This window comes from Rhopilema esculentum, chromosome 5 (genome assembly GCF_057945365.1).
Source record: "Rhopilema esculentum isolate cy_ngs chromosome 5, ASM5794536v1, whole genome shotgun sequence".
NCBI classification, from domain to species: Eukaryota; Metazoa; Cnidaria; class Scyphozoa; order Rhizostomeae; family Rhizostomatidae; genus Rhopilema; species Rhopilema esculentum.
This window is the reverse complement of record NC_142819.1, coordinates 2,904,444-3,028,844: the sequence shown is the minus strand read 5'-3', so window position 1 is coordinate 3,028,844 and position 124,401 is coordinate 2,904,444. Positions and strand designations below refer to the sequence as shown.

General features: G+C 35.9%; 10 protein-coding genes, 1 long non-coding RNA gene and 1 other non-coding gene across 14 annotated transcripts; 2 read left to right on the top strand and 10 right to left on the bottom strand.

Moving 5' to 3' along the window:
• Positions 1–3,921: 3,921 nt before the first annotated feature.
• On the bottom strand, positions 3,922–24,750 carry LOC135689774 (adenylate cyclase type 3). Its single transcript, XM_089116319.1, has 24 exons — positions 23,971–24,750; positions 20,183–20,332; positions 18,916–19,049; positions 18,306–18,417; positions 17,201–17,337; positions 16,770–16,931; positions 16,136–16,289; positions 15,522–15,683; positions 14,890–14,930; positions 14,577–14,633; positions 13,888–13,948; positions 13,648–13,745; positions 13,050–13,140; positions 12,585–12,698; positions 11,553–11,639; positions 10,728–10,897; positions 10,086–10,170; positions 9,032–9,073; positions 7,887–8,006; positions 6,966–7,112; positions 6,478–6,564; positions 6,247–6,367; positions 5,935–6,059; positions 3,922–5,491 (listed from the first exon to the last, which is right to left on the bottom strand). Exons 1-24 carry the CDS (start codon positions 24,748–24,750, stop codon positions 5,360–5,362), a joined length of 3,369 nt encoding a protein of 1,122 aa, XP_088972445.1. The 3' UTR covers positions 3,922–5,359.
• On the top strand, positions 10,882–16,206 carry LOC148960206 (uncharacterized). The gene is made up of 2 exons (XR_016143769.1): positions 10,882–10,977; positions 11,992–16,206. It is a non-coding gene; the product is annotated as an uncharacterized LOC148960206 (long non-coding RNA).
• Positions 24,751–35,452: 10,702 nt separating the features above from the next.
• LOC135689776 (uncharacterized) lies at positions 35,453–50,860 on the bottom strand. The gene is made up of 14 exons (XM_065207118.2): positions 49,860–50,860; positions 47,610–47,802; positions 46,701–46,831; positions 45,722–45,822; positions 44,968–45,062; positions 42,999–43,195; positions 41,850–41,928; positions 41,316–41,418; positions 40,335–40,418; positions 39,317–39,469; positions 38,057–38,176; positions 37,142–37,221; positions 36,484–36,550; positions 35,453–35,678 (listed from the first exon to the last, which is right to left on the bottom strand). The coding sequence occupies exons 1-14, from the start codon at positions 50,072–50,074 to the stop codon at positions 35,512–35,514; spliced, it is 1,785 nt and encodes a 594-aa protein (XP_065063190.2). The 5' UTR covers positions 50,075–50,860; the 3' UTR covers positions 35,453–35,511.
• A 269-nt stretch (positions 50,861–51,129) lies between these two features.
• On the bottom strand, positions 51,130–56,332 carry LOC135689780 (epidermal retinol dehydrogenase 2). The gene is made up of 6 exons (XM_065207122.2): positions 56,060–56,332; positions 54,738–54,821; positions 54,076–54,314; positions 53,397–53,641; positions 52,690–52,815; positions 51,130–51,983 (listed from the first exon to the last, which is right to left on the bottom strand). Exons 1-6 carry the CDS (start codon positions 56,184–56,186, stop codon positions 51,860–51,862), a joined length of 945 nt encoding a protein of 314 aa, XP_065063194.2. The 5' UTR covers positions 56,187–56,332; the 3' UTR covers positions 51,130–51,859.
• A 72-nt stretch (positions 56,333–56,404) lies between these two features.
• On the top strand, positions 56,405–62,323 carry LOC135689778 (solute carrier family 2, facilitated glucose transporter member 8). Its single transcript, XM_065207120.2, has 4 exons — positions 56,405–56,680; positions 59,228–59,434; positions 60,177–60,480; positions 60,751–62,323. Exons 1-4 carry the CDS (start codon positions 56,405–56,407, stop codon positions 61,488–61,490), a joined length of 1,527 nt encoding a protein of 508 aa, XP_065063192.2. The 3' UTR covers positions 61,491–62,323.
• A 238-nt stretch (positions 62,324–62,561) lies between these two features.
• LOC135689781 (elongation factor 1-delta) lies at positions 62,562–67,394 on the bottom strand. Of its 2 annotated transcripts, XM_065207124.2 has the most exons (8): positions 67,208–67,393; positions 65,857–65,934; positions 65,565–65,640; positions 64,469–64,681; positions 64,084–64,130; positions 63,837–63,915; positions 63,358–63,473; positions 62,562–62,666 (listed from the first exon to the last, which is right to left on the bottom strand). In XM_065207124.2, the coding sequence occupies exons 1-8, from the start codon at positions 67,319–67,321 to the stop codon at positions 62,628–62,630; spliced, it is 762 nt and encodes a 253-aa protein (XP_065063196.2). In that variant the 5' UTR covers positions 67,322–67,393; the 3' UTR covers positions 62,562–62,627. The 2 variants fall into 2 exon arrangements, with proteins under 2 accessions (XP_065063196.2, XP_065063197.2); XM_065207125.2 differs by lacking the exon at positions 65,857–65,934 and having other exon boundaries at positions 67,208–67,394.
• A 107-nt stretch (positions 67,395–67,501) lies between these two features.
• LOC135689777 (uncharacterized) lies at positions 67,502–75,612 on the bottom strand. The gene is made up of 10 exons (XM_065207119.2): positions 75,320–75,612; positions 74,862–74,905; positions 74,536–74,638; positions 73,742–73,872; positions 73,072–73,434; positions 71,970–72,180; positions 70,938–71,095; positions 70,349–70,463; positions 69,747–69,858; positions 67,502–68,784 (listed from the first exon to the last, which is right to left on the bottom strand). Exons 1-10 carry the CDS (start codon positions 75,455–75,457, stop codon positions 68,528–68,530), a joined length of 1,632 nt encoding a protein of 543 aa, XP_065063191.2. The 5' UTR covers positions 75,458–75,612; the 3' UTR covers positions 67,502–68,527.
• Positions 75,613–76,697: 1,085 nt separating this feature from the next.
• Positions 76,698–79,390, bottom strand: LOC135689783 (uncharacterized). The gene has a single exon (XM_065207127.2). The coding sequence runs from the start codon at positions 78,357–78,359 to the stop codon at positions 77,235–77,237; it is 1,125 nt and encodes a 374-aa protein (XP_065063199.2). The 5' UTR covers positions 78,360–79,390; the 3' UTR covers positions 76,698–77,234.
• Positions 79,391–79,533: 143 nt separating this feature from the next.
• On the bottom strand, positions 79,534–103,035 carry LOC135689773 (uncharacterized). Of its 2 annotated transcripts, none has more exons than XM_065207112.2 (27): positions 102,908–103,035; positions 102,350–102,481; positions 101,640–101,714; positions 100,988–101,072; positions 100,545–100,673; positions 100,190–100,254; positions 99,893–100,011; positions 98,236–98,472; positions 96,520–97,287; positions 94,561–94,732; positions 93,862–93,942; positions 93,060–93,333; positions 91,800–91,907; positions 90,869–90,958; positions 90,455–90,585; positions 89,220–89,713; positions 88,443–88,614; positions 87,512–87,592; positions 86,194–86,494; positions 85,225–85,332; positions 84,610–84,699; positions 83,838–83,951; positions 83,593–83,697; positions 83,062–83,169; positions 81,847–81,952; positions 81,171–81,245; positions 79,534–80,375 (listed from the first exon to the last, which is right to left on the bottom strand). In XM_065207112.2, exons 2-27 carry the CDS (start codon positions 102,460–102,462, stop codon positions 80,173–80,175), a joined length of 4,404 nt encoding a protein of 1,467 aa, XP_065063184.2. In that variant the 5' UTR covers positions 102,463–102,481; positions 102,908–103,035; the 3' UTR covers positions 79,534–80,172. The 2 variants fall into 2 exon arrangements, with proteins under 2 accessions (XP_065063184.2, XP_065063185.2); XM_065207113.2 differs by having other exon boundaries at positions 102,777–102,910.
• Trnag-ccc (transfer RNA glycine (anticodon CCC)) lies at positions 82,007–82,077 on the bottom strand. Its single transcript has one exon. It is a non-coding gene; the product is annotated as a tRNA-Gly (tRNA).
• Positions 103,036–106,642: 3,607 nt separating the features above from the next.
• LOC135689779 (protein disulfide-isomerase A6) lies at positions 106,643–112,650 on the bottom strand. Its single transcript, XM_065207121.2, has 7 exons — positions 112,484–112,650; positions 111,548–111,695; positions 111,270–111,327; positions 110,477–110,603; positions 109,742–109,839; positions 109,058–109,179; positions 106,643–107,569 (listed from the first exon to the last, which is right to left on the bottom strand). Exons 1-7 carry the CDS (start codon positions 112,494–112,496, stop codon positions 106,804–106,806), a joined length of 1,332 nt encoding a protein of 443 aa, XP_065063193.1. The 5' UTR covers positions 112,497–112,650; the 3' UTR covers positions 106,643–106,803.
• A 2,850-nt stretch (positions 112,651–115,500) lies between these two features.
• LOC135689782 (protein tyrosine phosphatase type IVA 3) lies at positions 115,501–124,174 on the bottom strand. The gene is made up of 5 exons (XM_065207126.2): positions 124,021–124,174; positions 120,067–120,480; positions 118,548–118,640; positions 117,091–117,221; positions 115,501–116,795 (listed from the first exon to the last, which is right to left on the bottom strand). The coding sequence occupies exons 2-5, from the start codon at positions 120,199–120,201 to the stop codon at positions 116,612–116,614; spliced, it is 543 nt and encodes a 180-aa protein (XP_065063198.1). The 5' UTR covers positions 120,202–120,480; positions 124,021–124,174; the 3' UTR covers positions 115,501–116,611.
• Positions 124,175–124,401: the final 227 nt, after the last annotated feature.

Here is a 124,401-nt window from a genome sequence, read left to right as displayed (position 1 = left end):
ACGCTGCTATTTTGTTATTCCAAAGTTTCGATACCATTTAAAAGGTTTAAGAATTAGGCCAAGATACAGGGCCCTGGCGTCCTAGTTTGTCTTAGGAATCTATATTTTTCTGTCCATTTATTGGAATGATAAGAGGTTTCTGTATATAAGCATGTTGATTTTCTTAACATTTTATGCTCTAAAGAGTGTGATATGAAAAGTCATGTTGTGAAATCTTCAAATTTTGTACCGCAAAACATGACGAGCATTGAAATCCTGTCGATAGGCGCAAAGGATAGGTCAATATTTTTTCACTGGAAATTGAAGGTGATACTGTTATTGATCTAAAGGTTTTTTTGTGGAACGAATAACTGTTCTTGAAAAGCGCAATACCGCCACCTTCATTCGGTTCATCGGAGTAGTTTGCAAGAAATTAAGGCTTTACACTATATAGTTCCTTATTATGAAAAAATCGAATTTTTTCAGAAAAACGTTTGATTTTTAAATACAAAAAATCAATTCATGTTCTTTTTAAACATGAAGTAACTGACAAGCCTGTTTTGGAGATATTTTCCAGATATTTTAGCGACTTTTTAAAGCCTAAAGCCTTACTCCTTTTTAAATCGAGCCCTCGAACCATTTTTTTCAGAAAAACATTTTTTTCGAATACTAAATTCAATTATTGTTCTATGTGACCAAAAAGTAACTGATTAACCTATTTTTGTGGAAAAAATTTTCAGAAAATATCCAAGCCTATACCGTTAAATTTTTATCAAAAATCGACCCCTTCAAAAGGCTTTCAAACAAATTAATTTTTTCCCCAGACTGAATTAAAATATTTATTTTTCCTAATCAGACAGAAGAAAAATTAGCTTTTCTTAAAAAAGAAAATAATTCCCGAAAATTTGACGATTTTTCTGAGCCTATAGCCTTACTTTTTATATCAAAATTAGACCCCTACAAAAAGTCTTTATATTTCAAAAAACAATCTTTTTTCTGGAAACTGAATCAAAGTATTTTCATTTCTGATCAAAAGGAAACCAAGAAGCCTGTTTTAATTTTGAAACAATTTCAGATAAATTCGACAATTTTTCTAAGCCTATAGCCTTACTTTTTATCAAAAATCAACCACTACAAAAAGTATATATATTTCAAAAAACAGTCTATTTTCTGGAATTTGAATCCAAGTATTTTCATTTCTGATCAAATGGAATCCAAGAGGCCTATTTTAATAAAAAAAATTTCAGATAAATTCGACAATTTTTCTAAGCCTATAGCCTTACTTTTTATCAAAAATCAACCCCTACAAATAGTCTATATATTTCAAAAAACAATCTTTTTTCTGGAAACTGAATCCAAGTATTTTCATTTCTGATCAAATGGAATCCAAAAAACCTGTTTCGAATTTGAAAGAATTTCAGATAAATTCGATAATTTTTCTAAGCCTATAGCCTTACTTTTTATCAAAAATCAACCCCTACAAAAGTCTATATATTTCAAAAAACAATCTTTTTTCTGGAAACTGAATCCAAGTATTTTCATTTCTGATCAAATGGAATCCAAGAAGCCTGTTTTAATAAAAAAAAATTCAGATAAATTCGATAATTTGTAAGCCTATAGCCTTACTTTTTATCAAAAATCAACCCCTACAAAAGTCTATATATTTCAAAAAACAATCTTTTTTCTGGAAACTGAATCCAAGTATTTTCATTTCTGATCAAATGGAATCCAAAAAACCTGTTTCAATTTTGAAAGAATTTCAGATAAATTCGATAATTTTTCTAAGCCTATAGCCTTACTTTTTATCAAAAATCAACCCCTACAAAAGTCTATATATTTCAAAAAACAATCTTTTTTCTGGAAACTGAATCCAAGTATTTTCATTTCTGATCAAATGGAATCCAAGAAGCCTGTTTTAATAAAAAAAATTCAGATAAATTCGATAATTTTTCTAAGCCTATAGCCTTACTTTTTTATCAAAAATCAACCCCTACAAAATTCTATATATTTCAAAAAACAATCTTTTTTCTGGAAACTGAATCCAAGTATTTTCATTTCTGATCAAATGGAATCCAAGAAGCCTGTTTTAATAAAAAAAATTCAGATAAATTCGATAATTTTCTAAGCCTATAGCCTTACTTTTTTATCAAAAATCAACCCCTACAAAAGTCTATATATTTCAAAAAACAATCTTTTTTCTGGAAACTGAATCCAAGTATTTTCATTTCTGATGAAATGGAATCCAAGAAGCCTGTTTTAATAAAAAAAAATTCAGATAAATTCGATAATTTTTCTAAGCCTATAGCCTTACTTTTTTATCAAAAATCAACCCCTACAAAAGTCTATATATTTCAAAAAACAATCTTTTTTCTTTTTTCTGGAAACTGAATCCAAGTATTTTCATTTCTGATCAAATGGAATCCAAAAAACCTGTTTCAATTTTGAAAGAATTTCAGATAAATTCGATAATTTTTCTAAGCCTATAGCCTTACTTTTTATCAAAAATCAACCCCTACAAAAGTCTATATATTTCAAAAAACAATCTTTTTTCTGGAAACTGAATCCAAGTATTTTCATTTCTGATCAAATGGAATCCAAGAAGCCTGTTTTAATAAAAAAAAATTCAGATAAATTCGATAATTTGTAAGCCTATAGCCTTACTTTTTATCAAAAATCAACCCCTACAAAAGTCTATATATTTCAAAAAACAATCTTTTTTCTGGAAACTGAATCCAAGTATTTTCATTTCTGATCAAATGGAATCCAAAAAACCTGTTTCAATTTTGAAAGAATTTCAGATAAATTCGATAATTTTGCTAAGCCTATAGCCTTACTTTTTTATCAAAAATCAACCCCTACAAAAGTCTATATATTTCAAAAAACAATCTTTTTTTCTGGAAACTGAATCCAAGTATTTTCATTTCTGATCAAATGGAATCCAAAAAACCTGTTTCAATTTTGAAAGAATTTCAGATAAATTCGATAATTTTTCTAAGCCTATAGCCTTACTTTTTATCAAAAATCAACCCCTACAAAAGTCTATATATTTCAAAAAACAATCTTTTTTCTGGAAACTGAATCCAAGTATTTTCATTTCTGATCAAATGGAATCCAAGAAGCCTGTTTTAATAAAAAAAATTCAGATAAATTCGATAATTTTTCTAAGCCTATAGCCTTACTTTTTTATCAAAAATCAACCCCTACAAAATTCTATATATTTCAAAAAACAATCTTTTTTCTGGAAACTGAATCCAAGTATTTTCATTTCTGATCAAATGGAATCCAAGAAGCCTGTTTTAATTTTGAAACAATTTCAGATAAATTCGATAATTTTGCTAAGCCTATAGCCTTACTTTTTATCAAAAATCCACCCCTACAAAAGTCTAAATATTTCAAAAAACAATCTTTTTTCTCGAAACTGAATCCAAGTCTTCTTGTTTCTGATCAAATGGAATCCAAGAAGCCTGTTTTAATTTTGAAAGAATTTCAGATAAATTCGACAATTTTTCTAAGCCTATAGCCTTACTTTTTTATCCAAAATCAACCCATACAAAAAGTCTACATATTTCAAAAAACTATCTTTGTTCCGGAAACTTAATCCAATTTTTTTCGTTTTTGATCAAACGGAATCCAAGATGCATGTTTTAAGAAACATTTTTTTTCGATAAATTCCACAATTTTTCTAAGCCTATAGCCTTACTCTTTTATCAAAACTGACCCGTACAAGAGGTCAAATTTTTTCAAAAAGCGAGAACAGCCCTTCAGTAAGAACAGCCAAGTCTTTTGAGACAGGTGACAAACCTCTACTTTTTGAAAGAGCATGCGTCCTAAAGTCTTTAGGACAAAGCTTTTACTTCGTGTATAACCTCTAGACTTGCACCAGCATAATGAAAACTAATTCACTTGAATCCTTTGTAGACTCTGACAAAAAACTGTTAAGTATTACAATTTCTCGTTATTTGCCATTTCAAGTGCATTATTTAATCTACTCAACACACACTATTTAAAATTTCATCTAAAAAGATTTCCGTGCTTCTAGTACAAGATACCTGGAGATGGGAGTAGTACTTCTTATGTATGTAAAAGTATATGGACACATGCAGTATGGTTATTAGCCGTTTAGAAGCCTGGTCGACTTGAAGTATGCAAAGAAGCACAAGACTGAACTAGGCAGATATTTTTGGCTCTCCTATGCTTTAAAAAACAGCCATTTGCAAAGTCAGAGCTGGATTACTTCTTTGAATCAGAACTGATTCTGAGAATTGCAGCAGGGGAAGGTTGCTACTTTCTGAAAAAGAGTTTCTTATTTTATTGTTTACGCAGGAAACAAGAATTTCTGCAATATTTCACGTACCGTTACACGAAAACGACTATCTACAAACAGAGAATCTTGGCTAAAACTAACTGCCAAAAGTCATTGAAAATGATGCAATAGCAGAGGAAATTATGAACAAATTGAAAGTTTCCATTGTATTTGCTAAAGGGAAATTATTTTTGTTTCGAAGAGAATAAAGGACTTTAGGTGAAGTACGGTACGGTCACAAGCAGAATACAGAATTGAGGAGATATTGTTTGTAGCCTAAATCAGTTAGGAATACGGACCGGATTTGCTTGCCTTTTTTGCGCAGACATACACTGAACTATCATAAATACAATTTCTCAATGAAAGATGAGGAAATGAACTTGCCACGAATCCAACATCAAATTTAAATACAGATGTAGAACAAGGTGCTATTTTAGAGAGAAAATCTTATACTGGTTAGGAAAGACGAGTTGAACGATATGAGCACTAACGGATGAGTTGAATCTCCTGAGTCAATAAATTGTGTTAGACCTATACAAGAAGGTATACACCTGTACGAAATGGTACCTCGTCATCATTGGTGTTATGCACCTAGAGCCTGTATTCTTCATTGTGAACATCGTTCGATTAGTCACAACAACAAAATCTGCGTTCTAAACACTGTTTTGAGCTAATAACTCAATGTCGTACTAGGTGATACATACACCAGATTTGATTTGTGTGTACAATATATTACGATCTATAAATTAAGCACCCTCTTACCCAATTAAACATAATATTAATCTCACGATACACAGAACGTTTCTTCTATCTACAATATAATCACTCATTTACCTTACGAATAGTCTTAAGAAGGTTAAGCTTTTTGATTAATCAAGCCTTTTATAATGTCCTTTTGCATAACTTGCTGTTTATAGACAAGAAAATCAAAGAGAAAAGGGGAAGACCTTCGTTCTTCTTCCTGCACCTCAGGATCCGTGACCCCACGTTAAGTTCCTTTGCTTTTCGCCCAGCAAGTTAGCAAAGTCTTCGTTATGGTGTTCACAACAGAATGGATAAAACTTTCAGCGGAGAGTCTTAATTGAAAGGAGAAGTCTTCCGCAGCAAATAAAATGTCAGTAGATTCCCTTTTCCTTTTACAAAAACGTAGCCTCGTTGCTCAAACTGGAATCCACGGGTGTTGAGTATTTCATACGTATCTTTCAGCACCTGTGAAAGTATTCAAATGAAAGTTTTACGTCTTCGTCCAACTACACCGTGATATTTTTCATTATATGACATTTGGCATAAGTGGGTCACCGGGTTTTTAAGGTATCAAATGTGAGGGAACATTATGCATGTAGGGACTGTGGAGTTGGGGCATTGGGAATGAAAGGCTGGAGGCACTACAGTTTTCAAGGGCGTAGAAGGAGGTGCTATGGTGTGGCTACAAAGGTTTTTTAAAGGATTTGAGCTTCTTATCCACGATGCCACCAATCATTTCAGAAATTCAGCTGCCTTATTTTAGATATCATTGTTATACTAAGGAATGCTATGGAGATCTAGTTGCAACAAGTGAGCCACGCCCCATAGGCCCTCCGGCACTTATTGACCCCCACAAACCCCACTACATCCCACCCAAATAGAGTTGCGTAGTATAGAAAAATTCATACCTGAATCACGCCAGGCTTGCCAGTACTTTCCATCCTGCTTGAAATGTTGACAGTATTACCCCAAATATCGTAATGGGGTTTCTTTGCACCAATTACCCCTGCTACCACAGGTCCTTGAGCCATGCCTTTGAAACAAAAATTCAAAAACGACTCCAAAACCATGCAAGGAAAACATAACACTTATGTATTCTGAAAATGTAAAGTTAACCATGCAGTCTTCATTTCATGGAACATTCCTTACAATAGAAGTTCAAAGTCAGAGGGCGTTGAAAAGCTTTTTAAAAACAGAAAAAAAAGAAAAAATATACTCACCAACTCGAAGCTCAAAATTGTTAAAAGTTTCAGCGTTTATACAGTCCAATTTATGCTTTAAAGTCAAGGCGAAATCGGTTAGGTCGATCAAATGTTGCCATTTCTCTCTGTTGGGTGAAGGCTGTTGAGGATTCGAACAAGATATTTAGAAGTGATTTTGCAAATATTCCAATTTAAAGCTACGATAAAGTAAACAAAGCAAGACAACATAAAGGAATTATTTAAACTAACCTCTTCAAAGAGACCAGAAGCAGCCATAAATGTGCTGTTTACAGTTTTGATTTTCTCGATGCTTTTGAATCTTGGATCGTTCAAGGCCTAAAAAAAGCAAATCACGTTCATGATGCACAAATACATTTATTTTTTCTTCTATGACAACATATATCATTCATACAGCTACGTCTTTTCTGAAAAATCAGTAGCAGTTGTTTAAAGCAGACTTTTTCTATTTGGACTGCAAGGAGATTCAAAATTCTGTACTCTAGTTTCATTTTTCATGTTAACTAGGAATTCACAACAATGGTGCGATTCGATACAAGAAGTTTCATTAAGGACTCTGCAAAGGGCCAGTTCACGGGTATAAGCCCAGCACAGAATTCTGCCAAACGCGGTAGAAGCAATGGATAAGCCATGAAGATCCTAAGTCATTACTATGTTGTCTTCAATAAGGCATATGTTGTCTTTTAAAAATCAGTCGTATCTACTAAAGAGACACATACCTCGTCAAAATCAGAAATGATTTCATTCAATAGTCTCATGCATTCAATGCCTCCTTTGTTGATGCTGTCCTCGGTATAATACTCAGAAAACGAAGGTATCGAGGCAAACATCACACCCACAGTATCGTACGATCTGCTATACAGTTCCTAGGAAAAACGAATTTAGTTAGAAATAAATTGACAGAGGTATAGAAACATTTAAAAATTACCTGACAATCTACGGTTACCTAGGAAGTTCTACGCTGTCGTGGAATAAATTTTTTTGGTCTGAGAAGAGCAGTTAGTTGGTTGGCCATGATAAGTCATTTATCTTTATCCGATTGGACACTGAAGGTCCCAAGAGAGACGCTGAGACCAATCAGATTCGGTCTGGCTGCAACTGCATGTGCAACAGTGTGACACAGTGACATGTTTTACGTTCGGGGATGTAATATTTGAAAAAGTTAGTTTGCTCTGGCACAATGGATCTCAGACAAAAAATACCAAGCGAAGAAACTCCGGCTACGGGCTTATTTTAAGAAATTGGCCTAACAAACGTGATTTAAAACAGTCACATTTTCTTGGAAAACTGACCACATAATATTTTAGCATGCAAATGTAGCTAATTCAAATTCAAATTCAAATTCAAATTCAAATTCAAATTCAAATTCAAATTCATGTAATTCAGCAACAACGATTTTGGTTTAAAAATTATTTTGATGATTGATTAGCTGTGTATAGAATATTAAGATAATTAAAATAACAACGTTTTTGTTAGTATAGTTGCCTAGGATGCTGAGAGAATCGAGTCGATTTTCGAGCCCAGCTCCCTATTAATTTAACAAAAATAATGGAATGGGCACAATCTAAGTAGCAAAATTACGAAGAATAGGGTTATACAGTATGATATAATATGAAGTAACTGTTCTAGTAATTACTCACTGTCTCGTCTCGTTCTTGGTTCAAAAGGAAATGGTCACAGACGTGAACCGGCAGTATGTTCTGCATAAGTTTCTCATTGCGATACCGTAAAGTCTCCACTTCGTCCTTTTTATCTTGAGCCTAGATTCAGAGCAAACAAATTAGGTATGAACATTCTTATAATTTATTAAAGATGGTAGCAAGAAAGATATTGAAAAGTTTAACTGTGTTCCTGTGGCTTTAGGGATACAGTAAACACCCGCGTATAATCTACAATTTTGGAAGTCAGTCTGACTAGGTTCTTATATATTGGGTATTTTATAGGAAATGAGGCTTTCCATGTTTTTGAATTGGTTTTTCATGTAGGGCTTTCACATATTTCTTTTGTTCCAACTTAAACTACCATTTTGTTCAACTTTGATTGTGCTTACTGGGATTAAAAGTCTTGGAATTCTAGGGGACCACAAACTTATTAGTGGAAATTCCTTCTACCTACAGAGGGTGTTGAGACAGTTGAGTAAACAAGAGTCCACCAAAAACTTGTATGTAAGTAAAATAATGAGCAGTAGAACACTTTAGTTAAGGAATATTGAAATACTGAACATAGTTTTTAATACTGCATGTATATAGCTACTTTAAAGCACCTACAATATCATTTCAGACTTCATGCAGAATGGGATCTTATAAAATGGGGGTCTAATTTTATAATTTCAGCCTATAAGTTCTTAATTCACTAGGTTCTTAAACGCGGTATTTACTGTAGACTGGGACAATGTTCTCCTCCTGTCATAATCAGTTTTCCGCTTTGTCTGAATTCGCGGAAAAAATTATTAGGAAGAAATATGACCGGTCTTTTGTACCAGAAAAGGGTATTATAAACTTGTTTTCCCCTGCAGAGACAGATGTGATTTGGTGATAGAATTATTACTTAACAAAAAGAAACAAGGGGTTGTCTGAAATGTTAGGGATTACCTAGAACAAGCAAGGTACTCTTTGTCTGTACCTGAGCAAGGCCTAAAAGCACATCATAGTGTGATCATAGACTTGAGCCTGGCCTGGCCTGGAAAGAACTTCAATCATTTTTAAAATAAGACCAAAATGAAATTTTTCATTAGGGAAACTTTCTCAAAGGTATAAATTTTATTCAAACATGAAGTTCAACTCACATCTTTCTTCCACAACATGAGTTTTCTTGATGTTATTTCAACCTAAAAATGAATGTTAAACATGACATAATAAAACACAAAATGAAGGAAATATTACTGTCCGCAATTTGACAACCTGTCAGCAATTGTAGAATGATTCATCGTATATCCAGTTAAGAAATTATGTTTGAATCCTGCTTGCAGCTCTTTTATTTTCCTATTTTTAATACATTATTTGTGCAAGAACTGATCACTATTTAAACAAGGGCAAAAACTATAGATTTTCAACAACATCGTCGTATATGTCCAATTAGGCCCTATTGACGCCAATCTTTATCGAAGGATATCAAATAAAACTCGGTGTCAAAATTCGTAGTATGATTGAATTTATGTAGAAGCACCAAGGTTCTCAAATAGCAAAAGTACAAACTTAAAGAATAAAACAAATAAAAAGTGTCGTGCATCATTTTTGCAGCTAAGCAAACATATGTTTCAAAGCAGATCCATATTGCAATTCGAATGGTGAAAGGAAGCACCTTATCAGGAAAGTGAAAATCATACAGATAGAGGCAAAGAAGAGAGGGAAAAGAAAATTCGGGGAAAGTTTAGCCACACGCGAAAATTTAGTCTTATTGATCGAGCTTAATTTTTGAAATAGTGACTTTTCCCAACTGAAACTGAAGCCTGCAATAAAATTCAAATTCAGCTATTCGTTACTCAGAGTGGCAGCACGACTTGGCCAACAACTACCAAAAACACATACTTTGGTGGAAAGCAACAAAATTTGGTCACATTGCTTGAAGGTCTGATAAAGTATTAAAAACTTGAAGTATTTAAAGTATTCTACGCTAACTTCATAAAATAACTGCGGTTTGACCTAAAGACAAAAACAAAACGATGGTTTTAAACGAACTTTTTTAAAGTTACTTAGACGTCTGATAAACAAGGTTTGATTTTCAAGCAGCTATAGCAAGTAGCAGGAGTAAAAATCAGATAATCTAGCAAAGTAACGTAAGAATTTGGAATACATTGCTTGTTGAGTGTACGTGATAATAAAGAGCGAAATAACACCTACCTGTCTTGAATGCAATATAAGAATCAGGAAGCATACACCAAGAACCACAGAAAGGAATACCCCTTTTCCAGCTATGGTTTTATCACTAGCAAAGAAACAAACAACAAAGATTGTATCACAGGAACATTTCCATTTGATTTTCGGATAGTAGAATAATGTTGTGATTGTTCTAAATGTTATTATCACAATAAGAATGGAATAAAAATGCACGTGAATACGTCGAGGAGGGAGAAGACAGAGAAAAAGTAGCAATTGGTACAGGCCCCCTGAGCCCGCCAAATTCTACACCCCTGGTCAATACTCATGCCAATTCCTTACGAGAATAAATCTAAAACTTCTCATAAGAATTATTGTTTCATTTTTTTAAGAAACGATATATACAAATTAAAGGTAAAGAAATTTATTCAAACAGCTGAAGCTTATCCACTGGTATTACAGATCAAACTCCGGGTTTGAAATATAAGTGGGTATTCCCCCTTGTTAAGAACTCTATTTGTAAAGCTTATCCTAGAAATTACAGGCATGTCAAATTATCTCTGTTAAAATTATTGGTTGATGCATTGAAATTTGATAAAATTTGTGTAAAGGATGTCAAAGCGATTAAATTTGTAGACACGGCGTGAAACGGCAGTACCTACATACCCGTGGTAGATAACCGCGTCGTAATATTCAAATTCATCCCCGACGATAAGATGGAAGCTCAGAATATAAACAGCGACACAGACTGTCATGAGAAATCCTTTGAGCAGAAAGCTGAGCTGGATCATCGCTGATACTGTGATCAATATGAGCACTGCATTGTAACTGAAGTACTGCGAAAAAGCATGCATCAGATTAATAGGACTGTAATAGGTGTATCAATGGCTGGCATATATCGATCAGATATGCAAAGGTACGTAATTCTGGGAAGGGTTTGAAAAGCACTCATTACAAGATTCGTGAAATTCAGGACACAAACCTTCAGGAAATGTCATTGCAGGGTTAGAAATTTTATTTGCATTTCAGTACACTACGAAATTCATGATTGACTTGAATATTAACAAATCATTATTCATAACAAATCTTTATTTTGGTTATACATAAGCATACAAATTTGCAAACTCGTTATTCCACAATTATAATGCTTAAGTTAAAAGGACCATCGACAAACAACCTAAAGAGCGAAAACAGGACTATTATCTTAAAAGTTGAGTAAAGTTAAAGCCAATCAACTTAAGTGGATTCAGCCATCTGTCAATCAACGATTGACCAATCAGTGAGCTTGATGCCGCTCACATGGTTATTGATTGGTTTACCTCAATTTCATGTCACATGTGAACAGATACGACCACACCATAGAAGAGAAAAGGCTTCACAAGAGATGTGACTCATCTTTATATAACAAAATAAAATACATATAAAGATTCTAATAATAATACACAAAAACTTTAATGGTAACTGATATTTTGCAGCATTAAAAATACTTACTGGAATGTATTCGCATTCACTGGATCTTGGTATCAAGATAGTTGTGTTAAGTGTCGAAATATTCTTACTTCCAGAATCGCAATATCTCTGAAAGACAACATAATATAGTGTGTAGGCTTCACCTGTTTCGCGTCAACCTGACATTTCGTTCTATATAGAGAACTTTCAGAACTAAAAAAGGAAACTTTTAGAAAACAAATTTAGTGTTTGGAAGCCATCTTTGAAAGTGAGAATCTATCGCGGTCATGTAGCATCAACAGGCCTAGGGAACCACGTTGTTATCCCATTAGCTCAGTGTTTTGATGAAAACTGTTCGGCAAAAACAGTGAACGATAAAAACAGTTCGAGTCGAGTGAATGAGAATTCGAGCTATCTTTTTAGAGGCAGCCTCGGTTTCAAGTTATCGAGACTTTACTTGGTAACTTTATTTTGTTCTTAGAGACTCTAGGATTAAATTGGTTGCTACCATACAGAAAGGTACAGTTGAAAGAGCTATTGCAGAGAGCCAAATGAAGAGATGTGGGAACCTATTGGCAGGAATTCAACAGCCGGTAAGAGAGACATATGCTCAGAACCGGTGCAGATGGTTATCAGGGTACCTAAGTGCTAGCACATAGACTGCTATGAGTAGTGATTCTTTCTTTATTCAGCATAATCATCATATCCTACTTTCATCACAACTCATCTATGACAACCACTATTTATTCACAGTAGAGATGGGCTTTCTCGCTTCCAGCTCTAAATAAGGAGACACATGATTTCTCATTAAAACTACATGTCTTGCTGAAAAATTAATTCTGTCTTATTTCAGACACCAGCGCCAAAATCTTAGTGGGATGCTGCGAATCTTTTTTAGGCCACCAAATTGAGCTAAAATGCCAGCTTTCGACATTAAAAATTTAAATGTTTGAAACTTATTTAGTATCTGGTCAATGGGAACTTTCAAAGAGACGTGTAGTTTTGCAAAATTGAAAGCGACTGGGATTTTAGCAAAAAATAGCTGCATTTAAAAATTAATTGACTTAAACCTACCATATCCGTCACTTCAGCAGATATTACAAGGAAAACACAAATGCAGGCAATGAGGTTTCGGACGGGGGTCGAGTAATGCATTGTCTTTGAGACGGAAATCACAAACGATGGCAGCTATGGGAAAAGATCATTGGATTGAATCTATTTTGAAATATGAATCACTAAGCTAAAGAATTTCTACGGAGCAATACAATTTAGAGATTCTTAAAATAAAACGTTTATTTGTTTATAAGGAAAACAATTCTTTGTGTGATAATAATATAGTTCGAAGCTAAATATACCTGAAAGCAATCATTAACACTCAATAATACAAAAGGAACAAACCGACGCATGCACAAGTCTGAGCTTTAAAAGAAAACAACAAAAATTTGATAAAGAAATAAAAAAATTAGAATAAAATAATTGTGGAACTAGGGTGCCTGGCTCAAATATGACTACCAATTGAAATGCAGAAGAAAATTTTACCTTGTTACCGAATCTCTCGGCCGATATCAACAGTATGAACACGGATATTAACAGAAAAGATATTCCAGACGAAAGATAGTTAGACAAGGATCTGAAATAAAAAGAGGAATTCTCAGAGTCTCCTTTGAAAACTGGGTTTATAATAAAAACTAAAGGTTATAATAGGTTATAAATGTTAAATTGTTTATATACGGAATGTGCTGTCACAGCAAGGGTCTGAAAGCCAAGGGCTCTTATGCCAAGTGAAAGTGTGGGGGCAAAGAGCAAATAAAGGACTCACAACAGAAGAACCACCATATTCACTGCCAAAATAAGGGACGAGAGCCCCCCTCCCAGCTTCATTTTGTAGAAGGTCCTGAGGCCATGAACTTATTGCCTATTGTAGCAATTGTATTGCTCAAAGTTATCAAATACAGCTCTTAAGTGCTACAGTTGAAAACATGACTGAAAATCAGTTTCACATTAATATTGCGATCAAGACCCAAATGTTACTAAACTCTCTAATACCACTGAAAACTAATTAAAAATAAAATAAGCTAGATACTGGACTGTTGAACGCCTGAAAAAGGTAATCCATTGAAACTTTAGAAAAACTTACTGTGGGAAAACAATCAGCTCCACAAAAAACGAAGCAAGAATTACAATCAGTGTGCAAGATACAGCAAGGACACAGTAGCTCCTGCTCTGTGAAGAGTACTAGAATGAAAATAAGTATAAATTTTAAAATAATATGATATTAACATTAGAAGTATTATATTGCTAAAAATCAAACGATTGAAACCAAATATTAATTGAACTAGGAAATATCGACCATGAAAGCAGTATCGAAAAAGCTTACCATTTGCTCCAAGTTCTTGTCTTTGAATTTCAAAGTATAATGATTCACTATGGTTTCAAACCTATGAAAGATCGAAAAAACTATTTATGTGGAAGCCTTTGTGTGATATGTAACATCCATAAAGGGCAAACAACATAAGCATTCTATTACAAAACATAGCCGACGGAGCAGTGGAGGAGATGGGCGCTCCCAGCAGACAGCCCGATTGGTCCAAGCTTCATGAAATTTTTCTAAATCGAATTCAAGATAGGGATCTTTTTCAAAGAGGGAACTGTGGTGTTGAATCTTCAGCGTTAATAAATAAATAACACGTTTTCTTCCAACTTTTCTACCATTTTTGCCATTAATGACACACCCGCCAACCCTACCCCGCCAAAGAGAAGGCCCTGATGCTAATAAAGACCCATCGCCATCATGCGAGAATTGCATCAAAATATCCATTTTCACTTATTACTTTATGACTATCTGATGGATCTGCACTGCTTTATAGAAAACTTTGCCGATTAACAACAGATTGAAAAGCTCAATTGTTAAAGGAACTTTAAGTAGCTTTACGTTGCCGTCTGCATACGCAACAAAGATGATCGTTGAAAATCAGCTACAGCCGCCATTTTAATAACCGGATGAAATTGCTCTTTGAGGCAAAAATAGTCACGAAGTGTGAGTAATAAAAAAACGAAAGGCTTTACTGGGTCTGTTTGTGTTCCAGAGCTTCAGCCAAAATCCCATTTAACTCTTCTTCGTCCCTAAAAAGGATGTTACGAATAATCAGTTTTAGTCCAACTAGATAAGCTGCTTCAATTTCGCTGCTGAAATTAGAATACGTTAAAATAATATCTGTTATAAACAATCAAGCACAAACTAGAAGGCAGGCAACATCAACAGGGAAGCCTTCGAGTCTCTTTTAATATATTTATAAAACTACCTCTTAAAAGGCATCTCTGATGTTTTAGACTACAATGATGATTGTATAGACACATTTTTACACAGATTTCGACTTACTGATTTCGTCTTCTCCCCATCAGCGGACCCGCAACAGTCGTCTGCAAAAAGAAACACCAGCAAACTCAAATTCGTATTAAGGAAAAGAAGTTACTCAAAACTTGAAACCTTTTTTGGGGGTGGGATGGCGTTTTTCGACATGCAGAATATATCTAAATAACGATAATTCTTACCTAAAAAACTTAATAAAAGAGTACTGCACAAACAATCTCTTAAGCAAATTGCTTCAAACTACACATATAGGTACCCCAAATGCAAAATACTGCCAAAAGTTATAAATTATTTGCTTTTTTCAAAATCTAACATCATAGTAGGGGGAATTGCTCAAATTAAAGAAGAGGGCTTAATCCAATTTAATACGGTTATAATGATCAGATGTTTAGCTATGAAGAGTAGGGAAGAAAATATATCTCGCAATAATTGAGTTTAATAGTTATAAAATCTCTAGAGAAGGTAAGGAGTAAGAGTGGCGGCTGAGAATGCCACACAATAATTACTGAAAAACTCTGGCACAAGGTCATTTGCTCTTGTTTTTCAAGCAGGTTGAAAGATTTTTAACAAACTCTTAACAAACAACCGATTCTAGAACAAGAATCTTGGCTCGCTGGTGAAAAATTGATCCTAGGATTTACCTCGTCAGCTCCAATAATGGTCTCAGACATCTCTCGACTCTGGCTTTCCCCTGACTTTCGTCGCCTTACAGCAGATGAAATCCTTGCCACGTTTGCAATTCTACTGAACTTTCTAGCAGGCTTCTCTATTTCCTTTTTGGAAAGCTGAACTTCTTGCAAATCCTGTAAATAACAGAATCGGTCACGTGAAGAATTCCACAAAATATGCAAAAGTTTGATAAAGAGGCTTTCGTAATTTAAAAGGCCTGTTGACTGGTATAAAAGATTGAATAGATAACAACCCCCGAGGTATCATCCTGGAGGACATTCATCAGACCTTTTAAAGCATTAAACAGATCTTCATAAATCTTTCAATCTGGATACAAGATATGGTTATCACAAAACATCAATCTGAAAATAAACTTCTCAAACCATAGAAACTGTTGCACAGATTTACGTATATCTTGAAATTCAGATTCGATATAAAATGATTACAAAACATCAGCCTGAATGGACAGTTATCATTGTCATGTTTCTGGCTTCGTTATATGGAATAACAATAAATGCTGTAAGAAATATATTATGAATTCATCGTTGAAAATACAAAATGATACAAGGTTAGTGTAAAAGAATACCGTTGAACTGGGCTCCTCCTTTTTCTTTGAAGAAACTAAATATGTTTGAATGTTATTGTCTTTGATGTATTCACTCCTTTTTTCACCCTCTCCATTTTCAACCTCATAAACGTCCTGGATCAGCTCAAACGTTGTTGCTGTGATATGCACACGCCTGAAATACAGAAAATGATTAAGACTTGTATTACAATGAGGCTGTTTATTACCAACTGGCCTAATCCTCCGAATATATCGTTGCTGTAACATCTTTTAGAATGCAAAATGCGGAGTTAAATTTTGAATTGACATGCTTGGCAAAATCAAGTTCATTAGGTTTTGACTGATATTTGTTATTTGTTTTTGGACGTTCTCAGTTATAATGGCCCTAAACATTTGAGTAAATTTGGTTATCAAGTCAAACTCAATATTCACAAAAGTAAAGCAAAAGTAGTAAAGCTTTCTGGGTATAGAAAAGTGCTACCATAATGGGCCGGCCTAAATTGCCCTGAATTTAGGAGACTTCATTTCAGAGACGAATTAAACAAGCACTGACTTTGAAGACAATTAAAATTAAAATGACTACAGGGTAAATGAAATGCTAAATTATATTGGCAGTTTTGAAGAACAGAACCCTGGACTAAAACGCTTTGGTTACCCTGGGATGCCTGACGATTCCATCTTGTTTGCTAGGGTGACGTCATTGGACCAGACATCGAACTGCCATTTTTGTTGGCCTAAAATACCAGCTAAAACATTTCCTGAATGGATGCCAACACGCATGTCCAATACGCTAACTTTAGTTTGCTCACGAACTTTTCTGGAAAGAAAAATTATCAAATTTCATAAACTGCATTTTGTAAATCAATTTTTAGAAGAACAGAAATAAAATCGTGGTATTACTCTATTAAAAGCACAAAGATAAAAAATTGATTAATCGATGTCTATCGGATAAAACAATGGAAAAAGGGCACGAAGTTCAAAATATTTAGGCTTTTGCCTGGAAACTTCAGGTTCCATAACAAGCCTCTGTTGAAGCTATCTTGAAATTGGTTATGGGGTCAATTTATTAAGTCTTTGGCAACGTACTTGATATGCTCTACCATGTCCAGGCCCATTTCAACAGAATCGACAGCATGTGCCTTAGCGTCTTCTTCTTTATCGTTTAAACCACTTATGCAATAATAGCAATCTCCTAAAATCTTTATTCGATCACAGTTGTTTTTCTACGAAAGGAAAACTAACTTTAAAATTCACTCATTCGACATGTCAAGAAACGGTATGTAGCTAAAAATCTCATAACTAATAAGACATAAAGCTTAAGAAAATCTTCTTAATGTCAAACCCGCACCTGTGACTCGTTAGGACATGGAAGAAGATACACAAGGAACTCAAGGTGGATAATGGATCTATCTTATCCACATAAGAAACAGATTTAACAGTCTTTACAGATGCTATCGAAATATTCAAGATTTATGATAATAAATTTATTCAGATATGTATATTCTAGGGTTGTAGAATTATTGAAACGATGCCAAAAATGGCGGCTCACAATAGCCAAGGGCCTAAGTCGAAAGATTTTCAAAAAGATTACGGGATTAAGAGGCTTGGTGACGATACCATGAAGCTGGAGAATCTATCCATGACAGACAAAGCATTTGCGCATGCTCACTGCAAGGCAACTGAGGCGGAGCAAAGGGACGACAAACCTCGAAAAAGTGACTTGATAAATTGTAAATGAGATTGTTGATATACTCTGACTCAATAAAAAACCTTAGATAAACAATCGCCAACGTACAAAGCTTTGGAAAGCCAAGCGAGAATTCAAGCTCCTTTTAAAAAGAAGCAAATGTTTTTCAACGCACGCATATGTTTGTATACTGCAACTGGATATAGATCCACTACAGGCGGACACCTCTTGACGGGGGGAGCAGTTTCTAACTAAATAACATCGGAAAAAAGAACGTGACTTTCTTTATGAAGTTGTTGTAATTGCTTACACGTGAAATTGCTCGAATAAATTAACTTCACGTGTGCCAAGTTAGTTCTCATGACCACAAATGTTACGAAAAGAGGTTCTTGTAACATTCAATTACAAAAAGGCAGAGTATACATTTTCTGGCATTTTTTGCCGTTAATATTTACAATGGCTGTTTCTTATTCCCACAAGAATAATTATTCTAAAGCAACTAACCTTGGCCAGCTTGTCGAAATTTGCAAATAGCTCGTTCAACATAATAATTAGCTCTTCGGCCGGAACAGTTGAGGAGTAGCTTGTAAATCCAACAATATCAGCAAACAAAATGCTATAATAAAGAAGGGACAATTATAATATTTCAATGAAAGGAGATCAAAGACAATTGAAAGATACAAGATCAATCAGTTACTTTCTGTGAAGAGATTTGCTGTGAAGAAAAATCAGAAAATTGTTCACACGCAAGGTGAGTCAAAACGATCTTTTTGAGGCAGGTTGTGCTGCACAAGAGTAGCTTGAAAATAAAAATTTTAATTAAAAAAGTCATAGAATATTCTACTATATCCATGAATTTCCACTACTACAAACTACACCTCCCAATAATTTGTAAACATTCTTTTTCTGAAATGCTGAAGGCTGAAGGCCCCGAGCCCCCTGAAATTCCCTACGACCTCCACATGTCCTCTCGCCTATGCGATTCCTGCACAATCAAACCGCTTGAACATCAAACCGCTTGAACAGACAACAAACGATCTGTAAGGTTTCGAAACCTTGGAACCCTGTGTAAACTGTCAGAAAATCTCAACAATAAATGCAAATAGATGTGCACCTGCAGTACTCGTGCTTGTCGATGTATATTTCGCGGAACCCAGAAGCATCTTCCAGCAGTCTTCCATCGTGCTTCATGTCTTTGATGATTTTGCTTGCGAGATGTGCTGGCAGTACTGACAACAACAATCTTCGCTATAAGAGCAAAGGAAAAAGTTCCTTGTAAAAATTACATGTGTTTTTTCCGTAGAACTGAGAGGTCCGAGACCTGCAGGTCCTGAAGGAATAAATTTCAAAATAGGATAGGCCTGCCAAATATTTCATTTTGCATTAGGGATAATAAAGGTAATTATCCCTTAGCAATTAAATATCTTATCATAGCCAAAGGAAGCATCACCTATATTTTATAGAAGAAACAGAGAGACCTGAGGTTCAAAAACGTCTCACTTACAAAATTACTCCAACAGAAAAGAACTAAAAAAACAACCAAACCTTCACCAATTAAACATTTCAAATTTTTATACTTTGTGTTCTATCGTCATTTGACTTGTTTTCGTTAATCTAAATCAGAGCATCACTATAGGCAAAAAGGATGAATCCCTCTCTCAAACTGTTCTCCCAATGAACTACCTGTTAATTATAAAAATTAAATGAGAAAATAACACAGATCAAGAGCGTGATTACTTGTCTCCAAGAGCTATCGTGAAATTTCGATTATAGACTGAAATCCCCTCCAAGGTAAATTTTCAATGCTTTTTGTAAATCATGATTCTGATTAAAGAGAACAGTCACGACAAGAAATACCAATCTGTGACACAATTAATTGCTTGTTGCAAATTTACCAGGCAGAAAAGGTTTCAAACTTTTTTAGAGTAGCATTTGAGCATAATCATAATGAAAAACGCCCATTTATTGGCAAGTTAAGTTGGAAAATTCTAATCGAAAGCCCCAAAAGAAGCTCTCCAAGTGTCTCCAAAAAATCTTTTAAAACATCATGTTGCTTCATTGCTGTTTAGAAAAAGGTAACAGTCTGGGGGTATACAGGACACCACACCCCCTTCCCCTCAAAACAATGTTGATTGTAGTTGTATATCCAAAAAATCTGACAGGGACCAATTGAACCAACTGAACCTCAGCAACATTGTTTGGAAGGAAAGAAGGGAATGCAGTGGAACTTTTGGAGAAGTTTAGCAGGGTCTTTTGGCAGGTGTTGTAGCTCTCTTATCCCGCTAATGAAAGTCCACTTTGTTGTAACACCTCAAGATCTACCTTGTTTTTGGTAATCAAATCCTGGATGCCACAGTGTAAAAATAGGTAGGCATACCGACCTGTTCTTTATTTTGGTGCTCCAGTGTTATCTTGACTTGCAGAGCTTCCCTCGTTTCCATGAAGGCCTTTCGCTGATTGACATCTGTTACTATGTAATCTATCAATCCAACTATATTTGCAGCAACAAATATCAGTGCATTTGCACCAAGCTGCAAGTAGAAGTTATTTGTTATTTAAAATGGCGTTCAAAAATACGAAAAAAGTTTAATACAATAGTGTAAAACATGCAGAAATATGAGAATGATGAAATGGGTTCAAGTGTGAATGGGTTCAAGAGTGTTACATATAAAAAGACTCCTATGCATTGCTTTACGGAGTGGACATCACAAATAGTATGAATAGGGGCGGCATTGCAAACAGCATACCGAGTTGGATTTCCGTGTGTTTAAAGCCCCTGCGAAGGAAGCTTGTTTACAAAACCAGTTTTGTTCTACAATAGTAAAATAAACACACGGTGTATTGACTCGATTAAAAGTTCTTCACTGTTTTCAATTCTCAAAAATTGAATTGGATGTGGTTGCCATAACAATTACATAACAAACACTGCACCTATTACAATTTAGATTGCTTGCTCATACGTTGACGGAGGTCTCAACCTGTCTCTGTCGGTACTTTGCAAAAGTCACCAAGCAGATATTTAGTTTTTGGGGGATGTGACTTGCCATCTAAGCAGAATAGGGGTACCCTTGTCCGTTACTGTTTGTTGGGTACGGGGCAACCGATTTTCGTTGAAGGCAACATATGACTACCACAGGCGGAGCAAAGGCACCTATCTACGGACTTCAAGAAGGTCCCATTAATTGGTTTATAGCAAGTTAATCATAATACGAAGATATTAAAATGATGATTCTCTTGTTAACTAGGGGAAGCTGAGTTATATGCTTCAGAAATTTTACAGTTGCTGAAAACAAGGCCAACTTGAGCTAGTCTTGTAAACATGGATATTGAAATATATTGGGGCTCCTTTTAATCGGGGGCCTTTAGTTATCGAGCCAAGGTGCCCTAAACAGCGTTCCGCCATTGGTGATCATATCAACTGCTGTTCTTTTAAAAAATAATGTCTATTTGTGATTGATGAATCTCGTGATTTTTGAGTGTGATACTTCTCCCACTATTGATTGCTTTGTTGTGGCCTTCATTCAACATTGGCGATTAGCTAGCATTGGATAAGACACGAGAAGAAGTGAAGTCGAGTTAACAGGTTTCCGTAATTTAACCTATTGTGAAATCCACGCAGTGTGCATGCTTTTAGGTAAAGAAATGTGGTATCAATTATCATAGACCTTATGATAACAAGGTCAAAAATTGAGCACGGTGGAGTCACAAAAAGACTTTAAAAGAGGAAGAAAAGCACAGTTTTCAAACATCTTTAACAGAGGGGGCCCCGTCCCTCTTCCCCTGAGCCATTTCACCGTTATCCAGCATGCGGTATCCGTAAACAAGAATGACGAGTTAGAATTCAAAATTATTAGGAGGTTTACTGGACCTGATTTGAGAGCGCGATTTCTTCATTCACTGTGCGTTACGGAGGTCGTTACTAAAATAATGTATACCATTTCAATAATTCATAACGCGAAGAAATGCCACCTGTCATTATATTTGAAAGTTGGTTTCATATCGTAGCCAGGGGGATTAATCAGAGACTTTTCAATGTAATTTGAAGTTTCATTGTTCTGAATAGTTGTAAATAAGGACAAATTTGCCCCAATCTACGCCACAGGGCATCAAAGAATGTCCGTACCAGGCCGTTGTTTTGACGAAACCACAAAGCTGGGTAGGGACCAGAGATTTACATATGATAGAGACCCATTCCGACTGCTTGTTGGAAATAACAACAATCAGTGCCATGTGGCTTCTGTCTATTTTACACGAATGAGAAAAAGGTTTGAGGGCACTATTTCCCGTCAGTCAACCATTCAGAATTAACCGATTGGATACGTAACAATAGGTCTGTTGTACAGTCAAACCAATGGGAAATTTAAATAGCCAGTGAAATGCGTCGGGACACAGTCCCTTTAAAACTTCCTGGATTCAATGATGCACCCTTCATGAGTGAAGACTTCACGAGGAGCATGAACCCTTTAAAATACAACGTATCCTTCCCAGGCTGACAGCCACCCCACCTCTGATCTGGCCCGATCGTACCACAAGAACCAATCCAAAGTTTCTTGGAAGCTGGTAAAATCTTAGAGAAGCTCTTTTGACTTGGTGCATCAAGCAATAAGATATGGGAACAAGTCGCCAGGAAGTCGCCAGTGAAAGACTGCTCTTTTCGAGAAGCACAAAGCGATTTCCATACACTTTTGTCAGAAAAGGTCTGCTGGATCTGTTCTTCTCTGAAGTAGTTCAGTCAATAATAATTGATTCTCCTCAAAGGAATCCCCTTCATATTCACCCACCTTGGAAAGATCTTCTGGTTCTGAAAGCAACTTTATTCGTAATGCATCTGGCCTACCTACATCTTATTTAATAAATTAATTTTTTTTCACGTTTCTTACGAGAAATATCTTCCTGAAGGAATATTTATGAATTTTTTTCCTGGTATCAATTTTCACAGAAGACTGCATGTTTCGGCAAGCCTAAAGAATGTTCTGTCAGATCTTGCTTCGCTCCTTGTTCCTTTCTTTCCCTATTTCTTGGAAACAAAGTCTTTTACTTAGCATAAACCTTTCACAATAAGATATATTCTTCATGAGTCAATAGAATTCAAACAAAACAATGCTATTTTTTAATGCCTCCTCACAGCTGATGATAATATATCTCATACTGCAGAAGAAATATGGAGCATCTTCTAGAGACTACCAGAGACTTTTCTAAAGGTATTTTTCTAAAAACATTGTGGTAGTTTTATGTTAAGTCCTCCGTATCATTGTGCCTAGTTTTCTTGTCTGTATTGGACAAAGATTCGGTACTGTAAACATTCAGGCCATGCAGCTGCCCCGATCCATTTCGATTTCAAATTCAGGTTAGTTTTTCACACAGATTTTCAAAAAATATTTGCAAGAAATTTTTATCAGTCCAGCAATTATGGATGCTTTGGTAAGTTCACAGTGCACTTTTCATTAGACTGAAATCAGTATGCGCATTTCCAAAGGATTATATTGCAGCTGTTATTTTCGACAGTCGAGAAACGCTGAGGATAAATGACTTAGCAAGCAGATTTTCAAGGCTTGAAACTCAAAACTGAGTTTTGATCCTTTGAAAAATCAGTGATTTAAATGCTAATTTCAAAAAGGCTTTCTCGCGGCATAATGATTGTGCATCAAATCAGGTGCCGTTCAAGTCAAACTTTTCAAGTGCGCGAGTCCTCTGAATAAACGCTTCGGAACACACACGGAGCTCTCTCAGTCCCATGAATCGAGCTTTTTGATGAAAATAATCAGAAAACAGGGATTTGAGAAACCCGTCGATTTTGATTGAATATAAGTTAGCAGGCATATGGTCACGTGCCTCATAAATATTCCATTCCTTAAAGCCAAAGAAATTACACAATAAATGATTTCTCGCAATAAAAAACCGGATATATTCGGTTTATTGATGGACTTTATTCACTGATACTGCAAAGGAACATATTGCTAAAAAGTGGTACTAAGTAACCTCGTTCCCATTTTAAAGAATACCGAAGAAATGAACATGACCGTTTGTTCCTATTGAGTGAAGTGTTATCTGTGGTTTTGAGACTGATAAAAAACCCCTATAATTAGAGATTAGAGTTATAAAGTGTAAAAAATTCACTGAAAACATTTCCAGACCATGGGTAAAGGGAGTAAAAATAATAGTTACGTACCAGATCTTTTAAGTATTCTCTGTTCCGAGAGGCCAGTGCTCCAGTAAAAGTAATGTGGATTACGGTTACCAAAAGGCCAATAGCAACACAGGAATATAACCGAAACGGTAGCAGCGAATAGGTCAGGTAGACGAAAAAGACGAACATGCCCACAGAATCCAACGGGGTAAGTGGCGAATAATTTAAACAGAGATCGAGAATCAATTGAAGGAGCATGGAAATCCAGGCCAAACGAGGGAGAACGGGGTTCGGGCCACATTTTGGAGAACAAACAAAGAGGGCAATTAACAAGCAGTCAAATGCCAAGGCTGTGCATGATATTACAATCCTTTTTGTTTGCAGGTTGCTGTTCCAAGTAAAATGTACACTGTACAAAATGATCAATCCAATATTCACCACAATCGAAGTAAGAACAAGAAATATTATTGAAAGGCGTTTTTGTTTCGTGAAATAACGACGGTATATTCGCTCCAAGGCTGGGCTATCGAATTCTGGGTTTAAAATCCGCTGTAAGAAGTCAACAAGGCCCGTAGTCGGTTCCGGGCTCGGGTATCTCGTCTCTTTTCGTAAAATCGACTTTGGATGGGATGTGACCCCATTTTTATGCTCTCCTCCCGCTGGATCTTTACTTGACTGATCTGTGTCAGGGAGGACCGCGATTTTCTGGACATTGATTGTCGTATCGACCGATTTAACACCATTCGAATTGGTTATGGTCTGGCCCTGGTTTGGGCTGACACGAGCGCTTCGCATCCCACTCTCTTTGCTCGACTCCTTCATGTGTTTTTTATCAAAAATTGCCTTTTGTTGTCGCTTTCTTGGGACGATGAAGTGCTTCTTTCAAAATATCACGAAAAGTGCTGTAAGCCTGAATTTAGTCGCATTATCGATATAATAAGGTAGCCATGAAGCCCGTTTAGTAGCTCAACGATTGCTGTAGTCATCGTCGCTCTGCCACCAATACAAATCGAAGGCTTTTCATCAACGCATGAGGCCAGTCACATAACGAAGCAAGAAGTACAATTCCATGTCTTCTACGAATAAAAGTATAAGTCAATTTTAAAAGCTAGTCACCATAGCAAATTTCAATTCGCAAGGAATGGGCGAGCAGGTGTATAGGTTCATAGATACAACGTACGTCTCATTAAAACCGGGGGGACTCACCTTTCAACATCATAAAATCCAATGATGATTTTATGAGAGTCGAGCGAGAACTCTGATCAGCTAACATGTGATTCCTAGGCCGTTAGCCAAGATGTGGTTTAAGGTAAAAACGAGAGAAAGCGGAATTTAATCGTTCAGCTAAAAGCAGTAGGCCGATTTGCCCTAATTATAACTCGTTATCAGGTTAAGTAAGCGAAGCGAAATAACAAGAAAGGCCTCACATGCGTAGGTCTGTCCAGAATTATCAGCTTGCAATACCATCAGATCATGTCTGTGTACGAAAACATGTCGACTTGGAAGCAGGCCTGAAACCATGTCCTCCGAACAGTTTGAAAAATTTGTTTTGGAAACACATCCAGCTAATAACCGCTTTTAGCGATGGCTTTGTTTTGCTACACTCCGCAGACAAACTGGGCCGCAGAGGTGTAACACATTGAAATCGCGATTCATTACATTGGCACGAAACAATTCGCGAACAGTGACAGCTATTGAAATCAAAAGCTTTATAAATCATTGTAAGAATCATGAACACCTGGAATACGGGCATTAGGAACTTGGAAACTCAACGTGTGCGAAGGAATATAGAGTAAGGGCAAGGGGGCAGGCTTGAGTAGAAGGGCATTTGAAAAATAATTCCCAGCTACCAGCAATTTCTTCGTAACTGTCCTTTTGTTTCGATCTTCTGTAGGTATCTTGAAAATCGGCTAAATTTTGGCATAAGAAATTTCTTTACAAACTTTGAAAAATATCGTCATGAATAAGACAGTACAGTAAGAATTTCATAAGAATCTTTCGTACAAACGACCGATGTCAAGGGAACTTCTATGAAAAGGGAACTTTGGCCCCTTTGCCCCTCCTATCAAAATGCAAAAGGGGCGGTTGACCCCCGCACACCCCCCCTCTTCGACGTCCTTGAGTGGTCTTTTAAATGAATATGACTAATGAAACAAAATGACTCTGAGAAAGGATTTTTGCATGCTTAATTGCTTCAATGCAAATAAATTATTTGATCTTCAATCTGAGAATCTTACCAAAAATTCAGCAGAAAGATCACAGGGCCTAAGAACAAACACAACCCGTATTATGTTACAAAGAATATCGTCATTTTACAAAGCCAGATAAAACAGAGCTGTACAAGGAACAAAAGATGCCACAACTAAATCATCCCGCACTCAAGCAGTCCATACTAGAATCCAGAAATCCACCGCTCCGCAAACTTTTTCAAATCTGCTGATGCGGTCAATTTTAGCCAAAAATCCGTGTTCCAAATTGTTGATATATATTACTGACCAGAAAACCAAGATATTCCACGTCCCTTTTTACAAGACAACAGATGAAAAATTCCGCTAATCCGAAAAAGTTATAAAATTCTATCCGCGAAAATTTTCTTTAATTTCCTTTGTTCTATAAAGCCTTATGACCCCCACCTTCATAATTTATTTGACAAAGGGGAGCAACAAAAAGGTGTAGCGAAACTTTGTTTAACAACGGAAAAGGAAGTTCGTTCCCCGTTCTCTTTTAAACTAAAGTATAAAGGCCTTCCTACCACTTCCTCGATGCCCTGCGTATATTCTTGCTTAAGCCTCGAACAATCCAACTAGGTCGATTAGTGGGTCCAGAACTAAGCTTGAGGGGTGCATGGCAGGGTTGCCAGATAGGATTTACCAAAGAAAGCCAGACGGGTAGACAAGTCAGGCCAAAATGCTCGTAAAGAGGCCAAATCCAAGAAAATTCACAAAAATACATTACGCAGGAGCTGTTTATACTTATACGCAGAATCTGTCTTTATGTGACCAATTGGTGATGATACTTTACATTTGGGCGTGATAAACTACTAATTACTCCATTAATCGATGTAGTTTTTACTATTTCAGTTTAGAATTTGTGCTGAAAAGGCCATACATACATTAAGTAGTGGGGCATACAAAATGTAAAGGCAATTAAACTATGAAAAAAGGCTAAAATTGAGAAATTTGACCCGAAAAGGCCAATCTGTCAACCCGGGTGAATGGGCCAATTCCCTGAATGCTTCAGGAATACGGGATGTACCTAAACCTGTGGAATTTTTATCCAACAAAATTTGGTCTCAGGTAACTAGATTCAATTCTTGGACAACCAATTGAGTCTGCACGCAGGATGACAATTTAACCTTTATCTGAAGACAAGTGAAACTGCGCAAAAAGCAGACTTGGGTGCGCACTGCCGTTGATTTCCACAAACTCATCATATGCAAGACCCACGCCACAGGGGGCTAGAGGGCCAGTGCGACCATGGTCTCCCTACTTTTTGGCTAAATATAAGAATTAAACCACTTTAGAATATTCATATAGATCAACCGTTAGATCACAACAAAGACATTGAACCAAAGCAAAGAAGAAAAACAGCATCAGCAAAAGGTTTGCCACTATTGGGGCTAGAGGTGTAAGAGAGAACTTCTTTACAATGGTTAAGGATCAGTGGTGCGAGCCCTAATATGTAGAGTTAATGGAAGGGGTTACACTCTGCATGGTTTATAGCCTGTCTTAAAAAAACTAAAACCAAAAAACTTGACATCCCCTCTTTCTCTTCTTGCCCTTTTTAGAGTTTCGTTCCCCTAACATAATCAACGTTTTTGTTTCCGACTCGTTTCTTCAATCATTCGGTGTGGGTCACACTCCCTAAACCCTTACAATAGGCACGCCTTGCAAGATTCGGAGGATCACTTCACTGATTAGCCTTTTCTTTGCTGACCGACATAGAAAAATAAGAAGTATCTGCAAATATGGTTGGACAGTTGATGAAAAATATCATCAAAAGGTTTCTTGTGAATTGCGCAGTATAACACCCACATTGGGGGGGGGGGTGGGTGTTGTTTATAGCTTTTTGGGGCGCTACAAAACATGCAAACTTATCGAGGGGAGGGGGAAACTTACAATCAGATACAGAAGGTATAGGTTCAGGGAAAATACACCCTCATTACTTTAAATCATCGACGGCGGTAAAGAACATTTTTGAGCTTTCAGCAAAGAAGTCGCCAATTTAAAATTTTTTCTCATAAATAAGAGATGCTTGGTACACTAGTACAGGGGAGAGGTAAAGAGAAGTCAAACCTGAAAAAATCAGCCTGTACGAGAGAGAGAAGGGTAAACAATCAGGAATGTTGGCATACGCTCTTGATGGATGCCAGTTTTACAAAGCCTCAAATCTTTGCGAACCGCAAAATCATCATTTACCGGAGTCTTGCATGACCCCCTTTTTACACTGAAATCATCAAATGAGTAGCCATGGTGACAAGTAACTATTTTCTGTGTGAAAAACTCGTTGAGAGCATTAAGAAACTTCCAAAACAATTAGCAAGTGAAAGAGTGAATCAAAAGGTGTGAGGGTTTCCACAGAATGATTATTTTAATTACCTATCTCCAATGGCTAGGCCATGGGTTAGGTTATTCCCTAAAGGTGGATTTCCACTTCACGGTATGGGCGGAAAGCGAAAAACAGTAAACGGTAAACAGTTTGGAAAGTTTCCACCCATTAATTTCCACTTGGCTTCCTTTCCTTTTTCCACTTCCATTTCGTGCAATGAAACATGCCCGAGGAGGGGGAATGAAGGCATATTTATGCTAAACAACTTTATGATGCTTTTTCTTTTGAAAGAAGATTGAAAAGTTAACAGAGAAAGAAATGCGAGAAGAGCATAAAAGAGTGAAACAGTTTCAAGAAAAAAGCAAAAGGAAAGTTCCATCCAGGGAACTATGAAATTACAAGTGTTGCTATGAAAAATACAAGAGGGGCCTTCTCGAAGAATTTCTAAAAAAGGATTGCATAAAGTAGAAAAGGGCTCATTTACAAAGGGAGGCTCTACAATTCTGCCTGCTTCCACCGATGATATGTAGAAGTATTTTAGAATGATTGTGACTCAGTTCGAAGCACAGTTTGTTCGAAGCATGCAAATATTAATGCTTGTCATTTCAAATTCGTAAACAAAAGTTAATGCCATTTTTGCCTAGATATACACATTTGAAACTTTAAATGCCACAAGGCAAGTACCTCGAAGTAGCATGCATTGCAGGAATATGGCTTACGAAGTAGCTTTACTTGAACCAATCAACGTTCAACTAGCTTTGTCTAAACCAATCAACGAATAAGTAGATTTGTCTAACCAATCAAATAACAGGCAACTGGATTCATGTCAGCATTTCATCAGCAGAATTGGTCTGCAACTGCAATGTATACGGGCATTGGTAAATAACAATTCGTATTGCTGTAAACTAAAATAACAATTCTACAAATGCACATAGTGATAATTAAACCAGTGGTAAACTACGAGACCAGCCTATCGTCGTTAAAAAAATGCTCATGCAATGAGAGGTGTATGTAACAGCAGCACCACGGCAGGCTTTCAATAGCACGTTCTTAATTACTACAAGGAAATGATGTACCAAAGAGGCTCCTGTATTTGAGAAATTTACTTTTTGTGTAAAAATAATTGGCTTCAGAAACATCCGGTATGAGAAACATTCGATATCAGCAAATACACGTTAGTCAAGTATTGTTCATTTAGGCACTAGCGAAAACAGAAATCAATTTTGTGGATTCAGCGAAATGTCATAGGGAATGCTAAAAAGGCGTAAGATGTTAGGTGTTGCAGCTTATTGAATTTAAAGTAGAAATCTTTGTTTAAGCAGCTGTTTTAAGGATTGTAAGAAGCACGATTTTTAATACTAAATAAATTGAGGACCCATGCTCCTTTGGAAATTCAGCAGAATCTTTACGTTACCAAAGCAAGAAAGATCTAGAAATATCTAGTACTTTGAAATAGGGCTGATTTAAAACAAAACTAAAATGATAAACAGATCTATTTGGGAGAGAACGCCTATAAACAATATGCTATAGTCAACAATTTCATGGACGATCTTCCTTAAAATGGGTTATGTAAGAGAGAATAAGACAATGAAAGCAGAACAACTAGAAAGTAATAACAATTTTTCATTGCAAAGATGCTAATGGTGGAAATGCTGTGTACAAAGGGAAAAAGCCTCAGAGAAAACTTGCAGATAAACACAGTTCTATTTTTGGCAGCATTTGCAGGTGGCTCATTTGTACATCAGCAAATAGTTGAGTGCGCTATATTAAAATATTCTTAACATAACAGCCTGCCATTCGAAGCAAGATTAATTCAAAAAGTTCAATTAAGCCCTCAGCTTGCCAACGGGTATTTTCATGCTAAACAAAGTGAAAACCAACCAAGCCGTTCTTTTGTTGCTATGTCTGAAACGGTATTGGCAACTGCAAAAGAAACTTGGATGTATTTTGTGAGTAAGAGTTTATTAAGAGTTATAGCAACAGACATCTGGGGGGGGGGGTGGCAACAGTTGGATCCTCTATTATAGTATTATAGAGGAAATGGGTTTGTATATCCAAAATATGTAGGTACCCAGAACTATGGGTATACGTTTTGCTTTTCTGACACACAGGGGCGTCGCAGTCGGGGAGTGTGGGGGGGGGGGTCACACCCTCCCCCAATAGTATCTCAATAGGAAATTTAAGGTAAAATCCGCTCGGTGGAAGAAACGCTTTAGGTAGAGAGACCTTCATGTCATAAAATCGAAAAAGGACCAAGCAAAGGTAGTTGCTCCGTTGGTTAAATATGATATTCCTTGATATGAATGAAGGTAAATAAACTAATGATTTGAAGATTTTAAGATTGCTTGTTGGCAATCAATCTAAAAATCCAGGCCCTCTTTAGGTAAATTTGTGCCTTGTGTCTATTTCTCCTAAAGTTTCTCAGTAGAAGTGTCAACTGCAAATCCTGGCCATTGAATTTACAGTCTGCATATCCAATTCTGTAAACTGACTAAATAAGAACACACCTTGTCAAAGCTTATCGTTTCAAAGTATGTAAAAAAACATACTAGATGGCGTGCGGTACAATATAATAGAAAATAACTATGAATGTAAATACAAAGTACTAGAAATAAATAAGAGAATAACGACGTTTCGTGCAAACAGGCTGCCATCAATAATGAAGAATGAGAGCTTAAACTCTCTACTAAAATAAATGTTGAGCATTACTTACCTAACACCATTAGTTACGATGAACTAATCGGCAAGATTGTCACACCATTGCTAAAGAGACTTATCATGCACTGAAATTGTACAGTTGTTTAGATTTTCATATTTTTTATCTTGTGTTTTACTATTAATTACACATACTGGTTACTGATGATTATTACTTAACAAAATTCGAATACTGCTGTTGCCAGTTCTCTAACTTACTTACTAAAATCAGAAATTGAGTGAAAGTGTAAGTAAACTAACACTGCAAGATATACTTATTGTTTTTCATGCCTTTAAGCATGTCAGAAAACTAGTTGTCGGAAAATTTTGCAAGCTGTGCCCCTCCCTTCCCCTGGTAGTTACTACCCACGACGCCCCTGGAAACATCTATATAACTTCCTAGTTGTTTTTCTAATGAATTAGAATTACAATTCATTTCATGAGCCATAAATAGCGAGTCTATTTGAATACGAGGAAGTAGTTGGTTCAAGGAAGAAATTGGGCAAGTCTAAAGCCAATTGTCGCGTGAAATATAAAGAATACTATTGACAACAAATCAAAAGCCATTTAAAGTGCTGATAAGGTTTTTGAAGAAACACACCTGTTCTCACAAATAACTCAAACAGGACCGTCAGAATCAAAGAGTACAAAAGGTACATCCCCCAAATCTTTTTGAAAATGCCCCTTCTCTTAGAAGTGCCTTTGGAAAATGCCCCTTCATAACTGTCCCCAGGGGTGTAGAGCTAGGGGTGCTGAGCCCCCCTTTTTAATGCCTAAAATTGGCAAATTCCTACTTTTGCTATTGTTTTTTGGAAAATTTTGTGCAAGAGCCTCCCTTGTTATTTTGATAGCACTACACCACTGACTGTTCCCCCTTAAACTTTGAAATACTTCCGACGTCCCTGAATTCAAACAAACAGGTGTGAAATTTGCATGAAACTTTATTGTGAGCAAATCACGGACCATGTGCAACCTGCCTTCTCGGCGACTTAGGCTTACTTAAAGAGGAGCTTAAATTGCTTTCTTTCCTGTTACTATAGTTATTGTTATTTTTCTCTGATTTTTCGCTGTTTCTTTGACTTCTGTCTGTTCTAGGAGTAGGCCTATTTGACTCAGGTTTGCTCTTATTGGTACTGTTCGATCTGCGGCTCGACTTCTCTCCTGAGCTTACACGGGAAGAATTCATGCTACTTTTGGTTGATCTGCTTGTAGAGAGGGGGTTCTCATGATTCTCTAACCACTCCACCAACTCATCTTTAGTTTTCCATGGTTTTCGACGCGGACTTTTTGCAATATCTTTGTGGGCAGTTTTCTTGCATGCTGGCTCACTGGTACATTTGCCTTCATTAGTCCAAGCAACAACCTACGCATGACGCATTCAAAACATGTAAATAGCGCAGTTGCTCATCACAGAAGCAAAAACTCAGCCTGGGCACAGGCCTACGTATCCAACGTGGACAATTTCGGGTTCAACAACAACAAGAGTTGGTCTACTAATATAAACATCACAATCACTCTTCTCTATGTAATACCTACTGCTAGTGTAACTATTATATTTGTACCTAAATCCTAAAGCAATTTCGCAAGAGTGGATTAAAATATCCTTGCCACACAACCCAGAACTTCCCGAAAGAATCATCATCCCGTTGCAAAACCATCTGAATCCAAGATAGCAACTCCTTATGTAACAAAATTTAACACATGACCTTTACGTCATAAATTGGGAAAGAAATTATTTTTTGGGATGTAAATTCTTAAAAGCATGCGCATATAGGAAAATTTAAATATTAAAAATTGGTACTGCAAATTTTGAAGATAGCGTGAAAAAGCGGTATTAAAAAAGGTGGCCATTTTTCTACAGATAAAGTATTCGAACTGTCACTTACTTTGAATTCGTAAATGGTATCTGGCTTCAAAAGCTGAACCAAGCATCGTTTGTCGAGACCGAAGTATACTCTCTGGAACGACATAAATATGAACATAGAAGACTTGAGGAAAGACCAAAAATCTTTATGTTAATTCAAAGAAACCCACTTGATAAATTGATCTCTCAAGCCTAAGAATTAAGAATTTATCACATTTACTTGTAGATCGTTTGAACAGTCATCCAATCTGCAAAACGTGTTTAGTCTTTGTCAAAAAAGCTCCTTTATTAAAGGCTGAAACCACGTTTTCTGTTAGATAGTTTGGCAATGGTATTTAAAAGCCCCAAACAAGCACACGGGTAAAAATATAAAAACAACCCAACTCAGCATAGCCCATTTTAGCCAAATCCAATGTAATCCCTTGGCCTAACTAAACAAGCACAACCTATCCAAACATATTCCAACCAAACTAGCCCAACCCAATCTAGCATTATCAAACCAAACCAACCAAAAATAACCAAGCCCAACATGAGCCAACCTAATCCAGCCTAATCCAACCTAATCCAACCCAATCTAGCCCAATCCAACCTATCCTTGTCAAACCAAACCAACCAATACTAACCAAGCCCAACATAACCCAACCTAATACAACCTAACACAACCTATCATTACCAAGGCAAACCAACAAAAACTAACCAAGCCCAACATAACCAGCCCAATCCAACCCAACCCAACCTAGCCTAACCAAACCCAACCGAGAATTCACAATCTAGCGTAGCCCAAATTCACCAAACCCAATAAAACCCAGCCCAACCTAGCCAAACATACCCATCCCAGCCCAACCTAAATTCTTTAACTTCAGCTTTCCACTCCCCCGTTCTTACTTCCTGTGATGCTCTGAGGCTCCGTTACCCACGGCAACTTCAGCTCTTTTCAGGGGTTAAGAAATGAATAAAATACAATCGTTTCTAACATTATCCATTCTTGATGGTCAGGAGCCTAGACATTTGATTAAACATTTTGTTTTTCACCTGGTCTTGATTTCGATTGTCATTTCTAAATCTTTTTTGTATTGGAAAATAAATACTATGACAATGACTGTGCATAATTTAAAAATATCGTTATAAATTCTACCTGTAAATAGGAATGTATACATTTATTGGAAATTTTGCCGAGAAATAACTTATTGCCAAACTAAATGAGACTTTGTCATTCTTTAGAGGTCGTTTGGTACCTTACAGGACCAGGTTTTTAAGGAAGACAATGAAATATGATGTTTTATTCGCTACGTTCATCAATGCCACCAAAAAGTGACTAAAACACCCGACTACTGTGTCTTGTTTACGAATTTTTGCAATTCTTTTCCAAAATCTTACCATAATTTCAATCCCCCCCCCCCCCCCCCAAAAAAATTACGATAGTTAACATAGATATCAAGAAGGCATATGAAAAAATTATTCTTAACATCAATTGCCACTTTACAACAAACCAAAATTTTTTAACGATGGGGAGAAAGTTCTAGAGCGGTTATTGAAAATTACATTGAAAATTGACGTATGTGTTCCAAGATTGTTTGCTTTGATTATCACACGAATTCTCTCAAACAAGTTCAAAAACGTCATTGCTTTCTGGTGTGCATGTGACTCTATTACTTAAAAGACAAAATCGAATTCGACGATATTGCAAGACGTTCCTGTGAGAAATGCAGCCCAACGACAAAATCTCAGAGTAAATAAAGAAAAAAAATACTATAATGTTTTTAAAGGCTTTTCTAATCCATCGTTTTATCGTGGACAACTCATTCGAGGATCATCATCAAGCATTTAAATGGTTTCTTCATCATTTCTTAAAAGTGTCTTTGTAAATGAAGTAAAAATAAAGGGAAAGCCTTCAAAACGAATGCCCCAAGCCATACCAAACCCAACCAAACATATACAACCCAGCACAGGTCAGCCCTGCCTAGCATAGCTCATCCAACATATTCCAATTTAACCAAACCCAATCAAACCCAAGTTCTACTGAGTTTTATTGGGTTTTATTAGGTTAGGTGCCAACTCCAACCACCCCATCTCATAATACTCGTATCTATATCTATTTTATTTATCATTTCAGTCTAAAAATTCCGGGCACAATAGTGGCTTGTTCAACGAGCTTCGGTGCAAATACTAAATTAGGTTTCATCTCCCATGACCTCAGCCAAGCTAAACCTTCTACAAGCTTCAAACAATTTTAGTCAACCTGAAACACAAATCAAAAGGTTGTGACAAACCTTATCGTCGACAAGCACTTCGTAACCGTTAATTCGGCCAATTGGAGCATCTGGTGGTTGCCAAGTAGCCAGAATTTCGTGAGGACCGATTGTGACCAGATCCGGCTTGCTTGGAGCATAAGAATCTGAAAATTCAAAAATTTTGTCAATCAGTTCATGGAAAAAGAAAAAGAGGCTATATATCTTTGACTATGTTTATATTTACAATTAATAAGTAGAAGAACGACAGAAAACGATTTTGATGACCAAACAACTTCTTTTGGATTTGTTTTGGATTTGATTAGATGAAATATTTGTTTTGTGGTTTGCTGAAGATCCAAGACTTGTTAACAGGTATGTTTCTCCAAAAGAACCAGAAATAGTTCCTTCTTGGCCTAATGGGGATAAAAAATTATCAGGATGTGTATAAAATAAAGAAAAGGGTACACCATGAAATGAATAAATGATCTAATACAGACCATTTGCTGTATTTTAGTAATGCTATGTTTATAGAAAGTTCTTGGATGAGCATTAAAATATTATCTTATCTTGAATATTGTGTACAGTCTTCAGGTTTGTGCTGCTCCACCTTTGGCCTTCTTATCATTCCACCAATGTTTTTTCAAGCCGCAATTTTGTGTGTCAAATTTCCCAACTAGGTACACTGTTTTTATGCCATTTTCAAGTCATTTATGAAAAACTTATAATAACGATGACCCTCGACCCATACGATACTCATAGCACTGGCTCCAAAATGTTTAAAAACGAATCACATCGTCATCTGTTTCAGATTCAAAAAAATAATGCAGGCAAATTTCTTACAACAAGCAAAACCCCCTTCCGAACCATCTATGTCTATGATGTTTAGGATTTTGTCATATAACAAAATCAAACTGGCATTATATTCTACATTGCTATGTTTCTGTCCCCCCCCCTCTATGTTTTTAGAATTTTCGAGAGATTGAAGAATCTTAGGAACTCTGGAGAAATTTCTTACAAAAAATTCCCTAAATATCGCCGAGCTCTAGAAATTTTAATTTTTATCAAAAATATGAGAAATAACCTTAATCTTTAAATAAACGAGTCATTGCTTAAAAATATAGATAAGGCCTGAGAATATTTAGTGGATCCAATTCATGGATAGGTCTACCCAAATATATTTGTGAATGAAAAGGGTAGACTAAAGATTCAAATACGTACCATGACGCAATGTTCTAACTGTCAATTTCGCGCTTTCGCCTTCACCTCTCTTTGTCACTGCTGAAACCTGGGAAAGAAATCGCTTATCTAGAAATCAAGAGATGACGTCTCGAAGAATGACAGAAAGTTGAGGCTATCTTGTCATGCAAGGACTGATTCTTGGGGCTCAGGAACTAAACCCTTCTAAAATCCTTTTTTAAGATTCTTGAACTTTTTCAGGATCCTTTAAGAAATGTTCAGATTTCGAAATTGTGTCGAGCTTAATCAAATTGTTTTGATAAAGCCATGATAAATCCATGGTCAATCTATCTACAATCTAGCATCTGTGACCTTGAACTCAAACTTTACATAACATGATCGTCTATAAGATGATGTAAAATGAATTTGTATATGGATTTACATCAATCTTATTCCATTAAGAAGGTGATAAGAATTCCAGTCTAAACGGACCTTCTTTGGTTTTGATGGTTGTGATGGGAAAGATTTGTCATGCTGCCCTAAAATTTATTCTTAGATTCCAAATAATCGTCTTGTTTATTCTGCGAGAAAATATTCTTATTAGCAACAATGCTGTTGCAAAAACAAATAAAACAAACAAATACAAACGGTGACTTTGCAACCGAAAGGATATCTTAAAAGAGTATCATCAAAACGCTACCTCAAATGTGTATTCAGTATCTGGCTTGAGATTTCCAGCAATGTGATATGTTGAAACTGGCTCATATGTAATGTCGCGCCCTTGAAAATGGAATATACGCATTTTTAAGAAAATGGGATTATATAAACAGAAAATTGGAAGAGGACAAATTTTACGTGATATTGTTGGCTTTGCGAAAATGAATGCAACTCGGCTTACACCAAACATTAACGCCATTTCTTTTTACGTTACACTATTATTACTCAAATTTCTATACCATAAAATTTGCGCTGAAAATTGATAAAAATTCTTTGAAGTTTATCCACAATCAATGTTAAAAACATGTTTGCTGATTGCAGAACATTATACCGAAAGTACCCATTGACGAAGAAGCTTTGAAAACTACTTAAAAATGTTCAATTGAAGAAGAAGCTAGGAAAATATGCTTTTTACTTTTGCTGACAACCGATTTCTAAAATCTTCTATTTATTTTCAGGATAATGGTGTTGTAAATTCTTGTGAGTGATTTTATAACGCATTTGTTAAACTACGATGCTTCTGAAAACATCGATTTTTTCAACTTCAAGTTGTTTGTATGTAACGAGAGAGTCAATTTGCATTGTATTATTCGTCCACATTCCATATTTTATGACGATTCACTACCTTATATTAATTCATCAATGTTTACTTATCAACAAATATTAGAATTAAAGAAAATAATTTTTGGGCTACATAGTTTTCAAGTTTGATTTTAGAAAAATCATGATTAAACCGTAAAAGATATCCTAAGTTGTTTGGGGTTTATTTAATTCTGAAGATTCTCCAGAAAGACTTAAAAGAGAGAGATAGAGAGTCTTTACAACAACGAAAGGGGCTAAGTAGAGCTTGAGCAGCTGTTTCCTATTAAAGAAGGTTGAATCAATTGCCATTGCTTACCAATTTCTCGTACTTTGTAGCCATTAAGCATACCATAAACTCGCTCAGGAGGACTCCAGATGAATTTAATTTGTGATGCCGTAATTGAAACCGCTCGCAGCCCACGTGGTGCTCTGGAAACTGGGGAAAAGGGGTTGGTTTTTAAACAGTGATTAACTACATACAGTGAATGAAAGTGAAAGCTTCGAATACATTCACAGATCCCGGGCAAAATAAAGGGTTTATTGTTCAATAAGGATGTATACAGTTGAGGTTTAAGAACAAGGCCTAGGCACCCTGAATCGGAAAGGCCACATGGATTCAAGCACAAGAAATGGTTCTTTCCACTACGTTTGCTCTCTTATTTTTTATTGGGTCACTCTTTTACTTCTAACTCTATCTAATTTCCAGTCATGCTTATAAACTCAAGAGAGTTCTATAAAATGAAATAATTGTATTTCATTTTATCAACCGTTATTTTAGGTAAACGCCGTTTCCCAATTTCACTCCTGATTTATGGTTTGATTTACAAAAAGAAACTTCACGTTTACTTTAGCTTAAAAAACCCAAAGCCGAAAAATAACTAGTCTCAGTGAAATGAAGGTCTGATTATCAGGCTAAGGATATCTTGTCTCTTTATAATTCTTAAGGAAATGCCTGAATTCTGGTGACAAAACCTAAATCACACCCTAAGTCCCTTTCAAGCTTTTTCTACGCCTGTAAAGGCAATGACTGTCAGTGTTTTCCGTTGGTATTAAGCAAAGCGAAGGATCGTAAACCAAAGATGGGAGATCAGTACTGCTTCACTGCCTGCCTGCTTCAGTATCTCTTTCAAAGCATATGATCATTTTCAAATATCTTCGCAAAAAGAAAAACGAAAATCTATTTTCACATCTAAACACCTTGATTCTGTTTGCAAATGAATGAAGAAAATTTTGGAATGTTTAAAATGAAGATCAACTAAGCTTGGAATGTTTCCTAGTTTGCTTTATTCTCGTAGGGGTCGTTTTATCTGCAAGCCTAAGGTATGGAAACACCGGAGATGGCTCGATGGTTGGGTTCACTGACTTAAGATCCAAGGGACCGTGGTTCGAGTCCTTGGCGCTCTTTACTTCCAGCTGCAAGAATCACGAGGTGCGGTCGCATCGAGAGAGATGACCAGGACACTGCTCGATAAGCATTGCTTTTTAGTTTCCTAAAAAACTACCTTCGGAAGCTAGGTAGCTAGCAATGCAACAAAAACCACAATATAAACAAGACAGCAGAAAGAGTTGATTTTACCAGCTCTAAACGTAGTAGCCTTGACAGTCTCGCTGACACCACTTTCTTCGTCTTCATCTGTCCACGCTCTCAATTTAAAAACGTATTCAGTGACTTCTTCCAATCCACTGACGACAAAAGATGTTTGAGGGCCTTCGTAAACGATCTCATCATCTTGAAGAGAAAATGAATACAAAATTAAATGCAGGCAATGTCTGACCGAAGCCTAGGGTATGAAGGTCAGACCACACGATCAAATGCCATTTTACAAAAATGTCAAACATTGCTGAAGATCAACTGTTTGATCTTGCAGACAACAACAAAATAAAGCCTTGAAAAATAAAACAAATGAATGTGACAAAATTCTCAAACATCACCAGACAGAACTTCTTACAAAGTGACTTGGTTAGATCTGGCCTCTCAGGTCCTTAAAACAGTCTTATTGTATTCGATATGCAAAAGTGCCTATGATTCCTTGTAATAAAAAACAATATATAATTTTAATCCCATTTGCAATTGGGAGCTTCTTCAACATCTTCTAAAACCCAAAAATTAACATGAAATATGCAATTGGTAGACACAGAAGTGGCTGATTTCATAACTGAGAAATTAATAAGGCATATGGTAGAAAAGGACCAATAGTTGGTGAAAAAGCATTCTGTTGGCACGATTTTCAAAAAGACTTCCATTTGCCTCCAAATTCGATAAGCAAACTATTGCTTTTTAAATCAAATCGCTATAAAAGGTCAATGCATAGTATTCAAAACCGGCCAAAAAATGCAACGGTTGCAATATTTGCAGTTAATTTATCATAATATATCCAGTGCTTGAAAGTAAGGCTCTTTAGCAACAGCTACCAGGAAAAAGAGGTTGTTGGTGTGAACAAAGCTCAACATGATTTAAAATGTGCAGAAAGGTGCATCATCAGATATTTTAATTCTGTTCCCGGATAGATATTTCATTTTTTGAAAAACGAGAATGAGAGGGTTCAACCTTGAAACAAGAAATGTCCAGGCACTAGATATGTTAAAGCTCTTACCAACATATAATCCATAGTTGACATCAAGACCGCTTTTCGCTGCAATGTCTTCCCATGATGCTTTGATTGCATGAGCACCAAGAACTGCGAGATAAACATCAAATCTCACAAATATCAATATCATGAGTTACAATTTAGGATTTATTTTAAAATAATAGTAGCAATATATGTGCTAATAAATTACTTTGACTGTATTCTCCATTAATTTTTCCACGATTCGAAAGGAATTTTATTCAATTTTAAAAATAAAAATTTATTAGCAGGTCTCGGTTGCAAAATTCCCTGGTTTAAATTCTAAAAATTTGCGGTCTGTGAAAAATTAAGAAATAATATAATTCTTAAATATTTCAAGCATTCCTAAAGGGTTCAAAAGTTGGTAAACTTGTCAAACTGCTATTAGGCAAGAAACCAATATCGTTTCTCAGATAAAGCTGGCTTCTTCTACATAAAGCCCATTCCAATGATAGTGAGTTAAAATTTGACAATTTTTTTTCTTTCACACAGTTTTCTGAGAAGTCTTTCTACCCAAAAATATTTCGAAAATAAAAGCATATTTTATATCTCAAACATTTCAGCACAATATCTGAAATATTTCATTGTTAACCATTAAGAAGGAAAGGAGTCCCTGTCTCAGAACAAGCTCAATTGACTGTCAACACAACGCCGTATGCAGTCGAAAGTGCCTATCCAAATTTTTGCCCTTTGTCCTTCAGCTTTCATTTTACTCATTAAACCAACAACAAGATTTAGCAAGGAAGTACCAAATTTAAAGATACATTGTCCAGCACCCCCATTTATTGAATGATATCCGCATATTAGTATTAGTAGATAACAACAGATCCATCTTACTGAGGCATGTGCTTCCAAATTGACTGCATGCAGATCACCCTGCCTTTTCTCCCTCACAATTTGCACCCATTACAAGGAAAGGTAAACAACGCATTGCATACAAGGTGCGTCAAAGAAGGAATCAATATATACCCTGAAGAACTGGTTTTTCGGGAGTTGGTAGAAGTAGATTCTGCAATGTCTTAATCGCCTCTTTCCTGTAGGCATGACTGATGCCGGGGTTTGAGAGAACACGCTACAAGGGAAGCGATTGCCCAAGTCAGTTTTGAAATTGCCATTGCCAAACGAACATAATAATATAATTTTCAATCAAGAAAAAAATAAAGAATTTGATGAGGTTAACAAATTTCAAAAATCACGATAGTGTTAAAGTATACGAACATCAGTTACGAGATAGTTACGAACATCAATGAGTCTTTTTTGTTCAGAAATCATGAATGTGAAAAGATGATCACAATCCTAAGTTGATTGCAGAAATTTGCAGGAACAAACAACTTGCCGAATTCGAATTGATATATAGGATAAAAATTCTAATTGTGGATGGATTTTAGATATCTAGATTTCCTATCTTTGACAAATCAATGCCTTTGACTTTTGGACATAAATGAGCATTTCAAGCGAGGAAACGATTCTATAAATGACTCAACATAAGATTGGAAACTTTACCCTTAAATTTGGTTTGACCATAGGATGAGCTTTCTGTTGCAAGTAACCATCTTTCTCTGATGCCAGGTACCTGAGACCCCTATAACATGAATAAATTGAATATTAATGCTTAAATCAAAATCGTTCAAATTAGATTTTGAAAATGTGCCATCTTTCAAACAATGTATCTTTGTTATTACAAAGAGGGAATCGATGACTTGAATCGCCACAACATTAGAAAAACACAGTCTGGGTGAAAATTGTGGCTGATTGTAGAAATCCGTGTTAATTTTGCTCACCTTAATTTTTTAGGCTGTTAACCTAATTGTGTCTGATATTGTAAAGCATCAGTTTTGAATATGTAACTTTTCAAAATTTTACAAAAACGAAACTTCCCAGAATTTTATTTGCGTTTTTACAGTCAATTTTTATGGTGTCAAATGCCACCACTTTTTGTTTTAGTCTTATAATCACCTTCTGGCCAATTGTTTCAAAATCTATTTCGAGTCACCAACATTAATCGTGCTTTTGCGATGGTAATTACACCTAGCAAAATCTTCATCTGGGAACAAACGTATTCTAAAAGAGCGTACAGTAAATGCTTCTTTTGTGGTAGTGGGGGCTTGGGAAACAACATTCTAAATAAAACACTTAAAAGATACCACAAGGAACGGGTTGTTTTCGTTGAAATAATTATTAGGTTCTTGATAGAATTGGTGCTGCAGTATTAGGTCTGCAGTATTCCTGAAATAGGCCCAGAAGCTGAGTAGGCCCAGTAACAGGCCCTTTATATGCTTCAGACCAAATTGTGGATCCATTTGGCGATGGCTACAGCACCATGGGCAATCGTCTTGTAATTCTTATGCCCAAATTATATCGCTGATCTGACATTTATATTGTTACAAGTTGTAGATTTCAACATATCTAGCGCTATATTGTATTAACATATGGCTTTATGCATGTTTTATTTACACCAGTTTTACCATCATTATGAATTATATAAGCACACTCTGTGAAACAAGTTAACTGGATTCTCATTAGCCGTATATAACTGTCCATAGTACGTTATACACGTAGGATATCTATTAGGTTCGATACTCCAGCGATGAACCTCCCTAGAAATGATTCTTTACGTTGTTAAGGCACACAAAAAGAAATCCTTAAACTCACACAGCAGCAAATTTTGCTATTTCTTCATCACGACTCATAAGCAGCATCGACAACGTTTGCAGGATCCTGTCAATATCAGGACAGTTAATAAGCATTTTTTGGCCTAGCGTATTCGTTGCCATATTGCGGAGAGCGAAACAAGCATTCTTGCTGCAGCCTTCGTCAGAGCTACAAAGCATCATCACGAGTGAGGAAACCTTTAAAACAAGAATTATCATTTGTTTACTAGGTTGCAAACTCTTTTTACTTTGTAAAAAATTTTCTTCTATCATATAATGGACGGACATATCGCCTTGGAAAAAAGAACGAATGTCCTTTTCGTGACATTCGTGACTAACAATATCAGAAGACTATAATACTGTAATATATTAATACTAAAATACTAAAATACTAAAATACTTTTTCAAAATATGAAAAATGAAAGTTTAAAGCAGCTGATAAACACTTTTTATCGAAAGCATGTGCAATATCCATTTGGAATTATTAACTGATAATTTCTCTGATATTTAATATCAATTATGAACAACATTGAATATTGTCCGGAAATGTCCTATACCAATGTAACAGGAAAAAAGCACCGTAGTTATCGTAAATGTCTTTCTATCTAGCAACCTTAATAGTTAATCTAAAGGTGGATCTTAATAGTTAAGGAAGGGAGGGAAATTCATTTTACTGCATCTCATTATACAAAATTAGTGTCCCTTAAAAAACGAGGGATGGTGGTTCTTGGGGCCCATCTGTAGAGGTGGTTCTGGGGGCCCATCTCTTCTATTAGCCCCTTAGTTTTATCTATGACCATGACAACAAACCCTCAGATTTTGGAATAGTTGGAGGGTCATGGTAGCCAACCTTCTGATAGAAGATGGTACATGATGATGATTATACAAATCCCTGCATGGAAATGTTAAAGACAAGTCAAGAAGAAAGTACGTCTCACTTGTACATCTACCATTCGGGCACATATCCTTCATTTCACTACGGGCTTACGGGTTCTTTTTAATGAAATAATTCTCTTTTTGTTATAATCCGACTCATTTCCTTTGGTTACCATTCGTATAATTCAAATTTACGTAAAAAAGACGAATTGATATGGCTAAGACCCCGTTTACACTGTGCCGGATAAACTATATCCGCATAAAACTTATTCGGATTGATTTGCGTTTACACTGTGCCGCACAAATTTTGTCCACTTTGCTCTCCCGTTTACACTGTGCCGGATAACTGCAGTCACATGTCCTAAACCCTGCACAGAACGCCCAAAATGAAGTCTCTTCTGGGCAACAAAATAATAACAAAATTCCCGCCAACGTAAAAAGACTTCATACTCCTTTCAGAATCATCTGCTTCTCTTTTAGACCAAACCCAAAGATATTGTCAATACAGATTAGGCCTAGTTTGTTTAAATAGTTTGTTCTTGAAACAAAATGACACTGAATTGGCAACGAAAGTAGGGAAAGCTGACAAGGATGCCAATTTTACGTAGACTGGCAAGATACTGCACTTTTAACACGAGTATTTATCGATAACAAGACAGCCAAGATGGCGAAAGGTCTTGATTGGGAGACAGTGAAAACTAAATTGGATGAAATAGCCAATCACTTTCGAGCAAGATACGATGTGGATAAAATTTATCCGGATAAAAGCGTTTACATTGTACCACATAGCTATCCGAACTAATTTAATCCACTTTCCTAGGTGAACTAATTTTGTTCGGATAGCCGCTCTCAAATTCCTGCGGATAGCGTGGGTCTAGTGTAAACGCGATGCCTATCTGAACTAATTTTGATGCGGATAAAATTTATCCGGCACAATATAAACGGGGTCTAAATGTGGATCTGAAAAAGTTGAAAATAAATAACGTCATTTTAATAAAACATAAACCTTTATTAAAATGATAGCCTGTTTCCTTTTGTCATTTCTCACTTTCAAGTAAACAAAAAGACAACTGTACAAGTGAACAAAAACAAACCATTTCAGGTGACTCGTCAAGCGACAAAAGGAGTCGTAAACCAGTCTCGTGTTGACACAAGTGTGCCAATGCGAATGCAGAGTTCATGCCAACACCTAAACGAGATTTAAATTGGTAACACTACTTTTGTAGGTTGGTCATGGAAAGTTGGAAGCCTATATTTTTCCAAATATGCTATTGCACAAAGAAGACATACAGCAATTGTACGGTTGAATATTGTAAAGCCACACGATATAGTTACAATTTTAACCGAGAGGCATTCACCTCCCTTGTTCTTATTTCGTCTATCTTTACTGCCAACAGATGTTATGCTTGTTTAATCATTTCTTCTTTGGTTGTGTAGACAATCTGTATTCAAAAAGGCGTAAAAGGCAGCAAAATGAGGCATATCTTAAGTAATGTCATTAACTTGATTCGCAAAGCTCTGAATAACAGTTGTACGAAAGATAGTAACATGCTTGCAGGGCTCTGTTAGTTATTTGATGTTATCGTTGCTGTTGTTGTTGCTAATTTGGCTGTTGTTGCTAATGATGATGTTGCTATTGTTGTTGATGATGTTACTCGTGTTGTTCTGTCATTTAACGAAACATGGAGTATTTGTCTTTATAATTTCAGATGACATAAAATGCATAGAATCCCAAGCGCAGCGAAAAAGAGTTGTGGTCAGAAAGAGATGAAGGTGCATAAGATAACATAATCACAAAACTATCAACGTCTTTATTCTAATATTGAAGTTAAAACCAACATCACTTACCCTCTTTATCCACGCCAAGGGATTTAATAAGCTGCGTCAGGATAAACCTGGCGTTACGGAAATTAAGTATTCTGCTGCAGCCCTCTTCAACAACACAAATTCTGCAATTGGAGAAAATATTAGACGAGCGCAATACGAGTGCATGTGAATTCAAAGTTGGTAATTTACTTGTATATTACCAATGATGACAGCGCGGCTATTGTAGCGTGTGTGCGGCTATTGTAGCGTGTGTGCGGCTATTGTAGCGTTTGAAAGGGTACTTCGCTGAAAAAGGGCGATCTATGTTTTTAGTGAGATGATGAGAACTTTCAAATAATCTTACATGAACTCAAGAAACACAAAATATTTTGTTAGTCAAATCTCATTCCTGAACTTTGCAATCAAATCAGCTATTAAAGCCTCAAATCAGCTATTGAAGGGTCTTTTTACTTTGATGGTTCCTGCGGTATCTTATGATCATTCAAAAATGGCTTTGGTGAAGCTAAACATCCCTTTCCTATCAAGACTTTTACTGCGAATAAGCATTCTCCAAATCCATTTGTAACAAGCCCGGTTAAAACCGTCCCCGATAAGAAATCTACCGACCGGAGGGTCCCCTTTCGAAAAATCGAATGACCGGGTATTTTCAATTTCTCTACGTCCCCTGCAAGCTGGGTTTTTTGTCCTCAGTCGATCTTAACTTCTCTCTTTGACACGACATCCCACCCCCTGCCAGTCCAAGGCAAATTTTTCTATCTCCCCACATTTACAGTGTAGCATAGCAGTATCCCCCGTGAAAAACTCCTCCCCGGGCTTGTTACACAAAGGAGGTTTCGCTCACTCAGTTAAACCTTCCATAGCAAGATCATTTTAAATGAAAAACATTGCTCAAATTTCTGGGCTTCAAGAAGACATAAGCCTTAAGAGTGATAGGATCGGATTAAAACTTTTACGTTTTGGCAATTCTATTTGATCATTTACATAAAAGACTGAAAGTTACCTTGCAATTGCAAGAGAGCAGTTGCTTGCGCTGACAGCATTGTCTGACGTCACAGACTTTGATAGCACGTGAAGAACCCAATCGAAGGATGGCTGCTTCAGTGCCCATGTCCTTCCCGCCTCGGTTCCAACCTACAAGTAGTGTCAAACAAAGTGAAGAAACACAAATATGTTGAACCGGGTTCCATTTCTCATAAAGGAGGAATAAACATCATACTTGAGCATCAAAGATATAAGAACGAGCTTGCATACATGCAAAGGACTAAAAACCATTTTATGTTGTCTAGTATTAAATTATCAGTTGAGGTAGATAGATATTGCACGGACATATCCTGGTAGAGCTTGCGATCAGAGAGAGAGATCAGTCGGCAATACTAGCACTTGTAAAAAAGGCCTAAAAGGTAGATTTTGGCTACATATTTTGCAGCGAATAAATTTTGATTTTATTCGAATCCGTCTCAATGATTTCGATATGATGTAGTGCTATCTCAATGAATAAACTTATATCCTTTGATTAATTGGTACTTTGTAATTTCTTCAACAAAGAATGAAGTGGTGATAAGCTGAATAATGTAGCTTGAATACCTGGCCAAATGAAAAAAATTATCTTAATAACACAATTACTAGTTTAGCAGTCGTAATGGCAGAGAAGGGGAGATGTATTGGATACCAGTTTCTGATTGGTTCAGAGAGGTGTATCTGTTTCATTAGCTGTTTCGATGCAGGCTTGATTTCAGAGGTAAAAATAGTGTAAAGATTTATACTATTGCACGGCCTTTTAAAATCAGCCGATATTAATCAAGCTAGCCAACGGCTAGCCCTCCAACCAGTATGCGTACTCTAAGAAGGACTGCCACAGGCCAGCATATCGCCGTTAGCTTTTGAAATGGCCAAAGTAAATGCCCCTTACAATAACGGCTATTGTTCCACTTGCATTCACAGAAGCTTTCTTATCATCGCACTCAATGATGGCGGTCAGATTTGGCAGCACATATTTGTGAGATTCCAGTTTCGATGGGTCAGCAAAGAGCCTAAAAACTCTGTTCTTTCCAACATCAGTGTCAATGATGGCACCAATTACGTAAGCAGCATTGCCCGCCACGCTACGGGTAAAAACATCATAATGCTAAACAATTTCACATTCATTTAAGATCAGTATACTAAGGTATAGTGAAGATGAAAAATTAAAGAAAACTTTCCTCCCCCCCCCCTAATTTTTGCCAAAATGCAAAAATTTGAGAAATAAACCACCAGCCAAGCCTGGATTTTTTTCATTCGGTTTTAGCACACCCACTTTTTCAGCCTCCCTTCCTTTCTCAATGCTCCGCGGTGCCTAGGACGAATCAACTAAAAAAAAGAAGATGTCATTGTATAGAAACAATCCAGGATCCTCTTCTTAACCCACAACAGCTCCAATATAAAACGTCAGCCAAGGGAAGACAGAATTTTATCAACCTATCGATATTCTAAATATCTGGAGGCAAGTTTCAAATAGAATTCGGGAAAGTGCTGATTTGAACTGTCTTAGAAATGGGGAGACCATCTTAACTCAAAATAATCGTTGGTATCAGTTTTGCCTTTAATATGCATGAGACCTGTCAACCGCATGGCCAGGTAAATAATTATTTAAAGAATCATCCACCTACACCATCAAAAATTGCGGCAACAAAAACTAGTCAAGGTCAGTGCCTGCTGGCCAAGGTCAGGCTTGTGCCGTTCCTCTCTTTTGTAAAATCTTTTAGACTGTTCCGTACATAACATTATCATATAATTAATAAAATATGGTTATCATTTCTTTCTTCATTGCAAACCCCTTTTGATCATTAATACCTCTTCAAAGAGAGACCGTTATCAGTGCTATAGGGGCTGTTCGCGTTTGTTGTCAATATGAACTTCCTACTAAAACATGATCTTATCTTGTTATCTCTAAAAAATAATTTCTAAAACTATTTTAACTCGCGTCTTCCATTTCCTCCCAGTTAAATAATTCATCGAAGACATTTGTTCAGTACATTTAATTCAGTAGATTTTCACTAGATCCGGCATGGCAGTTCACAGTCAGCTGTGGAATGATTGCATAATACTGAGGATTTGAGAAACTCAAAAACATCACAAAGGCCTGCCTGAATCGGTTGAAAACTGTTTCTCCTGTTGAAAACTGATTCTAGCCTCCACTAAAATGTCTTTATGTGAATCGTTGCATGGATATTCATTCGAGCCATAGTATTTCTATGATTCAAACTAACAGACAGATGTTAGTGCGAGAGAAACGGCTCGAAAACACAAATCGATTTCTTCGATAGAACATAACTTCCTTCGCCAATCAACTCACACACAAAAAATAGAATAAAAGGAGGAAGCGGAATACATTTTTGCATAGATACTTGTGTTCTATGAATCAAATTTGATTACAAATTAATTTTACTGGACTATAAATAATTAACATGATGTTTCTAAAAGCAATTTTCAAGGTATTCTATCGTTATTACGAAATTCTTGCTTCATCTATTCAAGAACTATTTATATTGAATATGTCGTCTCCTTCATGGTATTTTTGGCATAACCACATAACTTGCTTAAAACTAACCACATAACTTGCTTAAAACTGTGCATTGTAAGCGATAAACTAAACTGATGAACATGTGCTATATGGTGTTATGAAGTAATGGTAAACGGAAAAGTCGAGAAGCTATAAAGAAAGCTTCTGTCTGAAAACTTGATGCAACAGAAAATATTCATTGCAGATAAATAAATTCAGGCAGCCATATGGCATTCTGACAAAAAGGCATAACAAGCACAATAGGTAATTTTTATTACCGCACTTGTATGCCCATGCCATAGCTGCAATAATGAAATTTAGGTTTAAAGACCATATAAAATTGATCTAAACTTTTGTACAATAAAGAAGTCTCGTGAAAAATATAAGGAGAAAGAAGAGGCTGCATATATTAAAAGAAAGCATATTTGAACTTTTGAAACTTTCAGCTCATGTAAACATCTGCAGCTAAATGCAAGTTGGATGGCAATATTCAGCGATTCAACTGAAACCTCGGAGATATTTTAAGATTAATATATTTATTTTTAAAGAGGAAAATACGAGCCTAAAGAGCCATGGTAGAAAGGAAGAATATAAACAGAATATAAAGGTATCAAATCAAACCTCGGTGAATGCAGATTTTTTGAGTCCATAATCTTAATTATTCCCCATACAAGATCCTCAAACCTTTCATGGTTAATCATCTGGTAAGGGACAAGCAAAGGATGTTCGTGTAGGTCTTCAACCAATTGTTCAAGTACGGTAACCGTCGACTCATTGTGCTTGATTAAGCTTTGCAGCGATCGGTTCAATGCACGACGCCCAGAGATCGTCAACATCTTTAAAATATTCGCAACAGTATAAAGTGAGTTTGCAGGTAACGCCTTCAGATAATTCTCATAGGATCTTAAAATCCGACTGAAAATGGCGGCTGCTGATACCCAGGGTACAAGGCATTCATAACCTCAGCCATGGATACGCGAAACAGATGGCGATGGAAGGGGACGGGTTCTGCTGAAACCTGACCAGGAGGGTAATCGAAACTCCGACAATGGCTATAGAAGAAGAAATAAACGAGTTTCTAAAAACTCAAAGCAAAGTGTGTGATAAACTAAGATAAACGTTTTGTGAAGGAAAACTGACCGAGTTAGGATTTCAGCAGAAGAATATAAAAAAAAAGAAGCAATTTAAAAGCGTACCTGAAATTCGATGCAATGTAATTACTTGCAAACCCCCTTAAATTAAAAAGGTCTTTTCAAACTCTCGTATGCATATTTAAAAACTAGTGAGAGTAGACAATACATGGAAGTGTGGTGAGCTCTGTCGAATTGTTGCATAGCAAACTAATAATCATTTTGCTTGTGGATAAATTGAAGAATAATGAATCACAAGTGGTATCTTGATTCTAAGCGTCATACCAGCTGCTATTTATTATATAATAACATCATAGACAATCGCGTAGCTTCACTTAAAGGCGAAATAGTCAGCTGCAAACACCTGGAGGATCTATTAATCAGCAAAACAACACTAAATAGGCCATCTTGAAGTTTTAGCGCCAATTAAATGTCCACTACAATCAGATAAAGAAAAGACAAATGTGATATTAACACGTATTTTACAGCCTTGCTAAGCATAAGTTTTTATAACCGAAACTATAACACGCTGTAAAGAAAATCACTCAGGTGACAGCAAATCCTATGAACGAAGAATAGACTGTCATTTATACAGATTAATATTTAAATATCAGATTTATCTTTTCAGCGAATCGGATTAATCAGATTCCAATTTAGTTTACAGTTGTATTGTCAATATTCCAAGAGTATATTCAGAGTTGGAAGTGAGTGTGCAGAAACAGTTTCTTGTTTAGCAAATTCATGAATAATTGAAAAATCCATTCATAGCCAATTCATTTACATAAAATGACAACCAGAAGGCTTAAAAAAAGCTGAGGTATTGACTCAATAATTAAAAAACACCAGAACAACATGCTAAAAAACGACAACCCACTCATATCAAAATCATGCATATTATAAGCAAAATTATTGTTATGCAAATAGATAGAGAAAAAGTTTTGCAAAAGCTAATTATGCTGAATTGTAGTTAAATTGCGATAGAAGTTGAAAGCAATTACGTTACGTTTTATATTGTCAGGATTAGCTGGAAAACATTAAGACATGATTTGATTCCAGATCTAGGTTTCAAAAATCATTTTAAGTACAAATTAAAGCAACAACATGCTTTGATAAAAGGGCATATGTCGCGTTAGCAGTTGGCTAATGCAACAAAAACATTGGGACTAGAATTGTATTGTTCGTGACTTTTCATTTCTGCTTCATGAATTTTTCTGCCGTGCAAATTCATCCACGATTCCGTGCTATGTATTAAACAACAGAGATCATTGTAATGTATTAGTCAATCAGATCCACGACACATGCCCTTAAAAGCAAGGAACAGTTAAAACAGGGCAAACAGGCATTAAACAAAACTGTATGGTAAAATAGCTTCTAAGTGTTTTATTTGTGTTAAAAAGCTGTCCACTATTACTTTGCATCAATAACTAGCATTTCGGTTACACTTTACACTACTTTTTCGGTTTATGTGATAAATCTAACCTTTATACCAATTCATATTTGCTTTGATTTCTCGGACTGCTTCTTTAATTGTCTCTTTCTTGAAAGAGGAATATGGGGCTCGATGCCAAGACCAGTCCAGTCATAAATTGCAAGTCCGCCTTTCGTTGGAACCAAACTAAGGAGGAGAAGAATGTGTAGGGTGTAGGTACAGTTCTCTCGATAGGCCATAACACGCTGCCCATGTGTCGATTTATACAAGGAATCTCTGACAGATTGTTTATTACCTACGATTTACTTTCAAGAAAGATGCAGCAAAAAGATGTAACTTATTCATCAGGAAAATTACATTTAGAAAAACCACGGAAATACTGGTAGCTTGACGATATTAAGAAAGGAATAATCCTGAGCTTTTTCTGATATACTGCTCGCCAATTATACCTTATAACGCGTTGGAATCGAATTCCCATTCTAGCTTCCATTACGATCGATTCAGATATTCATTAAAGTTTACATCAATGTTACAGCATTTTGAATTAATCAAAAAAAAAGCTAATGACATCAGCACATCATATGTAACATATTTCGAAACATCTAGTGCGCCCATAGCAGCCAAAACATTGGTGCTATTAGATGACGACTCAAGTATCGCAGAGTAGAACATGGCCATCGAAAGCAAGAGAACAAAGGGACAGCAGCAAACCCCAAAAATGGCCAGAGTATGTCCCTTTTCTTTTACAACAAAGAACTGAATGGTAAGCAACATACCACTAAACATACCCCAAACCCCTATCTTATATAATTCCACTCAGGATAAAGTATAGAAACAATGAAAAGGAAAACATTTAGAAAAAAGCCATTGACAGTTAAAAACAAAAAGATACCTTTTCAAAGAAACCAGAGGTATCAAAGCTTTTGGTAGTACAAGCAACTGCTGGTTTGTCCTTACAGCTATCAGAATCTCTTTGGCAACATCTTCTGCATCAAGAATAGGGAGTAGCCATGGCACCCTGTAAATAAGAGACTAGATCTTGACAATGATGGTAATATGTTAATTGAAGCATCTCAAAACTGCTCTGTATGCATAAGAGATGTTAGGACAAGCAGTATCAAGAACCGTGGGGCATATTAAAATTTGCTAAGAATGCTAAAAACAAGAGCAGGGTGATTTTTTGTATGCTTTTAAGTACATTTTGGAAATTATTGAGGGGGTGGGGGGGCTGAAGACCCCTCAGCCCCTCTACTGCTTCCCCAGTCCCTTAACAGTATAGACACAAAGAGACAAAGGCAAAAGACATCAAAAGCATCTCAACTTATTCCTGTATGAATTGTTATGCTCTACATATGAAGTCTTATATGAATTGTGGCACATATCCTTAACATGTCTGTTGTTATAAATGGCACACACCCATTTTAGTAAACTAGGCTTACTACTTGACCTGTTAACCTTCAAGGGGCACATAAAATCCCATGCACATCTTTGTTCAATGATGAATGGAATCAAAACATTACATACAGGACAGCATTTCAACTTTCTTATAGGTCAACAAATGTAAGCAATACAACAAAGCAAAATTCCTAACAAACATACTTTGTTTTTGGGTACCAAGACATTCCAGTGTTTATAAAATTTGGACAGACAATAGTGAATTTCACACCATCTATTCCATTGTCTCGCAGTTCAAGAAACATTGATTCATGTATGCCCAATAATGCAAATTTTGAAGCTGAATAGTCTGATAAATATGGTGTTCCACTTAAACCAGCTGATGATGATATGGTAACAATATGTCCTTCATTCTTCTCAATCATTGTTGGTAGAAATGCTTTAAGTGTCTTCAGAATAGAAAAGTAAATATTCAAATTAAACTCAGGGTTTTTACCTAGGTTTATGCTACAGAGATTTAATATTGAAACTGCCATAATTTGAAGAACGATGAGGTAGAGACACTGACACTTGAGCTATTCATGGGTAGAAATGTTAGGGGAAATAAATACAATGTAGAAAATATGATTAAAGAAGAGATTTTATTGAGTGATCCCTTCAAAAGAGAGTTTGGGAAAGGATTAAAAATTTTATTTTTTTCTTGAGCAAAATATCTACCCATGACAGATTTCATTCACTAGCAATAAAAATTTTGTTGATAATCAGGTTTCTTTCCGTAACCTCTGTCAATATACTAAGAGACCTGCTTCTTAGATGTTTCTACTGTTCTACATTGCCTTAAGGGTAAATATATTGCCAGAAATCAAATATGCAGGATACAAACCCAAAAATGAGCCAACACATTGACATCAAAAGTTCTTCTTATTTCATCTGTGCTCAGCATTAAAAGACTTTTTCCATTGAGAATACCAGCATTATTTATAAGAATATCAACAGGACCAATTTCTTTGGTAATCTTTCTTGCCATTTTGGCAACTTCATCTTTATTTCTGCAGTCACAATAGTAAGCAAATGCATCCGCATTCATTTCCCTTATAATGGCTACAGTTCTATCAGCTGCATCTAAAACATAAATATTGATGAAGAAGTTTAATGATTAACAATAAAAGTGGGTTTTCATAAAGATATTTTGATGCAAAATTTATATATCAGTCAATAATAGCTTGCTGTTTCAAGTAGGATTAGAAAGGGATAATTTGGAATTTTAAAAAAAAGTGTTATCCCAAAATATGAAAAGCTTGCTTTTTTCTGAAAAAATTAGGTATAATTTGGAATTATCATTTTTGCTTATATATATATTCAAAATTTCACGCATCTTAACATCAGAGGTCATTATTTGGAAGCTGAGCATGGTTAACTGATAACAGAATGGTTCATTAATTTTATGCAACTCTAATAAATTCAGCATACAGCCAATGGTAAGAGCAACTTTACACTGAAAACTTCAAAGTAAGAATATAAAAAAACAAAGAGGATTGTACTCACCTGTATCTACATCCCATAAAACAATTCTTGCTCCATGCTTTGCAAATTGTATGGCCAATTGCTTCCCAAGCCCACCTCCGCCACCTGAAATGATTCATAATTTGTAAAGTAGGGCAAAAATGTCTTACTAAACAGTGTTAGATCAGTGCTTTGAATATCAAACAGATAGAAAATTGTGAATATTAATGGGAAAACAGCAGGAAGTGCTTTACATTTTCCTTTTCAAGGAATTAAGACCTATTTAGCAAAGATTAGGTGCCTAAAAAGATGAAGGTGACTTTTTCCAGGTGAAACTATGCAGAATAGAAAAAAACAATTTGTTTCTGGTCATGCTCACTCAGGGTCCAGACTAGATTTCAAGGCAGTTTTTGATGAGATCTCGGGAGTGCACAAGTTGTTACCCAAGTGTAAGTGCATTTGTGATAAGTAGGCACATTTCAGTGTGCATCAAATTTCCCATTCTTGATATTTGAGTGTGTGCATATTTTTTCCAGCACTTTTCCTGTTAACATAAATTTTTACATCTCAGGGAAATTCATTGGAGAGCTTAACTATTTTTAGGCCTATCTACCACTACCACCAGTGGCTGTTATTCAAATTCCCAAAGGTTTTGCAAGTAAAAGCATCATGAGGATGATCTAAAACAGGGCCACCAAAGAGGGAGACAAGAGGGCAAATAGCCTAAGGGCCTCGATGTCTATGGAACTTTATAAAGAAAGAAATTCCCATTATAAGAATGGAATTGATCCATTTATAGTTAAATGATAGTAATCCGTTTATAGAATGGAAAAAAAAGTAAAATGTGAAAATGAAACAATTGAAACAAAGTAATATTGAAACAATGGCAAGAAAATGACTGCAAAAAAGATTCTGAAATGTATTTCAAGCTAATCTGAAGACGGGGTGACATAAATTTTCTGCTCACTTTGCTTCCAAAGAGCTTTATTTTTCAGTTTTATCCCAGGCCCACTGAAACTTTTTGGTAGACCGTATCTCAAATGTATCACACAGTTTAGAATGACACATACTTTTCCCAGTCTCGGTTGCAAACAAATTTGGAAAATCATTATGCAGTATTTGAAAAAACTTTCTTATTTGAGCCAAAAATAAGCCCAAACCACGCCCATTTTTTCGGGTGTCCACACTGGATCATGGTCGTCACTCAATTTTAAACTACAACTGGTTACAGGAACATAAAATTCAGACCCAAATGTGCAAAAAGGTTTAATTTAGCTCCGATTCAATTTAGCTCCGTTTACAGTCACACTCCGATTACAGTCACAAGTCTTCAATCAAATATTGGTGTGACTATAAAACCATACCTGTAATCAAAACTGTTCTTCCACTAACATCTTTTTTCTTTGGCTTTGTGAAAAGAAGGACTAATGCTTCAAAATAATAGTACGTTAATTTTAAGATCAACCAAACGACCTCAAGAAATGCCTTCATTTTCCCTAGTTACTTCATAAAAACAGGTAAGTAGATATACTCCACAGAATCGACCACAAACTTCTGCCATTAACTTGTGGCCTCTACCACAATCAAGAAGATCCCAATCGAGGTTGTTTTCCTGCAAGTTTCGCTTCTGTTGTTTCCCAATCGTTGTTGGTCACATGAGTAAGAAAGAAAGTCATGCGCCATTTTGGTTATAGAAGCTCCCCAGTGAAATGATTGATGCAACTCACAGTGCAATCATGAAGAGGGCTGACATTGAAGAAGTTCCGTACTCAGATTCGGATTACATATCGACACACGTTCAGCTCAGCGATGTGTCTGGTGCATCAAAAGCCAAGTTCCTACCAGCGTTTTTTGCAACTCTTGTTGTTGCGCTTGGACCATTTAATTTTGGGTTTGCTCTTGGATACTCTGCCCCTGTCGAACCCAAAATGGCTGACACTTCAAGCAAGGTGTATCTAGATAAGGGTGACTTTTCATGGTTTGCGGTATGTGTCTTATTTGTCAAAATTATCTGTTGTAAGTTTCCGCAGTCTATTATTGTACGTAACAAGGTCCTGTTGACGTCAACAAACAAAAGCCCCTCACCTTTCTTGTGACCAATTGATCTTTTCAGTGGAAAGATTGTCGAGAGTACCTCTTTGTTCAACAACTATTTTGAAGAATTGTGAAATCTGTTTGCAACTTTATGAGTTTTCCCTACGGCCAATTTTTTCAAATAGGTTTAGCAGCTTTGTTGTTTTCAAAATATGTACTTCTACTTCTTCTTCGTACTTAAAAATGGAACCTTCTTGTTGTGATTTCCCTTCATGACTTTTGTTTTCCATCAAGACCAAACCCTAAGGGTCACACAAGGAATGGATTTTTCTTTCATAAAATATTTAACTGTCTCTTCATTATTCAGAGCCAACCCAAAGTCCACTTAACAACTTCATTCTTCCACTTGAGATAAATAATACCTAAAAATTTTAACAATATAAGTCCATTTAATTTTTTAATTAGTAAAAATTGTCGTCTGTCACTAGTTTTGTTGCCTGTCCCAGATTGTTTTCTTGAAAAAAAGTTTTATTTCAGTTTCTCTGAGTCTGAGGGTTAAAATTTGATGAAAATGGTAAACCTTCTAATCAAACACAAGTTGAGGCTTCGAAAGTTAATTGAACCAACTCCTGATCTGGTGGACATCAATTTTTTTCAATACACATTAGGTTTTGAAACATTAAATGATTGGTTCTTCTTACAGTAGTAGAATATCAGATACCAAAGTACCAGGGGCGGCTGGGAGTAAATTTTTTTTGGTATTACTTTTTCAAACGTATGGAAAATGCATGAAAAAGGAAAATTAACAATTTCTAAATGAAGGAATTTTGAACCTCCTCAGCTGGAGGGGTATAGGGGTTTTGCAACACCCCCCCTCCCCAATTTGGCCCAGCCATACTTTGGGGAAATATGCATATCTTCAATTGACTCTAAACAACAAACAAAAAGTCACTAAAAGACATAAATTGGTCGGGTATACACATTTTTGTAAGCAACTAAGAATCTGAGCGAATGCTGAAAGTTTTAAGTTAATTGGCAATTTTATTGCTGTATCTCCTAGAAAATAAATGCAGATACTTCCTTGCTAGCATATCAAAAAGAAATCTATGAAGAGCCTGATTTCCTGTTGGTCGTTTTAAACAAACTGGAGGGCTCTAACATTTGTCTGAAGGGCTTTCGAGTGGTGATTAGTCGTGAAAAATATTTGGCGGCCCCTTCCTCTGAGCCACCATGTGGGCCCGTTATTAGAATCACAATTGTAATAACGGAAACCACTGCGTGAAAGCCCTCTGAACACATTCAAGGTTCAGTTCAGTTCATCATTCATTTCAAATGCCTTTACATAAGCAACTTGCAACATTTTGAATAGCTACAGTTTACAAATGTACAAATAAAATTTGAAAGGATGCAGGCTAAAAATTTATTTTAGAAAAATACATGACGAGATATATCTGGCACAGTCTTTCAGTTCGAGACGTTGCTAGTGAGTTAATTCCACCTGTTTCAAAATAATTAGAGATACAAAATAATAACACTTTGAACACCCAGACGATGGTCATTCACTTGATCTTTCACAACACAATTCATTTTGAAACAGCTAACTTACAAGCAAAATCATAAAAAAGCACTGGCAAAAGGTAAATGGCCGCGTTATCAGAATCCCAGAAGTAATAACGGGGCTGCTAGGCTCCTTTATTTCAAGGACCAAGAACAATTGAATTTTACGTCATCGGTGAGTCCGGTGACAAAGACTTTGCTGTTTCCGTTATTAGAAACGTGAAAGTAATAATGAGACCGGGAGCCTCAAACTAGCTTTGAACCATTTGAAATACCATTGAAAAACATAATAGGCTTCCTGTGGTTAAGGATTAGCAGGTAATTATCATCCCCATTCAGATGAATAGAGGACAGATACCATATTATTTCTACGTCATTGGTTGTGTCTAGCAGATGAATGCACCAAACTGATAAAGACTTTGGAAAAAGTGTTATTACAGTAATAACGGTAATAACACTGCCCGTCGCCCCTGCAAAGTACAAACAAAAGAACACTACAAAAAAATATCCTATTACCCCTGCTGAAAATTCATGAGTTTGCCTTTTTACAGCGTACAAAAAAAACAATTCAGATCCAGGTGCATATGCCTACAAAATAATAAATTTTAAACAATAAAATTGCACATAAGTAATGTTTCAACAGTAGAAAATGGAAATTTTAACAGCTATTCAATGTCAACTTCCTCAGGATCCGAACCGTTATCCTGGGTAAAGCATGTAAACATTGTATGTCCCCAAAGCCTCCTCCCCCTCCATCCCAATTTCGCAGTCCCTGACTAAAAATGAAACAACTGAATAATGCAAAATACTAGAGGTTATATGACAGTGAATGTGTAGCCAAGCATGTTGACAGAGATTCAAAATAAAACTTCATGTCAATTTTTATTTGCAGTTGAATTTTTGTCTGCCATATTTTGAAAATGAATATCATTATATTTTAGTCTTTGCTTGGTGTAGGGGCAATTGCTGGTGCCTTCTTTGGAGGTTGGATGATAGATTACTTTGGCAGAAAAACTGCATTGATGTTGTATTCTGTACCGTTTGCAGCAGGCTGGCTGCTTATAAGCAATGCAACTAATGTTCCAATGGTTTTTGCTGGTAGGCTCCTAACCGGGGTAGCAGTAGGAGCTACTTCTCTGACTGTTCCGGTGAGAACAAAAATAAATCATTTTCAATAACTGAGTCAGGCAAACTTTGATGAAGTCAATACTAAATCATATTTTATGTTAGAAGTAATATAAATGTAAATGTTATTTGTGTTCATTGCAATGAGCAAGCTAGTTGTCATTTTAAACATCATTTTGAGACAAGAAACTTAAGGAACATCTTGAAAAATCATAAAAGATCTGTTAAAATTCAGTTTTTATAGACTTTTAAATTTTTGCAAATTATCCAACTTTCACAATTCTTCTATTCATGGAAAAAGATACTTTAGTCTGATAAACCTGTAATGTTCCAAAGGTAGCTATTACTTATTTTACTTTTCTCATTTGATTGATTTAATTTGTCATTGATTTCTCATTTGATGCTGATGTTGAACATTGTACCATATTTATTATCAATTTATGTTGATGTATGCATGAGCTACCAAAAGATAAGTATAATAAGGACTTACTTGAGATTCTATTCAAACAGATTATGTCATCATTATCAAGCTCTCTCCCTCTCCTTCTCCCATAATCAGCTGTTGAAACCATTTGAAAACCAATCCCTTTTTCTGGACTTCCTCCTGAATAATCCCTAATCTATTTTTTTAGGAATTCAATCAACATATAAATTTGTTTCAAATTAATGATAAATTGCAATTTATACTTTTCTATTCGTAGCTAGAATGATGTGACTGTTTGTAACTTGCATGGATGAAATCTATATCACAACTTTCTGTTCTAGGTGTACATTGCAGAAATTTCCCCTCCAGTTTTCCGGGGTGGTCTTGGGTCAGTAAATCAGTTGGCAGTAACTTTGGGTGTCTTGATTGCCTACATAACAGGGACAAATATGAGCTGGGAGAATACTGCTCTGTTAGCAGTTGGACCAGTAACACTTCTTTTGCTTTTGATGCTTTTCATGCCAGAAACTCCAAGATGGTTACTTGCTAACAACCAGAGATTTTTAGCTCTCAAAGAATTAGCTTGGCTCAGAGGGAATAATTATGATGTGGAGGAAGAGTGCTTTGAAATTGAGTCCAACCTTGGTAATAACCTTCATATTTTTTATTAAATGACAAAGCTGCATTGACTCCAGAAAGATGCAGTGGATGAAATCACATTTCTGACTTGCAATACTTTGCAATTTCTGACTTTTTTACTTTGTGGATCAGTTTTATAGTACAGATTAAAACTTCCTTGATGCCAGGATATTTAAAGAAATTGAAACTTTGGTCTTATATCCATAATACTGCAAATTTTAACCTTGTTATTTCAAGAGCTACCTGCTCTGAAATATAATCCATTTGTATTTTTAGATATGCAAGAAAAGATGACACTTAGTGAATTTGGCCAGCCAGCCCTGCTTAAGCCACTTGTTGTTGGTGTTATGATGATGATTTTCCAACAACTGAGTGGAGTCAATGCAATTATGTTTTATTCCACAAATATTTTCTTGGAAGCAGGTGTCCAGAATTCCAGTTTGGTCTCAATACTTGTAGGTTTAGCTCAGTTTCTTGCAACTGCAGTTGCCTGCCTTATTGTTGATAAAGCCGGAAGAAGAATTCTGCTTCTGATTGGTGGTTTTGGAATGTGTGTTTGTAATACCGGTCTTGGGCTCTATTATGATTTAAAGAAAAATACAAATTCTACAAGTGAAGCAAAAGGCTTAGAATCTGTTCAACATTCTATTCCACTGGAACATATTACATGGCTTGCAATTGGAAGTGCTATCCTTTTCATTGTTTTATTTTCTATTGGTTGGGGTCCACTGCCATGGCTCCTTATGTCTGAAATCTTTCCCCCAAGAGCAAAAGGACTTGCTAGTGGAATATGCACCTTCGTCAATTGGCTGTTTGTTTTTCTTGTCACAAAGAACTTTCCAAGTATGATTAACGCATTCACTGAACAAGGAACCTTCTGGTTTTTTGCTGGCTTCTGTCTCCTTAGCTTCATCTTTGTGTACTTTTATGTACCAGAGACAAAGGGTAGAACATTAGAAGAAATTGAACATTACTTTACTGAAGGAAAGTTTCCAACTGAGGACAATACTAGATAATATAGAATATTTGCAGAAAAAAATTACTCAAAGACTAAATGCACTTTAAAAGAATAGACCTCAAATCATAAATCATTCATTATGTAAGTTGAGCTAATTGTGATTCTCACAGGCCATGGTTTTTTAAATGAAAAACTTCTTATTTTTTTTAACTTACATTCCTCAAAAAGAATATTTGAGATGTATTAAGGTGTTTAGAGGGGGGGGGGTTTATTCAGCATGGACAATCACACTCCCTAGACCCTCTATAGAATCATTTGACAAGCCAGTTACCACCCTTGCCAAATCATGTCTTGCCCCCAAGAGACACATTATTAAATGGCTTATGGAGAAACATTGCCCAGCTGAATTGCAAAGTTTCTTTTAGACAAAACAATATACAATATATATACCTTCAAAACTTTTCCCAACACCAAATAAATTGTTTACCAATTGTGGGACTCATACATTGGAAAATTGTGGTCAGATCTGTATTATAATAAGTTCCTGAGGGCCTTCAATTATTTCTCTTAATGTTTTAGGTTTTTTTCTGTTCACCTTCCATTGCTTAATAACAATGCGGGAAGTGTATTTCTCATGAAAAGGTTTAGCTTTGTAGTAACTTGTGGGGTTCAACTTGTAGCAACTGATGTTATTTCTCATTATACATTTTTTTCATTTTTTTGCAAGATGTACTTCGTTTGAAGTGTAATGAATGTCACTTTTCTTCAAAAAAGTGCTCAATCATTTTAAACATGTAGAAAAATAGGTATCTATGTTGTTATTATCTTTGCTGTAACTTTGATTCAAATGGTGCAAATAACTTAATATGCTAAGAAATGTAGAAGAAAATTAATTACAGAGTTTTTTCTGCTTTGTGCTTGAGAGCATACTTTGGACAGCATTTCAACATCACCAACATGATCACAATTAATGATTTTAGATGTACAAATTAGATGGCTCTAACATTAGGTTTCCAAAACTCAAGGGTAATAATAAAATGTGAAAGTCGTTTGACATGGCTAGCAGCTAGTTTAATATTCAACTTTGAATTGTGAAACAGCAAAAGAAAAAAAGAGAAAAACCCCTCAATGAACTATCCATGTATCAAATTATTATCAAATTACAGCAATTTTTGGCTTGACTAGATTTTTCACTTCAAACCTTGTTGAAAGCAGCTACATCCACACTTTGAACCTGAAAAAAAGATAAATAACATGCTTGATGATGACTCATTGCAGATAAGCTCTTTCATAGTATAAGATAAATGTAACTATTATTAAGTTTTAAACAAGAGATTCGCAAATATTTTAGTCCTACAAACACTTAAGTACATTCAAAGGTTGTGGTAAAAAAGTACAGTAAAGGCATTTTAAAAATTTTTGCTAATTATTTCGATGCCAACATATGAAAATATTTGAAAGAAAATATGGTAATTCATTTCTTCAAAACTGACTCTAAGCTGAAGAAATTACCACATAAAAAAATCAGAATGCCAAGCCACAGCCAAGTAATCAAGAAGGACAAGGGAGGGCAAGCATTAACAAGAATTGAGATGGTGACTATATCTTAGTGTAACTACAGTTTGTTTTGTAGAGTCATTTTACTGTATAACTTTCTAAGAATTTAAAACAGAAACAAAGGGGTTAATGTCTAAGCCAATTATGAATTAAATCAGTGCTATATTCCAATCTAGATAGATAGCTATCGAAATAAATTTAAGGTAAAGTGTTGCTTTGATAAATTATTTGAAAAATACTTCACTTAAATATTGGGGCATTTTTGGTGATTTTGATATTGTAGGTACTCAAAGGCACAAATAAACCCTTTTTGAAATAAGTGATTAACTTGTCACATTTAAATACTATAAAAGAAGAATGAGACTCACATGATCTTCAAATTCTGTAATTGCTTCCTCTAAAAAGTCTGTTCCAACTTTCTCATCTTCAACAACACATGCAATTTGTAGCTTTTTTATACCAAAGGCAACAGGAACAAGTTTTGCTAAATTGAAGCAAGGAAAAGGTAATATTACATCAAGGACCAAACAATCTTGTTTATTTGTTGAATTTACTCAATAGTTTGTGTATACATGATATTATTGTGAAAGTGATACTGTTTGGAAAAAAATATTCCATTTTCAAGTGTACCCTTGAAGCATTATCACAAATCGTAAATCCCAAAATGACTAGAAACCCATTGAGCATATGACACCCCATGATGATTATTTTTTGACATAATTCAGTAACTTCCAATTCATTGAGGCATTTGAATGATATTAACTGATCAACACATTCACAATATAGCTAGCCAAAAAGAATAAATGCTTACAGTTTTTATTAGTTAACAACTAACTGAAAAACTTACAAGCTCCCCAGACAAGACCATCTGTTTTAATTCCTCTGACAAGCCTTTCCATTTCTTCTAAATCTGTATCATCAGCCCACTAGGGAAAAAAGGAAGCCACTTTTAGCTAGAATCTGCATAACACATTTTCCAAAAATTTAATGGGCACATTTGCTACATTATCTTTATAAAATACTACACTTATATTCATGGAAAATACTTTTAATCAAAACAAAATAAATAGGAAAGAAACTGTAAACAAACATACTGGTTTGACATCCAAAAGAATGTTTGACTTTGGAACTAAGGCAGGCTCTGTGAAAGGAAGAAAAACATTTAAGATGTTGCATAAATGTCCAAATTAAAATGTTCAAAGGCATTATTGAGAATTTGGATGGAAAGTAAAATTTGGAATGGAGGGTGCTGTTAGTTCTTAGATTTTGAGAAAATAAGCCAACTATTTGTCACATAAACCTTACAATCACTTTTAGGTGACAAAATCTTTCAAGTCAATAAGGTTTAATAAAATCATTTAGCTAGAGTGGCTCTTTAAAGTTTTGGAACAATTAAAGAAGCAACAAAAAATTCATTTTAACTTGTAAACATAGGTCAATTTCTATGACTCATTTTAAAAAAGAATACTTAGGACTTACTCTTTGATTTCTTTTCGTGGTATTTTTCCAGCAACTTTTTTCTTTCTGTGTCATCTTCTTTTTCGTCTTCCTCAGATTCTGAGTCAAACAGATCAAAATCATCATCTTCTTCTTTTGGCTTTGCACTTTCTTCCTTTACACTTGGCTTTGTTCCCTCAATCTTGTTTACTCTTAACTCTAATTCATTCATTTTCTTTGTAAGCATAAGTACCACTTAAAGGAGAAAATATAGAAAAAAACTGCATAAATGCACAATTTTGCCCTTTTGAGAAAAGTTTCTAGCTTGATTTACAGGCTGGTTAGTAAATTTTCTAGGTGGAAAATGGATGAGTACTTTAGCATATTGGAATGCATGTTGATGTGTTATCCAAGTCTCACCAAAGATTCATATAATACTTTCCAATATGTAATTGGTGCAAAAACTTTTTAAGGTAAACAATAAAAGTAGCTGGAATATTTTAACATTAATTAGAATGCATTTCCAAAAGCTTAAGCTGTGCAACTGTGTATACATAATTCTGTTGACTAGCATCAAAATATTTTTATTATAAGGTGTCTTGACATTAAGCACTACGTTGTGCTACACTGTAAGTGATCTTAGGTTTTGATCACTCAAGAACTTCAGCTTTGAATTAAAAGTTTGAAAGCAATACTAAATGCAAATAAGGCAAATATCATGGATACTTATGCTGAGAAAATTTTGGGAAAAGGATAAAATTTTCTTGGATATTTTTGTGGCCATACAGTTGGTCAGGCAACACAAAGGAACATAAACCTTCCTGTGCTGTATGAAACTTTCTCTTACTGAACAGCTTATTTGGCACTTTTTTTACATAAGGAACACACAAAATTTATGTATACAATTGTGGTGAAAGCAGCAAGCAATTAGCACCATCTTGTCTCAAACTTCATCATTTTGTCTATGTTGTTGAATCATGAATATCTTTTGTGCTTTTAAGAGGTATGCCAAAATAAGGCACATCTTATTGTCAGAGGGGTAGTGAAACTTGCCCTTTCCCTCTCTCCCTTATAAAACCAAAGCAACAGCACCCCTAATTAGGCCAAAATCTACACATCTAATTTGAAAACAACTTACTCTGTCTGAGCTCATTATTCTCTTTCTGTAGTGCTGCAACTGTATTGTCAGATACTGCTGTACCAGAACCAGGTGCCTGGTGGATGGAGGAAGAAAATACAGCTTAGAGTGAAGGTTTTTATATAAATAAAAAATCCTTGTTCAGATAAGAGTGCCATTTAGTCTTATCCTTTGCAACACTGAGAATAGTAAATCTAATGAGAACATTTCATTTTTTTCACATTAAACCAAAAAATTTAAGCAACTTGCAGTTTGCATTTGATTGTCCAGGAGGATGTTCAAATGTTGTTACCTCAGTCAGAGATTTTTTGATATTATTTCTTGCTTTGGCAATCTCATCAATCAGTGATGATGCTGCTGTACTTGACACCTAGCAAATAGCAACATAAACATCATCATGATGAGATCATTAGGCAAGGAAATAGCCGATAGTTAAAACATTTTTTAAGTTGTTGATCCTTGTTTCGATCAATTTTGGAAGTTAAAGTTTTTGTCAATGCATTGGAAATTGGGGAAATTTCTGTTTTGGGAAAAACAAAATCACAAATTGAGAAAATTTTGCCATATGAAAGACCTGTTTAATTGTGCATTTGAATTAAATATAATCATTCTAAATAACTTAACATGGACTATGAGCCATGAAAAAGTAAAGCTAAAAGACATTTTGTGTCACAGATTTGCAGGGGTTACTATTTCAACTTGCAGAGCCAAATATTTTGAGCATGATAAACATTAAAAATAAATCTTAGGACGTAACCACAAAATTGCTAATAAGCCTGTAGTGAACTGGAATGATACTATTTTAGGCATATAATTTTGAAGTCTAGCCTATTAGGCATAGAAAAACCATTTTGCCCATTTCTGCTATTTATATTTGAACTTTCTCTGCTTTTTCTCAACATGATTATGTCATTGTTTAATATGGCAGTTTGATAATTGGCCTTCATAAAATTTCTTTGAATTTGATTGTTCGAAATAGTAATTCATTGCCTTCTTTGTGGGTGCATCTGGTGTGATCTTAAAATATGTCCAAATAGTTTCACTTTTTTCAATATTTCCAAAGGTAGGTTATTTTTTCTTTTACATTTTTGCTTCATTTCATTAATCCTCATGTTTCAGAGCTTCAAACAAGGAATTGAAACATAGGAATTCAAAAAGGCTCCCAATAAGGATCAGGGGGTGATTTCTTCATTTCTACAGCATAAATTTCTTATATTACATATGTTTAAAATTTATTGTATCCTTAACTTAGTTGTGTATGTAGAGTGGAATATCATATGATGACCACAAACCCTGTATCATAAAATCTCAATTAAAAAATGTCAAGTTTGTGTTTCAAATAACTCACAGAGGAAAGTTTAACAAACTCATGCACATGCACGTAGCATTTCTGTTTTTTTTTTAATGATACAATCGTTTTGTTGTGTATATTTAAAAAACAAGATTTGCCTTATTCTATCTTCTGTTCCCTTTGAAATATTTTTACTCGTAGTTATTAGCAAAAATATTCGCATATCCTGTCAAGAAATTGATTTTTTTTCTTCGTATATCTGTCAGCGCTATGCTTATTGGGGGAATTAATATACAGACAAAAACTATTAGTGCAATTTTGATTTAATTTAGGCCTATGATTTTTTTATTACCTTTCCACCAGAACCGCTTTCGCCGGCTAAATGGAGTTGGTATTGAGCTTCAGCCTCTTCATACTTTGGCTTTTCAAACCAAATACTCTCGTGCATCATTTCTGTACCGGTCATTTTGTCTGGAAACTCAGATCTTCTCGGGAGACTCCTCTACGAAGGGCCTTGTCTAGAAAAAGAACGTCAGCCACGTGCGAGGCATTCTTGTGCGGAGGAGAAATTGTTGTTGCTGTTTAGATGATACTTTTTCATAGAGATTGTTCTTCTCAAAATCCTGGAATTGGCTCCCTTTGAGCTTATTAATTTATGCACCTATTAGATGAAAAATTTTTTTGAGGGGGTCAATAGCTCTTTAATGATATTCAAGATTTTTCGGTTTTTTTGTTGACTATGGGCTACTTTCATTTCTGGTCCCTTTACAATTTTGCAAAACAAAAGGAGTTTTTCATAACTTTTTCCCAGTGTCTCTAAAAATATCAAACAACAGCATAAATCAAAGCACAAAATATATTTTAGTTCAAAATAGTGATATTTTCATTTTCTTCAGAAGCTTCTTCATCAATGTCTCATTTAACTCGCTGCTGAATGTGTTTTCAGTATAATGATGGATCAAATGAAATTATATCTGAGTTTACTTCAGGAGAGATCTTGTGGAACTTCCTTCAATTTCTCATCTCTTCCTTTATTCATGACGTTTTCTCCCCATTTCCCTTATGGCACTGTCCCACTGCTCAGTATTACAGTTATTTCATTGCTTATCTCGGCTTTCAAACTGAGAAAATCATGCAGATTTTCTTAAAGCTTCATGTTAAGAAATTATATCCACAAATGTTGACTCCATCTTTTAATATACGATAAAATATATACAATTTAACTACATGCTTCAATCATCCATCAAAAATACTACCGCTAATTCTCGTTTTTTTACACCACTAAATCTGAAAATTACAGATATCTATATTTATCTATGTTGCATTTACTTCTATAAGTTAAAATCTTTTATAAGAGTAAAATACTTACTAGTTATGGGAATCTTTAAACACTCACTTAATAACTACTGCCATTTATAAACATGCAGCGTTGTGACTGGGTGACTTATTTTCAAAGTTGTCGTATTTTCGTCAGTATAGGCTTCTGCTTTGAATTTGCATTTATTTTAGGCTTTTGCGATTTTTTTCTAATTTTGATGATAAATTTCAACCATTCGTGTTTCAGTATTACCAATTACTCGTGTCGTTAATGCTGCAGCCATCCCTAAACCTTGAGGTAAATATTAGAAAACCAAACTAGATAGTGACATATTTTAGTTGTGAAACGAGAAAATCAAGGCGACAGTGGGATGCATCTGCACCATAAGGGCGAGCATTTTTTATGGCAAACCGTGTTTTCAGGGCAACAGTGGAAATTATCTTTACAATCGATGCCATTCTCAAGCATGCAGCATGCAAAGTTCGATCTAGAAATACTGTTTGATACACATGTCGATTCAGAAGGGCATCTTGTCGGAATCGTAGCATTCGTGGAACATTTAACAGAATCTTCTTTCAAATTGGTAAATAATGGCTCGGCAAGAGTAGCATCTAAAAGAGAAAACAGAAATTGCTCATATCTTATAATGGAGACGTTTATAAACGATGTCACTGATTCAAGGGCAACAAATGAAGTCAAAGACAATCATGACCAATTCTAACGGAAAAGATTGAAAGGATAGGGGGTATGGGAGTGCACACTGGTCTGCTGCAATAAGGGTTAATAATGTACACAGATAACAGGACGCATATATCCAAAGATATGGGACAAAACGCCATACCCAGAAGCCAGGGAGGTTCTAAGAAAGTACAAAGGGTGCATCGAACACCAGTTTGTATGGGGGAAAGGGAAAAGAGCAAGCGTAGAATTACTTTGATCACTTTGGAGACAGGAGTGCTAGGGTACACTTTAGGTACTGAAGGTTAAGGGTGATGTAGAAGGGCCGAAGGATACTGAAAATAAAGGAAGTTGTCGATATAGTAACGAATTGAAAGGCTAGAAAAATACAGGATAATATGTAGCTTGAAGTACAAGGCATACCGGGCGTATATTTGTAGAAACAAAGCCTCTTCAAGATCATTAACATTCTTTATACATGACATTAAAGTATATGATCTAGAGTTCCTAGAACTTTTATCACTTGTAGTTCGAGCTGGAGTTTGTTAGAGTGTTAGAGATAATCTATCAGTATTGAGAGAGCTCCTCCTTTAAGAAAATCCCTGCAAACAAATCCCCTTTTATATCTGCCATTCTGGTAGTTTGTATCTTTATATTGTCATTAATTTTGATGTAATCTGTTGTAATTAATTAATGACATTTGCATTGTAAAAGTATCCGGTACATAGCAACGAAGAACACTCTAACTCGGACTTCAATACTCCATTTTCTCTTCTCACGTTTCGAACATAACATAACGAAACGGGCGCCTGCCCAACATAACGTCAATACGAGGCTAATAACGTCACATGCATGAATTGGAATTTTAAAACAAAATGAACTGAACTGAGCATACTTTCTGGGAGGCTATAGCCTCGCTGAACCCAAAGATCTCGTTTTTTCAAGATGGATGCAATTTTGGCAGCAATCTGTTTCCCAAGGAGAATCGAACCAGCTAAACCGTAATGCTGAAAAACATTTAACATGTAAGAATCTTTTTAACAATTAAAAGGTTATATCCAACATGCTACTAATTGTTTCACAAGATGCTTTCGGGCAATAATCACCTTTAGTTAAACACTTTGTATTTAGATCAAGTTTACGGAGGTAGCCTTCCATTAATGCACTCAGGTGATAGTGTCATGTAAAGTATAAAAAACAAAATGGGCTCTTTTGTTTGAAACAAAAAACTTTTTATCATACTTTTAACGCAGGTTTGACTCTTTTCATACCTTAACCCAAAGCTGAGAGTTAAAAAAATAGCGCATTTCAAAAAAAAGACTTTAAAATTCCTTTAAACATACTTAAATACCAATTTTAAAATACAGTCAACACTGTACTTTGTCTAAGCTTTCTGCTCTTAGAACGTTACTAAAGAAATGCAACTATCTTGAGTCCAAGCCAATACTGAACAAGGATCAAGAATGAAATAATAAAGGTTTGCCTCTCTATGCATACCACATCCTTAGGCTTTTTCATCATGAAACAGTTCTTAAAAGGTATTTTGCCACATTTCTCGACAATAAAGCTGTATAAATCAATCACATCCACCGGAGAAGCCTTAGACATCACTCTGTGAAAAATGAAATTGTCAAAATTCTTACCGAGAAAAAGAATCAATTAACTCAAATCATTTTCGCAGAATCATAAATATTTATAACTGACAATATAATGGACACGATTAGTGATTGCATACTATACAAAAAATTGATTTTCTAACTTGAGATATTCTTATTGTTTATGCCACCTCTCAAACGGGATGTTCCTTTTTCTTGTAGATAAATTTTAAGTACGACTGAGAAAAGTTTTACTGAAAACTAACTATGAAACAAGTATATATATATATCAGTTGAGCTATTAAGGATAGAATAAATTATAGTTACTCAAATTATCAAAAGTCTCTATCTGACGTAAATAAAAAACGGTTCTTCTACTTTCCAAGTACGCATATATAAATGATTTCGTTCTTGTCATACATTATAGAAAGGCATCTTTGTACCAATAAACTGAGAAAAATAGCATTGTTCGAAAATGTTCATTCACTTACTTTTTGGCAATATCGTTGTACTTGACAACAAGTTTATTTTTCTTTTCATCGTACGGGACTGGTGTCGTTAATGAAAACGCTATTCCTGCCCCAGTTTTTAAAAGTATCTTCTTCAAACGGCCTAAATTTCTTGCATATGTAGTTTCGTCGTTAAATTCCTACAAACATGAAGCAAAAGACGAAGGGTCATACAGAATGTTTGTATTGAAAAAATGCCAACGGATTAATTACCGAAAATCGAAATTGGAGCTTCATCCTTACCACCAACTTCAAAGGCCACCCTGCGCATGACGGAGCAAATCAACAACTTAATTAGAAATAATGGGAAATATTAAAAAAATATGCGACCCTGGCTCCTACCGTAATTAAAAAGATACCTGACTTAGAGTGAAAAGAACAAACTATGAAAAAACATGAATGTTGGTAAAGAATGTTAGAAGCTTAATGTACCAGTGACATAAATAATGATAAGGTTTCTGTGGAAGTGAAAATTTATCTCAAAAATCGGATTTGTTAACTTTGGAAATATAAACAGGCCACTAAATGAAAGCACACGGAAATTTAATACGCTTGCCCATCTCTCAACTAGCTCAATGTCTCCAGTATATCACTACAGTGAATTTACGTAATAAAGACATGTTTCAGTAGGAGTTTTAATTGATAATCGCCTTAAAGTTTTCATGAAGCCTCTAGCAGCCTGTGAGAAGGGAGGATCTTTTCTCCTCTAAAGTCTGGGCATATTCTTGTCTTGGATTTTTTAATTTGCTTGTTTTCAAAGAATCTTCTCACGGAGTTTAAGCAGTTCTATCTAAATAAAATAGCTGATTGAATATAAAATTGCTGTTGATTGCTGAAGATGGAAGATGAAAATATCTTGTGGTTCCTTCAGAGCCACTTGTCTTTAAACGTTTAGGGAACATACAAGATGCATCAATTGATACTTTCTTGCATTTATACGTTTTTTGCAAATAAATCAGTCACAGAGTAATAGCATCAAAAGTAACTGCATTAAAACCAAGAATCGTTATTTACCTCTGGAAATTTGCCTGAATAGTCAATATCGTGCATACCAAAGTTGAAAACAATAGCATCAAACCTTGTAGGCGTTAGGTTTGTTGTTGACAAAATGAGTTGAATGCATTTCAGCCCATAACTCGAGTCCAAGGCACATCCTCCTTTTGAAAACGGAGATACTTGCACGGCGCATCTGCCTTGAAGAGCAGCAGCCACTGTGTAGGAGGACCTGTGTAGAATAAAAAGTCTACATCCATGAATAGATTACAACTCGGTAACAAACCGCTGAAATAAAACTATTTTTATTACTGAAGATTCAGTAAAACCATGCCCCTATGATGCGGCCGATGGGGAGTTGGTAAAGTAAATTGTTTCCTGCTACCAAATATGGCACAAAGCAAACGTGCATAGACAGCAGAACGTTTTGCAACTCCTGCGCTCTCAAGAGACTAGGTATTTTTGCAAGTGTTTATTGAAAACTAAACAGAAAATTGAATATATTGTTTGCAAATAAACCATCCAATTTTCAAAAGTCAGACGCTGGTCAAACGAGCCATTCATTTAGACACCAATTTAAAGTCCTGCTACAAAGGCCGTGGAAGAAACAATATAGCCTATGATGGGAAGTATATTATTTTTCAGAGCTGCATAAACATGTCCTTAAAAAATTTCATATAAATATCATGTTTTTGCTGCAGAGGTTAACTGTTAAATTCTGACTTTTAAACGCATTTGATTTTTTCTGCCAAGACTTTGGCAGACGCAATAACCCTCTAGTTTGAATCAATTTCGATTAAAATTAAGGATGTCCTTAGTTTTCACAAACAGTATTCGTCAAAATTCTTACGATGGGAGAGGCGTTGCTAAGATATCACTTTAACTTGGCATATTCAGTAAAATGCCAAAAATTCAAAGAAAATTTTCACCATAAAAAAATCAAAATCGCGAGAGGTTTAAGAACGCCAGCCCTTGACACCACTAAAAGTTCAAATTTATAGGCAGCCAATAGAATGGTGGTCAGAGTTTTGCTTTAGACTTAGATCAATTTTCGTACCCCCTTTTAACATTTATATCAAATGTCCTTGGATTGCATAAAAAAGAAAGGCAATCTAGGACTTACCCTAATGTTATTGAATCACCGATGAGAAGGCAGTTTGGCAGTCGTTTATTGGAAGACAGAGGGGGTCCTGGTTTACACACACGTGAGGACTTTACAGTCTTGTTTATCAGGACGTCTTCACTTCCGAATTCTGTTGATGGTTTCTGAGCTGGCACTTGCTTTCCAGCATCCACGTTATTTGAAGTCACAAAAGGAGATGTTGACGAAGATGATGATGGGAAATCTAGTGGAGATGGCGATATTTGGTTCGATGATTGGACTGTTGGCTGTTGTGTCATGCCTGCGCTTGCTACCGTATAATTATATGCTGGATGTATCATTTGGCGTTTGTAGAAGATTGTGTCTGCATTGGTATTCCATAGCCTGCGATTCAGAACATAAGGGGAATCAACGGTAGATCATCAAAGCACACTGTTAGCAAATTGACTGCAACTGCATCATAACAAAATTTTGAGCGGTAATTTGTATTCACACACCCTTGAAGCAACACTGCAATTAGACGCAGTATATAAAGTATGATATGCTCACTTTTTTGACAACAGCAACAATGAATCGAACACATTCTTTGTCAAAATCAACTATTAAAACATTAAAACATTGAATCTATAATCACATAATAGGACTCTGCCTTCTCTAGTAAGATAACGTAGTAAGATAATGCAATTTGTACCTTGCTTTTCCATGGAAATGATGTTTTAGATCTTGTATATATCGCTGAGAACCTTCCTTTGGCAAGTACAGTGAAGGTTCCTCGTCTTCGTCAATATCTTTAAGCACATCTGAGTCGTCATCCTTCATCATCTAGTCATCAAAGATTGACTATTAAACACAAATTATTAAGAAAACAAGGATTCAGTGAATACTAGGACACCTAATTCTTCATACTGTAAATTTTAGAAACATGCAAAGATTTAATCGTGTAATGCCAAAATAGAACCAGTTATAGCCAAAGATAGGTGGAGCCTCGAATATTTTTTCTTCAACCTTAGCGATGCTTAGAAATATCGGCGTTTCTGATAAATGCACCTATAAATATGTAAAAATTAAATTCTATATTAAATCAAATGTCCGGAAAAGAAAATTCAGCAACAAGTATCTTTATAAGAGAAAATTCACAAAATCTATGTAAGTCAATTGTTTTTAAGATCTTGGAATTCAGGACGCACACCGGCCACCAAATTTAAACTATTATCAGTTCTTTAAACGATGGTAAATATCTATATATAGCCAGGTGGGTAAGAGTACCGATAGCGCCCTATGCACCAAATAAATTTTCTTTTCGATAGCGGCCTGTGCATTTCCTTTTCATCTTTCAAATTTCTCATGCTGGCAAAAGAATTTGGTTACCGCTAGAGTTATATCACGCGAGGAAAGAAACTATTTAGTTTATCTTAATCATCGAACTCTACTAGCAACTCAAATCCAAGAATTTGACCTGATGTAGAACAAAACAGCTTATCTTACCTGGAACACTCTGTTGGCAAATTGTTCATTGTCTCTGATTTCCAAAATTTCGTCAATATTTTCCAAATGCTTGAGCTCGGAATCTCCAAAGCTCCATCGATGCCTGTTTAAAAAAAGTACAATAATGTCTCAAAATGTTTTGAACATAATGAAAATTGAAACAACAGATGCTAACTTTAATAATTGAAATTCATACCTTTATAAATATGCTTAAATGAAATCAATGGCTTTGACATTTGACGGTTTATTTTTCGTACTGTGAAGAGTAAATCACACAGTGTATAAAGTAACGACACTGAGAATTTGATCGAAAGGTAGTAACTTACTTTTGCTTATATTTGGAGTGTTTTCCTGTCTTGGTTATATGAATCTGTAAGAAGTTAGAAAGAAGTCGCAGGGAATTGATCATTTGCTGTAGTTATGGAATTGTGAAACGGTAAATAGTTACTGATTCATCAAAACGAAATGTTTCTTATTGCAGTTAAGTGGCAAGCGAACCTAATGTTAAGGGCTCTCTTTAGGATTCGTTCGCCCGTGTTTGGTGGGCCAGCCCCAGGTATCCAGGTTGCTTGACCTGCAGAGGGTGAGCTGAAAGTTGAGCTTTAATGACAAGCGTTAATGAAAAACCGCAATGAGCAAAGTAACGAGAAGCAAGGTCATCTCGAGGATAATGTCATGTTTTAAAGGAAGTGTATTCGAGCATTCAGTTACATCGCATTCTGTTCAAATATACAGAAAGATTCTTAAATATATTTAACAACTCGATTGAAAAAGCAAAACTCACTGCATCTGCGGCATGTTTGTTATGTTTCCGGCCGGTCGATCGATGATGTTTTTTATGCCTCAGTGTCTTTCCATGAGCAAATCTTTCATAACTTGAGACAACTAACGCCAAAATTAAAGCTTCGCACAAGAATTTCATGTCAAATCTTTATGCCTAACCCAGAAAAAGGGTTTCTACTGTAACTTAAAAGTACAGCAGATAGTATCGCAAGAATTCAGGTGACTGTATTGAAACCCAGTGAACTGAGAGAAGGGCGCGCCAAAACAAAAGCAGGCAATTCAAACATGCTGCATTAAAAATATACTAAAATAGTGTTGATTGCCAAGCATTGGTTTGAGTGTATCTAGGATCTAGGGCAGACAGCGACCGGTCGAGACATCATGTGCATTCACCATTTCCGGGAGAAAAGGCCTGGTAACCACGTAAAGTTTTTAAGAACCATATATAAACAAGGAAAGCAGAGAATATTACAGATTGATGAGGCTAAACGGTTTTTGGAGAGGGGGGGGGGATTTAAAGGTGCTAAAAAGAGCACGGTGATCTCTATTCGCTTTTAAGTACACATTTTTTCAGGAAATAAGTTATTTTAGCATTTTTTATCAGCATCCAAAATTGGTGATAGAGATACCGAGTTCGATCAGATAAAAAAAACACAAAAGGGGAAAGGCCTATCAGAAAAATTGCCAACGCAAAGTGCTGGCATCGTAAAAACCTACTTTTCGGACCATGTTATTTTTGGACCAATCTGAATGAACAGAGCAGAATGCCTTCGTAAAGTCGGCTAAATCTCTTATGAGTAAATTGACCCTATGATAAAACCTTAAGTGTAATGAAAGAATACTGTTGTATAGGCTTTATTCGCAATTCTAGAGCCAAAACATATTATAGAAACTTTGAAGGGATGGGTCTTCTGCTTATCTGACTACATCCGATGCTCATCTGTTCAAGATTCGCCGGTCCATAATAATTTATAGAATAAGTGGAAAATTTTCGGCAGTACAGAATTTGAATATGGTTTTGAAAAAGGCACACATTTTGAAACATACGAAAGCTTTTTGTCTGTAAAAGAATTCAAAACATGATCAAAATCTATTAGCTAGGGAATCAAGTTATGGCTCAAAATAGGCCCATCAGCACAAAACTGCAAGGGTTGCCCTTTGTTGTTTAGATCCTTGAAGTGAATATTTGCAAAGACCATTAATTCGTTTCTCGAAAAGATCCACTAAGAGGTGCGAAACTGTCAATTTGGAGACACAGTTTTTACTTTACACAAACATTGCTGGCAGAAGTACAGAAACCAACCCCATGGTATACGACTGTAAAGAACATTCGCACACAAGGAGAAAGATAAATTATTGCACACTATTCAAGCACATGAAATAAAAGGCCATTTGTAGAATTTAATCTCGGGGATTTTCACAACAAATTTTTTATTCTACAACATATCACTTCAAATACACATTTACAACAGATGTACATCGCAGTGGGGATAAATGCAGTGGGGCAGTTAGCTAGGATCACTGCAAAGTGCATGTTTTATAACTATCATCTTTTTATGTTAACAATGTCATATTAAAATTGATTACTCAGCATCAAGGACCAAACAGCTCCAATTCATCTACCTATTTTGAGACATGACCATATTTTCAGTTCCATTATTCAGTTAACAGACGACTACAACCATTAGCCAAATAAACAAAGATGTACTTGATGGGGATTCCTGTGGCACAGCAGTCATTTTAAACATAGTAAGTGATTTGTCCCATCCACATTTATTTGCATTAGAGAAGAGGAAATCACTTAACACAAGCTTAACACAATGAATTTGTTGTCCCTGAAGAAAGGCCATGTTGTAACAGTACCACAATGGCATTAATTATTTTCGTTAAATGGGCACTGTGTATAATACATTGGGTTAATAATGCATTAGAGTACCGGGGCAGCCATTGTTAACGTGGTCCAAAATCCTTTGCCTCAATTCTCCTGATTGTTGACGAAGTGCATTTGCCAGCGCATTCAATTCAATGTTCTTCTCTTTCAACTGCTGCACTCGCACTTCGAGCTGAGCCTCTCTCTCAAGTTTCTTCTTGCGACATTTAGATGCAGCGACTCTATTCTTCAACTTTTTCCGCTCCCTTTTGACAATTTCTTGAACCTCCAGATCGATCGGGGGTAATGGTAACATAGCAAGCCGTGAGCCTTTTTCTCTATCGACCTTGCTTTGTGTGTACGGGTTTGGCACCATGCTTGGTTGGGCCATGTCATATAAAATGTGTGCGTTTGATTCGAGTATAGTCTCAGTATTACCTATCCGCTCATAGACTCCTTCATGGCTGTCATTACCACTCTGGAACATAGAATTAGGGCTGACGGATGTTTTTAATGATCTTTCGTTGTTTTGCTTGACAGTGAGTCTAGACTGATGTTGCCTCATGTCCAATAAGCTAGATTCAGCCTCAGTCTGGACCAAAAGATGTCTCTCTGCTTCCAGATTGCCCGGTACTTGTTGCATTGGTTCAAGAAAATGTTCCATGCCAAAAACAAATGAATGAGATTCGTTGTCATCAATGTCGTCTCTTGATTTTGGTAATATGGATTCCAACGCGCGGTTAGTTTCGGTGATAAAGCGAAAGTCATCTTGAGATATAATTGGTGATAAAGCTTTTGCATTCCGATTTGAATTCAGTTCGAGTTGTGACATTAAAGATTGAGCTGTGTTATTGGAACCCCGCTGGGGCATTGATTGTAGTACCCCTTCATCTTGTTGAGACATGATCAGTCGTTCGAGCTCCGGCGATTCCAGCTTCAGCAAGTTCAGCTCTGGGGACCCGAGTATCGGGGTATGTCCTGTTCCCCCGAAACTCTGTAGCACGCATTCTGAGGACGGTTCCAATTTCAGATCGAGAGATTCTCTTGATTTTTGTAGTCGCAAAGCATTATGTCCTGCGAATGCACTGTGGACAACATGGTGACTTAACTCTCGAAGTGTCCCGGCATCACACACGAGAAACTGCGCTGGAATGCCGCCATGGATCTCCATAAGTGAAGCCGATAAACTGGAAACCAGAAAACCTAAAACTACAAGCCTCGGCTAATTTATCTGTCTCACATAATAACAGATTAATTGGCTCGCTTACTCCATACTTCTGACCATCTTTCTGATTTGAGACTCCCCATTTAGGAATTTCTCTCCTATGAGGTAATATTCGAAATTGTTTCGAACTGCCTGAAATGATTTCCGTGTGCGCAGGCAAAAACGCGTGAAAGCATTGTCATGCACATGCGAGTGTAAACGCACCGATAACTTCCCGTTTTTGGGAAGATTAAGACGGAAATTTAAATCCATTTCTTGTAGCATTCATTAAACGCAAACTATGTCCGAGGCAGTTTTCTTGCCTAAAGCTAGTTGTCTTCAACGCTAAAAAGATTTGAGATTATAAGATCATAAGATTGCAATCTCTGACATTGAATAGTACAAGGGATCTCCTAGCAAGGATCGCTTCAGTTGGTGCTCTGCGTCCTGTAAGATGAGTCTGCAAATTAGCAGGTGATTCAGCTGGTATGTAAGCGCCTTGAGCTTTCAGTAGCTTCAACATCCTTGATTCACGCAGTGTCACCTCATTTGTAAGCTGCTGTGAAAACGTCCACCAAAAACACAATCTACCGGACATTGATGTACATGAAAAGCGTTTAAGAAACTTTAGTAACCAGGCTCGGCGAGTAAATACGAAAGCTTATAAGAATTGCTAATAGCTAAAGAATGCTTTTTGTAAATAGCTAAAAAATGCTTTTCTGACTTATAGAGGGAACAAAACTTTCGAACTGGATGACTTTGAACAATTTTGGGTAAATTTCTCAGAAAACGCCAGCAAAACTTTGCTAAAATTGAGGAAAACATTATGCATTATCAATAATATACAATAATTGATAGATACTAAGAATTCATTTTCTTCTTAGATCACTCCTTTCAATTAAAGAAATGACAATTTCTTATCAAAAAGAAATTTTTTATTACAAACTAAGAAATTTTTCTTTCGAATCAGCAAAGTTTGATTACACTTGTTATTTTTGTTTAAATGTTTACAGGACAAAACAATTCAGTAGCTCATCCAATTCAGCAACTTTTTGATTGCTTTGTAGTTTGAAGACTAAGATACTAAAGCCTGCAATTTACTTTCAATATATTGCATATTTCACAAAATAAAAATTCACAATAACAAATTGCCTTTCACTGGGTATTTTTTTCGATGATAACATAATTAATTGGATAAGTAAGACTGAAGTTAATAATACAAATCTTTTCAATCATTTCATCCGTAGGCGAATCAAACCCACAAAAATTGCAATTGACAACCCACAACAAATGAGCAAACAAGCATGAAACAAACAAACAAACAAATAAACATAATAACACGCACAAGGCAATGAATATTCAAGAAGATGAAGAAATGCAAATGATTTCAACTGATTGATGCACCTGAGGTAGTAGGAGCCGGGTGGTATGTTTATAAATCTATAGTCTCAATAGCAAAAGTAGTTGGAGGACAAATACAGATCACAGACAGCAAGGGTACGATGGGCAGTATCGATCGAAGGGTGGCTTAATTCTTTGCCCTTTGCAAAGGGGTGCGGGCATCAGATGCAAGCGTTCAATAAAAAGACCAAATAATTAAGGGCAGAATTTTATCTTCCAAGCCTCTCTGAACATGAACAAAATCATAAAAAGATAAAAATTCTTGGATTGCATTTAAAATATCTAGGGGGGGGGGGGGCACAGCAAGGCAGAGGACACATTTGAATACTTCGTAAACTCAAACAATTTCAAATCATACGCAATAATAGAAATGTCTTTATCATGACACTTTGTAGGCTTTCTTCAACTCACTAATCTCCTTCGCAGAGACGATTGAGTTCGAGTCCTTCAGTTTTCCTTCGAAATCTTCAATGACTCGTCTTATGTTGGAAAGGTCTTTCGTTGACAAGAACATAATTCCCATGTTAAACCGATCAGCCTTTCCTGTATATCTCAGAATGTTGAAGCCTTGCAGTAACTTGTCTAGGAAAACATTTAATAACATACATTAAACATTTAATCAAAAAAGTCGAAGCTTTAAAAACCACTAGGTAGAATGATGAATCTTGAGAATAGCGGACAACTTTGTTTTACCGGACACCAAGGAACCCATAGCTACTGTTGGTTGTAGAGCAGCTTCCGTTGTAGAGAAGTGTCTACTTCACTCTTCTCTCTTATTCGCCTCCGCAGCTCTCATTATATTTTGCTGCCGTTTAATTTTTGCGGCTCTGGTACCCAGGGTAAGAAGTGTCCATCGTTCGGAGGTTGTCTCTCTGAAGCTTTCACCGCAGAAAACATATTTTATAATATGACTATCTGTGCGTTATTCGGAGGAACCGTCAATAAAAAGTATCTCTTACTAGACATTTCATTGAAATCCATGAGAGAATATAGAAAGTAACTTTTTATAAACATTACAAGCTGTATTAGTTATAAAACATCTTATGTAAACCAGGCCTTTGCTTCTTAAACAGAACGATGTAAGTTCTTGCTATTTGACTGGAACCATCAACAAGATAAAATTGCGAAAGATCATAAGACACATGTCTCATCTAGTGTAACCCACGAAAGCCACAACTGGTCCCTGACTTGTAACAAGATGCTTCAACTAGGGCTTGCCACAACACGACATTCACATGATCCTACCAAAGCTCAAAGGGAATTATTTCATATGTGCCAGAGACTCGATTCACATGGTCATAAATATGCAGAATCTGTCATTCTTTATGAATAAAAAATAAATTGTGTGCTTAGCAAAATCATAAATGAGGTAGCTACCTTTTGTCATGAAGAATTCATGGACACAGGAAACGATCGTCTGGATCATTTCACCATCAATTTTGTTTGATATCACTGCAAAGCGAGATAATGGAAAATTGTATATTAATCTTGAGTTGGTAAAGAGGAACAGGTACAGTGCAAGGAGGGTGCAGGCAGGATGCCAAGAGGGTGCAGGCAAGGTACAGTGAAGGTGAAAGGTGAAGAAATTTTAAGGACTGATGAAGAAAGAGATCGGAAAGGATACAGAAAGGTGCAAGGATGTTGCAGAGAGGGTGCAAGGACAGTGCAGAGAGGGTGGAAAGATGGTGCAGAAATGCAGTGAGAGTCCAGAAAGGGTACAGGGGTAATATTTTCCATTACGAGCCAAAATTATTCTTAAGCGCGACAAACTTGTAAATCTGTTACTGATCGAGGAAGAAGGCTTGGGTTTTCCCTACTTTCCCTCCTGGTCATGACAACATTTTAGGAACTGAAACACACAATACAAGCACGATACAAGTGTCTTGTTTGCTTAGAAATTTCAGATACATAAAAAGTCGTAATGTCAATGAAATTTCACTAAATTAATTTTTTAATTTTGTCAATTTGGAGTCACAACAATCTCATAAAACATTTAAGACTTTTCAAGGTTTGATCGCATTCGTTGTGAGAAGAAATCGATTTGATAACTCACCTTTTGGCAATTGAGAAGGCTCAATCTGAGACAGTAAGTCGGCATGTTCTTTTAAACTTTTACCTTTTAATTCATTCCACGCTTTTAGAAACTCAAATCCAGTCGCCTTGAAACAATTAGAAATATATTTCAAAATAGTGGAAAAGTTTTCGAAAAAAAGTGCGCCGCCCGGGAATCGAACCCGGGTCGCAAGAATGGGAATCTTGCATGATACCACTACACCAGCGGCGCTTGCGCCAAAAAAGAGAAAAAGTTGACTTATATCGAGTCCATACGCAGTCATTGATCTTGAAAGTAATTCTATGACGAAAGTAAAACGTTCAAACTCTCAAAAATTTGCGCAATTTTGGACAATTATGTAGAGATATTTTTCGAAATATTCAAGTCGAGAGAATGTTGAATTAACGGAATTTGACTTTTTGAAAAGTACGATGTAGTCTCTGAAAAGTGGGGGAGGGGGTTTCTTGGGGTGTAGACCTCAGGTAAATTTCGCACAGATATATCCTAAAGAAGGCAACGACCCTTTTTAATCCATTGACATCAAACATTATTTTGTTGAACCGACAATCAACCATTTATCAATGTGGTAAAGATGCAATCGATATTATGGTTGAATTTCGAGGGCCATGTTTTTGAGAAGCAGGGGTCCAGATCCCCCAACCCTTTAGCACACGTCGCTGGTTTCAAGCATAACGATTTCTTGGGGAACGTAAGTATTCCCAACATATAGCTCAATACCGATATCAAGTCTCTATTGGCTAAGAGAAAATTTAACACCCATAACAAAAGATTCGTGAAAAATTATACTAATTTGCAAAAAAGTGGGGGCCATGGTCCCCGGCCCCCTTCACCGGAGGCCCTGGTCTCATGAGGCATTGACTTCCCCTTTGAAATACTCGTACGGTTTGGGGAGGTTGGAGGAATAGAAAATCAAATCTGAAACATTTTTTGCTAATTTTTTTTGGCTCAAGTTACTACGTGGGGTGCTCAAGCAAACTGCAATTTCGATCTCCCGTGTTATTTTGGAGTTTTGAAATAGCTCTGAGGCGCGTTTAGAACCCCAAGCATAAAAAACTAAGCGACATACAACCCTGGGGCTCACATTGTAGTAAATCTCTTTCGTAACAATTGTTTCGATACTTTGCTCAAACTTAGGATAAATATTATTAAAATGAATTTGTAAGAAAATATTTTCAAGAATAGGATGTAGCATACTTTTCTAAGATGAAATTTTCGAGGGGATCGTTGCATAGATTCTTTTCCTGTTCTACCCTGGTTCGACTCTTTTTGGCAGGCAGTTCCTTCTTTGGGTTGAGAGCCAGCCTTTGAAAAGCAGGTTAGAAAATAAAATTAGATCTTTCAATATGAGGTTAACAAAGTCAGGATTGGCATCAACTTAAAAGCGTCAAACGTCTATAAACAATTCCCACTCAAAATTCCATCGCCAAGAAAATTCTCGGTCAGTTTTGACGCGACAGAATTTGTGGAATGGGGCACGTTTCCACAGAGAAACAAGGTTGTGAAATAGATTCCAAATTGATTCAAATCGGGGACCCTAAAAAATTATTTGAAAACAACATTCAAATAGTGTAGACAGATACACTTGAATTAAATTTATGCCCTAGTATAAAAAACATATTGTAGACAATTATTTGTTGATTTCATAAATTGTGAAAAACAACTTGTATATAAATTCGATATAAAATGGCATTAGATGTTAGGTGAAAATACATCATTAAAATTCACCACTTTCGTTGGAATTTCTTCGATTTTCGCTCCCTTCTTTGGTTTTTGTTGACTAGCTGCTGTCCCATTCTTCTCATTCGTTTTCGATGCTAAGTTTTTCAGTTCCTACAATCAAAGAATAACAAAAATCAATACGAGACTAAATATCGAATATGAAACGAGGGTGTTGGCTAAAACAAGATACCAGATAAAAGTAGTTCCCATAGCAACTGGGCAGACTGTCAATACAAACTTAAGGTACTCACTTCCCTCCACAGATCTTTAATAGTCTCTAGTTCCTTTTTAGCCGCACCATTTTGTGGGTCTAGTTTTAACAGTGCAGTCAAATCTTGCAGTGCTTCCTTGTACTTACCAGGTGTCTGTAAAAGGTAAAAATAAGACATTGGTTTTATTGTGAACATTATGAAAACCATGGCATTTACATTTGTGTTGGGTTTGTAAGCACACACATCCTGTTTGTCACACTATTTGTTCTCTCGTTCCCCCTTCTCTGTCTCCTTTGGTTTAGGCTGTCAAATTGAAAATCTAAGCCCTGTTTTTCCAACACACACCCTCTCTGTCTCTGTCTTTCTACTCTCCTCCTCTCTAAGGCTATAAAATTTAAACTTGAAGGGCCTGTTTCTCCAAAATATTAAAAAAAACGTTTTCTTGGTTGATGCCAAGACAAGGGAGATCTAGAGAATACGTCTATAGGATGCAAAGCCTGAAAATGTATTTGTGTGAGTCTCCCCTTACACCAATGGTTGATTTAGCAAATCAATAAGACTAAGCTTATTCTGATTCTTGATTAGTCCAGATGAAACAGAAAAAATAATCCAAGAATGAACTAAATTTATCTTTGAAACTGAACATGAGAATTCTGAGCTCTAGTAAAAACCAGAACATAAAACTGGGATGAGAAAATCTTCTTTTAGAGTCACAGATAGCGCTGTGCCTTGCATTAGACGTTTCATTACACGTACACAAAATTTCAAAGACTTTAACCTCAACCATAATGTAGCAACCAATAATTCTTACTTTTCTCGCCAGCGCCCGCCGGAAAAGAGCTTTTATATTGCCTGGCTGCGAGTCAAGAGCTTTTGTGCAATCATTCTCGGCCTTTTTTAGCTGAAACAAAATAGGAAGATTAACTTGTTAACAAGGTTGTCAATTGAAGTCTTTACAGATCTTTACAGAAATTTAGATTACAGGTCTTTCAGAAAACTTATTTAGAGAAGCATTACTTGGTGGTCCGAAGAAGCCCAAAAAAAATTATCGTCTGTTGGACAGCAAAAGTTAACGATACATTTTCTGTGCCTTCTTCCATGGCACCATACTATAGGAATTACAAAACATCAAAGATACCAGTATTGAAGTGCCCCTAAGATTAATTCTGCTATAAATTTGCTACTAACCGCTGACAAAGTGATGAAAGTGGATAGCAAGCATCGATCTTTTAAGTTAAAAATTAAATCACAAACTATCACAAGCACACTAATTTAGAAAAAAGAGATAAAATGTCTTTATGGAATTGAATTTTGTAATTCATATCAAGACAGTCTCCATCTCACACATCAAAAACTTTGCTTGATTAATCGTCAGATTTTAGTTCCCCTCTATAAAACAAAATGAAACTGAAGAGAATAGATAAACCTTATTGAGTTTGAGATAACACAGAGCTCTGTTGGTGAGAGAAGTAGCTTCTTCTGGAAACAGATCGATGCAATGACTGTAGTGGGCTGCTGCATCTTGAAAATTCCCCTACGAACAAACAAACCGCTATACGTGTCAAATATCCAGCAAATCGAATCGCTGATGACTAGAAACTTTATCTAATTCCAAAAGATTTGGCTCAAAGGTTCGGATTAAGAATAATTTGATTAGATTACAAGAAATTCTGTCGTAAAAAACACAAAGAGTCCAAAAAGACGAAAGCTCAATGAACCACTATGCCTTAATCACTGTTTTTAAATAGGTTTTGCCCAATTAGCCAAGGAGAGGATAACCATTTTCAGAACTTTGTATATTAAATTTCTATTTATTAATTTAAAGATTTTCCAACAGGTTCGAAAATGGCAGGAAGGATAACAAACCTCTTCAAAATTTACTGTTGTGAAAATCTGTATGTCAGCATCAAAAGAAAGTCTGTTCGACCGAAGAAAAGTTTTGTACAGACTTGAAGATAGCATGGAAATACGGAAAAATAGTATACAAAACTCTATTTCAGTTTTCTGTGCTATCTTCAAATTTTGCGGTGCCAAAGAACAGGCCAGTTATGTTTGCAGTTATTGGCCAGGATTGTTTTTAATTCTAAAAAGGCTTCTTTCTAAATCATAAACTTAGACTGTTTCTAATTTTACAAGCTCCCAAAAAATAACGGTATTAAGTACACAGGTATTGGCAAAAAAATATTAAGTGTAAACTAACTTGGACCTTTCAGCCATCTCTCAAAATAATTCGTAAACGGCTATGAAAAACTACATATCGTCCACATTTCTAATAAATAGCTGGCAAATTTTATAGGAAAAAATCATAATTAAAAAGCAAAATTGTGTTTTTAAAAAACAACCAGCTAAACACAGCCGAAACAAATGAATATACAAAGCCTTTTTAGACACGTACATCTAGCGCACATTTATTGCCAAGTTCTTTTGCTTTCTTAAACCTTTCTTGCCTTGATTCAGATTTTTTCGCTGACTTTATTTGTTCTTTGTCTGAACTGATTTCCGGATTTAATACCGCTTCATCACGAGACAATTGGTCCTCCTCTATTTCTGTTCTTTTTCCCTGTTGCTGCTGCGGTTCATGTCTGTCTTCCGACCGGTCTTCTTGGTTTCCTGCTCGATCCGGCTCCGGTTCATTCTGTTTTGGTAACTTATCTCTCCAACGAGGACCATCTTGATTTCGTAAAATATCGATGAGCCTTTAAAAGAAAAATTACGTCACGGATCTGATACTGATAAAATCTATTTGAACTATAGTTTGCAACTCTTCGGCACAAAAGCATTTAAAGAGTGATCATTCAAGCTACAAAACAGATTTGTGTCACACGTATTTGACGCATGCGTTCTTCAAAGCTTTTTACAAACACTTGAAACAGTTTTCAAAGTTGATAGAAACATAAAAGGTAATTCCACGCCTAATCATCCAGATGTTGTAACCATGCCTTCAGAATACAATAAGTTTTTGTGAGCAAATAGCTCTCATTGAGATACGTAAATTCCAAAATTTCAGCTTGATACATTTCGTTGGTCAAAAGGTCGTTTCCGGAAATTTTTGATAAAAAGAGTGTGGCAACGAGGTGTTTGCATGCATTTAGTCCCCTTTATTTTCTCCTCTTCTTAACACAAATGGTTGAAAATTGGTAGCTAGTTCAAATGAAGAGTATTTGATTCGATTGTGATATCGAATTAAAGGTATTCTAAAGATAAATTGCAGTATTCAAGTGTAAAATCTTTTACATTGGAACTCACAAGCTCTTATTTTAGGCCGGGAGTTTAAGGGTGTGGCCGAAATATTTACAGAATTGCAATACGATGTTTGAAAAGTCCTACTAATGTGGAGATACTCATCCTTTGGTACGTTGGTATTTACCCGAAGATAAAAATGAGCCGGACTCCTAAGACGTTGCAACGCAATGAAGTAATCGACCTCCTCAAAAAATGTTTATTCTTTAAATTTCATGTAGCTGGGCTGAAACGTAGTGTACAAAAAAGCAAAGCGCAACCATTAGCTGTGCATATATCTTTCAAGGGGTCCCATCAACTACTACTTAAAAAGTTTTTTAAGAAGTGGCGGTTTTTCATAGTCTTAACATGCAACATTTTGGGTAATAGCTGCTTGTAAAAAAGATAATTCAACCCAAACCAAGTTCTTTCAAGACTTCTAGCTGCTACATGATGCTAATAAAAAGAAGCAGCAAAAAATTATAGAGAAATACCTTGTTGATGCATCCCATGCCATTTTGATAGACGAGTCTTTTCGCAACGCAGTCATGTAATCCACGTAGGCATCTCTATACCTGAAATATGGAGTAACCGTTATACCTATCGATGCGTTAAATGCAGATGAGAAGCCTTGAACCACAACTTTGAATATGTTATCATTACTTTTGTATAGCTTTGATCACAAAGCCTAAAAGACCTCCACAAATACCTCTAGATACGGATTACTGTTATTTTGGCTTGCTTCATAAAGTTGTACCCATTTAGCAATTACTTACCAAAAACTTGGCACAATTAAACTTATTTCACACACGCGGAGGTACTCCACGTTTAGAACTCTGTTGAGCATCATAGTATATGCTACCAGAATAAGACAGGCTATCAACCATAAGGATATCAAATGCTAAAGACAATGTATCCCTGCAAAACAGAGCCTACTTTTTCAATTCAGATTAATCTTGGCTTTTGGTTTAGATGCAATGCATACGGGGTTTGGAGGTAGATATAGTGTATACGAGAATGACACGATTAAAGTTTCCTCGTTACGATCAGGTTCTAAGGTGTACATAGATGATAAACTTTGTCTATGATGCCTGGCAATAGGGATTTCTTTTCAAGATAATGGATGGTTCAGAGACTAGACAGGCTAGAATAGGTTCCTGAACACAAGGTGCTCAATGAAAGAAGAAAAATTCCTGGTTTCATTTTTAGGGGGAGGGGGGGGGTTTACTGCATCCTTTTAGAGTTAGAGGCTCATTGACCTGAACTTTTACTTGTTGGAGGTCTTATATCACGTTCACTACGAACTGCAACTGTATTCGTTGTAGAAATCGTGTGGATCTATTTGCAGTCAATACGGACAAGGCCATCCTAGCTGATCAAAATGCATTTAACTGAAAGAAACGTGAAAGTGGTGGAACATCAAACCTTTCTAGACTCTCCAACGCAATCGCTCTCAGAACGTATGAAGTAGCTTTGACGTCATAATTCAGCGATTCGGTTACATCATCAACACAACTTTTGGAGTCCCCAGCTCTAAACTCGCAGATACCTCTATTTTGATACAGACCAGCGAGAAGACTTTTCGGGCGCTCTGGACCTACCAACACATGAGAAAATAAATTGATGTATATATTAAGTAATGAAAATTACTGTTTCACTCCAAAAACTAAAAACTACGGTCTGTCAAACAGTGCTAGGACAGGGCGATTCTAAAATGCAACTCTGAGTTTCACACTTAATGCAATCATCAGACAAATGGTAAATGTTAAGCCTTATCCTTTTCATAGGATACATCTTACAAGTTTTTCTTGTTAAGTAAATGACCTTATAACTTGTGTATCGGGCCCACGCCACGAATTTCAAGGTGGAGGGGCCAAGTCTTATAAGTCGAGCTTGAATTTAGTGCTTCAAAACAGGGCCTCTTTGGAAATATTTTTGCATACCAAAAGAGTGGGGGGCCATGGCCCCTCCGGCCGGCTCCCTCCACCCCGGTGGCGTGGGCCCTGTGTATACTGTGATGCAACAAAATCAACAATTGTATATTAAATACTTAGTTGATTTAGAAGGGTTAATTTGACTTGATGTCAAAAAATTGCGCGATTGGAAATGCGACAACATAGCATGACCTAATTAATGAAATTGAAACAGGCCTAAGATACCATTCATTATAAAATAAAAGAAAAATACATTTGAAAAGCAAACCTGATAAAATCGAATCTATTGCTCTGGTAAAATGTTTGGTTCCATCAGCGTAGCTGCCTCTATTAAATGATCTCTCTCCCTCTGCTATTAACTTCTCTAAGCTATCAGCAACATGTATGCCTTCAAATGATAATAAACTTTCATAGACAGAGCCCTTAAAACTAGAATTCCCACTAAAGGTTTCTGATTCTGTTTCTATAGGTAATGTATCTTTTCTATCGTTTTTTTCAATGCCAGAAAAAGATATCTTATCCTCTTCTTTATTATTATCAGCAAGTTTATTGATATCATTTAACTCATCTATTTCTATTATTTTTAATCTTTTCCCTTTTTTCTCAGCCACATTTCTAGGACCAGCATTCTGCTCTGCAAAAGCTGCGTTGCGGATTTCTTCTACCAATTTCTCTTTTGTATAAATTGTATTTCCACTTTCTTCTTTATCTTGTAAAGTATCATTTTTCGGCACTGTCTTCGTCTTCGTTTCATCACGGCTTCTGTAGACAAAATTAATAAATACTAAATAGAGTACAAACAAAGAAGACTTGTTCATTAAATCGTTAACCATACTAATTTATAGGGCAAGTTCCCTAAAAGGCCATTTATGACCTTGAAGCTGGAAAAAATGGTCAATGTGCGACATATGCTGCATCGTTTAAACAATGAAATATCGAATCTAGAATATTATAGCCCTAAAAACAACAAAATGACTCGAAAATGTGTAAGAGAAAACGGATCTAAAGAGCTCAACAAGTATAAGTACCTAGCGTGGTCTTTGCATTTTTCAAACTACAACAAACATTACGGTAGACAGGATATTCGATGCCTTTAACAGGAGGCGAAACTTTCGATACCCTGCAACCTTTCAAAACTATGAGCTTTAAGACATCCAAAGCATCTTACTACAATCAATATATCTGCATACACTGATCTCGCTATGCTATTCACGGTTTGGATACTCAAGGAGTATCTTCGTAATGGCACACATTTGGCAACACATCAGGGAAAGACAAAATTTAGTTTATAGACAATTTTATAGACAATCACATTGATTTTCTATTGTTTTCGAATCCAATTGTTTATTGTCAGTTTGAGAAACCGCTCCAGCTCATTTCGACATTCTCAGTTGCTAACAGCAGCCTTGAAATAAGTTTCTAAACAAGAATTGCAAGATGTATTTTTTGGTTTAAACAGTGGCAAATAAGACGAAAAGAACAATGAAAATCCCAAAAACATACACTTCTCCAACACAAGATTCATTCTGTAGCTTTTTAATGATTTCGAGTTCTTTCTTTGCAGGCATGTTGCTTTTGTCGCACTCTAAAAGTTGTAAAAGGTCATCCATTGCATCTGCGTATCGATTCAACATCTTGAAAGAAAGAGTAAAATGCCCACGTGACGTCAACATTTCAAATATATATACTAAAACTAAAATATGGTGTAAGAGAAGAGTTTCGTAAAATAAATCGATGGAACGAATAAAAAACGGCAGTAAAATGAAAAAATACATTAATTTGACCCTTAGCATCTCGTTATCATAATTATTTTACGAAGATTCTTTCGAGTTTAAAACTATATCTACAAGATAAAATCGAAAGAGGATAACAAAATGGAATAAATTTTCGATAAAATGACAATAACCGAGCACCTACTTTGCGAGCAGATGCACGCCTAAACAGAGCTTTAATGTTGTCTTTCTGAAGGCTGAGCGCCTTCGTTGCGTCGGTTTCCGCTTCCAAAGGCTAGAAAATAGGACAGATATAAGAAATGATGAACAAATATAAGAAAATAGTTGTTTTCTAGCAAGAACAAAAGTTTGTTGCAAAACAAAAATTAAAAAGATGAAGGAAACCTGTAAAGGGGAACGAGAACGAGAAGAAAATTACATACCAAATGATACACGTATTTTTTGCATATTATTTTAAAATAACTTATAAAATTTATACCAAAACAAGACGTGTTAATGGCTGCGCACTTTGCTTTAAGCCTAAAGAGGCTTTATCAGGAGTATACCTCTATCTTCTTCAGAAGATTACAAATTATTGAGATTTTCAAGCAAATAGCCCTCCCTGGTTACAGAGGGACACATTGTGAGGGTAACTGAACGAACTGGCTTCTCTCAGGAAAGGTGTAGAAAAGTTTCTAAGTTAGCCTGCGTGCAGCCACTACGCTCAACGAACTGAGACGAAAACCTTTGAAAAATTAACGTCGAGAACTGCAAAATGTGCACAATTTCTCAATACATATAACATTTTGATATATAGAACAATTGTCTGATGATCGCATTAAGCGTGATACTTTGGGTTCTAACTTAGAAACGTATTTTTTTATAAAAGATCCAAAAAAGCATCATATTTGCGGTATTCATTGAGAATAACATTATCTATAGTATTAGGATAAAAAGTCAATTCGTGGTTAGCAACTGTTTCGAATGCTTAGCAGCAAGTATTCAAAACGGCAACATTCAAACATCATGCAGCTCACTTCAGTAACACTCACTCAGATTTTTGACCCGTTCACTATGACCGTAGGCATATACACAATTCACATGGGCATCATTGAAGTGAATAGTTGTTTAATTACCTTGTTTAATTTGAGATAACATAGCGATCTGTTTGTATAGCAAGCTACTTCATTTGGCAGCAAGCCAATACATTGTGTGTAGCAATTAACAGCATCTTCAAACATTTTCTAGAAGTTAAAAAAGAAAATTTAGATATCTTTAGTTTAGATAGTTTAGATATCTGGTCACTTAGAAAATGTAGTTGGAAAGGTCAAAAATGGCGCACACTTTGGCCTACAACAACTTCTTCTTTTTTTCGTACAGCCCCAAAACTTTTATTACAGCTTGAAGACCCTGAAACTAACTCCCATTTGCCCCCTGCTACCCTTTTTATCAAACGTGAGAATCAGCATATACAGGGAATTGACAGTCACAATTTCATATCCCTTTCCCTTAACATATGCATTTAAATGGTCTTTCTGACAGGCTGGAAATCATTTATAAAAAAGTATATCAATGCAAAATGTAACGAACAAAATATGCATACATCGATGTTGCTAATCGCTAATATAAGCTGATGAAAGACAAAGAGGTTGGAGAGGATTAGCGCTTAAATGCAAAGAGGGCCTTTTCTTTCTGTCACTAATATGCTCATGATGGACAACGCTCACAAAAGTATGAGTTTCAGCTCAATCGTTTATGCACAGAGTTTAAATACATCGATATGATGCAAGAACTCACTGGTGGAGAATCCCCTTCTAACCCTTGCTTTCACAAGACAACAGCGTTATGCATAAGGAAATACGACGAAAGAACTCAGTTTTCGCATAGAATCATTAAACCACTTTCATTAAGAAGCATCCTATCATTCCATAGAATTTTGAAAAACACTCGCTTGGACATATTTTTGCCTGGGAAAATCTTAACAACAAACAACTAGATAAGGAGCAATCTGTTCTATGAAAAACATTAATTATGGAAACGGTGATATCTGGCTGACGATTCGGAGCAGTAATAAAACTTCACAAATTTAGCAATAAGACAGAAAATTCAGTATTCTTTAGCACATTGGTATTTGTGCGCAAAGGGCATATCCAAGGACTGAAAGATGACGTGAGCTAATGACACGACTAGACCTGATCACATTTTCCCTCATTGTATCTTTCAAACATCCTTTCCTTCTATCACCACAATACCATTTGCCTTCTTTTTAAAAAACTTTCATATCAGAAATTAGTTGATGGGCCTAAGTTTTAAGCTTCTTGGCTGTTATCGAGAAACTTCATTGCAAATAGTGAAAAAAAAACTGAAATAATGAAAAACGCTTCAAGGCAACAAACCTTCTGAACAAACTGATTTCCTTTTTCTTTAATATTTCTAAACTGCGCTTCAACTTGATTTATATCAACCTCCATTTTCGGCACTTTAGGAGAGCCAGATTTAGCTTCAGGAATCTGTGCATTGCTTGAAACGGGAGCACTTCCACTAGATATTCTTGGAGCTTCTTGTCCATTAGAACCACTGACTAATTTCTGAAGGTTGGCGTAGGATTCAGATTTTGGCAGCTTCTCTCTCCAGCCAGCGCCATCCCGATTTCGCAGCAGATTTGTGAGTCTATAGAACAAAAATTTGCACTTTGCAATGATTCTTTTTACGGATAAAATATACAAGCTAAAATAATAGCAAAATATATACGCAATATTGACGGAAAATCTGCAAAAATTTAACAGAAAGAATTGGTCTACTACGACTCCTTAAAAGCACAAAATACAAGTCTATTTGCATACAATTTTTCAACCAGTTGCTATTCACCAAATGCAGATCAGATCAGCTAAAAACCTGGACGATTGGAGGCGATGACAAAAAGAGATGCGGCCGAAATGTAATGAAGAAAGGGGTTATCTGAAGATTAGTGTGGCCCCGCCCTATAGAGCAGTTTAAGATGCATTTCAGTAAGATATTTCACATGATAAAAGGAGACCTTCCTTCAACCATTTACAAAATTTAGGCACATTCAGATTTTTGTATAACCCTAAGTAAAGCTACCCCCTTTCTCACTCTTGACTGCCCAGTAAAACTTTTAAATTTTCTTTCATTAACAAAGTAATTAATATGTCGATGTCTTAAAATGAAAAACAATACCTCGAAATACCACTCCATCCAGCTTGCAATGCATTGTCAAAGCTAACTGTAGTCTGATAATCGACATAGGCGTATCGATAACTGAAAGAGAGAGAAACATTGACCGATTTACTGATTGTAATTTACTGATTTACTGATTTACTGACTGATAGACTGATTGAACTTGGCTCATTAATCACTATTCTTGACTTTAACTAGGAAAAGCTAGGACATGTGATTCCATAACGAATCTTGGAGGTTCCCTGGATCTCCTGAGACTTTCCATTAGCCTTTTGAGAAGCTTAGTTCCTTTAATCTAGACGACATATCCTTAGAGGAATCTCTAGAGGAAATATAGGTATCTAGAGTAATGAAAAATCTCAATTAAAGGAGCCGAAACCGTAAAATGTAGAGAGCGATCCAAGATCACCACGTATATGGTGGGTAGGCCTTGGCCTAACAAGGTTTGTAATGCACATTGATGTTAGCGATAACGTCAGAAGCAATTCCTTATGATATCAAAAGATTAACAAAATCTAAATGTCTCATTTTGTTAGCCAGAAATTGAACCAAATCCCCCTCACAATGTTGCAGAAATATCGTAATAAGACAATATCTTTTACATAGAGGAACAGGGTTCTGGCAAGACCGTTTTTATATCTGCATTTGATATTTTGGATTTGATTCATCTTTTGCTGGTAAATAAGGTAGGAAACATACTTCTCTATAGTCTCGTATGCAGAGGCTCTTCTTAAAAAGGCTTTCGCAGTTGGCGATAATTTTATTGACTCTGTTGCATCTTTTATGCATCCCTTGCAGTCTCCAATTTTCGAACTGCACATTGCTCGGTTACTCAATAATACAGCTACTGAAAATTCATGTCCCTTGGTTCCTAAAATAATTTAGATTACTTAGCGAATATGGAAATATATCGATGCTGGAAATTACTTCGAAATTCTGATAAATATAAAAAACTTATAAACTTGCAATTTATTTACATTCTAATACGACCATACAAAACAAGACGGTATTCTAGTAAACAATAAACAATAAATTGTAAATCAAAGCCAAGTTAAAAGCACTGGATAAAATAAATCGGCAACACACCATCCTTCAGGGGGTTGAGCAATAATCATTTCAGAGGCCATCAAAACAGACTTGGTTTTGGTTTGGTAATTTCATCCAGGGCTTTAAAATTCAACATAGTCCAAGGGCCTGTTTATATTAGACTGTGTTCCAGACCCCTACTTTCAAGTTTGGGGTCTGGAGCACAGGCTAGTTTACATGAGCAGTTTTATCCCACCTCTCAGCCCTCATCTGGCAGGTGGGATGAAATCATCGAATGTTTACATGCTGATTCTATCCCACCTTTCAGCTGTATATTGAGAAAATCACCCCACCTTCAAGCTTGTGTGCTGATAAATGGGACGAAATTTGATTGGGTATATATGAAAATTGCATCCCAGCTTCATCCCCCTTTCAGTGCTTGAATGGAGAAACTCATCCCACCCTGGCGAGATCACACCTGTCATTCTATAGGAGGGTGGGACCTCACCTTTCAGCTCACAGGCTGGAAGGTGGGATGATTTTGTCCATATAAACAGGCCCTGAGACACCGAGCACGGTCAAGGGAGAGTGCCATGTTTTGTTTTAAAAACTTTCCCACGAATAGCACGTTTCTCCTGGAGCTTATCATGACCTGTCGCTGCTATTCTGTATGCAGTGAAAGTGTTTTTTCGCTAGTGGCATAAAAATTCTTCTTGTTCGATGAATCCCTCAGTATCAAACAGGGTTGAAATCTTCACATAAAATATGATTAAATTGATCGTAACTATTGAGCTTCTTGATTGCTCAGCTGTGCACGTACAAAGTTTCTTATAATTATTTTTGGAGCAGTAACCAAGCTGGCAACTGAAAAAAATAAATTATCTCTCACGTGTACAAATCTAAGCTACAACTCCTTGAATCAGCGCTAATGAGGTTTGAGACAGCGAGAGCTGTACTAAAACGATGAGAACTCTATAGCATGCTCAGCTGCATGAGATACGTGATTACATTAAAACTTTCGAATGCCGATGTGCTACAGCAGAATTCATCTTTGGGGCGTGGCTACAACGCTAAAGTAACAGTCACACCCACGACAGAATGACGTAAGACAGCGCTTCCATGAAAACTTTCGAATGAAGATGTGCTACAACCATCGCATGAGTCATTTTTGAGGCGTAGCTACAGCCCTAAAGCACAGTCATACCCACGCAGAAACGACGTAAGACAGTGCTTCCATGAAAACTTGCGACATCAAAACATTATCTTTACCGTAAAACAGCTGCATCACAGCATTGTACCTGCCTATATAATTATATGGAAACAGACTTTGGCAACATTTTTATACATGCATGACAGCCTTTTCGTATGAAAAAAGTTCTTAACCGTGAAGGCATATCGATACAAAATGTGAGCAAATACTTAGCCAGTTATCACGAGAGGGGGATGTTACATTTCCCATAAAACAATATTGTCTTATCTATCATCTAATAGCTAAAGCAGATGGACCTTGTAGACTTCATCAAAATAGTACCCGCCACTACCAACTGGCCTGTCTCAAGAGAAAGTTTCAATTGTTATTGTATAAGATTCAGACAAAAAGTAGGCAAAATAGAACATTTTTAGAATAAATACCTTTGCCCAGTTTATCAATCGCAGCAGAATATTTATCTCTTGCCTCAGCAAATCGTCCGTCCTTGTATAATGAATTTCCATCATTTTTTAAAGACAGTACATCCTCTGGAACTGGCAGAACTGCCACTGGTACCAATTCTTTGTGAACTGTGCTAGATTCTTTATTTACGTTACTTGGATTTTCAGCTTGTGTTGCATTGGAAGTAACATCTTTTCCTTTCAAATCTTGTTCCTCATTAGCCACCATCGTTACACTTCCAGAATTCGCCTTCTCCGAAACTGCAGTTTCTCCTGTTGACAAATTATCCTTTCCTTGAGATTCGTTCGACTTTGCAGTTTCCATCGCATCAACATTCACTGCTTGCGAGTTCGGACTGAAATCGCCATTTTTGGGGTTCTCTTTTTTATGATCTGAACTAATGTCTTCGGCATTTTCAACTTCAACAATTTTCAATCGCTTTCCTTTTCTGACAGGCTGCTCCTCTTTTACTTCGAATTTTTCATTCTCTCTTTGATTGATACTTTCAATTTCTTCGATAATCAATCGTTTTCCTTTGGCCGTTTCTCCATTTTCTTTGCCGTTGACAGTCGGTTCACCACTTGCATCATAATCCAAATTTCCAGTTTCTTTCAAAGACTTTCTCACCTCGTCAGCCAAACTTTGTGCTCGCTTGTTTGTTGGTGCCAACTCTAATACCGTTTTGAAATCATGCAAGGCCTGCTTAAATCGCTTTAACGATTTTAAGGCAATTCCTCGACGCAGAAATGCTGGAAAGTAAGTCAACAATTTCTACAAAAGCGACAGCTAACGAATATAATTATGTCTATTATGAAAAGTATACTTTACGATTGGCACATTCTGCTTTAAATATATGACGATATTGGAAATCCTTGGTTTCCAATAATTATGCGTTTACTAAGAATAGTTTATGGCTGCAGAGGGCAGTAAATGGACACATTCAAAAACATTAAAAGAAGGTTACATAAAACATTTCTTAGGTAGTAATTTGCCATTCAATGATTTAAATTCACCCATTATTCTCTTAAATTAACTGCGAATATACATCCCGAGCTCTGATCTTACAATAAAAGCACTACAAATCCTATTTATAATATAAATAATTAACATAAGAACAAAATACCTAATCTATCAAAAAGTTGGCTTGAAGAGATGAGCAAATAAGCAAACACAAGACATATTGCGATAATGTAATCTAGTCCAGCACTTATTCGGGCTCCTCAAAAATTTGGTATGATAGAATATGGATTACATGCCTAAAGTTAATGGCCATGCTCATATGTCTGCACCGACATGCAATGCCCCCTCCCCCAGTGGCATAGCTTGACCTTCCAGACTAGGGGGTTGAGGGTCATGGGTAGCAGAATTTACCGACGAAGACATAGATGAAGAGAAATTCAGGTGTTAATTCACATACCGATCGACATTTTCACCGACAAACCAGGGAATTTTTGCATCAACTAAAAATTCACCGAAAAACTCATGAAGAATTAGGGGGAGTCACACCCCCTATACCCCCGCTAGCTACACCCCTGCCCGATCTTAGACAGTAACAAAACTCACTGCATAATCTTAGACAGTAACAAGATTCAAAATAAAAAAGCCCAAAGCACCAATCATGATTAATAGCCAATGGTAGCTATCAAATAGAAATTAATAAAATACCTTTAAAATTCAAATAGAAATTAATAAAATACCTTTAAAATTATCAGGCTCCTCTGCCAAAACTTTATTGCAGTCTTTTATGGCATCTTCAAATCTTTCCAATTTTATGTATGTTATTGCTCTGTTATTGAACAATACTGGTGACTGTTGCAAGAATATACTTCGGTTGTAATACACCAACGCCTCATTGAAATCTCCTGCCTTAAAAGCCTCGTTCCCTTTGTTTTTCTCTTGATTCGCTTTAGCAGCTTTGTCGCTCTCTGTTGAATCTAAAACAGAGCACCTCTGTATTGGCGTTATGCTTGCAATATAATCAAAGATCGGTAAATAAGTCAACTTCTGGCTATCAAATATCAGGAAGACACAGATCTGCGGATAAAAATGTCTGTATATTTACATTTCGGGTACATAGTGCGAGTACAAAACATTTCCGCTTTGCATTTACATACTGAAACATCAAAAACTAATTTGTAGCGGCAGGTTCAATTTTTTTGTATTTCCGCATTCACTGGATTGTAGAAAAATGTTCATAAGAAGAGTATATGTTGAAAAAAAGCCTACGGAAGATAAGGAAGAGATATTTCCTGAACATACAAAGCGACTTTTTCGTTCAACACACATGAAAACAATGAAACAGAAAATTACGACTGATTTAAAAGTGAATCACCAAGTAAACATGAGAAAGTGTTAAAATTCTGAGAAAACTTTGAAATTGAATTCCCATTGGTCAGTTTAGTAAAACTTTTATTCATTTTGAAGGGTACAGAGTACAAATTCTCAAATTTTTTTATCAAAAACACTTCTTAGAAAACTGCATAGAATCTTGGAAAATCCTGAAATGAAATACCATTCCAAGTCAGGAAAAAATTCAGTAAGGTCAGTAAGAAACACATTAAACGCACTAATTTAGGGATAAATTCTTACAACATGCTTATTATGTCAATTATTATTGCAGATAATGTTGAAAGAATGGCGTGTTTAATAAAAGGCAAGAATTTATAGAGCTTTTGTCAATATGACATTTTCAGATTGGCCACAAGACGTTATTAACAAATGGGCATATCTGAAGATAATCTCAACAAATTAACCAGTACTTGATAACTATATATACCAACCTATCAAATAAAAATATTTTTAAGTATATATACATTGTCTACTACTATTTTCAAATCTTCCATAAAAAGAAACCAAAATGGTGATAACTGGACTACAAGCTGTTGGGTTCACCTTGTAATTCCATGTAATTAGATTTGTTTCAGTCATCAAACAACTGGTCAAAATACAAGTTCAAATGTGCAGATGTTAGGAAAGTAGCGATGCTTGAACAAGAGATCCACAGGAACATATATCTATCCTAAACTTTTGGTAAAGGGCCTTTTCTTAGAAGTAGCCTATTCAGGGATTTTGGGATAGTATCTGATCTTCTGAGACACAGTGCCCTTATCCTACCTGTGCCCTTCCAATTTTGAAATGTTTCCAAGCTACTGAAAACAACACAATCATGCTGCCAAGAATAGATTTCTTAATCATCAGGAACAGCTCAGACAACACAAATAAAGAAATATCAAATTTTCTCTCTGTGAGTTTTGACAAAGTTTAATGAAAATATATGAAACATTAAATGAGCAAAAACATATAATATCTTCACTTTGGACAGCGAAGATGAAAAACATTTCAACCATACTTTACCTGCAGGTATTTCAACTTTTGCTGGAACAGACTTTGCTGTGTTATTTATCCTTGTTTCATTTGAAGGACTTTTATTAATAATTTTGTCAACATCCTTAAGTTCTTTTTCAACATTCAGCCTAAAATGAAAAATCAAAGATAAATCAAAAGGAGATATGAAATCATTAATCAAGAAATTGTAATCCAAGCATTCACATGTAATGCAAACTGTAGTCTGCCAATGACAAGGGTCCTCCAAGTATAGAAAGCAATACATAAAACTTTGGCATATAAATTTATCCGAAGATAACTTCATACTTGTCCCACTCAGTGTAAGATCTTGGAGCAGCTTGTCTTCTTGAGTCGATATCTGAAGATTTATCCTGCCAAAAAAGGTAAAACAATAGTTCTAAGTGATGAGAAAAAACACAATATTTAGCACAAATCTTGGAAAATGATGAATATGATACTATAGCAGAGTTGGCTAGATCTCCACAGGTTTTCAGTAGAATCCCAAAATGAAATTGATTGAGTGCCAGATTTTTGAAAGTTAATTAGAAATTGATTCATTTAGAGAATAAATCAACTTATATTCAATATTGATATGCTGAAAACTTTGTTCATTGGTAAGGAACATGAAGATGAAAAGCTAGACAATTAAAATACATGTCACCTGTAGATTGTTCTTAGTTTCTTTTGTAGATGATGACACTCTGATTGGAGGGTATTCAGGTACAGAATTTGGCTTAGCTGGTCCTTCTAGAATTTCTTTATCAACATGTGACATTTGACTAGACCATTCCTGTAAGATACGGCTATACACTTAGATTACAATAAACAGTAAAAACAAAAGGGCAAATAAAATAGACTTTGAAAAACTAACACTTGTAAATGCTTGATAAATCATAAAGTGAATCATTTTAATACACTAGCCTTGAAAATTTCAGCAAATATTTTGTGTTGGTTGTTATGTTCTTATGATCAAAGTGGTTATGTTATGATCAAATATTTATCATTTGGTAAGGTGGATATTTTAACAAGTAGAAAAATTAAAGTAGATGACAGGCTAATTTATCAAATATCTGATATTTTGTATGACAGAAGATTTGATGTTACCAGCAAATCATCCATTAGCACTGAACTTTCATTCTTGTCCAGTTCCTTGAAAGATTTTACTTTTGTTTCTTTCTGTAATAATTTGCTGAAATGAAAACAAAAAAGACTATAAGGAGCAGTGTAAAGAAAAGTAATGTTACCTTAGCACAAAATATCGAAATTAACAACTGACAATGAACTTCATATTTCATTGTATCCGTTAAAACTGCATAAAGAAAAATTATCAACTAAGTGTACTTTTATTTGGGTAGGGGTTTAAATTGTTGTTGTTTGAAATTTGGGGTCAAAAAATTCTTGTGGGCATGAATTAAGATATTTCCCTTGATCACAGAAAGGCCAACTGTGGCACAACTGATTAATCACACCCTTCAGTAGATTATTAACTGCTCAAATTGAAAGATGGTTCACAGACGCAAACCTCCCTTTTTTGGATCAACCAATCTACATGCAAGAATATCTAACATCAAAACGATACTAAAATCCAAAAGCCAGCTAAAATGGATTCTCAATAACTGCTCTGGATTTCTACTCAACATGTATGTTTTTATTATAACAAACCTTTTTTTGTTTTTGGCATAATTTCCCCAAATAAATAGGTTTATTTACTATTCAGAGAATTTGCAACAAGAACAGACTGTTAAAAAGCACAAACCTCTGAGGGCTTAAAGAATCCAATCTTTTTTCTGTATATTTCACAAGATCAGGATAATGGCCCTCTTCGCCAGACCTGGTATTCAAAATAAAATAACTTTCTGTAAGCAAAGCTAATAAAATAAAGCAATAAACCATTCAATTTTTGTACCTCATCTTGTAAAACACTTAAAACTTTGTTGATTTTTTATTGATGAAGAATCATGATTATTATGAATTTTAGTCAACTTTTAAGCTCTTACAGTGATAATGATTTTATGGTGTGGACTAACAAAATTCCGATGTTTCCTCTTTGCCAGGTTGCATTCCAGGTATTTAGGCCTAAAGATATTTGGCATACACCCAGGTTTTTTTTGGCATTTGGCGTGCAAACCAATTAAATTTTTCTGGTGTACATAAAATTTCCCTTAGCCACATATATAGTTGACATGAAAAAGAATGAAACAAAGACTCATACACCACAGTTTACTCTACAGCTTTACCAACTGCTCATATTTTTGGCATACCTAAATAAATGCCCCAGTGGACCTTGGCATACACTTGACATGAAATGCACCCTGTCTCTATTGTTCTATTGTTTATTGCTGGCATTTCTCTGGCCTGAGTCTTACATGGCTTCCACACTGGTTTGACAAAAACACAAAAACCCTGACATACTTTCAAATTTTTTTCGAGATTGAGCTAAAATAATGTAAAAATTATGTCCATTACCTGAGTATCTTCAACAGTTTTTCCAATTCTTTTGCATTATTGCATTCGCTGATATATTTATAATCCAGATGCGCAATTGGAATGGTAGAATTGGATTTGCAAAATCCAAACATCTTGTTCAGATTCCGACAGCTATGGGAATAAATTTTTACTAAAGCTACGATTTTGAATAAATTTTGACTTAACTAAAAAGCATAATGGATGATAAAGAAATGACGCATTCAACTCAACTAGCCCGGCATCTTTTACTTTTTACGAACCAAAGATCTCATGAAACTCGAAATTCAACATAACAGACAGTTCACTTTTCTTCTATTCGGTTTTTGGGGTTAGAGCATTCATTCTGTGGTTATTGCTGGGAGGGAAACAAATTACAATCTTTTTTCTTGCATTCGGCCTAAGAATTACAATACCTGATTGTACTTACAATACCAAACGCTGTATGTATTATCAGTGACAATTTCCGTAAAGAAAATTTTCCTCACATTTATCGCAAACTTCTGTGAGTACTTTCCGACAGTTCAAAGAAATATGAAGCAAATATTTCGAAATATATACCTGTATTTCCCAACGGACTTTATAAGCTGCTTCTAGGAAACGCGATTTTACTTGCAAAAGAGGCTAACAACTTTGGCGGCACGAAATTTGATACAGAGGCTGTAAGAAGAGCTTTACAAAGGATATTTGAAGAATTAATATTCTAAAATTAACGCTGACTGGACATACCATAAGATTTTTGCATATACATGTTGTCAAGGATAACGAGATAATACTGCAAGAGTTATCAAGCCCATTGCCCTATAAACTTTTTCATAACTTCTGTTTTCATATTTTTATTCCACTAAATGTCACCAATTGTTACCTAATAACCAAGTAGTGCAAAACATTACCTAGCCAAGTAGACCATTATAGCAGAGAATTAATTCATCATGATGGGGAATAACTTTAAAAAAATTGTGATTAACTGTATGATAAATCGAGGAGATTTCAGCAGAATGTCTAAGATATTTTAAATAAAAACAAAACTAACAAATATTTTTCAGTCAGTAGCTTTGACAACTTGAGTCTTGTACCGGAGCTTTCTTTATATCGAATCGAACTTAAAGTGAACTTACGACGTTTTATGCATATTTTCATAGCATTCAGGCTAAGCATTCGTTGGTGCGATGCAAAAAGGAGGCCATTATTGAATGTAGAAACAACAGCATTTGAAGGAACCATTTGCAAAAAGAATTAACGCACTTGTGCATATCATCATCCATGATCATGAACAGCGAGTTGTAATGAACGGGAAAAGCTGTGATTTGCCGCAGTAGCAGTATCATTTGTTTCTTATTCTTTCTCGCATACATGCAAGGCCTCTGAGAGGGGAGGTATGTTAGATAGATTGCCCCATGGCCTCAGTATCTAGGAGGCCTCTTAAAGTATTGAATTCCGGAACAAAATAATGTCTAAAAAATAGTGAAACGATTGCTAGAAAATGATTTTGAAATATGTTTTAAGCTAATCTAAAGGGTGTGGTCGCAAAAACAGTTTGCTCGCAGGGGTTATCGTCTTTCCGTTTTGACCCAGGGCTTCCGAAAACCTCTCCGCAGCCATAAAGACTACATACATCCGACAGAAAGCTGCAGATATTCCCTAACTAAAGTAAATCTAGGGAAAATGCTAGAGAACTGGAAGAATGACATAATGCGTGAAATGTTTAAGACGCAAGCAACAGTCAAGGAGAATCTTCTGTCTGGTCCAAGTCACAGAATTCCAATTGTAGATGCTAAAAGTTACCTGATTTTATTCTTCTTTTACAGACTTTTGTATTAAAGCAAAGCCTTAGAAATTTTATTCTTATGAAAAATGGGTTATTCGTGATAAATAAAAGCAGACAAAGGCAGGGATGGCGTGTGGTTATATAATTAATGACGGTTCTAGAGCGGAAACAGAAAGCATCATGTCATCAAGTTTCTAGCAAAATGTGGTCCCACTGGCAACGCCCATTACACTCTCACTCTGTAATAGCTGGCCCCACCATTGTCTGTTGGGAGTCATAAGGTTTAAGGGCTTTATAAGACTAAAGACAACAAAAAAAGCCTTTAGATGCAAAAATAACTCCATTTGTATGATTAAGTAATGTGATAAATCAGTTATCCTGCCCTTATGGTAGAAAATTAAGGCTTCTAATGAGAGTAATATGGAAATGGAAAAAGATAGTGACTTTGACAATTAAAAATACTACACTCTTCTTTCAAAAGAACCAGTAAATTTAAGTTCAGGCTGACTGTTCTTAATTTTGCCGAAAATTTGAGGCTGGATTGTTCTTAATTTGTTCATAATTTAATAGGATGTAAGTAGTGCGAATACTAGCTTTCTCGCTCTAGGATTCAGGCCTTATTTGTCAACAAAGTGAGCAAAACAACCTTCATTTGACGACAGGTTTGAATATTCACCGAAAAAGCACCTACACATGGCTAAAAATTGTTTGAAATTGCATTTTGCAGAAGCTCACCAATTTTGAGGCACGTATTCTCATAAAATTGTACTTATATAAAGAAAAGAGTTTATTTGATATGGAAAAAACTGTAGGAGTTGTTTCTTTGCTAAGAGACTCAGCTAGATCACATGAATTAGCATCCAAAGCTGTGGAGATAAACTATGAAAACAAGCATCTTGTGGTGACATTCCACACTACCTTCCAGTCCCGGTTCTTGCTATCATGAAGGCTATATCAATTTTACAAACTTGTGCTACACCCACTGTTTGGACTGGTGACATTATATACCAAAATACTGCCCCAATAGTTACGAAAAAGTTAAGGTATAAGACCCCTCATCGACATATGCTCCATCGGAAAAGCCTCCATCAAGAAATTTGTTACAAATGCACCCCAGGTAGCTCTTCCAAGGATTCACGGCATTTGAATAGAACAATGACACATTTTTACTAGAGAACAACGAAAGAAGCTTTAACGAAAACTTGAATGATTTCATACATACCTTTGTGAGATGCAGCCTTAGTAAGATCCTATAGGAGAAAAAGTTTTACCTTCTACATTATCGGCAAATTCATTTCCTTGATCTCTAGGTTGAAGCAATACAAATCATAACAATTCAAACATCATTAATGATATAACAGATCTGACCAACAAGTTAAAGTAATAATTACTGAAATTCACTCTTGCAGGGAAATTAGAGCGTAGGATTGAGTCGCCTGAATTTACTCTCGAATGCAAAGTAAACTAACCAAAAGAATCATAAACTGAAAATGCAAATAAATTAGCTTAGTTTCCCTCATGTGCATCATGTGGGGACTGGCTGACCAGTAGACTAATTTTCCTCAACCTCAGTCGGTTTTTTGTGCCTCGTATTTCTGATGTATTTCGATTGAAAAATGTTGAGCAGAAAATACTCTCTTTCGTCTACGCGATAAAACTAATTTCTGCAGAAAAAGAAACGAGCACGGTAAGAAAACTTCCAAAGAAAATCTTCTTTCCCTCAAAACTAAGATTTTAAAATTATATGAAATTTCTCCATGTCTCTACTAACAACTGGGACTACTATCTGTTTTTGAACATAAGAAGCAAATCTTCAACTAACGTAATGAGTTTGATCCTTCCAGGTTGGATATGGCTCAGAAGTTGACTTACTCGCTTGTGTAAAACATTAAAGTCAAGCCAAAAGGAAGCCTCTTAGGTAAAGAAATGGATTAAAACATCACTCTTTCAAAAATACTTTCAACCACTAGTGCTCTCCGATCAAGAACTTTATATAGAACAAAAAAGTGATTCTGAATCAAAGGTTGCTTTGGAGCTGAGTTTTTACAAGGAGTTTTTCTAAGACCAGTTCTCCTAGCATAAGTACATCCACGGTAAATGTAAACAGGGCTGAATGTAAGCAAATAACCCAATGCTAATCGCTTGTACATCTCTTGAAACAGTTTTTAGACTAATAAAGGGACAGCCCTGCATCGCATACATGCATCTAACAATCACTGCGATACTTTATGTACCAGTAGGATCTATATGCCTAGCAGGGTTATCTTTAATTACTGGCTTATTGCAGAGCTGCCAATCTCATGCGATTAATTATATGTTCTGTTTACCTGGATATCATCGCCTTGAAAATTATTCATCCCACAACAAATCTCAACTATAGTAGGAAAATAAACTTCCGTCCAAATTGAAAGATTTATCAGTTTTGAATTTCTGAAAAATACAGTCTCAAAAGCTTTCATATTCTAATCGATAGAGGTCTCTGATAGCTTTCATTCACAACTGAAGCGGAAACAACAACAAAGACAATACTATTTTAAAATTTATAGAACCAATACTGTTCAGTGATAGTGTTCCTTCAATTGAAAACTTACTTCACATTAACATCCTAACACCATCATTTCTTCATATAACGTCTATTCACAATTTTATAAAATACTGTGTATTGAGTCTTTGCTAGTTATCAGAAAGCCTAAAGTTCATCTTTGCTCTTTTCGTTGCTGTCCATATCTAAGTCATCAAGATCTCCATAGTCCTCCTCTTGCGGTATCTCCCCATCTTTTCCATCCCAAGGTTCTCGGCTTTCAATAGTCGGTAATGTGTCTCCTTTGATTGGTTCGGTTCTGCCACGCCCAACAGCGACTGCTCTCAAAAGTTCATTGATACCACCTTCCTCAAATGGTCCAGTCAAAAGGACAAACATCTTCTTGCGACTGTTCACAACAGCCATGGCTGGGTAGCCAAATCCGCCAATTCCTAGAGCCGTCTCAAGTTTAGGGTGGGCTCCAGCCTCAGCCCATCCCCAACCCCACATTTTCTTCCGGTACTTCTCTCCAATATCCTTCAACAACTTAATATATTTGTTACGCCCTTCAGCCATGGAGTCAAGAATGTGTGGAAGGAAAGACAAGACACAAAGCTGCTTATCTTGACATTCTGCTTTCAAAACATCGTTGCTTGTCAACTCCAACACATCAGGTGGAGGCACAGATGCGGCTGCTTTTTCTGTTGCCCAGGCAATGATGTCGCTGGCTGTCCTTCCACCATCGTAATCTTCAGCTGAATTATGATCCTTTGCACCAGCTGGGAAAACCTTTATTGTTGGGTACCCACGGATGCCATATTTATTTGCAATTATTGTACTAACAGTGGCATCAACAGCTGCAAGTTTTACTTTCCCTTTCAGTTCCGTAGCTGCCTTTGCCCATTCTGGTGCGAGAGCTTTACAATGTCCACACCTTTTGGAAAAATTAATTTAATTTCTTTAAATCATGAGACATAAGTGGTTCGATATTTCATCAATAAACAAAACAAGTCTTTGTTTATGATAACCTTTTTTCATTCTACTGAACTGTAAGGAATATTTAGTCCCTTGTAAATATGGTTACATAAGATTAAAATCCCTTAATATCGAAAATTGCTTCTGTCAACAATTGCTAACAGAATAAAATTAGGTCACAATTTTTCTCAAGCATATGTCTAACTTTTGGATAAATGAAATTCTTCTTGTCCACACAGAATTGTGCCAATATAAGGCAAGCATTAGTTTGATATTACCAATGAGGTGTATAGAACACGCTAGAGGGATAGCTTTGTAAGGAGGTAGTGAGGCATACCGATGTCCGCATTGAAGTGACTCTCAATGTATGGCGTTCTGTTGCATTTCGCTCACAGGCATCACAACAGCCACTCCAGGGGGCGCAGCACATAGGGGCGCAGACCACTAGGGGGGGGGGGGGCGCAGACCACTAGGGGGGGGGGCGCAGGAGCGCTGTACATAAAATTTTTTTTAGATTTTTCCTGCCTGCGCAGGATTATTGCAGGCAGGCGTACGATAGTGCTGTGACGCCACTGATCTCGCTATTAGGATGCTTACTTCGTGCCTTGCTTTTGGGTTTAAGAATTGACAGACGGATAAAGAAAAGACAGTCTTCTGACAGGGTTGGAAATGGATCGATTTTAATTCACCGGTTTGTTAAGAATTAGGCCTATCCCTAACATAAGTTTTTTCGATATTGTCGCTTTTTGTAAAATTTATGGATTTATCCTTGAATTTTATTTCTTTGGTACTTGCTAGATTCCTTCTAGTTTTATGACCGTTGCCTTGCAAGGTGGTCACTTGACATAACTCGTCAAAAACATCTGTCTCAAATATTTGAATTTTTGCATGCGAAGGTACGCCAAAAAAATTAAAAAGACAGGTCATAAATAAGAACAAATCAAGCTTATGCCATTAGATATCAATAAACTCGTTTTGTTCAAAAATGTTTAGAGACAGCGAGAAAAACGCTAGATCCTCTGGGACAAGGCTACCATCACTGTTTATTATCCATTATTATGCATTAGATTCCCATTTTCTTTTAAAACCCAATTATTTTCGTTTGTAGATGTATCAGACTTTCTAGTTTAACCATTCGAAACTGAATTTTCGCCTGAATTTTTTGCTCAATATCGCACGTTCCATACAAGGACTTTATACATCACTTCTCAATGAGATTTCTCCCGGTTTCACTTCCTGTGATCAAAGATGCCTCGAGTTGACCCTCTAGCGTATTCAATTCCCCTCATTAGATATTAGAAACTTTATATATTTTCTGCATAGAGGGGGGGGGGGGTTGTTACAGACTTTTCCCAACAAACAAGAAGTAGGATAAGCCAAGCTTCAAAATATTTTTCAAACATAAAAAATTGCATGTAAATTTGACAGAAACCAACATTATTCTTACCATGGAGCAAAGAATTCAACAAGCCACAAATCTTTGCTTGAGAAAACTTCCTTTTCAAAGTTATTATCATTCAATTCAATAACATCCTTAGGATCACCTGATCCACTTCCACCACTGTGTGACTGCAAAGAAGCACAATGTCAAATAAGTAAAAAGATCTGTCAAGCTCTTTACAACAAAAGAGTAAATAAAAAGATCAACAGATAGAGGGCAAAAAGACCTGCAAGCCTACAAGGTACAAAATGCACAACTGATACACATATAGATTTACAATATACAAGAAAATCATCACTAGCAGTTTTTGAGGTATTTTAATTGCCATTGTAATGAGGTATAACCATGCCAGTATTGCTAGTCAAGCAAAATAAAATAGATAGTATTAAGGATGAAAGAAGATTAGCTAGTATTCAATGAAAAAATTTACAACTAATTAATTTTGTCTAAGAATATGACTTCTATAAAACAAAGAAGAATGATAAAAATTATAAACAACACAAGCTTTACAAACAGAATATAATAAGACTAGGCCTCCTCTTGCCAAAGATTGTTTTCATATGCAAATTATACCATGAAAAAGATAATTATACCATAGTAATATCTACCAATTCAAAAGAAGCTGAACTACTTTGTTTTGTATATAATTCATGCAAAATGCTTTAAGATACAATGGTATGTTTCTATTACCTGTTGTCTACTTCCTCCTTTTCCAGAAAGACGGGCTTCAACAGTTTGTCGAAGAAGGTTGATAGCTTCATTAGCAATGTTAGATGCAGATCTAGCACCTAGGAAATTCCAAAATGATCTTAAGATTAACAGCCAGGCCTAACCAACCTTAGCTCACAAGCACAATGTTCTTAGGTGCAATTAAATTACAGGAACAAGTAAAATAATTGAGTGCAAAGGTGGGACTTTTATGATATTATATAATCTGTCATTTGAATAAGGAAGGCATGTTTTGTTAGGCAAAATAATAGGCAGTTGGGATTTGCAATTTGCAGACAAGCAGCTGATGCCCATTGCTGTCTCTAAAACAGTTTAGGGCAGCAGTTATGACAAGAAGCCAATGGGATGGTGTTTTTGAATTACTGCTGAAACAATGTAGTCCCTCTCCTAGGGATTCCTCTTTTCAGAGCTACATCTCCTGTTAAACAAAAAGCATTATTGGGGCAATGATGATGATACAGAAAAATTGAAAACAGGCCTTCAAAAAAGCTGTCCTTATTGTTTGTATGAAAGCAGTTCAAACTTAGGGCAACAGCTGACATTGCAATTTGTAAATCCAACTGCAAACTATTTTGCGAATGTGTTTTAATGTTTTTCCTGAAAACGCAGTCCTCTTAACATCAACAAAATAAATACATAAAGGCATCAACAAAATCAAGAATCTAAAAAGCCACAGTAATACTAAATCTCAGTTACCATTGTAGTCTTGAGGTGAATTTTTATTTGCTCCAAACATTTTGATAGTAGGAAACCCCCTGACATTGTAAGGCCCACCAACAGAAGCATGGACATCCATGTTAACAGCACCAACTTTTACGATACCCTGTTTACAAACAAGACAAGAAGACATGACAAAAATGAAAAAATACAATAATATTTAGTGAATCAATAAGTAGCATGTTTTAAATAATCAGCATAAATATGTAAACTGTAAATGAACAGAATAAAAAGACATAGAATCAATGTCTGATAACTTTTAGTCTCTTCTTTTCTATTTTAAATGACACTGTAGTTTTCTGGTGAAGATTCCTCTTTAGATATCCCTTTCACTACGTGAAACAATTTGTTTTCTTAATGAAAGAAAAATCACTCTTTTCTTATATGAACAAAGAAATAATGTAGCAAAGGGTTCTTTGCATGAGATGGCAGACCTATCACAAAGGACTGCAAAGTGTTGTATGGATTGCAGGGCAAAGAGGTTTGCGGGCAAAAAACCAAGAACAATGATTTGTTGCCCGGCTTTAAGGACATTCAAAGAGGACAAGCCCAGTTGCCACTGTTTGCCTAGTTTATCAATAATGTTTACAAAAGACATAAAAAGTAGTTAAAAATATGAATTTTTTGGCGAATAACTGAACACCATGTCTACATCCTTTTTGCCTTTTACACACTTGCATTTTTGTGGCTTTATTGTAATGTCATTGAAAAAAGTGAGCTTCACAACTGAGGGATAATTCAAACTGATTCCATGCACTAATCAAGTGATTACCTTCAAAGCAGTTGCTGCCTTTTTCCATTCTGGTTCTAGCCTCTGACAATGCCCACACCTAATGTCAGAAAAGTGTAACATGAAATAGTAAATGACACATGATTCATATGAAAAAATTTTGCAACAATAAGTTAGCTTCTGATTTCCGGGTGGGAAACACAGAGGACTGTGTAAATCAACATTCCATGTGATACTGATAAGGTATTTATGAAGCAAAAAAAAGGCATATTTTGTTGTCATGAAATATTTATAGCCACTTCTAATTTCAAACAACATACCATGGTGCATAAAACTCTATAAGCCAAACATCATCACTTTGAATAACTTTACTATTGAAATTGCTTGCAGTCAGCTCAACGACATCATCACTTGGAAAGTAGTCTGCTTTACAAAAAATTGTGGCTGAAGCCAAAACTGTTACTAAATCTAGAAGAGAAAGAAAAATAATCAAACTGCTTCCAAACAAAAGGAAATATACATCAAATGACATTACTTAAAAGGCTTCGTTTCTGATGCTACTGCATTTGAAACTTTTACATACTCTGCAAATCGTTTTGAATGTGTCTTCCCTTCAAATGAGAGCTCTCTTGAATACCAGGGTGGAATCCATTTAGATCAGTAAAAAATTCACGAATGTTGTGACACTCTTTAGAGGATTAAAAGTACCTATTGTAAATTTGAAATGCAGTAGTATTCACTGTACAGCTAACTTCCCTATAGATTATAATATACAATGTTTACCAGGGATTATAATTGTCTCAACAAGAGGGGTGGTTTTGCATTGCATGAGAGCAACCAAGCAACTGAAACTTTCGTAGTAAAAAGCAGCAGTTTTCAAGAAGCGTAATAACATGTTTCGTATACTGAAGTTACCAAGTCCAATCTATATTTCGGTGACACTTTGTAACTCAAATTTTTAATGATCTTTTTATTTTAACCAAAATAAACAAAAACTTGATTGGCCTATGATTTCAGAAACATTTTACACGAAAAGATATCAATTTGATTGAAAATGGAAAAAATGACTTGACGACTAAGCTAATTAAGCTAATTAATGGAAAAAAGCTAATTAAGGATCAAAACTGAATGTTTAATTGACTCATAAAGATTTTTCAATTGAATGTATGTTCTTTCGGTCCCTGTGTGTTAAGGCCTATTAATTGGCCTAAACAGCACGTGTACTTTTACTGTACAAATTTTTAACACATACTTACATTGGGTAAACATATTCTTTACTGTACCACCATTCGCTCGAGAAGCTCTATACTTTACTAAATTCTAGGTTGACTGATGCAATTGTCCGATATAACCAGCCTTTCAATCACCCGCGAAAACAATCGAAGCAAACGTGGGTTCCTGGGAATCGATTAGATTTAGGAATCTGGATCCTAGAATTGCCGTGGTGTCCTCTGATTGGCTGCTGAGTTATAGAGCTCGGTATGTTCTTATCAAGTGCCTATAGAGAGCAATGTTACACCCATACTATGGTTACACCCTATCACATCAGCTTTTTGCCATATTTGTTCAAAACGTGAAGCTCCGGGCTGTTCATCCAAGAAAATTGCTAGCAATTATCAGGGGCGTCGCGACCGGGAGGGGGGTGTCACAACCCCCCCAATATTATCTCAATAGGAAAATTCAGGTAAAATCCGCTCGGTGGAAGAAACGCTTTGGGTATTTCAGAGACCTTCATGTCATAAAATCAATAAAGGATCAATCAAAGGTAGTTGCTCCGTTCGTTAAATATGATATTCCTTGATATGAATGAAGGTAAACAAACTAATGATTTGAATATTTGAAGATTTTTTGATGGCACTAAATCGAAAAAATCCAGGCCCTCTTTAGGTAAAATTGTGTCTTGTGTCCATTTCGTCTGTCTCGGTAGAAGCGTCAACTGTAATTCACTATGAGCTCCAGATTTTTTTTAACATTCAAAAGGCATGCTAACATGGAAAGAGGGATCTAAATTGACAACCAGTGCTGCTTGTTACCTAGCTTTAGAAGTAACTGACAACATGGTATTTCTGAAGACCACGGCGAAATTGTACCATTTGTTTTTATCTGCTGTTCAATAAAACAAAATTTGTTTGCAAAAAAAATTATTTTCAATGGGATTAGGAGAATTGCTTTAGTGAAATGTGCTTTAAATGTGCGGTAAATTTGGAGTCCACCCACCCCCCCCCCCCTCCCAACAAGGCTTGCCACGCGACGGCCCTGGCAATTATGCATCTTAGTGAAAATTCTATGGTTCTCGAAGATGTGAATCAAGTTAATTACAATGTTTGTAAATTTCATTTATCTACGTGTTATTCGGTTTGGCTCTGTGTCATTTGGCTTGAAACGTATTTGAGTACAATTCTATTTCGACAAAAGATCACAGTAATATTAAGTAGCGTTCATCTGAAAACTTGTAGACTTCGTGAAGGTCCAAGTGGTCAAAAAGAATGAAATAAATTATTTCAATATTGTGGCTTTAAAAATGCTGTTTTGAGTATTATATTCAGTTATTGATGAAAAATTCCCCAAAATTAGCCTACGCTCTTACATTATAACTAGAAATAGCTCTTGCTAGTACTGCCCGCAAACAATTAGTTCCTTGATAATGATTGTTTTGAAAATTTAGGTCAGGATATTCGAAGAAGACACCATCTTAGGTTTTCACAATTTTATAAAAACAGCTGCTCTAGTTGATGCTAAACTATTCTTTTTATCAAGAATTTTTGGCGTTCAGTTTGCCTTCGATTTAAGTCCAACGCCCTTTTGAAAATCATGAAAGTTTTTCAAGGGTTTGACATTTATTTTTCGATAGTCACGCCAATCATAACTTTTGCTCGTATGGTCTCGAGTTTTTGGGAGAAAGGTGTGGCATTCGACTGGTTTTGATTCCCAAAACTTCGAATCAAAACTTCCATCCATTGCGGAGAACCGAGCTGTGATGCAGCACCGTTTTCGTGCCAAAAACCGAAGGCCTTTAACAGAGTCTTGGCAGAGCAACGCTCCGAAGATAATTCCCTTCCGCACAAAGAGGTGGCGGTTAACGACCTCCTCGACAAAGCCGATTGATTGACAATGAAATTGATTGACAGTTGTCATGGCAGCAGAAAAGTGACAAAATCTGCTGACAAAGTGCTGACAACATGAACTGAAGCTTCCATATGCTACTTATACGCGGGGCAGACTATAAGCCCTTCACTCGCGCGCGAGTTGCGGGCAATAACATACTTTATAAGAACACCGAGACCAGGCTTGCAAAAAAATGACAACATCGTATGCTGAAAAATAAGAGCATGCTGGAAAATTTGTCTGTCTCGTGAAAATGATGTCTCGTGTCACTTGAACTCACGAAAAACTGTTATATGTTGGTCTTAGATACCGTTTTCTAGCATGAAGCTGTATTAATATCAATTTTGAAATAAGAACAACTTTAAGATCATCTGAGCCTCAAATTATCAAAAATTAAGAACATCAATAAACCTACCTACTCCGCATCACAAGTTGCAGAATTTGACGAGTGAAGTTACGAAATTCTGCAAGAGTAAACTTTTATCGTTAAAGAAGTAAAAATAAGTATATTCTTGATAAATAAATTCTTAAATAGCTACATGAATCAATGAGGGGCTGAACAATGTTAATGAAATTAGTTGAGTCTTTTTTCAAGTTTTCTTCATTAGGCTAGAAATATGGACAATTATTCAGGTAAGCGGAAAATGAAGTCTTTGAACAGCTGCATGTCATAGATCTAAGTGTCACGTAACTCCCTGCAGCATGTGTGGCTCAATTGATGCCTTCTTAGCGTTGAGTCGAATCAAAAATTCATTGAATTACCTCAACGCGAAGTAGAAAACAGTGGAGCCAAATTGGAAACAAGTTTGGTCTATGTGCAGGCCCACCAAGAGGAGGGTAAGGGGAAGGGGGGCAATTGCCCTTGGGCCTGTAGGCCAAGAGGAGTCCACTGGTAATTGAAAAACCTCTATTTAAAACACGGCTCTTAATATTCAGCATGGTAATTAGAAATAATATCTGTCCTGAAAAAGTTTAACATAATATACGAATATATATTTAGAAATATAGAAATTCTATAATATATGACTGGTCGAGACCAGCATGATTGGTACTCTTGTATCTAGAGTTTTTGGTTGGGGTGCGGGTTATTTCAAAAACGGCTGTTCTGCGCCAGAGAAAAGTTAGGTATAATCAGTCTTCGTTGCAGAAAGATTGTAAAAATACAAACATTTTGTATACACAGCATATAGAAGCAAATTAGTATATTGACATGAAATGTATTTACCCAATACAAATTTTAAAACATTAAAACTCTCTAACCCTGCATGCATCCGAACAAAGAGGATGATAAAAATTTTCCATCCTTCGTATTTAGCATCAACTGGCCAACAATACACTAAGTAACGTTTATAAATGCTACTTTCATAGCTTAGAATACCTAAGGAAAGAGGCGATCAAATAATACAGTTGAAATTTACAACGTTTTACCTGCACTTGAAGGAAAACGCTCTTTTAGATGATTATATTGATATGAAGCAGCAACGTGCACCAAATAATTTATTTGGCAAATACTGTAATGCCAGTCACACAGCAAAATATAGCTGACAGACACGCTTACTTAACACAGTCTGACATAACCGACAGAGCAAACTGAGATGTTTTGGCAAATAACACATTAATTAAAAGTGAAAATAGGAAACTTCAAACATCAAAGAGGCATTCCTAGTTTGCTTTTAAGCTAGTCCAGGGGTAGTAGAGTTTTTCAGCGGCACAAAAAATTTATTTTCAGGACTTTCAAATTTTAAACACGTAACCAGGACAAACATCATGAAAAACTTCTGACAGCGAAAGTCAGTTAAATAAGTCAAACATCAGATGAGATATCGCCAAAAACTGTAACAACAGATTACTGTTTAAAATATTTAGCTTGGTAAGACCATATTCTTGGGATATTATGGGTTAAGAACCTGTACTTATGTGGTGACCATTTCTCACCTAATTTGCAACACATTTAATGGATTTTGCACTGGAATTTTGTGATGTTAGTTCTGATTATTAGACCTAAATTCATCAATTAAGACCAAAGAGAAAATACTTTGAAACAGCTGTAATAATTCACAGAATATGAGAAAGCCTACGATCAAATTGTGTGGAAAGCAGTAATCAACAGGGATGGATACAAGCTAATTCAAATGATATTCTACTCATGTAATGAAGCTATAGCTGCCACTTTTGAGATTTTTCCAAATAAATAATTTATATGGTAAACTACAGAAATCATTATACAAAAATATGCATCTCAAAAGATAGATGAAAAAGTTCATAAGAGTTACTACAAGTCACTGTATGCAGCAAGCTTGGTTTCTATCCTTTCCTTTCAGGACTTTTGATGGTTTATACTTTTCCAAATACTCCAGTTGTTTGCTGTTGATGGCACCCCTTCTCTTCTTACGAATAAATTCAACAGCATCTTCATACTTCATACCACTTTCAATAAGAGCCAAAGCGACAAGCACAGGAGCCCTGTTGGGAAACAAAAGTAATCTACAAACTGGAAGGTACTAAAATATCAATGAATTACACAGACACAAACTAAACTTACAAACTAGGAAGGTACTAAAATATCAATAACTGAAGGTTTAAGCAATCTTAGAAAAACTAGTGATTTAATGAAAAAATAAACCCTTGTTAAAAAGATACTTCAAGGGTAAAACTGCAGCTGCAATTTAATATATTCCTGTTCTAACCCAATAAAAGTATTTTGAAATGAATAAAAACTTAAAAATAGAGGAGAAGAGATATGAATAAACAAAGCTACCTTCCAAGGCCAGCAACACAGTGAATTGCAATTGTTGTTCCAGGGTCTTTTGAAAACCTTTCTTTCAACAGATGCAGCCAGCTCTCAACCACTTCTCTAGGGGGTGCAGCTCCATCATCAAAGAACCAGTCCTAAATTGAATTTGTATAATTTGAAATCACATTTAAAAATTATGTTTTGCATTAAGACAACTTTCCTGGCTATCGAGCTTTGGGTTTTTCATCAAGATACAACCTTTTTTCAATACAAGAACAAAACATTGTCTAGCCAACAAAAAGGCCTAAGCATTGTCCAGCCAACAAAACAAAAAAGGCCTAAGCATTTTAGAATGAAATTTGCTTGCAAACCTTGTAAAAAGGTAGAATCTGCAGGCACTATTTGGTTACAAATATGATTGTGTTGGTTTTATTAAATGATATTATAGCATAATAAATATAAGACTAAGTAAAAAAAATGTCAGTTAGTGCATTCATTGATAACAAGAGTCATTGCTAAGAAAAGTTTATGTTTTCTTTTGTTGTCACCTGTTAACAACAAAAGAGTGAAGAATAAAAATAAGATAAAACTGAAGGTCATGTTTGTTGACATGAAGAAAAAACAAGTAATTTCACTTAGATATTTTCATTATTTAGAGATAATGAATTTTTTTATCTGATAGCAACAAATAGTATTGATGACATTGACATTGCACTTTTATCAATTAGGAAGAGTTTAGCTTCTGATTCCTATCTATAATTTAGCAGCCAGTTTTTTTAGTAAAAATTTGCAAACATTTAATCAAACTATCTGTATTTCAAAAATAAAGGAATATCAAACTTAATGTCATGTTTTCAGTATATAATGAAACAGTACTTTGTACTTCACCATATCAAATAAGTTTCATTAGCATTTTCTCAAGTTAGGGTTCAGCAGTAAGCCAATTTTGTCAAGGAAACAGTAACGTTTGTATGCTGCAAAATCTAACTTGTATTTTAGCACCGGGTAAAATGGTTGTATAAATTTTTCAGAACAAACTTTATTTAAAACATTTGGTTAACAGTTTTCTTACAGAGTAGTGATGAAGGTTGAAGAAATAGGCATCAACAATAAGGTCAACTTAATCAACAAAATTATCTTAAAGGTAATGTGTCCATATAAAAGGACTGCATATACCCAGCTTGTCAACATCAAAATAACGGCTCGTGATTGGTTAGTATTCTTGCGATGCAAAACTGCTCACACGAAAAGGTAACCTCGCAGCAGGGTAGATAAACAGAGCGACTGCAATGGCTGGGGCAATGACATGGAAAATCACATTTCTGAAAGTCACTTGCTTTAGCTGGACACAATACTTTTAACAAATCTTGCCAAAAAGAAACTGCATTCTTGCTAGAGAAATCTTTAAGATTAATGGTGTATACCAAATAACTGGCATTGTGAAAAAAGACACATAAAAGTTAGAAATAACATGCCCTTACTAGAAGTGTTATCCCTTCCTTGTCCAAAACTTCTCTAGCATATGTTGGTTCACATACTCTGACAACTTCATGCACACCACATTTTTTCAATTCCTGGAAGTAAAGTAGGGCTATTAAAAATAACTAGCAAAAAGAATAGTTTAAGTATATACCTATACATAACCAGCTGTTTGCTGGCATACTTTTCTAGCAATATTTCTGTAATTTTCTTGCAAAATAGATTAATCATTAATTCAACATATGAAGACAACTGATGAACATAACAATGAAAAAGGTGCTTTGTGGGTCTATAATAGAAGTTGATTGTAGAAAACCTTAAAGGGGCTGTCATGGTATTGTAAATTTCTTTTGGAGAATTCAGATGACACTTTACAGCATAATGATCACCCCAAAATTGTCCTGCAAACTTTAAATTTTTTTTTGCTTATAATTTACATGGGTGAGGTAGACTTTTTGGTGCCATTATGGCCCATTTCTATTGACTGCTCCCTGCCAGGTGCTGTATTCTAGCTGTATAAGTTGCCTCTGTTTTTTGCATCACCATTCTTTATCCAAATAAATCTGGTGATCAGACTTCAGAAGAAGTCTTTATAATTTGCTTCTTTTAAAAAAAATACAACAATGCAAAATGTGCACAGTGAGCTTGGATACAGAAAACTGTTCTATTTCAAACTGGTTTTCCTATTAAAATCTGGTTGATTCACCCAAACAACTTTTGCAAAACTGGTTTGTTGCCTCCAAGCTGTCCTGTGTGAAACAGCCCCTTAGGCCTGGTTCAAACGTCGCGCTTCTCATGTGCCGAACCTAACTCGAGAATTAAGTACACGAGGGGCGCGATGTTTGAATCAATTTGGTACCGCAGATTTAGTTAGGAGCGTCAGACTAGTTTGGATCGGCAGAGCTTGCCGAGCTGCACGGCTCCAGCACGACACGGTTTCAAGCGTCGAACTTGTCATGTACCGAACTCAATGCATAATTATATTCAATTTATTTTCCTTCCCAGAATTCATTTCTTTCTTGGAGGGCACATGCGTTTCAAACAAATATTTGAGATTGCGCGCCTTAACCAAGATACTTCATGTAGCAATCCTAAAACCCATTTGGCGCGACATGATTAAGTTCGACGTTTGAAACGGGAGTCGCGCTAAACATGCTCAAGTGTCGCTCCAAACAGAATTAGGTTCGGCACATGAGAAGCGCGACGTTTGAACCAGGCCTTAAACCAGGCATGGTCATAAGAGTTTTAGCAGGGGAGCTATTAATAGAAGATATAAAATAATACAAATAAGTGGAAAATCAATTTCAAGGAGGGCAATTTGCTTTTTTGAACAGTTTACATAGAACAAATGAGGAGAGATTGGAGAGGAACAAGAGCTATGTCTCTACTCAAATGGCTAGGCCAGCTTTAATGTGAAACAATGAAGAAGTTGCCTTTTACTACGAATACGCATATATATAACATATCTTAAACCGTGATTAAAGAAAGGAAGCAAGTAAAGATGAAAATAAAAAAACATACATCAACAAAAAGTGCAATGTTTGCCTTGGAAGGTCGATCCATGATAAGAAATCTCATATTTTTGAATTCCACCAATGCATGGCCAAAATCTGGAATCTTCTGAAATCCTGGAGAGGCCATCTCTACTATGGCCATAAGTGGATGTTGAAATGCTCAAATCCAAATTTGGAAGCAACGCTTAATGAAAGACTGGCCTCTTATTGCCACCTTGGTTACTTATGTTATGAAAATGTACAAAACGATTCTTGAGATCCTAATACTCCAAACATCAGCCCATGAGAAAGGAATCGTGAACTGAAATGCTTCTTTGGATGTGATTAAAACAGAAAGCTATTCTACATGTTGAGCCTTGCACCATTCAGCACTGTCTTTCAAGAACTCCATAAATGGTTTACCAAAGTATTTTGACAGAAGCTGAAATAAATTGAAAGCCTCTCAAAGTTAACAATTTGAAAAAATCGAAAAGAAACATATATACATGTTCCAAAGAAAATAAGATAACTAAATAGTGTAAAATGATGATTACATGAAATTTAATCAGAGTTTATTTCATGAGGGGTTTGTGAGCGTTAATTAAATCGCTTAAGAATATTGCTATTATTTATTTATTATGTTTTTTTGTGCCACGCTTCCTCAAGTTTTTCTTGTACCTGCTCTACTAGTTTAGGGGCAATGCAGGGAGTTTTTTTGGCCTCCTGGGAAGTTTATTTGTTAAAATAGGGTTAGATGTGTGTTTCATGGCCCTATTTATTCCTTTGGTTAATCTAGGGGTATTTAAGGTTTTGGCATAGCGTGGGTCTCATCTTGCTTGGTGAAGCCACAATACAACTAGGCTGTTTTATTGTATTTTCCCAGCCCTCCCTCCCTCATTTTGTTTCTATATGCAAAATGCCTTTTCAGTATAGCTTTGTGTGTTGAGTTTATTTTATGGCATCGTTAAATCCTCTTATACCTTCAGGCATCTTTTATGCTCATTAGCATTTTCTGATGCTATTAGGTAGGATTGGTGCATCGGCTATTAGTGGGGAAAAGAGGCTGTTCCTGTCCATTCCCTCCCAATTATCAATCATATTTGGGGGTTATTGTGTAGCTTCCCTTAGCAACCCCTTTATGGTAGGTTGAGCAATTTGCACCGATGCACCAACGGCCCAACTTGCTCTGGATGATGTGAGAACATAGCCTCATGACTGACCTTCTGATGTCTGTGGCAGTTTTTCTGAGGGAGCTTTATGCTCTTTATATTGAATTGGTACATTATTTTGGCATTACTTTGGAAAAGGGGTAATCTTATTTTAAGTTCAAAACACACAAAAGATATAAAAGTGCTTTGGGCCAAGGGTCAATTTAGAATCATTAAATAAAATCCTCATTAATTCCTTCTCTTTGCTTAGTCTGTTTCTTGGTGGAACAAGCACTGAAGTCCAAAACGAGATTATCATGGACAGGAACAGGCCTAAAGGAGGCAAACTAGCCATGCCTTTTGCATTTCTGTAATGATTTTGCATGGCTTCTAGCGACAGCTCCTTAGCCAACTCCAGCCAACTTTCATGTTTCATCTGGCAAAGGCTCCCAGAAGGAAACTTTTACGGGAATAGTCAGAACAACTTCAAACCCAGCTTTGTTCTGTCACCTCTTACTTAAGCTTTAAAGCGTTTAAATTGCTGAGGAAGAACCATGTAACAAATTGAGGTAGCCTGAAGCAAGGAGAGCAAAGGCAAACATAAAGGGAAAACAAGACATTATTTGCTTCTTAGAAAATCATAAAAATGAATTCCTCTTCTTCAAAACAGCACTTTTACATCTCCAGAAGGCCAAAACACTGAATTTTTTAAAATCTTGTCTATTAAGGTGGTGTGGGCAGTCCTTATGTTTTTTTCTTTTGCACTTTGGCATTAACTGTTGTACCAAAAAGAAAACGGACTATAACCCTATAATGTTTCCACGAGTGGTGTAAACCCATATTTGAAATAATTAGGATCATATTTATTTGGAAAAGATACTGGCACTGCAATCCTGATCCCAGAAACAACATTGCTATTATTGCACCTTGAAATAAAAACAAGATAAACCATTTTCATGCAAATCAACTTATAGGATTATAGAACAACCATAGCCATAGCCTTGAATTTGCATGGTAACACAAAGCAATCTCAAATGAATTGACAAGAATTCAAGTGGGGCAATTTTTCTTTCATTCTGAACTTACAGACATGACCTGGAGAGTGAGGAGGGGAGATTATGCTCTTGCTCCCTTCAGAAGCTAGGCTTCTTTTAAATATATATATATATATACTGCCTTTCCAGCCAAATTCTATTTGTTTTCAATCCACATAGCACCGGTAGCCATGGGAATGACAGTTTATATGTTTACTAAAAGCATATATGTTTACTAAAATAAAAGAAGCAACTCTTTCCTTTCTTCCATATATAAACTAATTTGATCACAAAAACTGCAAGGTGTACAGTTTGACCTTTGCCTCTAATGCACAGGGAGGCATTTCAATTTAGTGACTAGAGAAATACACCTTCTAGGCAGTGGTGGACACTTGAGGGGGGGGGTGAGGGGGCAGCCACCCCCAATACTTTAGAGGACAATGGTATTTTGTTCTAAAACAATGGGAAATGTGGCATCATCTTATTAAAACAATAGGCTTGCTCCCCAATATTTGATCAAGTGTCTGCCCCTGCTCCTAGGGCTGATTAAGAAAGTATTGTCCCTCCCTCCTCTAGCTACCCCTTAATTTCCCCACCAATGTTGGAGATTCTCCACCTGGCTATGGCTTCCAACATTTCTTATAGTTATAGAAAGCTAACAAGAAAATTGAACACATTAATTTGTTGTGACCAGTGATCTGAAACTATCTTTCTCCTGCAAAAAATGTATGGGCAGGAAACTTATTATTTAAAGCAGCATTTATATAAAGGCATTTGATGTAAAACTGAAAGTGATGAGTTCTTGGAACTTAAGAAAATATACTTCAAAATCGGCTCGAGATTGCTGCAAGGTTGGGCAAATTTGACTTGGGGAACAATCTGTTGTGCACAAAATTTGGCCAGTTGAAAATGTTATCTGCTGTGCATAAAGCTTTTAAACAAAAATGCTGACTCCTTTTACATTTAAGGGCAAAGTCTTCCAAATTTAGAGCGACATTTCTCGGAGGTTGTTTAAACATCTTTTTGGACGTGTCTCCTTTAAAAAAAGTCAAAGCCATTTTGAGACAAGGCGAAGGAAGGTTGCGGAAGACGGGGGAAATTTATGAAGCTAGGCTAGCGAGGTAAACAGGGCAGGCTACTTTAGCAAAACAAACTCTTTTCCCCGCAGACAGGATAGAAGTGCATTTGCGGCCAGTTTAAACCTCTACATTAAAAGAGCAAGCAAATTCTTGAAACCTTAATTAAAATGGCTATACTCAATCCTCAAGGAAGCAAATTTTGTGCATACGCCTAATTTGCACCATTACACTGAACTGATCCGAACATGTTTCCATTCTTGCGAGCTCGTAGTTTACTTGGTCGTCAAAGGTAGAAATATGAAAAACACTGTTACCCATCATAATATCTACAGCATATTAAATAAAACTAGAGCGATTCGCTTCTTTTAACCCTTGATCTTTAGTAAAATGGATCTTGATCGGCCTAGGCCGCGGGTGGATTCGGGATCTCCCATAAGGGAAAATCATTCTTAAGTTTTTTTCCTGGCATCACACGACTTTTGATGGCAGTGGACTGTTTCGATACAATCCTTACAATAACATATAACCTAAAAACATTGATGTAGAACGGAGACACAGAGAAGTTTGTTTCAGAAAAATTTAAACAACGATGGCTTGCAATGGAGACTATAAAGGGCCTTTGCTGGCTCGCCCAAATATTCGATGCATGGTAAAGGAGTCTTATATCGTTAACCGATGAATGCCAAGATAATTCTCGAACAAATACATCAAAGATACTCACCAAGTGGTAACTATTCATTGATTGCAATGAGAAATCTTAAGTTTCACAGGCCAAATGCGAGTTATCCAAATATTCGACGACCCTATAACAGTCCCATGAAATTCTCAACGGCGTGCCCGTGACGTCATATGAAACAATCGATAACCAATCAATGGGATAGAATTTGTGATGTCATAAACACGAGGACGTTCTCTTGAGGCTTTTCTTGTTGGCAACCGGAAAACAACAGGTTGTTCGATAAATGAACAAAATCTAACCAAAAATGAACAGCTGATTTTGAAAATTGGAACTGTTACACTGAAAACTCGCGCGTTCTCTGTAGTTAATTCAAACTCCCAATAACCTTTGGGTCTCAAGTTTGAAGATATAACTACTGTGCAA

Excerpts from the sequence above, each read along its gene's own strand:
- LOC135689773 (XM_065207112.2), bottom strand. The coding sequence starts at position 102,462 with ATGTTTGGATTTTGCAAATCCAATTCTACCATTCCAATTGCGCATCTG. Across the intron at positions 90,959-91,799 it reads GTTATCTCAAATTAAACAAG|CCTTTGGAAGCGGAAACCGA; the intron begins GTAATTAAACAA and ends CCTATTTTCTAG. Across the intron at positions 83,952-84,609 it reads GGCGGGCGCTGGCGAGAAAA|ACACCTGGTAAGTACAAGGA; the intron begins GTAAGAATTATT and ends TACCTTTTACAG.
- LOC135689774 (XM_089116319.1), bottom strand. The coding sequence starts at position 24,750 with ATGAAGGAGTCGAGCAAAGAGAGTGGGATGCGAAGCGCTCGTGTCAGC. Across the intron at positions 12,699-13,049 it reads CCGAGAGATTCGGTAACAAG|CTGCCATCGTTTGTGATTTC; the intron begins GTAAAATTTTCT and ends CTTTTCCCATAG. Across the intron at positions 11,640-12,584 it reads CTGCTGAAGTGACGGATATG|AGATATTGCGATTCTGGAAG; the intron begins GTAGGTTTAAGT and ends GTTGTCTTTCAG.
- LOC135689780 (XM_065207122.2), bottom strand. The coding sequence starts at position 56,186 with ATGAAGGCATTTCTTGAGGTCGTTTGGTTGATCTTAAAATTAACGTAC. Across the intron at positions 54,822-56,059 it reads AAGAACAGTTTTGATTACAG|GTGGCGGAGGTGGGCTTGGG; the intron begins GTATGGTTTTAT and ends GAATCATTTCAG. Across the intron at positions 52,816-53,396 it reads TCTTGGTACCCAAAAACAAA|GGTGCCATGGCTACTCCCTA; the intron begins GTATGTTTGTTA and ends TCTTATTTACAG.
- LOC135689781 (XM_065207124.2), bottom strand. The coding sequence starts at position 67,321 with ATGACCGGTACAGAAATGATGCACGAGAGTATTTGGTTTGAAAAGCCA. Across the intron at positions 63,916-64,083 it reads TTCTTTTGGATGTCAAACCA|TGGGCTGATGATACAGATTT; the intron begins GTATGTTTGTTT and ends TTTTTTCCCTAG. Across the intron at positions 62,667-63,357 it reads TTACAGAATTTGAAGATCAT|GTTCAAAGTGTGGATGTAGC; the intron begins GTGAGTCTCATT and ends TCTTTTTTTCAG.
- LOC135689776 (XM_065207118.2), bottom strand. The coding sequence starts at position 50,074 with ATGTTGACGATCTCTGGGCGTCGTGCATTGAACCGATCGCTGCAAAGC. Across the intron at positions 41,419-41,849 it reads TGGTCAAACCAAATTTAAGG|CGTGTTCTCTCAAACCCCGG; the intron begins GTAAAGTTTCCA and ends CTTCCCTTGTAG. Across the intron at positions 39,470-40,334 it reads CAACTATGGATTATATGTTG|ATGATGAGATCGTTTACGAA; the intron begins GTAAGAGCTTTA and ends TTTCTCTTCAAG.
- LOC135689779 (XM_065207121.2), bottom strand. Across the intron at positions 111,328-111,547 it reads ATAGAGTTTTATGCACCATG|GTGTGGGCATTGTCAGAGGC; the intron begins GTATGTTGTTTG and ends TTCTGACATTAG. Across the intron at positions 109,180-109,741 it reads AAGGAGGAAGTAGACAACAG|TCACACAGTGGTGGAAGTGG; the intron begins GTAATAGAAACA and ends GCTTCTTTGCAG.
- LOC135689778 (XM_065207120.2), top strand. The coding sequence starts at position 56,405 with ATGATTGATGCAACTCACAGTGCAATCATGAAGAGGGCTGACATTGAA. Across the intron at positions 56,681-59,227 it reads GTGACTTTTCATGGTTTGCG|TCTTTGCTTGGTGTAGGGGC; the intron begins GTATGTGTCTTA and ends ATTATATTTTAG. Across the intron at positions 59,435-60,176 it reads CTACTTCTCTGACTGTTCCG|GTGTACATTGCAGAAATTTC; the intron begins GTGAGAACAAAA and ends TTTCTGTTCTAG.
- LOC135689777 (XM_065207119.2), bottom strand. The coding sequence starts at position 75,457 with ATGAAATTCTTGTGCGAAGCTTTAATTTTGGCGTTAGTTGTCTCAAGT. Across the intron at positions 73,873-74,535 it reads TTGCCAACAGAGTGTTCCAG|ATGATGAAGGATGACGACTC; the intron begins GTAAGATAAGCT and ends TTTGATGACTAG. Across the intron at positions 71,096-71,969 it reads ATTCAGGCAAATTTCCAGAG|GAATTTAACGACGAAACTAC; the intron begins GTAAATAACGAT and ends TCATGTTTGTAG.
- LOC135689782 (XM_065207126.2), bottom strand. The coding sequence starts at position 120,201 with ATGGCCATAGTAGAGATGGCCTCTCCAGGATTTCAGAAGATTCCAGAT. Across the intron at positions 118,641-120,066 it reads ACATTGCACTTTTTGTTGAT|GAATTGAAAAAATGTGGTGT; the intron begins GTATGTTTTTTT and ends CTTTACTTCCAG. Across the intron at positions 116,796-117,090 it reads TGTGTTGCTGGCCTTGGAAG|GGCTCCTGTGCTTGTCGCTT; the intron begins GTAGCTTTGTTT and ends GTTTCCCAACAG.
- LOC135689783 (XM_065207127.2), bottom strand. The coding sequence starts at position 78,359 with ATGGAGATCCATGGCGGCATTCCAGCGCAGTTTCTCGTGTGTGATGCC.